Source organism: Nicotiana tabacum, chromosome 3 (genome assembly GCF_000715075.1).
Source record: "Nicotiana tabacum cultivar K326 chromosome 3, ASM71507v2, whole genome shotgun sequence".
NCBI classification, from domain to species: Eukaryota; Viridiplantae; Streptophyta; class Magnoliopsida; order Solanales; family Solanaceae; genus Nicotiana; species Nicotiana tabacum.
The window spans coordinates 127,254,905-127,399,083 of record NC_134082.1 but is presented as its reverse complement, the minus strand read 5'-3'; the positions used below and the strand labels follow the sequence as shown (position 1 = coordinate 127,399,083).

Genomic DNA, 144,179 nt, shown 5'->3' with positions numbered 1-144,179 from the left:
GGAGCAAGGTAAGTCTCCTTTCTAACCTTGTGAGAGGGAATTAACCCCATAGGTGAACTAAATTATTATGTGATTTTATTTGTAAGGGCTACGTACACACGAGGTGACGAGAGTCCGTACGTAGCTACTAGTTATGCCTATGTCTGGGTAGTTTTAGGCTTACATCATGCCTTGTTGATATTGTTATTGATTTATGCTCATTGTTTGCCTTGAGAGGGAGCGAGATTGATTTTGCTTATTAAATATCTTAAAAGGAGTTGAAATTGAAGAATTTAATATTTTTCGAAAGAATTGAGGAATATTATAATAGCTTAAGAAATCTATGTGTATCTGCGTCACATGTATGTTTCGTGAGCGGGGTAATTTCCTTAAAAAGCTGCAAACTGAATTTTTCTCATTTTTTAAAAGAATTAAAAAAAAGATATGATTTTAAATGTTAAATTTATATTCGACCGCGTCGCAGGTATGATTCACGAGCGGGGTAATTTCTTAAATTTGTATTTGATCGTGTCACATGTATGATTCGCGAGCGGGGACCGCGTCGCATGTATGATTCGCAAGCGGGGAAATAGATGCATCTATGATTCGCGTTGTTCGACCCTCGACAGTGCACAGTTTATATTTATATTGAATCGGGCCGAAAGTCCTCGGTGGAAATTATGTATGATAATATTACTGGAAACCCTTTTTATAATTTGTATAAATTCATCGTTGAGAGATCATTTGTTATAAATGTAGGAAGTGTTTTGGGATTCCTTAATAAAAATGAAAGAATTGTTCAGCTCTCTTCTTGTTCTGTGTTTTGTTGTTATCTCTACATATCATGTTAAATTAGAACTTCATATTATGATATTATTGAACCACTAGTAAGTGTCAAAGTCGATCTCTCGTCACTACTTTTTCAAGGTTAGGCTGGGTACGTGTTGTTTTCGTACTCATACTACACTTGCTGTGCATTTTTGTTGCACAGGCACATGCATGTCTAGTGGCCTAGTGGGCGCAACGACATGGTTTATATGGAGATTTAGGTGAGCTCCATCTCTCGAGACGACCCGCAGCTAGTAGAGTTTCCTTCGAAGTATTGGTATTTCCCTTTCTGTCCAAATTGTATTCCGGACAGCTATTGTATTTTATTTTATTTCTTAGTAAACGCTTATGCACTTGTGACACCGGGTTTTGGGATGATTACGGGTTATTCAGTATTGAAATTGTTAAAACATTATTATTTATTCTATAAAGTCCATCTTTTACTAGTTAAATTGAAGAAAAATCATGATTTCAAAAATACTAAAATGAGAACTAAATTGATTATTTAGTGTTGGCTTTCCTGACAGTGGTGTCCGGCGCCATAACGACCTTTAATGAAATTTGGGTCGTGACAAAGTATATGGTGCATTCTTTGTGGCGCGTGAATTTGATTTCTAAGAGTAAGTTAACCCTTTTTATCTTGAGTTCCTATTTGTTCTTGAAATTTAGTGTGTGTGGAACTACTCTCTATCGTTGGTATGAGGGAACATGATTTGCGAAGGAAAGGTAATGTCTTTGGCCTCTATGTTAAAATAAGTGAGCGGGTTTTTGAAAAATACGTGGTGTTTTTGAGTCAAGTCTTGAGGCTAGAATGTCATGATAGGGTATTTAGTCTGCTTTAAATATTCTTGGCATGATGTGTTAGGGAGTTGTCTGAGAAGAAGGTCGTCTCTATGTGAAGTATAGTTTGATTGCTCGAGAGCGAGCAATGGTTTACGTGTGGGGTGTTAATGGTAGGCTAGAACCATGTGTTTTAGTCCTAGTTTGCACTCCAATTATTGTATTTTACTTGTGTTTGAGCTTAAATGTTAGTTTATTGCACTTATTATATGTTTTATGTCTTGCATGAAGTGATTTCGAGTAAAAACGATAATTTGGAACTAATTCGAACAATATGGAGCTTTGATGTCTAAGTAAAAGCCCAAAAAATTAAACCGGGATCGTATTCGGGAGTTGGGAGCCAAGTTTGGATATAGCACATCCGCACCGCATGGGGCGGCGCATGGGGTGACTCATGGGGAGGCACGACAGTGCTTTTGTACCGATGTCCATCAGAAGTTGCTCTCTGAACTTTCCCACTAGCACCCCGCATGGGGTGGCACGCGTGTACAAATTTCTTAGAGTATTTTTCCTATTTCGGCTTGGAAAGGATAGATTCGTCCGGGCCCACTCCAACATGGTATAAATATACCAAAAAGATATTTTTGAAGGGACTTTGGACCTTGGAAGCTTTGGGAGACATTGGAGGCTACAAGACACATGATATCATCATATTTCTATCAATTCAATATGGGAGTTTGGATTGTAACGTTAGATTTATGCTTCCTTACTCTTTAATTATAATTGTGATGACTTCCTCCATGATTATGAAGTATTTTACCTTTGGGTTTCACGGATATGGTAGTTTGATAAATATTTGTAGATTTTAAATCTAGTTCTTGCTTGAATTCGTTTATGGAGTTTTGAATTGTATCAACTTTATTCACCGGTCTATTTAATCGAAAGAGAATTTTTTGGTGATTATCTTTGCATTTTTTTGTTTGATTTAATTCATTGATTCTCTTAAGTAATCGAAAGAGCTTTGTTGAATTGTTGATTAAATCAAGTTAGGAGAATAGTCGAGATACATTTTCCTAAAGACTAATCCATTAACGAATGCTTGCATACTTTCACAGTGCTTATATTAGTTCACCTCATAGAGTTAAGATTTAATCGAGAGAGGAGTCTTGACTACACATTTGAACTAATCATCGAGTGAATTCATGAGAATCATTAGAACATTAGAGTGAATTAAACTAAAGTTAAATCCCAAATATCTATATTGCACCTATCTTGTCAAACTCTTATTCCTCACATTGATAAGAAACCAACTCTGTTAATCTCTAGTTATTTGCAGTCAATTGTCAATTGCTTTATTTTAGTAGTTAAACATAGTTCATAATCATTTAACTCAAGTGTTGATCCTTCTAGCAATTAAACCGAAAAATACTTGAATATTGTTTTAATCCAATCCATGTGGAGACAATATTTTACTATACTCTCTTTGACTAGCAAGCAATATTTTTTGTGTTGTGTTTTATGCTCGTCAGTGGACGATGGAAGTAGAGCATGCATTATCCATCCCCGAGTCCTCACCCAATAAAACGCGAGGATAATATAGTGACACACTGCATCACACTAACCAATTTTAATAGTGCAGTCGAGCAGACATTAGGAGAAATTACACTCCATGTCTTGGTCAGCGGTGTGACGCTGGAGAGGACATTCCACATCATAGACCAAGCCACCGCGTACAATGCTATAGTGGGACGACGGTGGGTACATCCCATGAGAGCCATCCCCTCAAACCTATACCAAGTATTTAAATTCCTAACACAATGGGGAATATTCAGCATACGCGGAGAACAACATGTGTCTCGGGAGTGCTATCGCATTGCGTTAGACAGCATAACAACCCAACAGAAAAAAGACAAGGAAAAAGAGGCATAGAAATCACCAAGACCAAGGTCGGCGCAAGAAGAGACCAGGGACATCATCGTGGATCCCAAAATGGTTGAGGCTGCGGATTTGACCATAGAAGACCTCGACCCCGTTCAATTGGACCTCAGTGATTATAGCAAAAAGGCCTACATCGGCTGCAAACTCCGAGAACTAGGTAATTTAGTCAATTCTTAATAACTAATGCAGATTTATTTGCCTTCAGCCATGCAAATATGTCGGGCATCCAGGGGGAGATTGCCACACATAAATTAAACGTCGACCTATTCTACCCCTTCCCCCTCCCCAGTAAGGGAGGTCAGGCATAAATTCAACCTTGTCAACAATGATGCCATCTGCGAGGAGGTGGAGAAATTATTGAAAATGGCTCCATCAGGGAGTCAAAGTACCCCAAGTGCATCACCAACATAGTGATGGTCAAAAAGAAAAAAATGGGAAATGGAGGATGTGCGTGGATTTCACTGACTTGAACAAAGCATCTCTGAATGATTCAATCCTGTTACCATACATCAACCAACTCACTGATGCAACGACTAGGCACGAGTTATTAAGTTTCTTGGACGCATACTCAAGCTATAACAAAATACTTATGGATGAAAATTGTTCATCACTCACCAAGGAACGTATTGTTATAGGGTCATGTCGTTTGGGCTAAAGAATGCAGGGCTATATATCAAAGATTGGTCATGAAGATGTTCAAATACCAGTTCGGCAAGGGTTGTGATATATATATAAATGACATGTTGGTCAGGTCCATAAAGGCAGAGGATTACATCGATCATTTGAAGGAAGCTTTCGACATACTAAGACGATACGGAATGAAACTAAACCCGGAGAAATGCGCGTTTGGGGTATCCTCGGGAAAGTTCTTGGGTTTTTTGGTGTCACAACGGAGGATCGAGGTCAACCTAGAACAAATCAAAGCTATCGAGGGGATACCGGAACTCTTGACTACCAAGAAGCAAGTCCAAAGGTTGACTGGTCGAATCGCCGCCCTATCGAGATTCATCTCGCAGTTGTATGATAGATGTCATAAATTTTTTAGCATACTCAAAAAGGATGACGGTCTCAAATGGACTCCCGAGTGCACCCAAGCTCTACAAGAACTGAAGGCATACCTATCATCACCACCTCTGCTTTCAAAGCCCGAACTTGGGGAACACTTCCTCGTCTATCTAGTCATCTCAGAAGTAGTAGTAAGTGCAGTTATTACATTAGCAAAACACTCGTCGACACCGAGATGAGGTACCCGCACCTCTAAAAACTGGCTCTGTCATTGGTCGTAGCTTTACGAAAGGTTAGACCTTATTTCAAATGCCACCCTATCTAGGTCGTTACAACCTTTTCCCTGAGGAACATTTTGCATAAACCCGAGCTACCGGGGAGACTGGTCAAGTGGGTCATCGAGCTAAGCGAGCACGATATCATAGCCACGAATGGTGATAAAGTCACAGGTTCTCATTGACTTCATCGCAGACTTCAGTGCAAAGATAATGCCTAAAATAAAAAAGGAAGTCGTCCAAGCTTCCCTCCAAACACAAGACCTCCGGGTCCTATACACCGATAGCGCATCCAATGCATTAGGATCTGGACTGGGACTCATACTCGAGGTCCGTACAGGCGAAGTAATTCGCCAGTCCATAAGGTGCCCAGATATGACTAACAACGAGGCCGAGTATGAGGCCATAATTGCAAGGTTGAGGCTAGAACTTAAGTATAGGGAGAAGCGGTTGAAACTCCACTGTGATTCCCAGCTCGTAGTCAACCAAGTCACAAAGACTTTCAAAATCAAGAAACAAAGGTTGCAAAAATAGCAGACCTAGATCTGAAAGCTATTGTCTGAGTTTGACGAATGTCAGCTCGACCAGATCCCACGTGTGTAGAATGTCGAAGCGGACGACCTCGCCAAACTAGCCGTAGCTACCAAAAGCATCACGATCGGGGATAAAAGTGTAGTCCACCTCCTCAACTCATCACTAGACCAAATCGAGGTAAGAACCGTAAGCTTAAATTGGGATTGGCGCAATTGTATTATTGCCTATTTACAGGACATCACACTCTCAAACAACAAAAAAGAAGCCAAGAAACTAAGAATGTAAGCAGCCAAATCCAGTCTCCTCCATAGCGACCTGTATAAGAGAACTTACGGTGGCCCTCTGGCAAAATGCTTGGGCCCAAACCAGACCCAACATGTTCTTGAAGAAGTCCATGAGACCATTGCAGTGCTCACTCCAGCAATTGAGCATTCGTGAGATGCCTCATACGGGTGGGATACTATTGGTCTACCATGAAAAAGGATGCCTCTGACTTCATGGGGAAATGCGAACAATGCCAAAAGTATGCCCCAATGATTCACCAAGCAGGAGAAAACCTCCACTCGGTCACCTCCCTATGGCCATTCACCAAATGGGAAACGGACATCGTGGCCCCCCTCCTAGCAGGACGAGGTAACATACAATTCCTTTTGGTTTTAACTGACTATTTATCTAAATGGGTGGAAGCAGGAGCATTCGCCCAAATACAGGAACAAGAGGTAATCACCTTTATATGGCAGAACATCATCTGTCGATTCCGCCTACCCAAGGAGATCAGCTGTGACAACGGACCCAGTTCATGGGAAAGAAAACTGTTGAATTCTTCGAGAAATGGCATATCAAGAGGATACTTTCAACCCCATATCACCTAGTGGGTAACGGACAAGCAGAGTCCTCCAACAAGTCTATACTAAACATCATGAAGAAAAAGCTCGAAGACGCCAAGGTATTGTGGCCAGAAATACTAATTAGAAGTATTATGGGCGTACCGAACAACTCTGAAGATGAGCATAGGAGAGACGCCCTATTATTTGGTCTATGGGGCCTAGGTAATAATACTGGTCGAAGTCAGAGAACCCAGCCTAAGTTACTTCTCGCGAAATCGATGAACGAAGAGAAATGGTGTACATATGAATGGTCGCCAAAAAACAGCAAGCGGAACGCTATTACAACAAGAAAGCAAAGGTCCGGCCGCTTAAAGCTGGGGACTACATGCTCAAAGCCAAAACTCAAGCGAGCAAAGACCAACGGGAAGGCAAGCTGGTAACAAACTGGGACGGTCCATACAAAATCACAGCCAAAGCAAACAAGGGTTCATTCCAATTAAAGGCAATGGAAGGAAAGCAATTACCAAACAATTGGAACAACAACCATATCAAATACTTCAACTTCTAAGAGAAAAAGTGTCCCCCAAGTCGTACTTTTTTCCCTCACTTGAGTTTTGCCCTATTTGGGTTTCCTCAAAGAGTTTTTTATTGAGGCGGTGAAAGGAACACTTCGAGTCAAAGTACGCAAGGGAGGACTGGTTTTACTCTTTCATTGGCCGACTCCTCGATAATCTCCAAGTCAAACAATGAAGGGACTAGGTAGACTGGGACGCTAGCCAATACCCAAAATCTGTAACTCTCTCTAAGTATGTAACTAAAGCAACAACATCGAAGTAATAAGAAACTTACGTTTATCATGACACATTTTTTGTGTTAAGATTATGTTTGACCACACCCGAACAATACCTATCGGCTCTCCGCCATAGGTTAACAAAAGGTTATGTTCGACCATGCTTGAATGACACCTATCGACCCTTGGCCACAATTTAACAAAAGGTTATGTTCGACCACGCTCGAACGATACCTATCGGCCCTCGGGCATAGTTTAATAAAAGGTTATGTTCGACTATGCTCGAACAACACCTATCGGCCCTCGGCCACGATTTAACAAAAGGTTGTGATCGACCACACTCGAACAACACCTATCGGCGCTCGACTACAATTTAATAAAAGGTTATGTTTGACCACGCTCGAGCAACACCTATCGGCCCTCGTACACGACTACGAAAAGGTTATGTTCGACTCTACTCAAATAATACATATCGGCCCTCGACCATGACTATGAAAAGGTTATGTTTGACTCCTCTCGAACAACACCTATCGGCCACCGGCCACGACTAAGATAAGGTCACGTTCGGCTAAGTTCGAACAACACCCACCGGCCCTCGGTTGAGATTAATAAAAGATAAGTTCGACCAAGCATGAATAACACCTACCGGCCCCCGGCCACGATTTAAAGAATTAAAGATTCTACCAAGCTCGAAAAATTCCTATTTATCCTTTGTAACGGCTCGACCAGTTGTTTTGAGCTTTTGCACTTTGCTCACCAGTTCTCGGGCATGATTTGCCCTGTGTGATGTGTTATGACTTATGTAAATCATTGGTTTTGGTTTTCAGAGTAATCAGAACGAATTTGGAAGAAAACAGTTCTCAGTTGAAGCTTGAAATTTGAAAGGTTTGACCAAGATTTGACTTGTTTGTATATGATCTTGGGTCGGAACTTTTATGATTTGTTTAGCTCCGTTAGGTTATTTTTGACTTATGAGCGTGATCGAAATAGGTTTTGGAGTTGTAGAGAAGATTTAGGCTTGAATTGGCGAAATTAAGATTTCGTCGTTTTCCAGTTGATAGGCGAGATTTTTGATATAGGGGTCGGAATGGAATTCTAAGAGTTTCATTAGCTTCGTTGTGTCATTTGGGATGTGTGTGCAAAATTTCAGGTCATTCGGACGAGATTTGATAGATTTTTTTATCGAAAGCATAATTTAAGAGTTCTTGGAGTTCTTAGGCTTCAATCTTATGTTAAATTGGTGATTTGATAATGTTGTGAGCGTTCTGAAGTTTTGAACAAGTTTGAACGATGTCATGGGATGTGTTGGTACAATTGGTATGGAGTTTCGGGTAGGTTCCGGGATGTTTTAGGCCGAAAATCATAGCTGTAGCAGGTCCAGAAGGGTTGCAGGCCTCAAAACTCACCCGCACGGTCCGCACAAAATGAAGTGCGTCTGCGGTGAGTGTTGTGCGGACCGCACAAAATGGTGTGCGTCTACGGTAAGTGCTATGCGGACCGCACAAAATGGTGTGCGGCCGCGGTAGGTATTGTGCAGACCGCATAAAATGGTGTTCGGCCACGGTGAAGAACATTCCGCTGGTACTATTTCGAAAGCTCATGTATTTTGATATACAAGGAATTTTGAGATGATTTAAAATAAAAGTTGTAGCCCTTCGTGTCTAGTTTCAGGAAAGGTAAAGATATCGTAATTTGGACATCTGTAGAAAAAGTTATGGCCAAAATACTAAAGCTTGTCACTGCAGAGGAAAGCCTGTGCGGCCGCGGTCGTTTTTGTGAGGACCGCACTGGTTTTGTGCGGACCGCGGAGGTGAAAATCTGTGGGGTACCCTATAAATACGAGGTTTTGGGTTTTGTTTGATATTTTAACCTAGACAGCTCGGATTTTGGCGATTTTTCGAAGGTTTTTCAAGAAATTCATCGGGGTAAGTGATTCTAACTTAGATTTGGCTAGAGTATATGAATCTATCATTGAATTCATCATTTAATTCGTGATTTGGGATGGAATTTGGGAAGAAAATTGTGAAATCTTTCAAAAATATAAAATGATGATTTGAAAGACCAAATGGTATCGGAATTGGATAATTTTCGTATGGTTAGACTCGGGAGAGTATAAGGATTCTAGTTTTGTGAATTTTGTCAAATTCCGAGATGTGGGCTCGAGGGTCGGGTTTGACCAATTTCTGGAATTTTGTGGTAATTCGATTGTCTTCACTTGGGTTTTGTTCCCTTAGCATATTGTGATGTATTCGTTCTGATTTTGGATAGATTCAACGCGCGTGGAGGCCAATTCGAGGGGCAAAAGCGTCGCGGACTAGAGAATTAGTCGGTTCGAGGTGAGTAATGATTGTAAATGATGTCCTGAGGGTTTGAAACCCCGGATTGCATATCGTAGCGCTATATTGAGGTGAGACACATGCTTGATGATGAGCGTGGGGTCCTTTACTATTGGGGATTGTGACTTGGTCCATCCCGATTGATGATTTTATAGCGCATTTGACTGAAACTTGTTTGGTATCATCACAGTTTGGGTTGATTGTCATATTTGGACTTCGTGCCAACTATTTGAACCCTCCAGGGATTTTTATCACTATTTCCTCACTGTATTGATTTATTACTTGAACTCAGTCCTGTTGTTTTCCACTATTTTACAGCTCAGCCACTTTTACTCAGTTTTGAGACTTAAATGATATTTCTAAACGATGTTTTGGGTTGAGCACTACTGTTTTACAAATGCCCGAGGGGCTTGTGATGATTTTCTAACTAAGTGTGGCCGAGGGACAGATGTGAGGATACACTGAGTGATATGAGGCCGAGGGCCTGAGATACATTTATACATCATGAGGTGGCTTGAGTGATGTCAGACCGAGAGCCGAGAGATGCCATGAGATGGCTTGATATTGCACTTGGGCCGTAAGGGTTCCTCCGGAGTCTGCACACCCCTAGTGAGCGCGGGTACCCATTGTGATCTGAGAGAGAGCCCAAGGGGCTAATATTGTTCTGAGAGTAAGCCCGAGGGGCTGATATTGTTCTGAGAGTGAGCCCAAGGGGCTGATATTATTCTGAGAGTGAGCCCGAGGGGCTGATATTGTTCTGAGAGTGAGCCCGAGGGGCTGGTACTGTTCCGATTGATTAATACTTTGCCCGAGGGGAGGATTTCTACTTGTTATTTACCTGCCAATTACCTGTTTTACTTGTTAAAAAGGGATTTTACTTGACTTCTTCACTGATTTACTGTTTTAAGTGATTTTTCTGCTTTGGTATAGAATGCTTTGTGCTTTTACATGTTTTCTTGCTTTCAGCCATTATTTATATTTATTATTCACTCAGTTGGAGTACTCACTTTACTCCCTGCAACTTGTGTGCAGATTCAGGTATTTGTACACCCGGTAGCGGGTTTTGGCTGATCAGAGGCAGAGTCATCGGAGTTTAGCAAGGTAGCTGCCGGCGTTCGCAGCACTGCTTATCTCTCTCTTCAGTCATTAGTCTATATTTGTACACTTTAGACTTTCCGTTGTATTTATACCTTAGTAGATGCTCGTGACTTGTGACACCCCGGTTAGGGCTGTGTCAGGTTGGATTTTCTTTTCGCATTGTTATCGATATTTCCGTTATTCAGTATTATTAAATCATGTTTAGACTATTTTTATGTTGATTAACTGCTTTAAAAGTTGAATTGGGTTTAATTGGCTGGCCTTGTCTTCACGAGAGGCGCCATCACGACCGGATTCGGGGTTAGGGTCATGACAAGTTAGTATCAGAGCCTAGGTTACATAGGTCTCACGAGTCATGAGCAGGTTTAGTAGAGTCTCGCGGATCAGTACGGAGACATCTGTATTTATTCTCGAGAGGCTGCAGAACCTTTAGGAAAACTTCACATTCTTGAATTCTTATCGTGCGTCCTTTATTCACCTTGAAATGTAACTCTTTGAATTCCTTCCACGTGTTCGTATGTGCGCATGAGCACTCAGTATCAAATGTGCCTTGATGGCTTGTGATTCCCTGATCGAGGGGCGAGATACGATCTATGTGTGTTGATGTTGGGCCAGTCTGGAGGACTTGAGGCCGGATTTTTGCCTATAGCTTGAGCATTGAGGTGCTGATTGTGTGAGCAAGTGCTTTTGAATTTATATGTTCGGTATTTTTTCCTATTAGTGGAAGTGACAGCTGGATGGCTATGTAATGAGAATGTTAGTGTTGCGAGATGTATTTGTATGATTTGGAAGTGACGAGAAAGGTCTGCTGGAGGATAGAAGAACTATTAGGTGCTTGATTTCCGTCTTGATTCGAGTTATAGCCCGAGTTATGGGCATGTGAAGAATCTTTTCATGTCTCCTTGTTGGGAGTGGAATAGATTTCATGTTGAGGTATGAGTTCAGACTAAGGAAGACTAAGTGACTGCGTAATGGTTATGACGGTGGAAGGTATACATAAAAGTTAGTTTAAAGCGAAGCAGGTGGGTTATCTCCTGCGAAGTGTTCTAGAGTTGTGTGATCTTTATGTTGTCTGTTAGAAGATCCCATTTACAAGTGAAACATATGTGTGAATTTAATTTGGGTCGCTTAAGAGAGTGGGTTTAATTGTTACAAGGGTAAATGCGGGATTTGTAAAAGATATGAAGTACCAGATGGTTTGTGTGCCACGAGCTTATGAAGGATTGAGTTAATCTCACTATGGTGTTATGGTAGCAATAAAGTGTATGTGTTATGAGTTATGGTGCATGTTTTGATCTATGGCTTCGAGCCAAGTGGGGGAGTCTGCTATTGAATAGTTGATTGTACGGTTATATGCTCTAATGGTTCCAGCTCGAGGCGTATTTGTGAATCAGTTATGGCTCAAGTAAAGGAAATTTCAATAAAGCCTATGTTATGTTTTATGGGTGTACGAGAATTGGGGAATGACTTGAGTTGTGGTAGTAAGGAATGCTCGGTGCATAGGGCAGGAAGTTTCTTGGTTATATTGGAATGAGGTCACACTCTGCAGTGTCGGAGTGCTAGTGAAGCACAGGTTGTTTGGTTCGTTTAATCAATCTAACTGCGGTTTGAGTAGAGTGGATGACTCTAGAGTATGGTCCTATTGTGTTCAAAACTCTACATGCAATAATTGGAAGCTTTCAAGTTGTACTTATGGCTAGAAACTGAGTTTTCATTTGGAAGATGTCAAGACTTGTGGTACTTTCTACATTAACTATGGGATTCTATATGTCAGTATTAGGAAGGTAGTGGTTCCAGATTCGCAGTAAGTCCCTTCGGGGTAGGTATTTTGAACCTGGTGCTTTTGGAAACATTTAAGAGAGTACTCAACGGCTTATGAGCCTTAGACAGTATAGTTTTATGCTTGGGTCTCGTGTGGTAAGTCTGGGTTGAGGAATTGTGGTGCTACAGCAAGAGGGGATATCAAGTTGAAGATAAATCAAAAGGAAACTCGGATAGATGGGATAGCTGGGTAGTAGGCCGGATCGGTATGGTAAGGATATGATTAGTTCCTTGGGTGTGTACGGGGTAATGAGTTACTACAGGTATTTGGTGGCAATGCTCTTAGGTTTTGATGGCTTGCGTAGCTTGGTCGAGTTAGAAGGATTCAGTTCTGGCAGGTCTGGCTTGTGCAAGGGGGACTCAGAGAGTTCTTGATGGTTTCTACTTCGATTGGAGATGTATATTTTCTATGGGCATGAGGAACATGGGATGCATAGTGATTTTCTTCTAAATGGGATCAATGAAAAGTTCTTGACTAGTTGAGTTCGTAGATGTTTGTGGCTCGGAATGGAGATGAAGTTCTCATATTATCCTAGGATGGTATGGTATATGCAGTATGTTGTGGAGGATTGAGATTTGCGTGTGTAAGGTTATGATTCAATTTTCAACGGAAAGTCATAAAATTCTTAGGCAGCACGGGCAGTTTCAAATGATTAGAGAAATGAACTTCAGATGATTAGGGGGATGATCTCCAGGTGATTAAGGAAATGGTATTGCTAAATGGGAGTGATTTGACGAGGGTATATGTTTCTGAAAAGGCAATGTGATTAAGTTGATGTTACTCGGTGGAATTGCGGCGCTTTCTTGTTAGATCGACTGTTGATATTCGAGTTTGCTTGGTGACACAGAGGAATTTTAGAGTATCTTTCGTGGAATGATTGGGTATTTGAGGTGCGGTATGCATTCAGACGGCGGAATTGGGATCAGGTGTGTTGAGTCATGTGCCATATGGACTTAGAGTCAGGGAAGTTCTCATATTTAGGCTATATTGTAATTGTGACTCGTGTGTATCGACATTGTTTAGTGATTATTGGGGGTTTGCTGACCCGAGCGGATCTTTCGTTACTTGGTATGTTAGATTTTGGATGTGATATTGGGTTCATACTGGTTGTCTCCATGTTGTGTCATTTTGGACTATTGCACTAAGGCAGCGCTGTTGGCTATGCCGGAAATGCCACGGATTGAGTGGCGAGGTTCGACGGATTATGTCCTATTGAAGTGGTTTTATATTTTGAAGACCCAACAGACGGCTGGGAAGGATTGTTTTTTTTAGTTGGGTTTTCGTGATAGATGTCAGTGTAGAGGCTCCTACCATTGATTTAGTTCCGGTGGTGAGGGACTTTTCAGATATGTTTCTTGTGGCCGGGCATGTCGTCGGGTAATTTTATTAATTTCGGTATTGATTTGATGTCGGGCACTGTATCGTATGGCACCGGCAGAGTTAAAGGAGTTGAAGAGCAACTCCAAGATTTTTGTGATAAGGAGCTCGTTGGCAGGTCAATATGGATGCATGTTCTAATTTGAGCCGGTTTGGTTGGCTCTGAATTGTACTATTGAGGGGTGTGTTGATTCGATTGTTATTGAGCTTATTAGTAATCTAGGGATATCCATGAGCTACCTTTCTGTGTTGCGAGATGTTATGATTTGTTGGTTATAGGCACATGTGCTGTGGTTCCATTGGGGTTTCATAGTGGAGTTCGAGCGGGAAATGTACTGGGTATCGCTCGCTGGATGGCGTGTTGCTTATGTCCTTTCGGGTATGTGTAATGTATGTCAATTGTTTCACAGTGGGTATGATGATTTGCTTTGGTTCCAGACATCGAATTGTGCGTGGTTGTCGATTTCGAGCAATGTGACTAAGGTGGCTCATGTGGAGCAGTGTTGGATAGGATCGCACCTCGCAGCGAAGTTATGTGGAGGTATGACCTTACAAGTTAGATTCGTGTGTTCTATTCCTATGATGTGAGACGGGTTCTCAGTCTTGTGTTGTGGTGGTACTAGTGAACTTGAGGTTCAACTCTTTCACTTGAGTCATTTTCATGATTTGAGTATGTTCGGACTGTTACGTATTGATGTGTGTATTGTGCAAGTTGTGGCTTAGGTCTGCATGGATGTGTCATGTCACCAGAGTAATGTGTTGGATTAGAGGAGATCGTTGGGGATCATTAATAAATACAAACGGATGCGATTTCAGCATGTTGGAAGGATAGTATCGAGCTTCGGTTCGGAAATTTGCTGTGGTATTTGCCAAGGAAGGAGTGGTTTCATGAATGGTTGATCTGGGAAATGGTTATGGCTTACCGCATGTCTTAGTGATCATTGGCAGTATATGAAATTGTTGGGATGAGACTTTAGTTGATAAGAGTTTTTCTATCGGTATGCGGATGTTGTGTGCAGCTGTTGTGGTTAGAAGTTATCACTACAAGTGTTGAGTTATGTGGTACATCATGTGATTGCACCGGAGATAGCATATATGGTTTGTTACAGCTTGTTCGAACTTATTCACAACATAAATGTGAGATTTTGATCGTGTTGATGATTTTAGAAGAGGAAATGTGGTTCTATGGTTTATAGACTAGGATGTATTGTGAAATTTCAGTTATATTGTGTTATCGAACCTATGTGAGATAGGGTAACTTGGGATCTCCCCTGAGTATGTGCATGGTGAGGTTATTCAGCAATTGGTTGGCTTTTGGAACAACTCTAGGCACGCTCGAGGACGAACGTATGTTTAAGTGGGGGAGGATGTAACGGCCCGACCGGTCGTTTTAAGCTTTTGCACTTTGCTCGCCAGTTCTTGGGCATGATTTGCCTTGTGTGATGTGTTATGACTTATGTAAATCGTTGGTTTTGGTTTTCAGAGTAATCGGAACGAATTTGGAAGAAAACAGTTCTCAGTTGAAGCTTGAAATTTGAAAGGTTTGACCAAGATTTGACTTGTTTGTATATGATCTCGGATCGGAACTTTTATGATTTGGTTAGCTCCATTAGGTGATTTGTGACTTAGGAGCGCGATCGGAATGGGTTTTGGAGTTTTAGAGAAGATTTAGGCTTGAATTGGCGAAATTGAGATTTCGTCGTTTTCTAGTTGATAGGCGAGATTTTTGATATAGGGGTCGAAATGGAATTCCGAGAGTTTCATTAGCTTCGTTGCGTCATTTGGGATGTGTGTGCAAAATTTCAGGTCATTCGGACGAGATTTGATAGACTTTTTGATCGAAAGCATAATTTAAGAGCTCTTGGAGTCCTTAGGCTTGAATCCTATCTGTGGTACTCTATAAATACGAGGTTTTTGGTTTTATTTGATATTTTGACCTAGAGAGCTCGGATTTTGGCGATTTTTCAAAGGGTTTTCAAGAAATTCATCGAGATAAGTGATTCTAACTCACATTTGGCTAGAGTATATGAATATATCATTGAATTCATCATTTAATTCGTGATTTGGGATGGAATTTGGGAAGAAATTGTGAAATATTTCAAAAATGTAAAATGATGATTTGAAAGACCAAATGGTATCGAAATTGGATAATTTTCATGGTTAGACTCGGGAGAGTATAAGGATTCTAGTTTTGTAAATTTTGTCAAATTCCGAGATGTGGGCCCGAGGGTCGGGTTTGACCAATTTCTGGAATTTTATGGTAATTCAATTGTTTTCGCTTGGGCTTTATTCCCTTAGCATATTGTGACGTATTTGTTCTGATTTTGGATAGATTCGACGCGCATGGAGGCCAATTTGAGGGGCAAAGGCATCGCAAGCTAGAGAATTAGCCGGTTCGAGGTGAGTAATGATTATAAATTATGTCCTGAGGGTTTGAAACCCCGGATTGCACATCGTAATGCTATATTGAGGTGAGACACACACTTGATGATGAGCGTGGGGTCGTTTACTATTGGGGATTGTGACTTGGTCTGTCCCAATTGATAATTTTACCGCGCATTTGACTGAAACTTGTTTCTTATCATCATGGTTTGGGCTGATTGCCATATTTGGGCTTCGTGCCAACTATTTGAACCCTCTAGGGATTTTTATCACTATTTCCTTACTGTATTGATTTATTACTTGAACTAAGTCCTGTTGTTTTCCACTGTTTTACAACTCACCCACTTTTACTCAGTTTTGAGAATTAAATGATATTTCTAAACGATGTTTTGGGCTGAGCACTATTGTTTTACAAATGCCCGAGGGGCTTGTGATGATTTTCTGACTGAGTGCGGCCGAGGGCCAGATGTGAGGATACACTGAGTGATATGAGGCCGAGGGCCTGAGATACATTTATACACCACGAGGTGGCTTGAGTGATGTGAGGCCGAGAGCCGAGAGATGATGTCACGAGATGACTTGATATTGCGCTTGGGCCGTAAGGGGTCCCTCCGAAGTCTGCACACCCCAGTGAGCGCGGGTACCCATTGTGATCTGAGAGTGAGCCCGAGGGGCTGACATTGTTCTGAGATTGAGCCCGAGGGGCTGATATTGTTCTGAAAGTGAGCCCGAGGGGCTGGTACTGTTCCAAGTGATTAATACTTTGCACGAGGGGCAGATTTCTACTCGTTATTTACCTGCCAATTACCTGTTTTACTTGTTAAAAAGGGATTTTACTTGACTTCTTCACTGATTTACTGTTTTAAGTGATTTTTCTGCTTTGGTATAGAATGTTTTGTGCTTTTACATGTTTTCTTGCTTTCAGTCATTATTTATATTTATTATTCACTCAGTTGGAGTACTCACTTTACTCCCTGCAACTTGTGTGCAGATTCAGGTATTTGTACACTCGGTAGCGGGTTTTGGCTGATCGGAGGCAGAGTCATCAGAGTTTAGCAAGGTAACTGCCGGCGTTCGCAGCACTGCTTCTCTCTCTCTCTCTTCAGTCATTAGTCTATATTTGTACACTTCAGACTTTCCATTGTATTTATACCTTAGTAGATGCTCGTGACTTGTGATACCCCAGTTAGGGCTGTGTCGTGTTGGATATTCTTTTCACATTGTTATCGCTATTTCCGCTATTCAGTATTGTTAAATCAAGTTTAGACTATTTTTATGTTGATTAACTGCTTTAAAAGTTGAATTCGGTTTAATTGGCTGGCCTTGTCTTCACGAGAGGCGATATCACAACCGGGTTCGGGGTTAGGGTTGTGACATCCTCAGCCTCATTTGAACAAGCTTTGATATATACAAGAATAACAACAAAAATCAAAGGAGCAAACCATGAAAAATGCAGAAACAAACCACATCAAATAAAAAAGGTGCAGATGAAAGCAAAACCAACTCCGATATTTATAAACAAAAGTTTCTTCCAAAAGGCCCATGAAGACGCCAACAAAAATATACAAAAAGATAGAAAATACAAAAAATTACAACTGGCCACCGCCATCACGATCTGCGACACCTTCGTCGGCCTGACCTCCAACGTCTTCCCGTCCAAGACCGGAGTATATGTGGAATCATATCATGCCTCGTCCTCAAGGCGATCTATAGCATCCTCGTCATCCCCAACTTCTTCACTAGGACGAGGTGTAGCCGAGTCATAGCCACAAGTGACCAGAGCCTCACGGGCCTTGACCCAAGCGTCCTCAAAGTCTTCGGCAGGAATAGAACCCGCCATGTGCAACTCACGCAGCACGTCTAGTCGGGCCTCATCATGAATCCACTCTTCATATTACTTGCGAGGAACTTTGGGGAAGCCAGAAGCCGAAAATGAAGAAGGTCGCGCAAATAATTTGGCCTTCTCAGCCTCCAAAGCGGCAACCCGATCATATAGCTCAGAGGTCTCTTTCTCTAACTCCCCAATCCTTTCGTCAAGCCACTCTTCTTTAAGCTTCGATGTCAACAAATCATTTTCTCATTCAGAGCAAAGAGTTCGGTTCGCCTCTTTAAGAGATTTCGCCCTCCTCTAAGCCTTCGACCGAGCAGACTCCGGCTTCTCTAGCTCCTCCATCTTCTCGATGACCTCACCACTAAGAGCCTCCACTCTGAATTGACACTCCTCAAGTTGGCCTCGCATCAGGACCACTTGGGCTTGGAGATCACTCCATTGGGATTCTACCCCCTGCTATCTCAAGGTCTTCCTCTTTGCTCATCAACGTCCCTTCCAGGACGCTACACTTCCCCATGACCCGCACCAGCTCTTCGTCCCTTTCCTTTAAGTCCTTCCTTAGCTGGCGCACATCACCATTTTCACGGAGCCAACTTCCGATACATTTCAAGACATTTGAAATACTTATCCTTCAACTTCACATAAATGTCTTTACGTTTCTGCTCCCGATGAGCACTCTCGATCTCCAGAACGACTATCTGCAAAATAAATGAAAGGAATTAGAGCCTACAAAAGAGAGCAAAACGTAAGGAAAAGAACAAATAACAAATATAGTTACCCGAAGGGCAAGACCAATAATGTTGTTTGATAGGGTGCTGTCATTTATAGTCTCGAGTGTCGTACTCTCAATTTTAGAACAAAGAGGACCAAGGGAGGGAACTATCTATTTGGTGTTCACAAGAAGCTTACGATCCATTAGGATCACAATAGTCTTGTAGCCTCCTTCCAACCTCACCTCGAGTTGATTGAGCCCCTCATCGATCATTCTTAACTCGTCTGCATCTATGTCAGAGTCAGATCCAACATCCTCCTCTGTGACGGCCTTCCCTCTGCCTTCAGTTGCAGAAGAAACTTCTGCTGCGACCCCAGAAGATGAGGCCCATTTTATCTCAGAAGAACATGGTTGTCATTGTGCACCTCGTCCTCGGTCGTGTCCTCTACAGGATCCATGCTCGTCTCCTCAAGCACGGAGCCTCATGACCCTCATCGGGGCTCTCTTCAATATGCATTGTGGTTGTCTCTTGAAGAACAAAGCCACAATTTCCCAAATATACGGCTACCGGCCTCTCTCCCCCATGGATCTCTCCTCGCACTGAACTACCGTCATCAAAAGAGATGTCGTCCTCATCGACTAGTGAAAAATGTTTAGGGGTCGAAGCAACAGGTAGAACGAAAATAGGCTATCGAACTGCGATAGCCGAAGAAGATACATGTACGGAAGACCTGGGAGTCGCGCCCGGGATAGGAACTGAAGGTACAATAGCCTTCCTTCGAAAAGAGGGTGTCGGTGCCTGGCTAATCTGAGAAGATCCCTTGCCTGAGAAAAAGACCAAATTAGCAAAACGAATCTACACTCAATGGGAAGAGGCCACAGTCAAAGAAAAGAAACCACCTGTCGAAGGAAGAACAAGTTTGAATCTCTTGAAAAAACTCGGCCAATCGTGGATTCCCACGATATGGGGGAGGAGTTGCTCAACCCAGTTAGAGATGTGAGCGACCAAATGAGGAGGCGAGCTCTTGGCTGCAGAAGAAGAAGGCAAGAAGTTAGGATTCATAATCGAACAAATATAAAGGAAAAACCAGGTACTTACGAGTATAATTCCAAGCTTAAGGAAAGTTGTTGACGTTGGCCACAACGTCCTCGGTTCTAACAAAAAATAAGTTAAACCAAAATTGATGGCTGGCCTTGTCGTCCATTTTCACCACCAAGCTTTTGCCCCTCGGTGGCAAAGGTTCATTATTCTTCCCCTATAAAAGCTAGGGGCGAATAGATGAATTAAGTATTGCAACGTCAGTTCGACCTCGGCCAACTCGACAAACTTAGCAAGCATCTTTATAATTTTATAAACGAATAGTGCGAGTTGAGCAGGACAAATGCCATAGTGGCAACAAAAGTCCTCCACTAGCAAAAAGATGGGGAAATAATAGCCTATTTGGAAGGGGTAGGCGTATAGGGCGCAATACCCAGGACAGTGAACCTGTACTGTGTCCCCCTCGACCGAGATCAACTCGATGTAATTGGGAAGGCCGAGTTTGGCCTTGATCTTCGCTAACTACTTTATCTTCATCGTTGATTGAAAAGCTCCAGGCGCAGCCTCTAGTGCTTTGGTGAAATCACATCTGAAGTCAGGGTTGCGTGGGATTATCTCCTCCACCAACGGGAAAGCTTCATCCTCAACAATGGAGGAAACACCCTCCCCATGGGAGGAATCACTATTGCCAGGGGACTAACACGACTCCCTTCACCAACATTAGAAGACACTTTTGACATAATTCAACGTAGTGGAGGAGAGTAACGAGCAAAGAGGAATGAAGAAGTATATAAGTCAATGAAACACAGAAAAGAAATTCGGAGAAGAAGAGAGCAAGAGAAAGGTATGGTGTTTCAAAACGTTGGAGAGTGTAAACTCCAAAATCAGGTTCAAGGATCTCTACTTATAAAAATCATGGCACTAAAACCGAAAATGGTTCATCATGATTGGCTCCAGAACCAAAGCGGCAGGTCTAATCAAAGGTCACGCACAAAATGAAGCGACACATCGGGAATATGCGTCATAAACATCATGATATCATCCTAACCCGTGAACAACTTAACTCCAGCAAATCACCCTAGAAATTCGAAGCATTTGAAATGTGCAGTTCACAAAAGACCACGTCGTCTGCTCGCCACAACAACCACGGCCCGTGTAGTTCGCTTGATTAGCTCGACCACTAACAACATGATCCGCTCATCGAACCCACCCATGAAGTCGGCCTCAATAAGCAGAGGGACTAAATGTATGGCTCAAAATCTATCTCTAAAATACTTAAGTCAGGATGGCATTAGTGAAACATTCCCAGGCCGCCACGTGTCGAAGTGGTTTAAGGAACAATGAAGATCGCGTTCGAAGAGTCAGCTAAGACTGAGGTGGAGGAGTCATCAAGGATCGAGGCCGAGGTCGAATACCCTTGACAGAGTTATAACGGATAGTTTCAAGATAGAACATTAACGAGAATATTCTAGTGGATATTCTTTGCACTTGTACTACGAGGGTTTCTAAGAGCATGTTCTCTATAAATATAAAGAGACACAATGATAGAAGGGGACATTCATTTTTATAAAGAACACTTTGACTTTATAAAGAGAATCTGGTCTTATTACAAACATACAAAAATAACCTTTTCACTAAGATTTTTGTCCACACTTTTCTACCAAATCCGAGAATAACTCGGATATTCAACGACTTATCCATCATTTATCATTGTCAGAAAGAACATCCATTGATTTCGTCCTTTGTCAGGTAACTCATTCGCATTTATTTACATAAATGTCATTTATTGCTATTCATCACTATTTAATGTTACATTACTTCTGTTTGAGTTCTTGAATATTTTCATTATTGTGCATCATCATAACCTTCGGAATAGATCTACGTGCTACTTGTCATAATACCGAGAATTTCGTCTTTAGGACATTATTATTAACCAAGATTAAACCTTATTTGCATAAATTTAATTAGTTGAACCAAGATTTATATTTTTGGTCAAACAACTACAAATCGCATTTAATAATGCGAGTTATCTATTGTAATAACCATATGCGACGCATATATCACACTAAGAGGTCGTTTGGTAGAGTGCATAACACAAAATAGTGCTTGCATTAGTTTTGTGTATTAGTAATACCTTGTTTGGTACACTTTTTTGACCTATGTATAACTAATACAAGCATTAGTTATACATCCTATTTGGTATTATCCTGTGTATACACAAAATACCTTGTTTGCTAGCTAATGCATAGCAAAACCATGGTATTAGTAATACCAAGGCTATCAATGCATGCATTAGTATGTCTAAAGACCAAATTGTCCTTAAAATCCCTTAAAACTAAAGAATATAGAGGGCATTTTTGTAAACAACTAATTTTTTTAAAAATTATGCAATGCATTTTAGTTTTTAATACACCACACCAAACAATGTATAAAAAAAAATTCTCTGCATAACTAATGCTTGCATTACTAACACATGCATTACTAATCCCCGCATTACTAATACAGCATATTCAGCATTATTCTTATACACTCTACCAAACGACCCCTAAGTTAATACGACTTGTAAATCGGGTTGGATGTATGTAAATTACAAAGGAATTTTTACCTCCTATAGCAAAGGTTAACACCTTATTTATTTTAAATAAATACCATTTAAAAAAATTATATTCTATAGATACTTTTTAATGTTTATAGCAAAATATTTAATTTTGATTAACTCCTACTCCTAAGCCACTAAATACGCTATTCAATTACAATATTTTCTTTCTCTCTCTACTTTGATACAACTTTTACCTCAAATTTTTCATAAAGAGCTCTACAATTGCAGAAGATCCTTACGTCTCCAATAAGAGCAGCAGTAGCGCCAAGCAAGAGAAAAAGCTCTCCATATGAAATTCCCAGCATCTCTTTTTTCACTTTGTTTCTGTCGAATGTTTGAAGAGCAACGCGATAAGAGATCGTAAATAAATGACCCACCTTATCAGAAATTTGGTCGGAGAATTTGTCAGGGAGTACCCCGCCGGTCCATGTTAGAAGGGAAACGAGCCATGGCTTCCTGTTGTTGTTGCTGCTTCTGACGTTATTGTTGCATCTGCTACAATAGGAGTAGCTGAAAATTAGGGTTTGTTCTTGAACAAAGACGACGGATTTTGGGGCTGAACAACTTGATTTTCTATTAATATATTTCAATATTTTTTCAATGTATCACGCTGTATTTTCATGTATTTCATTGTATTCATTGTCTTTTTTCATTGTAATTCAATGTATCTTGTTGTATTCTATGTATTTCATTGTATTCACTATTTTTTTCTCATTGTATTTTAATGTATCCCGTTGTATTCTATGTATTTTATTATATTCACTGCCTCGCTATATGTCATGAATATATTCATATATTTTTTTAATTAATATAATTTATGTATTTAGATGTATTATATAATTTCTCTGAAGATTGCTATTTTTTTGGGGTATTTTTCGGTTGAGAATCTTTTTTATAACTGAAAATACAAAATTTGTGTGTTATTATTGAGTTTGTTGAGTTATATTAGGAGTCTATTATGTTAATTGATTCACTTTCCGTTTTAAAAACAGTGTAATCCCCTATTTCACGCCGTGAATACAGTCGAATACAATAATCTGTCCAGCTGTAATCCCATGTTTCACTCCATGAATACAGTCGAATACACTCGAATACAACAACTGATTAGCTGGACTTCCCTGATTCACGCCTATTTTTGCTACTGTATTCATGAATACAATAACTTAAATACATCAAATACATCTTATAACCACAGAAAAAGTATCTATAATCCATAATATAGCAAAAGGTATATATAAATGGCTAATAATTACTACTAAAAGATAGTATTTTATGAAAATCTCTTTAAAGTATAAGTGGGTGTGGGTGTGAAGTGATGCAATCCATTTAAATCTTGAATTTGTATCTCGTCCAGAGTTAAATTCAGGTTCAATTTCAAAGAACAAAACCCTTCCAGAGAGCGAGCCCTCAAAACCCAGTCCCCTCTCCTCCAGAACCAACTCTTCCATACACCTTTTTCTCTCTCTCATTCTTCTGCGATCTGCTTTAGCACTAATTATTACAGTAAGTGAAGAAGATGTCTGTTAAGGTATTGAATCCAAATGCTGAGGTACTCAACAAGTCGGCGGCGCTTCATATGAACATCAATGCTGCCAAGGGTTTGCAGGATGTTCTCAAGACCAATCTCGGCCCTAAGGGCACCATTAAAATGTGAGTCACACCTTTTTTTTGAGCTCTTCGATTTTGCTTTCAGTTCTACGTTTTTTCTGGCTCATTTTTATAGATAATTTATTTTACTTACAATTGCTAGGCTTGTTGGTGGTGCGGGTGATATTAAACTTACTAAGGATGGCAATACGTTATTGAAAGAAATGGTGAGTTCTGCTTGTTAATACTTTGTTAGTTTCAGCTGCTTTGAGATTTTTGTTTTTGATTTATGCATTTCAAAGTAACGAAACGGGCTGCTCCTGCTTGCTGTGTCACATTTTCACTCAATGTTGCACTTTTTAAGTGTCTTGAAAATTATTTGATAATAGTGTCGATGGAAGTCGAGATGTAGAATTGAGTCTGTCAACGGAAGTCGACCCAGTAACAAGACGAATACTACTCCCTCTGTCACCAAGGCACTATTATTCTTTATGGAGTCAACTTCAATAATTTTCCTAAAAATTTTCGAATATCAAGAATATTTGAGAATATTGTGACACCAATAACACGAATATACAGTTATAAAGATTGTGATTGATAGTTCTTTATAAGTACCAACTAAAAATGTCAAATTTAATTCAAAAAAGTTAAGAAATGATGTCTGAATTCACACCAAAGATTAGAGATGCTAATGCTTGTGGTTAAACACCGTCTTTTTGGTATCTTCCTTTGTGATTCATCTGACATACCAATTAAGGAAGTTTGAACTGGGTCTTGTAATAGATTAGTGTTGAACTGGTCTTGGTAATGTGGGGCTTCCTTTGTTGTTCATTTATGCAGCTAAACTAAGAATATCTATTTGAGGATGTGAATTGTGAACAGCTAAAAGATAAGTGTTTTTTGTTGGTATTGATACCCTTATGCTTAATAAAATTGCAGCAAATACAGAACCCAACTGCAATAATGATTGCTAGGACTGCTGTTGCTCAAGATGATACAAGTGGTGATGGTACTACATCTACAGTACTTTTCATTGGGGAGCTCATGAAACAATCTGAGCGCTGCATAGATGAAGGTTTGCCATATAGTTTCTATTCCCAGCAACTTCGTTGCCTTTTCTTCTGATGTAATATGAAACCCAGCCTGAAATGGAAAATCTGGAAAGATTCAGAAAATTAATTATGGAGATACGTTTACTGAAAAGTTTGTGTAGTTTTGGAGGATCTGACACACACCTACCGGCATTTTTAAATAGTCCGAGCAACATAGGTTGCAGCTACTTATTTCATGATTACGCTTTGCTTGTCTGATCATAGCACTGGTTCTGAGCAAATTTAATATTTGGGTGATCTGTTGAATTGTCGTATTCAGTTCATTTTTTGGTTGCACTCCCTGCCAAAGATGACTGATGAAGTCTCCTCGACAAATATATCCTTTAGTTTAACAATAAAAATAAATAAAACATATCCTTTAGTTACTTTAGGTTTTAAGTGCTTGAAACATTCTTTCAGGAATGCATCCTCGTGTGCTAGTTGATGGCTTTGAAATTGCAAAAAGAGCAACACTACAATTTCTTGAAAAATTTAAGACTCCTGTAGTGATGGGTGACGAGCCAGATAAAGAGATATTGAAGATGGTAGCAAGAACAACATTGAGAACAAAGGTTTCTTCTGCACCTTAAATGTGATGTAAATTATGATCGTTCTGCTTAAATGCCCTTCCTTTATTGTCAGTGCTTATACCAATATATGGTTTTGCACAGTTGTATGAAGCGTTGGCTGATCAACTGACAGACATTGTTGCGAATGCTGTAAGTGCTCGTCCTTGCTTCTAGCATTTAGATAGCAGCGTTACTGAAATATGCTTTTGCTTAATGATGCGTGATACACTACATTAGTTGTTATCTGTCTCTCTTTTCCAAGCTAGCTTTCTTTTGTTATATTTGCGGGGTTTTTTCTTCTCTCCTGTCATTTTATTACAATTCCTGCAAATTGTGCAACAGGTGCTCTGCATACGCAAGCCTGAAGAAGCTATTGATCTTTTCATGGTTGAGATAATGCACATGCGCCATAAGTTTGATGTAGACACCCGTTTGGTATGTGAAATGCTACTTATAACTTCTGCATGTTGGTTGTCATTTCCGCAAAGTTACCCATGTGTTACATTGTTTGCATTAGATTTTGGATAATCTATGATACTGATAAAAAGAGTTTAAAGCATATCAATTCCTCAAACATGTAACTTCAAGAAATGACTACACTGTAAATCCCCCCCCCCCCCCGGTCTCTCTCTCTCTCTGTAACTGCAGAGTGTTACTTCATCCACTAGAGGCTTTGACCCCCTCTTCTTTGATGGTTGTTCCCCTCATTTGCTCATAAATGGTGGGTTACATTACAGCCAGCCTGCCATGAATTTCTTCTTATACTTTGACCCATAATTTAAAGGCATGTTTAATTGTCATCGTTATTCATATCTTAATAATGATAATTTCCAATTTTGAAATGGCCAAGTGCACTTGCAACATGTTTTGTAGTTCTTGTCTAATGTATCTAAACTTCTACTCTGGTTATATGAGTTCCTCTTATGTGCAGAATGCACCATATAACAATATGCATTCTGATAATTGACAGCATTGTCAAGTATTGATACCATAACCAAGTAGTATAACAGAATCTGATTCTGATTCATCTTCAGCTTGTAGGATGGAGACGGAGTTTATGTATTTCAAGTTAAATTGTAAAAGAGCAAAGCTAAACTGCTCTCAATATCACATGAACTAACTTGAGATTTTGCTGAATTTTATCTTTCAAGTTTCTAAAGTAATTACAAGTAATACTGTTTAGTGTCTACAGGAAACTTTTCAATTAAACATTGATTCCTTTAGAGTTAATAAGACTATGATATTATGATTATTTTTAGGATATGATAAAAGGTAATGGTGCACGTGCTAAACAATTTTTCGTCTCATTACTGAGGATAGTCTGAGAAGTGAAAGATACGCATATTTTTAGAGAGTGTTCTCTGCTTAATTATTTACTAAAACTCATATTAAATATTATAACAATCTTGGGTGCTCGTGGGTCGTGAAATTCTTTAGTATGTTTTTGGAAATTCTTTACTATGTGGGTAAGATGAGAGGAAGAATTGTTACATGCGTATGTATGGCACGTAAACCAACAAGTATAGGGTATTCATGTCCCGTATTGGCTAGATGTGGATGTACTTGTCCCTGTCGCTGCATGGGTTGTCTCTTAGTTTGTCTATCTAGGATGCAGTTGCAGAACACGAAATTAAGGTTGTTTTGGTTGGTGAATATTTTTTCTTCTCTCAAAATATTTTTCATTGTCATTTCATGTACCTTTCTCTACTGCCCTAACTTCCAGAAAACTTGTCTTGTTCATGAATATGTCCTTCCTCAAAAAACAAATCCCACCAGTTTGTGTCATTCATGTTCAAAAAAACAGAAGTTATCGGGGATTACGATGATTCATGAAAAGCCAAAAGATGCGGAGTCCAATTCACTCTTTGCTTCATTAACCATTTTCTAATTTAAATCTTGTACGCTTTAAAAACAATATCATCATTCTCGACGTCTTCAACGCAAATAAAGGGGAATTGAAGGAAACTAACAGAGAAACAAGCAAACTATGAGGAAACTTGGAAAACATAAAATTGGTGTTGTACCAAGTGGTCAACCTTTAAAAAACCACAAAACTAGACATGTTTCTTTAGAAAAGCGTCAACCGGACACCCTTTCATTTTCTCCGAAAATTTGAACCGGAAATTGAAGAATTTTGTGAGCACAGATTTAACATGTTGCAGTACTCATTTTTTCTTGCTGCTATCAGGTTGAGGGTCTTGTGCTCGACCATGGTTCACGACATCCAGACATGAAAAGACGAGCTGAGAACTGTTACATTCTGACTTGTAATGTATCCTTGGAATATGAGAAGAGGTGATTATTCACTGCGGCTTCATATTACATATATTTACTTGGATTTATTGAGTTCATATAGTTGATGCACTTCTCTTTCTCAGTGAAGTAAATGCAGGGTTTTTCTACTCGAATGCAGAGCAGAGAGAGGCAATGGTTGCTGCTGAAAGGCGCTCAGTTGATGAGAGAGTGCAAAAGATAATTGATCTTAAAAACAAGGTCTGCAGTTTAGCTAGGAGTATTTGGCATTTGTGTGTCAATGTAATGAAACATTTATTTCGGACTTTATTCCTGGTTGCATGCAGGTTTGTTCAGGAAATGAAAACAACTTTGTTGTTATCAATCAGAAGGGAATTGATCCTCCATCTCTTGACATTCTTGCTCGGGCAGGAGTAAGTTGTCCTCACTCTAGTTTATTCAGTTTTTAGTAAATTCTCAAGCTGAATCATTTAGTTGTCGAATGCATGTGTCTTCTTCAAATTAGTTTTGCATATCTGCTCTTCCTAGGAACATGTTGCTTCCTTCTGTTGCCATGCTAGTACTTTTGGGTAACTGATCTCTATCAACTAACTCCTACCAGTGTTGTGAAGAGCGTGAAGCGAGGAAAAGCGACAACCCCCATTTCACGAGAAGCGAGAAGCGAAGCGCTCGCTTTTTTTTAAGTGAAGCGGAATTTAAAAAAAAATAATAATAAATACTGCATAGACAACACATGTAATTGTAAGCAAATGTTCAATACTTCAATTGGGCAGAAATTTTGGGCAGAAACTGGAAAAATTGGGCAGAAATTTTCTGAAAAAAATTCGCCAGCATTTCACCGCTTTTTGGACGTTTAGAAATAATCTGATTATCTCATAAATCAGAAGTTGATGAAGAAGAGAAGAAGAAATTGCTGCTGTTGTTGAAGAAAAACCCTAGTCTCGATGTTGTTGAAGAAGTCGAGACAGTGTTTACGGTTTGGAAACCTCGTTTTTTAATAAAATAGGGCTTGGGTTAATTTTAAACATAGAAGTGGACGCTTCTAATGCTTTTTCTTGCTTCACCGCTTCTCGCTTTTTACCGAGAAGCGGTCGCTTTTTCGTACCAGAGTCGCTTCTATTACCTGAAGCGCTGCCCTTCACGCCTCGCTTCGCTTCTCGCTTAAAGCGAGGAAGCGAGCGTTTTTTTAATCACTGTCTCCTACCCTACTTGGCTTTTTCCTGAAAAGATAATAAACTACTCCCAGATCCTATGTGTGGAACTTAGTTCTTTGATACTCCTTCATGGGAAAAAAAGAAATAGAAAAATCAGAGAGCGAAAGAAAGGTTATCATATATACAACAAATGAGCTCAACTTCCAAAATACGTTAAATGTTCATTGAAGAAATTTATGAAACTTATGGACCTATCATGAATTTCTAAATTAACAAGGGAGCAGTTATGATGGGGACTTGTACCCTTTGTCTTTTAATCCTTTTTTTAATTAAGAGAATAAGAAATTTTTGTGGAACTGCATATAAAAATTAGATGGTCTTCCCTTTTTATTAGACTAAACTGGATTCCACGAGAACATGCACCGATGCCTTCTCCATCCCACTTATATGCAAGGGTTGTAGTAGATAGAAATATTAGGTTATTGTATTCTCATAGTTGACAGTTAATCAGAAGGTTCTATGTCATAAATAGACCAAGTTTCGCCATTGTATGCTTGAATGCAATTGCGTCCCTTTTAGCCTTTCTTCCCCATTTTCGTGTATGCAATTCTTTTTTTATCCTTAATGATAAAGGATAGTTTGAAACGCTAATGCATTGCCACATCTCTCAACAAGAAACATCCATTCTCTATTGTGTTTGTTTTTTCTAAAGCTCCTTATAGCAATTTAAGATGCCAAACTAGATATTTTATGACATAAATGTTTCATTTAAATGATGGTGACATTTAAGAATCTTATTTTTACTTTCCAACATATGGACTATCATCCCAATTTTGATGTTTTAGATAATTGCTCTTCGAAGAGCAAAGAGGAGAAATATGGAGCGCTTGGTTTTGGCATGTGGTGGTGATGCAGTTAACTCTGTTGATGACCTTACTCCTGAGTGCCTTGGCTGGGCTGGGCTGGTCTATGAGCATGTTCTTGGCGAAGAGAAGTACACATTTGTTGAAAATGTCAAAAATCCTCATTCCTGCACTATTCTTATAAAAGGTATTCTGAATTGTGTAGTTGTCATTAAATGTTTTTTTCTTGTGGACGCTATTATTTTGCAGTGGTGGTGCTTGTAATTTCACTGTTTGAGAACTTGGTCTTGTTAAATGCTGCTGTTTCCTATACAGGGCCAAATGACCATACAATAGCACAAATTAAGGATGCTGTTCGTGATGGACTGAGAGCAGTCAAAAATACCATTGAAGATGAAGCAGTTGTACTGGTATGGTATTCCATTGATACCTGGAACTCCAGAAATGGATATTTGTGTGAATTCCATGTAGAAGTGCCTTCACTTGATGGCTTTTTCCTTGTTTGTGCATTATTTTGCACTGCCTATCCATCTTTGGACCCAATTTTATGTGCATGGAAGTATGATGCTTTACATTTGTTTATAAACATGTTGCTCTGGGGTATTCGTGCTAATCTTACTTCTCGACTAAGGCTTTAATGGAATTGTCATTTTTTATCTTGGTTTTTTATTTTTACAGCAGTATGAAAAGGAAGCATTATTAGACTTCATAACCAGAGCGTTAATCTGTCTCTAGTTAGATGTTACAACTTGCTGTATGAATTCTCGTCCGTGTACCTGTATTTGACTATTTGCTTATGAAATTCGAGGATTCACTTGTTTGAACTTTGAAGCAGTGAACGCGTTGTTCTCTGCATATTATGAGAATGAAGTAATGCATCTTCTGCTCCTGAGTTATGTTCTTGTATGATTACTTTAAGGGTGCTGGTGCCTTTGAAGTTGCAGCTCGACAATACCTGATCAATGAAGTGAAGAAAACTGTTAAAGGGGTATGTGAATAGATTTATTATTGTCTTAATATATACCTCCCTATGCAAGATGTATTCGAGTGTTGTATATATTTTCTGATTTTCTTTGGTCTATGGCAAAATATCTGCTAAGCGTGCCCAACTTGGAGTGGAAGCATTTGCGAATGCCCTCCTTGTGATACCAAAAACGCTTGCTGAGAACTCTGGCCTTGATACTCAAGATGTGATTATAGCACTAACGGTAATCGAATACTTCTCTTGCTCGTGTTCATGAATGCAACTATTGTATCAATTATCACCCTGACTTCTCATCTTTTTGCAGGGAGAGCATGACAAAGGAAATATTGTGGGAATAAATCAGCACACTGGAGAACCTATAGATCCCCAAATGGAGGGGATATTTGACAATTATTCTGTTAAGCGTCAGATTGTGAATTCTGGGTATGTGGAAATTATTCATTACATATATTTTCTTCTGTATGGGCATGTATTAATTCATGTATCAATACCAGTCAGCTCTGCGCGAAATCATCTTTTCAGTAAGCATTGGAGCTATATTTGTTGTTCCTTGCTCTCCGTTTCTTTTATTTTTCCCTTAAATTCCCAACCCGACTAAAGGTGAATTTTTGCTGAATAGCATCTGACCCATAATCCATTTTTGTTTTGCAGCCCTGTTATAGCATCTCAGCTGCTACTTGTTGATGAAGTAATCCGTGCAGGACGTAACATGCGGAAACCAACTTAGTTGTTCTTTTTCATGTAAATTTATTTCCATAGGACAATAGTGTTCCGTTTCTTTCATCGTGTTCATTTGTTTTCTCTTGGGGGAAAAAAGAAAAAGATAGAAGACAGCAAACCGAATGGATGGAGTTGGTGGCGTGAGACGGCAAATCATGTTTTGAATGTGATAGGTGGTTGATAAGGGGCAGATTGTGCCTGGATAATTTTGTTCATCAGTTGAATCTTTTAGCATGTTTTCTGTTCCAACCATTACCATTATTGTATCCAACCACATCTTTCGTACTTGTATTTCTGCACTATGTCGTTATCAAAAGATGTTTTTGTCAAACAGTCAAACTATTTTATAATCTCTAATTAGTGAATCATCTGTATTCAACTATTCATTGCGTTCTGTTGAGGTTAATTCCTTTCCTGTAAAAGGATGTTAAAGAGTGATTTTTATGGGTTAGGAATTTGATTGGTGGGCGTTCGGATGTTGAAGGGAAGCCTGTCGAAAGTTCAAATGGCTACGGATTGCAAATTGCAATTTCAAATGTGAATTACTTCCATGGTTGGGTGATAAAATTAGGTAAAATTTTGATTTACCATGATTAGGTGATGTCATGGTTTAGTGAGATACTCAGTTTGAAAATGTTTTTGAATGTAGAAGATGCCAATAGGATCTCTTCGGGCTGTGCCACAGAAGGTTGTTTTTCTGGTTCGGACGCAAGTTTGGCAGATGGCACAGAGTGCTTCTATGGAATCTCATTTGAACGTAAATTGTCAGTGGGGAATGATTTTATTTTTACATTTGATCCTTGTCTTTTAGTGACATTTTGTTTTTTCTGTGGTGCTTTCTTTTTCATCAATTCTTGAGCTAGACTATGTTGAGTGCGAATCATGTTCCATATCTAAAACAAATCAGAAATTATTTTCAAATTTAGTGAATTTAGATTAGACTCTTAAAACTACGAGTTTTTTCCCCTATCCCCTCCCACCACAAGAAAGGGTATAAGAGCTCGTCGAGTAAATAGATAGGAACTATGGGCAACTGTTTTGTCGTTTGCAAAAACAATCTTATTTGAAAGGTACAGGAGATTTGAAAAGGATGGAGATTCAACATTGACATTGTAGGAATAGCCCATTCAATCCTTGTGTATATTTTTTATGGGATAAGTTTCATTCAAGGAATAATTTGTGAACCGCCCAATTGACATTTCACAGCTACTAAATCAATAGTGACCCTTATCTACAATGTCTAACCCAAAGAACTCAAGGCTCGGGATAATGCACGAGCCTGATATCTAAGGGGCTTGACTTTTCTGGTTTGGCATCTTGGTGAAGGAAATACGGAATTTGGAACCAAATCTTTAGTTTGACAATTTAAATCCCGTTCATATTTTGGACTATTCTAATGGGACATTTCAAGTTTTGCCAAAAGTTAGCTGTATATATTAACTTTCACGAACCACGTATAGCTCAAACTCAAGTTTGAGTTGCTTAGGGGTAATTTGGTTGGTGATGTGAGATATACAAGGATATCAGGGATTGAGATATTCCATGAGATTAGTTATTTCACTTTTTATATGGGATAACTAATTCCATCATTTTCATATAAAATGATTTTGGAGACCGAATAATACCCATAATTAAGCGCGGGATAAAATTGTTATCTCTTATCCCAACATCCAAACTACCCCTTAGAGGTGTGGTATTATATTGCATATCAGTAACTTACAAGCATGTGAGGATCTTGGTTGCATAGCATTAGCACTTATGTTTTACTTCTATTATTGTACTATTATTGGTATTTTGTTTGTTATAACGTCTCATGTACTTATAACTTGGTGTCTGCTCCAATTTTACTTGTGTGAGCTTCCTTATATTGTCCAAACTTAAATAAAGGAGGAGGATCACGGTAGTCTGATAGCTATTGCAAAACTAACCAATTCATAATGGATCCTCATAATATGGATAAATAGTTAGTGAAGATTCATATATATAGCACACCCAACTTGTTTGAAAGCATAGTTATTGTTAATTTGTTGCTGGTGTTCGGGCTAGTTTGTACCTTAACTAATTCAACTAGACACTAATTACTACCTGGTAGCAACCCCTAAGTATCGAGTAATTACATCCATCAAAACTTAGATATATACAAAGAAATCACCGAGTGTATCGAGTAATTATTTCCAGGTTACTACGTTTTTGAATCGCTTATAGTAACAAGAAAATTTAGTAGGTCCCAAGCAGAAGATTTTATTCTAAAGATGTAGTGCTGTCACAACGACTTATAGGATGTGCGGTTATGCCATGCATCGGAAGATTGAAGTATTCAACTATCAAAAGAGATGTTTACCCTTCTCAAACAGTAGTGGTGTACATGGATCGAGTTGGTTCGATTTTTATTAAAATCAAATCAAATCAATTATATCGATTTGGATTGGTTCAGTTTTGTCGGATTTTTTAGGTTTTTCGCGTTTTTTTTGTTACATAAATAATATGTCAATCTTACTTTGATAATTTTTTATAAGTAAATATATGTTTAATAAAAATTAAAAAATTGACAAACATATTATATATTAAAATATTCTTATGGGAGAATTTTCTTAGTAACATATGATAGTATTTCTTTTAGTTGTGTGACAATAAATTTTCGTTGATGTAGATCTTCAAAGTTAACCGAATTTAATAATTAAACATAAAAAACAATGCGATACCTAAATAATGATGTATGTTCTATTTAATTTTTAATTATCAAAATACCACTTCAAATTCGAAAAGATATAAGAATCTAGTAGATCTTGACATATGAAAATGAAAAAACAAAGAGATTGGCGAATTTTAATAACACTTGATAAGAAAGTGATCATACAACACATTATTAAAAGTTAATAAAAATGGAGCACTTTATATTCTATTAAATATTACTTCCCATAAGAGAATCCTAAATATTTCTAGATATTTTTAAAAAGAAATTCTATATAAAGTGTTAAAAATATATATAAAAATTTTATATTTATATGTTGGGTTGGTATGATTTTTTTATTTAATACCAAATCAAAGTGACTTTTCTTTGTTTTTCCCAATGAGAGACTCTTTGCAAGCATAAAGGTCACATAGGAGTAATTAAGATTCCAGCTGAAATACAACATTAATTTTCAGTCAGACTCAGACCTCAAGTAGGTACGTGCAACTGGACTGGTTTGCCAACTTTATCATCTTCAAATATTCGATCGCAACTTCCTTTTTGACCAACTCACCTCTCCCCATTGCATCTAAGGATATAAAGAAGGTTTCTTTGTCATCCTTAGCTTTTCACCCTTTTGTCGTTCTTTTGTTCTTTTCTTTTTGTTAATAATAGTAAGTTGTTATTTTATTTTTCGATTATATATCATATCGAACTTCAACTTAACCTAATCATCAAAAATATCACTATCGATGTTTTTCTCTCATGTTTACCAATTTGCATTTTAAGTTTAACCTTAGTACCTTACCTTATGGTGGTCAGGTCAAGTCCAATGCGCACAAGTGGGGAATTCAAAAAAGATACTCCAAGGAAATAGATAGCTACGCTTAGCTTCCCTTTAATTTGTTGCTTTCTTGTTTTCTTTTTTCCTTCTTTTCTCTCTCGGTGTTTTATGGAAGGTTCTCCACTTCTTGGCTTTTCCCAGAGGCTTTTAACTTGAGTTTGGATTAGAAAATAATTTTGTTTGAGTTGCTTTTGTTTTTTCTTTTAATTCTGGTGTTTTTTTTTTGCGAGTGTTTGAACGTGAAGTTTATTTTCACCACTTGAGTGTTCGATCGACATGTGATCCTTTGTTCTTGAATGAAAAACAAGAATGCGATGTTTTTCGTTATATATACTACGTATTTAATATGAAAAACGAGCTTCTTCTCTAAAAAATAATAAAATGAAAAGTAAACAATATTTTAAATGAGCTTGGGTCAGAAGAAGCAATACATGTACTCGAAATCAACATGCATCCATGGAAAGGTGAAAGGCCGCATTACGTTATATGAAATGACTAAGTAATCTTTTAGGATAATATGAACTAGTCCGTCCATCCTAAAAAGAATAATGAGATATGGTATATCATGTTCAAGCTAAGTATTTTTTTTCCTGAATAAAATTTTATACATTCCTATATATTTTCGAAAATGTATTAATTGCATATGTTCTAACTTGTTTAATTTGGCTAATTTTTGGCTGGACAAGAAGTTCAAAATAAAAATAAAAAGAAGAAGAATTATTTTCGTGAGGAAGTATATATACATAAAATTTCTTCCCCATCCCTCCTTTCCAAAAGATAATTCCTTAGTCTGCTACTTCAAGAAAAGGTCATCAAATGCTCGTAGTATGAGAATCTTAATTAATTAAGGTTTGATTAACATTACGCAAATATTAGGGAAAAAAAAGGAGCCTGAAAACAGACATAAAGGGAATTTCTTAGACTTTCCAAAACTGGTTAATTAATTAATGGAGTTCCAGTTATCCATGTACGACATATATATGCTTGTGTAATTTGGTCTCCCAATGTATACGAATAACTTTTACAAAGCCGAAGAATTACATGCCGACATTCGCAAACTACTCATATGCAGCAGCAGCAGCAGCAGATTTACGAATAAAACTGCTCTAACTTTGGGCTTAATTCACCGACCATAGTATTTCTCCGACCATTATATTGCTGTTCACAATCTGATCACTAGGAAAAAGATTAAAATATTTACCCTAACAATGTAAAGAATTTTTACATAATTTAAATTGTCATAGTGACAGATTATCTCTGCTTATTTTTCTGATCAATTATTCTGTGTTATCACATGTATAATTTATTAATTTACCCGATGGTGTAAAAATAATGTACATTGTCAATATTACACAAAACTTAGATGTTCTCTACACAAAAATAGTGTCTGCCTCTTAACAATGACTATTTTAAATATGCAATCTGAAAAATCCATTTTGATAATCAATGTCAAGTAATTTTGATATGCAGATAATGCAATGCAAGCAAATTTTAATAATCACCTTATAAATTCTAATAATATATCTTTCTTTTTTGTGAACACATATATTAACTATACATTGACCAAAAAATACTCCACGTTGCCAAAGAATCCTCAATATTCTTGCTTCACCTAATTTACAGAGTGCCATACGCTTCTGAACCTCTATAAAAGGAGCTCCAAAGTCCCAAATTAGGAATCACCACAACTAGAAACAGAGAACCAAATTACAATACATAATATATACTCCCTAGCTAGCATCCTCTGAAAAAAATGGTGGCTGCTATTTCTTATGATCCAAGGCAAAATCTCAACGTAAGAAAAGACCATCTTCAACAACATGGAGTAGTTGTACTCGAAGAAATTGATGGTCTTATAAAAGTTTACAACAATGGCCACATCGAAAGACCACAAATTGTCCCAAATGTCCCACATTATTCTCTGCCTCAAGAACTCAGCGTCACAGCCAAAGATGTCATTTTACACAATCCAACCAATTTATGGTCGCGAATTTACCTTCCCAATACCTTAATCCCTGCTACAAAACTGCCTTTACTTGTTTATTTTCATGGAGGTGGTTTCTGTGTAGGCTCTGTTGCATGGAAATGTTACCATGATTTCTTAGCAAATCTTGCTTCAAAAATTGGCTGTGTAATTATGTCAGTTAATTATCGTTTAGCACCAGAAAATCGTCTTCCTGCTGCTTATGACGATGGAGTCCACGCTATAACGTGGCTAAAAAATCAAGCACTAGCCAATTCTAAAGAACAAAATTGGTGGTCAAGCAAATGCAATTTTTCCAACTTGTTCCTTAGCGGTGACAGTGCTGGTGCTAATATTGCTTATCACGTTGCCACTAGGCTCAATTCATATAATCTCAAGCCATTATCTCTCAAAGGACTTATCTTAATCCAACCATTTTTTGGAGGCGAATCGCGTACTCACTCTGAGAAATATTCAATTCAGCCTCCATACTCAGCACTGAATTTATCCGCATCGGATACTTACTGGCGACTCGCTTTGCCAATAGGTTCTAATCGTGACCATCCGTGGTGTAAGCCAAGATTGAGCAATAATCTGAGACTGCCGTCTACATTGGTTTGTATTTCGGAGACGGATTTACTCAAAGATAGGAATTTGGAGTTGTGTAGTGCCTTGGCAGATGCTGGAATTAAAGTGGAAAAGCAGGTTTACAAAGGTGTAGGCCATGCATTTCAGATTCTGCATAATTCTCCACTTTCTCAGCCAAGAACTCATGATATGATGTCTCATCTCAAGAATTTTATCCATGATCTTTAACTTAATAGTGTATTAAGTAGAAGCAATATAATAGTTGACAAATGACTTTTAATCAACTTTAGTCGTGTGGAAATGTTGTGGATGCTAATCATGCTGTAGCTTATGTAATAGAGTAGAAGGGCATGTATTGTAATATCTTATTGGTCAAGGCTTCAACCATTTCTGGTGCTTGATGTTTCTGCGAATTCGTATTAGATTTAATATCTTATGGCATGATTTTTTTTTGTGTGTGTTGTTACTGTTGGTCGCTTTTTGTTTATTGTTTCTTTAGTCAAGGGTCTATCGGAAACAGTGTCTATATCTTCACAAAGGTAAGGGTAAGGTCTGCGTACACACTACTCTCCCCAGAAACTATTACACTAGCTTTGTTGTTGTTGCTGTATGTCATGAATTAAGAAAGCCAAAAAAATATGTCATGAATTAAGAAAGTCCAAACTAATATTGCCAGAAACATATATAGTTCCATCATTATCCAAAAAGTAATAGTTTTAAATAGCAGAAATTACATTGAAGAACTACATCTAACACCAGAGACGGACCAAAACTAGTACTACAAATTACAAATGACGCACCTCCAAATATGAATTTCTGTCAAATCTTTTTTTCCTCACTATTGTCTTAAATCTGCAATTAGAGTTTATTAAATATTTGAAGAGGATCAAAAGTGCTTCCTTTGACAACCTCAAAGGACCAAAACTATTCGAGACTATATTTAAGAGAATATTTGAACTTACCCCATTTCATTTCCCTTTAATAAGAACAATCTAAATGTGACACTTTCACAACAAAATATCGGGAATTTTTTATACTAGAGGGCTTAGTTGACTGGTACTAACTAAGAATACTATTGGATGAGGAAATTTAGACTCTAGAAGACCTGGAAAGACGTAACTACTTGGAAAGGAAACGAGTAAATTTTGTCTTCCGAACTATTCAAAATGAGATAACTTTGCCTTCCATTTTATTTTATTTTTTGCAAAATGCACTCACCATTAATCAAGTAGCTCAAAAATGTCGTCATCGTTAGACAGGCAACACAAAAATGCCCTCCGCCATCAAAGGCCGACCCACAATTTGAGCGCAGTGAAGGCACCGGTATCTCTGACAAAGATATGTCAGCTAATAACAACAAAATTTGGCACGCTAACTCCTTAAAAACTTAATAAATATGAGTTAGTGACCAAAAGGATGCTCAAAAGTATTTAAAAAAAAACTTAGTCAAATAAGATCAAAATTAAAGGTCTATTAAGTAATCCAAGCAGAGTCTCAATCACTATCGTTGAATCGATGAATGTTTGCTACTTTGCCGAAATGATCCTCGAAGGCAGAAGCGTTTTTGAAGTTTTTTATTATTGTTTTTGGGGAAATTTTTGGTGAATTACTTATTTTTATACATGTAAAAAAAATAATGCTTATAAACTTTGATATAATCTATATATATATAAAACTGAATTTGAATTAAAGGATAATTTTGAATTTTTAGATAAAGTTTTTAAATTTGAATTAATAAAAAATATCTTTTGTTATCATGCTATCATACTTAATTCAGTTAATGATCATATGCAATCATGTTAAGAACTTTTGTTATCTTTTCTAATTATTTAAATACTACTTCGCCTCTGGCAAAAAAAAAGAAAAAAACTACTCCATATAATTATAAAACTCTTTCACATTTAAAACCCTATAATTATAGTTCTTTAAAAGACTATAGATAGATTTGAATAAAGCGATTTTTTTTAAAAATAAATATAATATATAGGGTACACGTCTATGTTTATCCAGATAACAAAAAAGAGTTTAAAAATTAAATAAAAGTTTACTTACATATATAATATATATGAAGTAGACTTACATACTAAAAAAAGAAATATCACAAAAATCAGTCAATACCCAAAAAAAAAGTTTTTTTTTCTTTTTGAAGAATGATTGTTTGAAGAGTAAATTTGTAAAAATGGTCATCAAACAAATAACAAAACTTTGGTTATACAATTGCTATCATTAATTTTAATTTAGCACCTTCTAAGAATTGAAGGGTATAAGCTGAAACCTCTTCATTCAGCTGCAGTCAAGCCAACATTGTAAGATAATAGTTTTTCGTTGAAGAATATTAGTTTAGAATCATTAAATTATGTGAAAGGTTTTTTTCTCGAATTTACTAAGAGGAATATTGGCTTCTAATTGATTGTTTCTATAGCGATTTTCAAGTATAACTAAAAGTATATTTAAAAGAAAAAAAGAAATTGGTATGATGTGATTTTTTTTAAATGTAAACAAATTATTTCGAAATGGAATTATTTTTTAAAATATATAGTTATTTTAAAAATTAAAAAGATAAAATATTTTTGAATTTTAGTAGACAGTTATAAAATTATTATAATAGAAGTCATATCATGGATAAAATCAAGAAACCGAAATCTTATGGAATATATACATAAATATCCGACCAGCTTTATTATTTACTTTTTATAGCTAATATACATAGATGATATACTGACAACACACGATTATACACATATTATATATAGATTTTATATAAATTATACATTCTTCAATTTTTTAATTTAAGTGGTTGGGTGAGCACCTATTTAGGTTGATTAGATAAGCCAAAAGAAAAATATGAAAGAATTTAAACCAAAGACTATAAATATAAATAAAGTTCTTATATAGACAATTTCTATTAAAACTCATCATTTTATAATAAAATAAATTAACTTTACGTAACAAAAGAAAGAAAGACATAAAAAATAAGATACAAGAAAATAAATATAGAAAAAATGTATGAAAATCTAAAAACCAGAAATAAGAAATGACAACGAATCTCTACTTCTGTTTCATCTTTATTGAATATAAAAAAAATTGAAGCTGGTCTCATCAATTTCAAATATTTTTTTTAACTTAAATACATAAATTATAAGATAAGGATATCTTATAATATATATTTTTCAAATTTACATTGTGTGTCATTTTTAAAAAATCACTATTACTAACAAACTAATATGTAACGATCTGACTGGCCATTTTGCTTTCTAGAATCATGTCCCCCTAAATAAGACTTTAGTACTTACTTTTACTGATTTATAACTTGCGGGGATGGTTGGTTCGGGATTTGGAAGAGTTTTGGTTGAAATCGGAACACTTGGTTCCTTAATGTTGGCTTAAAATGCCAAGTTTAACTTCGGTCAACGTATTGAGTACACAACCTCGGAATCAGGATTTGAAGGTTCCAACAGGTTCATATGATGATTTCAGACTTGGGCGTATGTCCGGATCGGGTTTTGGATGGTCCAGGTGTGTTTTGGCGCCAAATAGTGAAAGTTGATTCCTTAAGGATTTTAAAGTTCTTTAAATTCGGTCTGGAGCGGTTTTTTGTGATATCGAGGTACGAACAAAATTTTGAGACCGAGAATTGTTCCGTATTGTCATTTAAGACTTGTACGCAAAATTTGGTGTTAATCCGAGTAGTATAAGTGTGTTTCATTACATTAGATGTGAATTGAAGAACTTGAAGTTCATAAGTTTGATTTAATTGGTTTTAAGGGGTGATTCCTAGATTTACCGTTGTTTCGGGCGTTCTGAGATTTCGAACGAGTCCATTTTATGATTTCAAACTTGTTGGTATATTCGGACGGGGCCTCGGGGGCCCGAGCATCAATCAGACGAGGCACGAGTTAAGTTATAAAAATTTAGAAGGAGCTGAAGCTCCAGGCATCTGGCATAACCATACCTGCGGTTGGCCAGCCGCAAGTGCGAGACCACAGAAGCGGCCTATCCATCGCAGGCGCGGCCCAAGGGGAGGAGCCCAGGAATGGCAGATGCGGCCCCTCTTCCGCAAAAGCGGAACCGCAGAAGCGGTCCCTAGACCGCAGATGCGATCCTTTCCTCGCAGAAGCGAGACCTCAGATGCAGTCCCCTAACCGCAGGTGTGGTAATCGTTGAAGTTAGTGCCTTCATTTAATACAAAATGTGTCATTTTTGACACATTTCATTCTTTCCTTGGGCGATTTGGGAGCTTCCAAAGAGGAGATTTTAGCCTAGCATTGTGAGATAAGTTATGTCTACTTATTGTGGGTTTAATACATAGTTTAGGGGTAGATTACACCATATAAATTAATAAAACATTATGGGTTTAGAGTAAAACCTAGGGTTTTGATAAAAATAAGATTTAACCACGAAATTCATTAGGGAATGAAATAAAAATCATATATTCTTGTTCCTTAGGTTATCGGTAACAACTTACCTCGAAAATTTTCGGAATCCGGGCACGTGGGCTCGGGGATGAATTTTAGGAACCTTGCATTTAGGGTTAGAAAATTACTTTAATAATTAGAATATGAACTCTGGAGCATGTATTGACTAATTCTTACCCCGTTTGATTAGTTTTGGATCGTTCGGCTCCGAATTGAGGGTTTTGAGCATATTCTTGAATTTGGGAGTAAGCTTTGGAGCAAGTTGAGTCTCCTTTCTAACCTCGTAAGAGGGAAATAACCCCTAGGCAAATTAAATAAATGTATGTGACTATCTGTGAGGGCTACGTACGTACGTAGTGACCAGAGTCCGTACATAGTTACTATTATGCTAATTGTCTGGGTAGTTTAGGACCCGTATCATGCCATATTTGCAAATGCTTACGTCCTTACTTGCTACTAAGACCACTTAGGCCATGCTAGAAATTTATAAATAAATATAGACGGATATGCTCACTTGCTTAAGAATCTGTATGAATTTATTTGACTATAAATGAGCAATGTATGCTTGCTTGATAATAAATTGCTATTTGTGGATTGGATCGATCGCCTCGGTAGAAATAGATGCATCTATGGTTCGCACCATTTGACCCTCTGGCAGTGCACAATTTATTATTATGTTGGACCGGATTGTACGACCTCGGCATGATGTGCGCAACTCTTCCGTGATATACTCTGCTTAAATGCTTTGAAAGGTACTTATTAGATGACATGACTGAAATTGATATATTGTTAAGGAGTAATATCTTATTTCTCCTTGTTTGGGACTATCATCTATTCATGTTATTCATGCTTAGCGCAACACTTAAATATTATTGATATTGAACTTAGTAAGTGTCAAGTCAACCCCTCGTCACTACTTCTTCGAGTTAGACTGGATACTTGCTGGGTACATATTGTTTATGTACTCATACTATGTTTCTGTACTTAACTGTATAGGATCTGAGGCAGGTGCATCTAGCTACCTGTCCGGCGCATGTTTTTGATTCTTGATCTAGATCTCACGGTGAGCTGCTCCTTCCGAGCCGTTCAGCAGCATGCCGGAGTCTCTTCTTTTGTTTATTGTTATTTACTGTCTATTCTATTTCAGGCAGTAGGATAGTAGTATTTTTGTACATTCTACTAGTTGCCCTATTACTTGTGACACTAGTTCCTGGCACACACATTATAGACTATTGTTTTGGGATGTATTTCTATTATCATGAACTTGTAAATTATCGACTGTTTAAAAGTTTAACAACTAAGAAAATGTTGGGATTATTTTGGTAAAATAAATGAGAACTCACTAGTTGAATTAGGGTTGGCTTGCCTGGCAACGGTGTTGGGCGCCATCACGACCTATAATAGAATTTAGGTCATGACATGATATGATATTCAAACATGAATTTAAATGATTTGAGTAGTTTGTATTGAGGTTAAGCCAAGTAAGTGTTGAAAAAAATCACTTGGCAATTTTTAGACAACATATGTAATGTTATATAATAATAATCAACTAATTTAACATCTAATGATTCAAAGAACAAAAAATATGTATATATAAGGTATTCAAAATTCAAAATATGCGGCTAGAGATATCGATAAACTCAAAATGGAGTCATATTGAAATAAAGTTTCACCGGGTAAAGAATCATTTAAATTTTTAGATAGTTGATTATAGTAAATTTTAAATTAAGGATAATGTCTTCACTTGCATCATTATAAAGATAATCATTATTGAAATATACATAAAGTTTTAGAAATTGAAATTTCAAAATAGAAATATTTTTTGAAAGATAACAACATACCAAATATGAGTTCAAGTCGTAGTAAAAGAGTCACGTCGTAACCAAAGAATCGTTCATATTGTATCAACCTTTGTGCTTTGCCATAAATACAGGTTTATTTCGCTTTGTAGCTATTTTTAGGTTCCCATGACACCAATGAGAATGGTGCAAAAATAAAATTATCACTACGAGATTTGAGAAAATGTTAGTCTTTTTTCATGTAGTGTTTCTTAATTAATATCTAACGATTATCTATATCTAATTCAAATAACTCAGATATTTGACATGGTAACATTAAATATCAAAATGGAGTCATACTAGGGGAAAAAATTCACTTGCTAAAGAATTTTTTAAATTTTTAGGTAGCCACTAAAATGAGTTTTTAATTAAGGATAATATTTTCACTTACATTACTATAAAAGTAATTATTATTGAAAAATAAAGTTTTAGAAACTGAAATTTTAAAATAGAAATATTTTTTTGAAAGATATCAACACACCAAATAAGAGTTCAAGTAGAAGTAAAAGAGTCATTCATAGTTTCAATCTTTTATTGTTTTGCCGTAAATATGAGTTATTATTTTGCTTTCTAACTATTTTTGGATCCAATGACACCGGCGAGAAGGGTACCAAAAAAGAAAAATAGAATTATAACTAGGATATTTGAGAAATGGTTAATCTTTTTCATGTAGTGTTTCTTAATTAATATCCAATGATTATCTATATTTATCTGTAAGGCACCGTAAAATTTTACCTGAAAATTTGAGTTTCGTGATGTCGAGGTAGGCGTATGTGTTAATGAGAGTAGAGATTCTTTAAACTCGCCGCGGTACGAACTTTTTCAGTTGAACTGTACGCTGGGGAGTTGAAGGAAAATGCTTGCCAGAAAAGGACATTTCTACGGGCCGCAGAATGGCCGCAGAGTGAGGCAGTCAACCAGACAACTTTTGGATGTCATTTCGTGGCCAATTATGTGACCGCAAAACGATTTTGCGGGCCACACACTGATCGCAGATCCAACATTAAAAAATTCGGAGGGAAGTTCTACGGCGCATTATGCGACCGCAGAATAGGTCTGCGGACCGTATAATGGCCGCAGAGTGGGGCAGACCTGCCCAGTTTTGGAGGGCCTTTTCACGACCCATTTCGCGAACCGCATAGATATTATGCGACCATAGACCTGTGTCGGGGCTCTTATTTTTTTAATTTTTGAACCCGACCCCATTCTAATAAAACACCCTTGGGGATCATTTTAAAGGGGAAAAACATATACTTCTAGAGAGAGGGAGTGGCATAGAGTAAGAAAGGGAGTTCCTAAGCTTCATCCACCAATTCTTACTCAAATATTGGAAGATTAACAAGGAAAGTACACTAGGTATTCATCCTAGAGGTAAGATTCTACACCTTAACTCTTAATTTCGAAATTTAATAGGCAATTAGTAAGATAATTCATAGGTACGCGAGTTGTTCATCTTGGATGCATGTGTTATCAAAGGGTGTAAGAAGATTGTTGAGATAAAAATGGTAGATAATGGGTTTGGGATGATGGAACCCACCATAGGAGGACCTTGAAACATTAATGCACACCTAGTGTTTGATAAAATTCTCAAATCGGCTAGAACAATGATCATCTTCCTAATTGTGATTCAATTTGTTACATTTCTAAAATTGATTGAAGTTGCTAATATTTCCGAAATATTTTAGAGATTAAGAAAGCTCAATTAAGTTATGTTAGCTAAACTCTTCTTAAAGAATTGAACCCCACATTACTCTTGTAAGTTCCAAGATGTTCACTATGAACTAATTATTCCGAATAAGCCTTATGATAATGATGTATGTTCAATTCGTGTTTCAAATGCTCTTGTTATGTTGTACTATTATTGAGGATGTGTTCCAAATTATGGATTGCGTATCTATATATTGTAACTCCAAGTCGTGTTTTGTATGAAAGTTAATATGCTAAATTGTGTAGAGATTGTGGTTACACCTCCACCTGCATACATATTGGGGTGAGGCGGCAGGGCCGCATTGTGTGGAATTTTGGGTATTGTTGTTACACCTCCACCCGCATACACATTGGGTGAGTCGGCAGGGCCGCTTTGCGTGGAATTTTGGGTATTATTGTTATACCACCACCCGCATACATAATGGGGTAAGGCGGCAGGACCGCTTTGTGTAGGTTTTGGTACTGTGGTCACACCTCCACCCGCATACATTGGGGTGAGGTGGCTGTCGCACCCCATTTTCTCGCGAAGTCCAGGTTTCGACATCCATTGGGAACAACTCATTTTCTTTTGGAAATTGGGTATTTGAATTTGAAGAGTCGCCACCTAACGGATTTAAGGTGTGTTAGGGCACCTAGAGCAAATAACTCATGAAACCGGTTTGCATTACCAGAGACTTAGGTAAGGGATCGAAATAACCTTGAGGGGAAGGTACACAACGGTGGGTCCCGGCAAAACTCATTTTTTTGTGACTTAGTCATTTAACAGATAGGCGGTCTAAGCACACATATAAAAGAAGATTTAACAGATAAGTAGTCTAAGCACACATGTGTAAATAAGATGAGGGAAGTCCTAGGTTTGTTAGCCTATAGGATCACATATGTACAATACCCGATAAACCTTCCTCAACTAGAGGGGTTACATATGGCATTAACGCACAGGTCATCATATCCTTTACTATCAAATTACCCTCCTCTTGGTCATAGCCTAAAACGTTCTAGCAACCTTAAGATGTATCATATGCGTGCACTACCCGACCCTTTACTTATATAGCCCCGGAGGTATTTAGAACTTCTAGTTAAGGTGGATATAAACTCTCCTACAGTAATTAAAAGGAGAAAACTCTAGGCGACAAACAAAACACGTAGGGCTGGACCAAGGATATAATAGTTAAAATGCTCACATTTTACCCCCACAAATAGAGCAAGCAAGTGCACATCTCAAACAGCAATGTTCAGACACTTTTTTTAAAAGAATCCTAATAACAGGATATATATGTGAGCACAAATCAGAACATATGCAAAGTTTTAGTAAAGCGGGGAACCAATACCTAATCAGTTGCCTACTCATTTTAGAGGGATCTTGCTGAATCTGGACAGTTAACAAAAGCACGGTTTTACAGTTTACATGATTTTAATCACCTTACAGGCCTGCCTAGACGTGTATCAGTGATGTCCTATGAAAATGGTATCTAATTAATCGGATTTACAATAAACCAGTAGACAATTTTGAATAGGTAGTTTGGTTCGTTAGACCCTATAGGCATGTTGTCTAGATGTGAGGACTGATTTTAGACAATGGAAACTAAATGCAGCAATTAGTTTTAAAACCTCGTTAGCATGCAAAGACTGATTTTAAATTACAAGCAAAATGTCCAGAATGCAAGATTGATTTTACCCTATAAGCATGGTTTCTAAATGTTGAATACGGTGAACCTATTTAACATAGCTCCTAAATGCAAAAATTAATTGTTTAACCTATAGACATGATATCTAAAAGTGCGAGAATGATTTTTAACATATAGGCGTGATATCTAAATGTGCAAGATTGATTTAACCTATAGGCATGGTATCTAGAATGCATGCAAACAGATAAATAACACAATGATAGTGATGAACATTGTAATGTCCTACATGCATGGTTTCTAGAATGTAAACACTGATTTAAAAACCTATAGGCATGATATCTACCCATTTCCAACAAAAATACATATAATAATCCCTCCCAGTTTACTAATTTCCCCAGTATCTGTTTACAAAGTAATTAATATTACAAGTCAAATGTAAATAAATTACAAAAATGATAATAGTATACTATAGGGAGCCCGGATAGGCCCAAAGCAAAACCTGGGGAACCAGGCCTTCAAACAGTCTCAAATGCCATATCTCATAGTGCTAGGGAGGGTATCTTAGTGTGTCAAAGTACCCAAGGGCCTCAAGGACCCAGGGAAGTGCTCACACCAAAACCCCCTTTAAAGACCAACAGCTTGTGCAGTGTGGAATAGCCAGCCCAGTGTGTCAAAGTTCAGAGGGGTCTCATGGACTCCAAAGCAATTCTCATACTGGAGGGGCAAGACCCTAGATGTTCTAAGAATTTGAAGTGGATAGTGATTTTCAAAAGTAGTTTTAAGAAAAAGCAATTTTAGACATTCAGGAAACCACAAGCAAACAAAGTCATTCAATTCCTGGAACTTAGGCAAAGGTTCCAGCAAACAAACAACATTCAGAAATGGGATTACTTAAATTAGCCATTACTAAGTGACCAAACACAAGGCAAGGCATGTTGAGGACAAACAACCACATACATAAGGGAAGCAGGGATTGGGGAGTAGTGTTGGTCAGGAGTCTGTGAACATTTAGAACAGAAAAGGCTGGTGGGAAGTAACATGCATAGATCCAATTTAGACATGAATAAACATGCAAATTTGCTGAAAGCAGAAACCCATAATTCTAATTAAAAAAACAAAAGTAAACATGGTGTTTTAGTAAACACATGTATTGGGCAGCAGTAGGCATGCTAGTGCAATAAACACATAGATTGAACATTAATTGACATGCTAGGAAACACATAGTTAGACATACTGTTGAACATACAGATTGAACAGAAGTAGCCACATATACTAGACAAAAGCAATCATGTTAGTAAACACATGGATTAAACAGAAGTACACATGCTAGTAAACACATAGATTGAACAGAAGTAGACATGCTAGTAAACACGTAGTTTAATTGAATAGCAGTAGTGGAGGCATACCTGTTGGAAATTTGCAGTAGGAGAGTAAAGTAAATAGGATCCAAGATCTAGTCTTGGCTTCTAGCCGACTAGATAGTGCAACAGACAAGTAGTAGTAGATTGCAATAGAGAGAGAGCAAGAATTTTAAGTATTTTTCCTTAGGTCTATAAGTGTGAACTATTGTCCGTGTATGAGAGGTAGATTGAGAGTGTATATATAGGAGTAGAACAGTGTAAGTAAATAAGGCAAGGCAGGTAAATATTGTAAATAAGGTAAGGGAAGTAATCAAATAATCAATCAAGCTTGATAGAGACAGAAAATTAGGGGATTATACCCATAAATAACTCTGATTGAGTTTTAAATAAGGCAAGAAGTGGGTTTAACAGCCAATTAGGGTTAGAACCCATAAATCAAGCAATCAATCACACGAATAAGGCAATCATAGGTAATTAGAGACCAATCAAGGGTCGATCAACCCGTAAATAGGCATGAGACGCCAATTAGGAACCTCTGGATTAAGGAAAGCAAGCAAAAATCAGTAAATTATTTCAGCAAACAATGAAACCCTAGATAATTTAGTTAATCAATCAATTATTCAAACAATAACAGACAAAAACGTTGAAGTCAAACAATGAACATTCAAGAAATTGAACCAGGGTCATAGCCATTCGAGAAAGATTAAACAAAACATAAGAATTTCAGAAAATATTTTGCAAAAACAGAAGTAGAACCCTAAATTTTAAAAAAAATACTTAGGGTTGATTAATAGTAGGAAGATTAGGAGAATCTTAAAAAAACGGTCATGGAAACTCGAAACTACTTCAAACACAAAGATCCGACCAACAAATAACGAGAAAACCAAACCCTAATATAACAAAGTGCTTAAAAATCGATTAACAGTAAAGAAATAAGAGAACTTTTAAAGAAAAGTTGTTGAAGAACTCAGAATCGCTTCAGATCTACAAAGATCTGGATGGTTTCATGTCCAAAATTAGGGTTTTGAAGAAAAAGGAAAGGGGTAAAGAGAATCTGGCCTTGAACCAGAGATTTGAACCATAAGCATCGAGATATTAACACTCACAGACCATAGGCGAACCCTCGAAGAGTCTCGAACAAGATCTGGCTAGATCTCTTCGAGATCTTTCCATAAAATAACAAAATCGGGCAACTAAGAGAAGTAGGAGACCAGTAGAAGTCTCAAATAGCCATGGAAATCCACGGAATGGGTAGGAATCGAAGATATTAGGGCTGGTTTTGGGTGGCGGCAGCTAGGGTTAGGGTTGGGTCTCAGAGAGAGATGGAGATGTTAGGAAATTTTGGGCGGTTGTTTTGTGTAAAATGAACTAGGGTTAAGGGTATTTGGAAATTAAAAAAGGAAAGGAATGATACGGACTGTTGATCTTAAAGATCAACGGTCATGATTGATCTTGGGGTTGGGGCGGGTTGAAGTTAATTGGTTTGGGCTGGGGTGGATTTGGGTCGGTTTTTTGTAATTGGGACCGAATTTGGGCTGTTTAATTAGGCTAGGTCCGAAAATAAAAAGGGTTATTTGTTAAATACCCATTTAATTAATAAAAAAAATTAAAAAAAATTAACAGATTATAAAAATAATTTTCATGCGTAGAAATGTTATAAAATAATTACTTAGTATTTAAAAAATATAAAAGGCTATTTTCTGGTAAAGTAATGTAATAATGCATGCATGGGCTGTAATTGCAAAGTAATTGCAATTGTAAACCCAAAAATGTAAATATGGCTATTTGTGAATAATTAAAACTTAGTACAAATGAAAATGATAAAAATTAAGCCATAAAATTATTATAAACTATTTGTGATGCAATTAGTAATTGTTTATATAAATAAAAATACTGGGATAAATTGATTAAAACCCTTAAAAATACAGAAATTATGGAAAAATATTAATTGATGCTACTGCATAGTTTTGGAGGTATATATGCATTTTGAAAAATATTATAGAGAAAAATTGGGTATCAACAACTGCCCCTCTTTACCCCGGAAGGATGAAAGAGTTTTCGGGTAAAAAAATGATGACCAATTTTGACCAAATAAGATGTTTTGAAAAATAGAGGCTGAACTCTGGTCTTTGAGATGCCTATATATCTCCGGTTTTAAAAAAATCAGGCCATGTTTAGTTCTGAGTTCATCGGCAGAATATACCGATGAAGTCATCACAAGCACGGACATGAGACATTGTAATGGGTGGAAAGATGGTTATGGTGAGCGATCAAATTTGAGATAATTTGAAAGAACTGGAGCGGGATTGCTCCTGTTGGGGTAGCGGTTGCTTGTTCGGTCACCTGCAAGTAAAGAGATACTACAAGTATATATTTGTGCGGAAATTTAAACATGATGCAGATTCCATTCAGACCATGAGAATTGTCTTTTGACAGTTGAGGATGACGTCCTTAAACCATGATGTCCTGAGCCATGAATTGTTCGGTGAGAGATTTGCAGGCCATGAAATGATGTTCTCGGGCCATGAAAATGGTGTCTCCGAACCATGATGCCTTTGAATAATGATATTCAAATTTGAGAGATCCTCGGGCCATGGCATGATGTCTTCTGGCTATGAGGATGATGCCTTTAGACAATGATGCCTTTGGACAAGTTGGCGATATTTAAGCCTATAAGATGCAATAATATGATGCTAAAATCAATAAGACAAGGCTTAGTGTTGTGAGGTTGAGGGCAGAGCTTAGCCTGAAAGAGGAGCAAATAGATAGTGCTGGAGAGACAGTGCTTAGTCTCGGCAAATAAAGGCGATGATTGGCCTTATGCAAATAGGAGGAAGACCTTAGCCTCATGCAAGATTCGGGACATGGCTTAGTCCCATACAAATGGAAGGCATAGCTTAGCCTTATGCAGATATGGAGGCAGGGCTTAGCCTCATGCATATGGAGACAGAGCTTAGTCTCATGCAAGATTCAGGACAGGGCTTAGTCCCATGCAAATGGAAGGCAGTGCTTAGCCTTATGCAAAATGGAGGCAGGGCTTAGCCTCATGCAGGATTCGGGACAGGGCTTAGTCCCATGCAAATGGAAGGCAAAGCTTAGCCTTATGCATATATGGAGGTATGGCTTATCCTCATGCAGATGGAGACAGAGTTTAGTCTCATGCAAGATTCAGGACAAGGCTTAGTCCCATGTAAATGAAAGGCAATGCTTAGCCTTATGCAAATATGGAGGTAGGGCTTAGCCTCATGCAAAGATTTGAGACAGGGCTTAGTCTCATGCAGAGAGAAGGCAATGCTTAGCCTTATGCAAATATAAAGGCAGGGCTTAGCCTCATGCAAAGATTTGAGACAGGGCTTAGTCTTATGCAGAGAGAAGGCAATGCTTAGCCTTATGCAAATATGGAGGCAGTGCTTAGACTCACGCAAAGATTTGAGACAGGGCTTAGTCTCATGCAGGGAGAAGGCAATGCTTAGCCTTATGCAAATATGGAGGCAGGGCTTAGCCTCATGCAAAGATTTGAGACAGGGCTTAGTCTCATACAGAGAGAAGGCAATGCTTAGCCTTATGCAAATATGGAGGCAGGGCTTAGCCTCATGCAAGAGCAAATAAGAATGGAATAGTTCTTAACTGGAGATATATTTGCGTCTGGTAGCCTGATCGTTAGGACTTTGGTATGTGTATATTTGCGAATGCTTCTGTTATGTTCACCATGCCTGCATCCAAAGAAAATTGTAAGTTTTGTAAAGGGGAGGTTGGTTCGTGCCTTCGTCTACTGGCTTTACTTCGCTCCATTTTGAAGGCCTTGTTTGAGTTGCCCTGGGTAGCACCTGACTGTCACGGAAATAGAGTTTTTGAAAATATGCATTTATTGATAAAAAATGATGTTATTTTTCATAGTGAGATATCAACTAATTTTGGATGAACTAGTGACTGTAACACATTTTAGAGACATTGCAACTCTTCTTATTTTAGAATTTTGAGGGTCCTCCTCCAAATTATTCCCCCGTTTGGTAAATGATCCTTCGGGTATTTGCGAGTGATGAAACTTGTTGAACCTTCTTCGGAATTTTGAGAATCCTTCTCAAAATTCTGCCCCAGCTTCTTAACCAATTTCTGACTGTCTGGCATATGTTGGCATTGGCTGGACTTGCTCCGGAATTTTGAGGGTCCTCCTCAAAATTCTACCCTAGTTTCTGGTGCTGGGAAAAATGAAAATTTTATTGAGATATGACCAAACCCACAGGGCTACCTATGTATCCCATCTTAAACGGGAATAAGGTCAAGCGTAGTTCAATTACATCAGATGAAGAAATGTAAACAGTCTAAACATAGTACTTGACTACATCTGAATTAATTGGTTTTGGCCAGACTTCTCCATCCATTTCTGCGAGTATGAGTGCTCCTCCTGTTATCACCTTATGAACCATGTAGGGACCTTGCCAGTTGGGAGAGAATTTCCCTTTGGCTTCATCATGATGCGGGAAGATCTTCTTCAGTACCAACTGTCTTGGTGCGAATTATCTTGGTTTGACCCTTTTGTTGAAAGCTCTAGAAATTCTGTTCTGATAAAGCTGACCGTGACATACTGCGTTCATTCTTTTTTTGTCTATAAGGGCCAATTGCTCATAGCGGCTCCTTATCCATTATGTGTCGCTGAGCTCGGCTTCATGTATGATTTTTAAAGAAGGGATTTCTACCTTGGCTGGAATGACAGCTTCGGTACCATAAACCAGTAAATAGGGAGTTGCCCTAGCTGATGTGCGGACTGTAGTGAGGTACCCCAATAGAGCAAACTCGTGCCATTATTTGTGGTTTTCTACCATCTTCCTTAATATCTTCTTGATATTCTTGTTAGCAGCTTCCACAGCTCCATTCATTTGAGGCATGCATGTTATAGAGTTTTTGTGCTTGATTTTGAAGGTTTCACACATGGCTTTCATCAGGTCACTGTTGAGATTGGCTGCATTATCAGTGATAATGGACTCGGGAACTCCGAATCAGCAAACAATATGATCCTTGACAAAGTCTGCGACGACTTTCTTGGTTACACCTTTGTAGGATGCAGCCTCTACCCATTTTGTGAAGTAGTCAATAGCCACTAAAATGAACCTGTGCCCGTTTGAAGCAGTGGGCTCAATCGGACCGATGATATCCATTCCCCAGCCAGCAAAAGGCCAAGTTGCACTTGTTGCGTTGAGTTCATTAGGTGCTACCCTTATCATGTCTGCATGTACCTAACATTGATGGCATTTCTATACGTACCTCATTCAATCCGTCTCCATGGTCATCCAAAAATATCCAGCTCTGAGTATTTTCTTGGCTAGAAGAAAACTATCCATATGTGGTCCACAAGTTCTGGCGTGTATTTCTTCGAGCAATCTGGAAGCTTCCTTTGCGTCAACACACCTTAACAACCCTAGATCAAGGGTTCTTCTATACAGGGTCCCTCCACTTTGGAAGAAGTGATTGGATAGCCTCTGCAGCGTGCATTTTTGAGTGTGGTTTGCCTGCTCTAGATATTCTCTTCTTGTCAAATATTCTTTGATGTCGTGGAACTAAGGCTTTCCATCCGTCTCCTCTTCAACATGAGCACAGTAAGTCGGTTGATTGTGGATCCTTACCGGGATGAGATCAATAAAATTCTTGTCTGGATGTTATATCATTGATGACAAAGTGGCCAGTGTGTCTGCAAACTCATTTTGAATTCTGGGTACATGTATGAATTCTATCTTTGTGAATCTTTTCATCAATTCCTGCACATGATACAAGTATGGCAATATCCTGGTGTTCTTCGTAGCCCACTCTCCTTGAACCTGATGTACCAGAAGATCTGAATCTCCAATCACCAGTAACTCTCGTATATTCATATCGATGGCCATATTGAGCACCATGATGCAAGCATCATATTCCGCCATGTTGTTGGTGCATGGAAACCTAAGCTTCGTAGATATAAGGTAGTGTTGACCTGTTTTTTATACCAAAATCGCTCCAATGCCCACTCCTTTGAAGTTTGCAACTCCATCGAAGAACATCCTCTAACCGTCATAAGCTTCAGTAATGTCTTCTCCTACGAATGATACTTCTTCATCAGGAAAATATATTTTCAAGGGTTCGTATTCTCCTCCCACCAGATTTTCAGCGAGGTGTTCTTCTAATGCTTGTCCTTTGACCGCCTTCTGAGTTACATAGACGATATCAAACTCGCTTAACAGTATCTACCATTTGGCTAATTTTTTGGTCGGCATGGGCTTCTAAAAGATGTACTTTAGAGGGTTCATCCTAGACATGAGGTACGTGGTGCAGGCACAGAAGTAATGCCTCAGCTTCTGAGTTGTCCAGGACAAAACACAGCAAATGCACTCCAACAGAGAGTATCGTGCTTCATAGGGTGTGAATTTCTCACTCAAGTAGTATATGGCTTGCTCCTTTCTCCCTATCTCATCATGTTGTCCCAAAACAAATCTGAAAGCTCCATCTAATACAGATAGATGGAGTAGCAAAGGTCTCCCAGGCGGGACCAGGACTGGTGGTGTGGACAGGTACTCCTTGATTTTATCAAAAACCTACTGACAATCTTCGGTCCAACTTGTTTCAGCATCTTTCCTCAACATCTTAAAGATGGGTTCACATATGACTATGGATTGTGCTATGAAGCGACTGATATAGTTGAGACGTCCTAGGAAGCTCATCACGTCCTTCTTGCTCTTTGGTGGCAGTAATTCTTGAATACCTTAACTTTGGACGAGTCCAACTCAATTCCCCGACGGTTGATAATGAATCCCAATAAATTTCCTGCAGGAACCCCGAATGCACATTTTGCGGGGTTCAATTTTAAGTTGTACCTCCTTAAGTTGTACCTCCTTAACCTATCAAAGAACTTTCTCAAGTCTGCTTTGTGATATGCGGCTCTCTTGGATTTGATGATGACATCATCAATATACACCTCTATTTCCTTGTGTATCATATCATGGAAGATGGTTGTCATGACTCTCATGTAAGTAGCCCCAGCATTCTTTAGACCGAATGGCATCATCTTAAAGAAGTATACCCCTCACGATGTGATGAAAGCTGTTTTCTCTGCGTCTTCTTCATCCATCCAGATCTAGTGATAACCCGCGAAGCAATTACAAAAGATTGGAGTTCATGCTTGGCGCAATTGTCGATCATGATATGTATGTTTGGCAGTATAAAGTCGTCCTTGGAACTTGATCTGTTTAAGTCTCGATAGTCAGTACATACTCTGACTTTCCCATCTTTCTTCGGAACTGGTATAATGTTGGCTAACCAGGTTAGGTACGCAACTACCCTAAGGACTTTGGCTTTGATATGCTTAGTAACTTCCTCCTTGATTTTTAGGATCATGTCTGGTTTGAACTTTATGAGTTTCTGCTTCACTGGCGGACACATTGGATTGGTAGGTAATTTGTGAGCCACTATGGATGTGCTCAAACCGGTCATGTCATCATATGACCATGCAAAGATATCCTTATACTCCTTCAAGAAATGAATGTACTCCTCCTTATCTGTCGATGATAAGTGAATGCTTACGTGAGTTTCCTTGACGGTCTCGGCGTCTCCCAAATTTACTGTTTCGGTTTCGTCCAGGTTGGACTTAGGTTTATTCTCGAAGTTCTCGACCTCTCGGACAATTTCCTCAGGTATTTCATCTTCTTCCTCCGAGTCACTATCCTTATGTTGCATTGTCTCATTACATGTCATAATCATCGGTTCATCAGGAAAAGTAATAATAACGATGTAGCAAGAAAAATGTGAAAGATAATAATGAATAATAAATAGCAATGCATTGATTAAATTTGAAAATATCCAAAACAAATATGGCTCGATGAATTGAGCAATTCTTTTGAAACAAAATGCGTCTTTAAAAAAAATTACTGAAAACATCTGAAATGTCTAGCATGGCTATAGAAATAAATTAGGCTAAATGCCAAGCTACATAGGGACTCGGCGGTCCAGGAATGGTATGGCGGTCCTGTTCTTGAGAACAACTCCCTTTTCCACAGTCTGATTGGTGAGGCCTTCTTCTTCCTCCTCCTCAATTATCACACTGCAATCCATATCCTCGTCCTCTAGGAATAAATTCCCCAGCCCAGCTAAAGCTTCTTCTTCTGTAGTTCCTCATATTATATCAGCCTAATGAAAAGTCTGATCCAGATGTGGCACTGGTTGCTCGAGAGGGTAATAAGGTCCTCGCCATAGAGGTGACCAATCATCATACTCTTGCCATGTATACTAGTATCTGAGCTCGAAGGTTGTACCATGACATTTCAGTTGTATTGGTTTAGTAATGCCCTGGAGATTCTTCCCAAGTCCCTTGTCGGATTCATATCCAGACCATGCCAGTATGCTTTCTATTTTGTTACTCCACCATTTGTCTTTCTCAACTGCATTGACATGTTCGATGTGGTGATAAGTTTCCCCTCCTAGCCTTTTTCTGTTCTCGATAACCGGGATGGTTTGACTGGTATAAATAGGATTACTTCCATCTCCGTGAATGATCATCTCTTGATAGTTCCATTCGAATTTCACGGCCTGGTGTAGTGTGGAAGCCACAACCCCAGCGGCATATATCCAAGGTTGATCCAACAGAAGATTGTATGTAGCTGATATATCAAGCACTTGGAATTCAACATCGAACCAAGTTGGACCCATCTGCAGACAAAGATTAATCTTCCCAATCGTGGCAGTTTGAGACCCATCAAAGGCTTTCACGTTCATACTTCCTACTCGTATCTCATGAAAACCTTTGCCCAATCTTTTTAGAGTAGACAATGGGCAAATGTTGAGACTTGAACCTCCATCTATCAGGACCCTGGCAACGAATTTATCTTTAAACTGCACTGTGATGTGCAATGCCCGGTTGTGACTTAAACCTTTGGGTGGTAATTCATCCTCGTGGAAGGTAATCTTATGACTTTCCAGCACCTGCTCTACAATATTTGCCATTTCTCTGTAGGTGATGTTGTTAGTCACATAAGCTTCATTTAACACTTTCATTAAAACATTCTTGTGCGCCTTCGAATTTTGCAATAATGATAAGATGGATATCTAGGCGGGGGGTTTTGTTCAAATGATCAACAATAGAGTATTCCCTCGCTTGTACTTTCCTCCAAAGATCATCTGATCTAGTTTCAATGATAGGTTGCTTAGTAGCATCCTCCTTACTCGATCCTCCCAAGTGTTCGGGTGTATAGATCCTTTCTATTCTGGTCATTCCTTGTGTGGCACCAGATTCTTCCTTCTTTGCCTTTCCATTTCGCCTAGCTTCAACAACGTAATCCCAAGGTATGGCTTTGGAATTGAAAGGAGGTGTAGTTGATACTGTCACTGTGAAAGGGGTGGCCACTTCTACCTCAAATGGAACAGGTGTGGCTACAGGTAGAGCTACCTCTACCTCAAATGGAACTAATGTGGTTACCTCAGTCTCGATTGATGATTGCATCTGCACCATAATAGGAGTGAGTGTGACTGCAGGTTTAAAATCGTCGCCTTCCCGAATAAGCCTAATTGACCCCACATGATCCCATTCTTCATCCGTCTCTATCACATGTACCCCATCACTCCTATGATCTGGGAGAGGATTGTTGCGGACGTTGGGTGCAGCTTCATTTTCCTGCATGACCTTGTTGTCAATCAATGTCTATATTTTATCTTTCAATGTTCGGCACTCGTCAATGGTGTGTCCCTTCATACCGGAATGATATGCGCAGGTTTTGTTTGGGTTGACCCATTGAGATGAGTTCTCCACTACCATAGCAGGAATAAAAGTGACATAACCAGCGACCTTCAACCTTTCATACAGCTGGTCGATGGGTTTAGCAATAGCGGTGTATTGTCTGGGTAGTTTGCGATCAAAGTTAGGTCAGGGTTTTTGGTAATTTGGACGAGTTGGAGATGAATAATAGTAGGCCGGCTAGGTGTTATAAGTGTAATAGGCGGTAGCGGGTTGAGAATATCTGGGAGATAAGGGTTGGTATGTGGGTGGAGGTATTTGGTATATGGGTGGAGGTGTTTGGTATGTGAGCGGAGATTTTGGTCCTTGGGCCACCATTACTGCCCCCACTTCTTTCTTCTTTGATATGCCACCTGATTGCAATGCTTTGTTCGTAGCCTATAATGCCTCGAAATTTGTTACCATCCCGTTTTTGATACCCTCTTCAATCCTTTCTCCGAGTTTGATGATATCGGAGAACTTGTGATTCTCAATGACCATTAGCATTTCATAATATTGTGGGCCATGTGCCCTCACAAAGAACTTGTTCATTTGTTCTTCTTCTAATGTTGATCTGACCTTGGCTGCTTCCGACCTCCACCGTGTAGCATACTCACGGAAAGTCTTAGTTGGCTTCTTCTTTAGGTTCTGGATGTAGAAGACATCCGGTGCATTCTCCGTTGAACCTGAACCGGTCCATAAATTCTAATTCCATACTCACCCAATTGGCCCACTTTTTAGGGTTCTGACTTATGTACCAGGACAAGGCATCTCCACTAAGACTTCTCATGAAGAGCTTCATTCGGATCCTTTCATCTTTTCCGACCCCCACGAGCTTGTCACAGTAAGTTCTCAAATGAACCTTGGGATCACTTGTTCCACCAAACATTTCAAACTTGGGAGGTTTGTAACCCTCCAGCAGTTCCACGTCCGGTTGTATACATAGATCCTCATAATTCAGACCTTCTATCCTTTTGCCTCCTTCGACACCCTGAACTCGACTTGTCAATTTTTTTGAGTTCCTCGGTCATATTCTTGATGAGTAGGTCCTTCTCAGCGGATTCTGGTGTATAGGATATTGGTTGAGTAGAGTGAGGTACGGTTTCCACATATATTGGGTTGTTTTGGTGAGTGTCAAGGACTTGGGTGTAGTGGTGGTCATTGGTTGAGTTTTGAGGATCGAGAATAGGTTGTGATATGTTGTGAGGAGTGTGATAGGTAGTGGCTTGTGGGTACTGGATTGGTTGATGATGGTGTTGTGGTGGAGTTGGTATTGGCAAAGGATTGGAATTTTGAGGTGGAGTTGCATATTGATGTGGTGCAGAAGGGTTTTGTGGATGCTGGTTTGGTGTATTTTGGGGAGGCGCTAGGTTTTTGGTATTTTGTTGGTTGATATCAGGGACGTTGAGGGTGAGGGAGAGGTTTGCTAAGTTGCGGACCTGCTCGAGTTCTTCATGTAACTCCAGTATCTTCTGTTCCAACCGCAAAACCAAGTCATTTGGTGCCGGAGTACTTCGACCGTCTGAAGTTTCCGCATTTTCAGCATTTTCCTTTCGAATACCACTTAAGTCATCCATCTTAGCTTTCCCTCTACTTCTCATGTTACTTGGAGAAGGAGGAGATAGGGGGCCTCTAGATCTGGTGTGATATGCTAATGATGCCAGTATGTGCGAACCAACCTTAGGGGATGGGAATAATAAAGAATAAAGAAAAATAAAAAGGTAAACAAGTCAGTAAGGATTCTAAAAAGTGTGCAGTATTTAAACACATATTGCGAGAATGTAAATTCGTGTCTTAATTGGGAGCCCTGTTGTGCCCAAGGTAGGCCTAGCGACAAATAGATTTGGATAAATTTAGTGCCAATAATTGCCTCATTTCATTAATGTAGAAATAAACGACCTTAAACGATGCTAAATAAGATAATGTTGCTAATGACACTTGGTCTTATTACATTTTAAAAAAAACAAGTAAACCTAATCTACTTGGTCCCAGAAGGACCCTCTCCAGACTGGATGCTCTTGTCGATTAGTTCTCCCAGTTCGCGCAGGTTCAGTAGTAAGAATGCCCTTGCCAAATGTCCTCCTTCGTTTCCCTCAGCGTTCTGGCAATCAGTGACCCTCATTCTCATTTTCCCTTCCAATTCCATTAGACTATACTCCAGATATTCCAACCTTTTGCTGGATTTAACAGCCCTCTCTTTTCACTCATTGATCATTTCCATGTCGGCCTTATGCTGCTCCATATGCTCAGCTCCAGACTCACGAATTCTTTTGTGCAGCTTGTTATACTTCACCTGTGCTTCGGCAACTTCTCTATGACCCTATTTCCTGGACCAACCCTTGGCTCGAAGATTCCTGCTATGTTATCATCCAACCATGAGGGGTAGAAGTATGTATGACCCGCATAATATTGATCCGGCTCGATGGTATCCTTTTCCACGATAATCTTCAAGTGCCACATGTGTTGTGCTTCATTCTTATATGGGATGGCGTCACCCTGAGAATCGGTTATGAAGTGACTCATTTTAGTGACTCGCAGTATGACCTGTCTCCTGCCTGTCTGTCTCATAACCCTAATGGGAGCATAAGGGTATATGCCCCTTAACCCAATTAGTACCAAGTAAGGGACATCCCTGGATCTGATGATGAACTAGTCGATAGGGAACCACTCGAACATCCATTGAATCTGGTCCCCAGTTAACTTGTTGAAAAATTGCACTCATCCTACATCATCCTTAGGTTGGGCAAACATGTTTGGAATATAGGTCATTCTCTTGGGATGATAAAATGCTATGTGATCATTCCACGGCCTTCGCGGAAATTCCTGACGGTATTGACCCTTTTGAAGATGTTCTAGCAGCCAAACTTGCAGCAGCAAATTACAACCCTTGAAGAATCTGAACCCCTTCAGACAGTGTTCCAAGTCCCGATACATATCTGCAATGATCATAGGGACAATGGTATACGTCTGCCCCTTGATCCCGTCCATCAAAGTTTTGGCCACCATGGCCAGCCTGGTGTGGATTCTGTCCCCTTGGATCGGGAACACTAGCATGCCAAGAAACACATAATGAACACAAAGACCCTGCGATGAATCCAACCTAAGGAGATGATGGATAATTCACCATCAAATATATGGTAAGAGATGTTGTGACCGTATCGTTCATAGAGGAAGTCGAAAGATATGTAGGAGTTTTTCAGACACTTCAAGTCATCATTCTTCTTTAACCCCATCATCTTCAGAAACCCCCTAGTGGTGTTAATTTATGCAACAATAAATAGCATGTTGTCAAGTATTTGCACGTTTAAAAATGATAAATGCGGTATTTAAATAATTGAAAGATAGTTACAAGAAGAAAACAAGGAAACAAGTCAGTTTTGGGAAATAAAGGAAATCATAAATTCTTGAAAATAAGCAATTAAATCCAAGTAGGGGGGAAGGGAAAGGGTACACGGGATAAAGCATGCTTAAGACTAATTCACAAAAAACAAGTTCGTTATGGTAAGAGCCTAAAATATCCCCAGCAGAGTCACCATGTTGTCGCACCCCATTTTCTCTCAAAGTCCGGGTTTCGACATTCATTGTGAACAACTCATTTCCTTTCGGGAATTAGGTATTTGAATTTGAAGAGTCGCCATCTAACAGATTTAAGGTGCGTTAGGGCACCTAGAGCAAATAACTCATGAAACTGGTTTGCATTACCAGAGACTTGGGTAAGGGCTCGAAATAACCTTGAGGAGAAGGTGTTAGGCACCCTCAAAGTCCACAATGGTGGGTCCCAGCCAAACTCATTTTTTGTGAATTAGTCATTTAACAGATAGGCTGTCTAAGCACACATATAAAAGGAGATTTAACAGATAAGCAGTCTAAGAACACATGTGTAAATAAGATGAGGGAAGTCCTAGGTTTGTTAGCCTATAGGATCACATCTGTATAATACCCGGTAAACCTTCCTCAACTAGATGGGTTACATGTGGCATTAACGCACAAGTTATCATATCCTTTACTACCTAATTACCCTCCCCTTGGTCATAGCCTAAAGCGTTCTAGCAACCTTAAGATGTATCCTATATGTGTACTACCCGTCCCTTTACTTATATAGCCTGGAGGTATTTAAGACTTCTAGTTAAGGTGGATCTAGACTCTCCTACAGTAATTAAAAGGAGAAAACTCTAGGCGACAAACAAAACACGTAGGACTGGACCAAGGATATAACAATTAAAAGGCTCACATTTTACCCCCACAAATAGAGCAAGCAAGTGCACGTCTCAAACAACAATATTTCAGACACTTTTTTTTAAAGAATACTAATAACAAGATATCTAGGTGAACATAAATCAGAACGTATGCAAGGTTTTATTAAAGCGAGGAACCAATACCTAATCAGTTGCCTACTGATTTTAGAGGGGGCTTGCTGAATCTGGACAGTTAGCAAAATCATAGTTTTACAGTTTACAAGATTTTAATTGCCCTACAGGCTTGCCTAGGCATGTATCACTGATGTCCTATGAATATGGTATCTAATTAATCGGAAGTATAATAAACTAGTAAATAATTTTGAACAAGCAGTTTGGTTCGTTAGACCCTATAGGCATGTGTCTAGATGTGAGGACTGATTTTAGACAAAAGAAACCAAATGCAGCAATTAGTTTTAGAACCTCGTTGGCATACAAAGACTGATTTTAAATTATAGTCAAAGTGTCCAGAATGCAAGATTGATTTTACCCTATAAGCATGGTTTTTAAATGTTGAATACACTGAACCTATTTAACATGGCTCCTAAATGTAGAAATTAATTTTTTAAACTATAGGCATGATATCTAAAAGTGAAAGATTGATTTTTAAACTATAGGCGTGATATATAAAAGTGCAAGATTGATTTTTAACCTATAGGCATGATATCTAGAATGCATGCAAACAGACAAACAACACAATGATAGTGATGAACATTGTAATGTCCTACATGCATGGTTTCTAGAATGTAAACACTGATTTTAAAACCTATAGGCATGATATCTACCCGTTCCCAACAAAAATACACATAATAATCCCTCTCAGTTTACTAATTTCCCCAGTATCTGTTTACAAAGTAATTAATATTACAAGTCAAATGTAAATAAATTACAGGAATGATAATAGTATACTATAGGGAGCCTGGATAGGCCCAAAGCAAAACCTGGGGAACCAGGCCTTCGAACAGTCTCAAATGCCACATCTCATAGTGCCAGGGAGGGTATCTTAGTGTGTCAAAGTTCCCAAGGGCCTCAAGGACCCAGGGCAGTGCTCACACCAAAGCCCCCTTTAAAGACCAACAGCTTGTGCAGTATGGAATAGCCAACCCCAGTGTGTCAAAGTTCTTAGGGGTCTTATGGACTCCAAAGCAATGCTCACACTGGAGGGGCAGGACCCTATATGTTCTAAGAATTTGAAGTGGATAGTGATTTTCAAGAGTAGTTTTGAGAAAAAGCAGTTTTAGACTTTCAGGAAACTAGAAGCAAACAAAGTCATTCAATTCCTGGAACTTAGGCAAAGATTCCAGCAAACAAACAACATTTAAAAATGGGATTACTTAAGTTAGCCATTACTAAGTGACCAAACACAAGGCAAGGCATGTTGAGGACAAACAGCCACATACATAAGGGAAGCAGGGATTGGGGAGTAGTGTTGGTCAGGAGTCTGTGAACATTTAGAACAGAAAAGGTTGGTGGGAAGTAACATGCATAGATCCAATTTAGACATGAATAAACATGCAAATTTGCTGAAAGCAGAAACCCATAATTCTAATTAAAAAACAAAAGTAAACATGGTGTTTTAGTAAACACATGTATTGGGCAGCAGTAGGCATGCTAGTGCAATAAACACATAGATTGAACATTAATTGACATGCTAGGAAACACATAGTTAGACATACTGTTGAACATACAGATTGAACAGAAGTAGCCACATAGACTAGACAAAAACAATCATGTTAGTAAACACATGGATTAGACAGAAGTACACATGCTAGTAAACACATAGATTGAACAGAAGTAGACATGCTAGTAAACACATAATTTAATTAAATAGTAGTAGTGGAGGCATACCTGTTGGAAATTTGCAGTAAGAGAGTAAAGTAAATAAGATCCAAGATCTAGTCTTGGCTTCTAGCCGCCTAGATAGTGCAACAGACAAGTAGTAGTAGATTGCAATAGAGAGAGAGCAAGAATTTTAAGTATTTTTCCTTAGGTCTATGAGTGTGAACTATTGTCCGTGTATGAGAGGTAGATTGAGAGTGTATATATAGGAGTAGAACAGTGTAAGTAAATAAGGCAAGGCAGGTAAATTGTAAATAAGGTAAGGGAAGTAATCAAATAATCAATCAAGCTTGATAGAGACAGAAAATTAGGGGATTATACCCATAAATAACTCTGATTGAGATTCAAATAAGGCAAGAAGTGGGTTTAACAGCCAATTAGGGTTAGAACCCATAAATCAAGCAATCAATCACATGAATAAGGCAATCATAGGTAATTAGAGGCCAAGCAAGGGTCGATCAACCCATAAATAGGCAAGAGACGCCAATTGGGAACCTCTGGATTAAGGAAATCAAGCAGAAATAAGTAATTTATTTCTGCAAACAATGAAACCCTAGATAATATAGTTAATTAGTCAATTATTCAAATAATAACGGACAAAAACGTTGAAGTCAAACAATGAACAGTCAAGCAATTTGTAACGACCCGAACGGTCTTTTTGAGCTTTTGCGCCTTGCTCGTCAGTTCTCAGGCATGACATGTCCTGTGTGATGGATTATGACTTATGTAAATTGTTGGTTTTGATTTTCAGGGTAGGAATGAATTTGGAAGAACAATTCTCAGTTTGAAGCTTGAAATTTAAAAGGTTTGACCAAGATTTGACTTGTTTGTATATGATCTTATATCGAAATTTTTATGATTTGGTTAGCTCCGTTAGGTGATTTGGGACTTAGGAGCATGATCAAAATGCATTTTGGAAGTCTGTGGAAGGTTTAGGCTTGAATTGACGAAATTGAGATTTTGGCATTTTCCGGTTAATAGGTGAGATTTTGATATAGGAGTCGGAATGAAATTCTGGAAGTTGCAGCAGCTCCGTTGTGTCATTTGTGATGTGTATGCAAAATTTCAGGTCATTCGGACGTGGTTTGGTTGGGTTTTTGATCGAAAGTGCAATTTGGAAGTTCTTGAAATGTTTAAGCTTGAATCTGATGCGATTTTGGTGTTTTGATGTTGCTTTGAGCATTCCGAAGGTTGGAACAAGTTTGAATGAGGTTATGGGATTTGTTGGCATGTTTGGTTGAGGTCCCGAGGGCCTCGGGAGAGTTTCGGGTGGTCAATCGGACCATTTCATGTTGTTTGGAATTGCAGAAATTCAGCTGAAGTGTTGCAGAGAATTAGACCTTCGCGTTCGCGAGTAGGTCCTCGCGTTCGCGAAGGGTTAGTTGGTGAAGGCTGGAATTTTAGCCTTCGCATTCGCGAGGAAGACTCCGCATTCACGAAGGGCTGAATATTTGGGCATCGCGTTTGCGGGGGAAGCTCTGCGTTCGCGTAGAGGAAATTGGCCAGCTGGGCATGAGGTGTTTTATTCATCGCGTTTGCGAGAGAGGTAACGTGATCGCGAAGGGTCGAGCTGAGGAGCCATCGCGTTCACGAGTGGCTGGTCATGATTGCGAAGAGTAATTTTGGGTCAAAGTTATTTTGTTCTTCGCAAATGCGAGGCGTTGACCGCGTTTGCAAAGAAGGTTTTTGATGCCTGGGCAGAATGTTTAAATAGCCATTGTCCACGATTTTGGAGCTATCTTTCACCATTTTTGGGCAATTTTGGAGCTTTTTGAAAGGATTTGAATAGGGATTCAAGTTATAACACCTGGAGATAAGATTTGTGACTCAATACTCGATCCAATGTTGATTCTTACTTGTTTAATCATGAAATATGTGGAAACTAAAGCCTAAAATTGGGGAATTAGGGCTTGAATTTGGAGAGTGTAAATTGAGAATTTGAGAGGGCAATTGAGGTCCGATTTTGATGTTCTTAGTATGTACAGACTTGTAAGAGATGAGGATTCTATTGATGTAACTTTTATCGGATTCCGAGACGTGGGATATGGGCCCGGGGGTCCAGGTTTGAGCAATTTTGGGATTTTTGATGTAAATTGGATAGTTTCGAGTGGGCTTTGTTCCCTTAGCATATTTTAATGATTATGTACTGATTGTGGCTAGATTTGGAGCATCCGAAGGTTGATTCGTAAGGGCAAAGGCATCGCGGGCTAGAGTTTGGACCGGATCGAGGTAACTAATGATTGTAAATGTTGTCCTGAGTGTTTGAAACACCGGATTTCACATCGTTGTGCTACTTTGAGGTGACACACATGCTAGATGACGAGCGTAGAGTCGTTCATCGTTGGGTATTGTGACTTGGTCCGTCCCGTACGACTGTTAAGTCGCGTATTTGATTTGAAATCTTATGATATTCCATATTTTAGAGATTGATATTATATTTTGGGCTGTATGCCATGTTTGGGGCCTTGTGCCGACCTATTGAGACCCTTAGGGGCATTTTTACTATTTTTCCTCACTCTATTTGTTTTGAAAGCATATCCTCAGTCATGATTTACCTGTTTATTGTTTAAACCTGATTTTATCACTTTACTTTTTAAAATGTGAAAACTGTTTGGGTTGAGTTCTCTATTTTACTGATGGTCCGAGTGATCGTGAGGTTGATGACTGAGATAGACCGAGGGTCTGATTGTGAGGTTGACGACTAAGGTAGACCGAGGGTCTGATTGTGAGGTTGATGACTGAGGGAGACCGAGAGTCTGATTGTGAGGTTAATGACTGAGAGAGGCCGAGGGCCTGGTTGTGAGGATTATATATTTTTGGATTGGGCTACACGCCGCAACAATATATATATATATGGATCGGGTTGCACGCCGTAGCGATATATGGATCGGGCTACACGCCACATCGATATGTTGGATCGGGATGCACGCCGCAGCGATATAGCGCTTGGGCTGTAAGAGCCCCTCCGGAGTCTGCACACCCCTAGTGAGCGCAGTCGACTATATATATGGATCGGGCTGCATGCCGCATCGATATATAGATCGGGCTACATGCCGCAGCGGTTACTATATGGTATCTATTGAGTGTGAGTGCTGATTGGTAAGAGTTGAGTCACGAGTGACTGAGAGGCTTGCCCGAGGGGCTATATCCCAAGGGGCTATATATATACATGTACATGAGTGATGCTTTGCCTGAGGGGCTAGTTTATGAACTTACTATTTTCACTCCTCTTTAAAGTGAGTTTCTATTGAATATGTTGATTTAATTACTGCTTTCACTCATCTTTAGACCGAGCCTCTATTGAAAATGTTGAACAACTGTTTTAAATAATCTTTCATTTAAACTGAAGTTTTTAAGTTATGAAAAAGATTGTAAATTTCTATTATGTCGAGGGGATGTGGATTCATCGTTTCCTACTGCTCAGTCTTTATTTACTCTTATTACTTACTGGGTTGGAGTACTCACATTACTCTCTGTACCTCGTGTGCAGATTCAGGTATTTCGGAACCCGGTAGCGGGTGTTGGTTGCTCAGAGGCGGAGTCATCGGAGTTAGCAAGGTGGTTGCACGATGTTCGCAGCACTGCTTTCCTTCCTCTCATTTTCATTACTGTATTTAGTACATTTTTAGACTCTTGTTGTATTCAAACCTTGGTAGATGCTCATGACTTGTGATACCACGATGTCGGGCTTGTGTAATTATTCCGCACTTTTCTTTTAAATTTTCATTATGAGATTATTGGTTTATAAATGGTATATAAACAACTTTTATTGGAAAATGGTTTATTCGGGAGTTGTGTCGGCTAGCCTAGTTTCACGATAGGCGCCATCATGACCGGTCGGTTTTTGGGTTGTGACACAATTAAACTAGGGTCATAGCCATGCGAGAAAGATTAAACAAAACATAAGAATCTCATAAAATCATTTGCAAAAACAGAAGTAGAACCCTAAATTTTAAAAAAAATACTTAGGGTTGATTAATATTAGGAAGATCAGGAGAATCTTAAAGAAACGGTCATGGAAACTCGAAACTACTTCAAGCACAGAGGTTCGATCAACAAATAGCGAGAAAACCAAACCCTAATATAACAAAGTGTTTAAAAATTGATTAACAGTAAAGAAATAAGAGAATTTTTAAAGAAAAGTTGTTGACGGACTCAGAATTGCTTCAGATCTACAAAGATCTAGATGGATTCATGTCCAAAATTAGGGTTTTGAGGAAAAAGGAAAGGGGTAAAGAGAATCTGGCCTTTAACCAGAGATTTGAACCACAAACACGGAGATAGTAACACTCACAGACCATAGGCGGACCCTCGAAGAGTCTCGAACAAGATCTGGCTAGATCTCTTCGAGATCTTTCCATGAAATAAAAAATCGGGCAACCAGGAGAAATAGGAGACTGGTAGAAGTTTCAAAAAGCCATGGAAATCCATGGAACGGGTAGGAATCGAAGATATTAGGGCTGGTTTTACGTGGCGGCGGCTAGGGTTAGGGTTGGGTCTCAGAGAGAGACGAAGAGGTTAGGGAATTTAGGGCGGCTATTTTGTGTAAAATGAACTAGGGTTAGGGATTTGAGTCAGTTTTAATTGAATTGGAACCGAATTTGGGCTGTGTAATTAGGCTAGGTTCGAAAATAAAAAGGGTCATTTGTTAAATAATCATTTAATTGATAAAAATAATTTTAAAAAATAATTAATAGATTATAAAAATGATTTTATACCTAGAAATGTTTTAAAATAATTACCTTGTATTTAAAAAGTATAAAAGGCTATTTTCTGGTAAAGTAATGTAATAATATATGCATGGGTTGTAATTGCAAAGCAATTGCAATTGTAATCCCAAAAATACAAATATGGCTATTTGTGAAATAATTAAAACTTAGTACAAATGCAAATGATAAAAATTAAGCCACAAAATTATTATAAAACTATTTGTAATGCAATTAGTAATTATTTATATAAATAAAAATACTGGGATAAATTAATTAAAACCCTTAAAAATGCAGAAATTATGAAAAAATATTAATTGATGCTAATGTATAGTTGTAGAGGTATATATGCATTTTGAAAAATATTATAGGGAAAAATTGGGTATCAACGATGGTAGGGCCGCTTGAGTAGAGTTGTAGTATTGTGTTTGCACCTCCACCCACATACATTGGGGTGAGGCGGCATGGCCGCTATAAGTAAATATGGATACAAAGGATCTCGTCTTATAATTTATATATTTTATTGATAGCTCTTGATAAACTTGCTTTGGCTTCAATGGTCGTCTATATTATTCTAATGTCACCCTGATTCATTATATTCATGTTGTATTTTCAAGTTGTTGATTAGGTGTTTGGTTTTCATACTAGTGTTATTCGATATGTACTAACGTCCCTTTTGCCGGGGCGCTGCATCTTTAATGGATGCAGGTGGTTCCACATCGGAAGATATTGACCAGTGATAGCGGTGATCATTCTTCTCAGCTGACTTGGTGAGCCCCATCTCACTCCGGGGTTGTGCATCTTTTGTTTCGTATGTATTATCATGTTTTGAGGTATAGCCGGATCTTTGTTGCCGACACTATCATTGTACTCTTTGGTATTTTTAAAGGCTCCGTAGACATAGTATGGGTCGTATATTGGTGTGGGAAAAGTTGAACTAAAAATATCCTAATTGTATCACATGCTCCTATTTGCAAACTATGGTTGTGAAACCCACTATTTTGGAGACTTATTACATGAAACAACTAATGGTTAGTTATTTGGTATTGTCTACGTGACCTCCTTGTTGGTCAATTTTCAAGTTATGCATTCTTTTTAAATCATGGATGAGTTGGGTAGAAAGTGTTCAACAGGCTTGCTTGACCGGGTTCACTCGGTTGAGCGTCGGTCGCGCTCCCCGAGTTTGGGGCGTGACATTATCAAAAAGGTTTAAATTTTAAGATTATTTACATAAAATTCAAATAACCCAAATATTTGATATGGTTAGTGTTTGCATATCATCATGGGTGTTAATACTAGTTAAAGATAAAGAAGGTGATTGGTTTCTTGCTAATAGAATATCTTATCCCCTTCCATGTACTAGTACTAAATTATTGTTCATTTAGTACTAGAATCAGTGTTGGGTCTCGATCCCAGGTCATCCAGTGAGGGAGAATATAAATGAAACATGTTAAACCAACAGAGTAATTCAGCTTTTCTTTTTAAGGGGCACATCAAAATTATTTGATGGGTCTTTGATGTGTGTGTATATATATATATATATATGTGTGTGTGTGTGTGTGTATGTATGTATGATTTTTACCCAGGCTAGCGGGTTTTGGTGACCCATCTCATCTTCATGTAGGTCCGCCTCTGTCCGCAACAACAGGTGTCCTAGGTCAAACGAAAAGTGGCCAATATTGCCCCTAAACTTTAAAGGGTTGTTTGGTTGGAAAATAAGTTATCTCAGGATTCATTATCTCAGGTATTCATTATTCCGAGTTGTTATCCCACTCTCCCATAGGGATAAAAAAAATATTACAATCCTGGAATAATAAATCACGAGATTAGTTATACCATAATTTTATCCCAACTAAACGTGGATATACTCATTTCAAATTGAATCTCAAGATTAATTATCCCTTATCCCTCGTATTAAACGAGCCCAAAATAGGATATTTTTGTCCTCGTTCCCTACAGCTTAATCAATATCATCCACAAGAATTTGGAACCAATGAAATTGGGGCACTAGTCAATTGAAGGTATAATAATTTTTGTTTATTTATTTTCTTATTAGGTAATAAATATTTAACTGGTGTGAAATTCTTATTTTTAATTGTAAAACTTCACAAATTAAATCGCTTTTATTGAAAAAAATATTTTTTTTCTATGGTCATCTGGTAAAAAGATACATACAATGTTCATATGTCATAATTTAAGTTAAATGAAATATGTTAAAAGTATAATTGAATAAAAACTAGCATTTTGATGAACTTAACTATCTCAACACTTTTACTTTAACCTATTAATTGATCACTAGACCAAGACTCATAGAAATTATAGACTAAGAGAGAGTATGAAGATTGCGCTTTCATATTTGTTCTTTCTTTCTTTAGGGTTTGAGCTAAGTTATAATGCTCAGATATTAAGAGCTTGTTTGGAAATCAATCTAGGAATTGGATTTGGATGTAATTATATAGTTTGAGACCAAACAATTACTTGGTTAACATGGAATTGGGTGTAATTGAAGCGGTGTAATTACACTATCCAATTATCAAGGGAGAAATGAGAATTGGTGGTAATTACATTATGTAATTACAAGGTTGCCTTTTAGTTTCTTTATTTTTTATTTTTATTTTAATTTATTTTCTTTATAATTTTTATTTATATTATTTTACTCTTTTAATTTTATTTGCTTTTTAATTTCTTTTGAAATTTTAAAATATATTAACTTTTAAGTTTTGATAATTATTTTATTTAAAATTTAATCTAATTGTGTAATTACACTTGTGCAACAAAGCAGTAAACTTGTAATTACATTGTAATTATACTATGACAAACAAACATGTCATCGTAATTATACAACTGTGTAATTATTAAATTATGCAATTAATACTCTAGTAATTACACCAGTTCCAATTATATGGTGGCTTTCCAAAACAAACCCTAAATTTAGGAAAACTAAGCTAAAGGTTCTTAACTTTTCTTTCACTAATAAAATAACTTATATTTAGCAATAATGGAGTTTCAACCATATTTTACAAAATTCTCTCGCTAACAGTTAATTATTCAATAAATAATGTAGCTTGTTCAATTAACTTTGCATAAAAAATATAATTTGTGCAACTCATGTAACATGTTCAATTTTACATGAATAAATTGGTTATGTTAGAACAATTTCCCCTCATTTGCATTCACTATTCACTTTCCATATGCGTGTCGGACTCGGTGTAGCACTTGTACTCCCTTCTCACCCACTTTGAAAACCCGATCGCGGCTCGCAACAGCCTGTGGAAGTCATTGGATTTCTTGTAATATCACTCATTCCCTTCGCCATCTCAGTACTTCACCCCAACTAATGAGGAAACCGCGAAATCTGTATACTTTCTAAAACCCCAAAAGGTTTGCTCTTTCAGTTTAACTACAATGGCGAAGAAATTCGTCAGAGACGACGTGCCACTTTCAAGATTTGGAGTATTGGTGGCGCAGTTGGAATCTATAGTGGCCTCAGCTGCACACAAGTCTCCTGACCCTCTCCTCTGTTTTGATCTTCTCTCTGATCTCATCTCCGCCATTGATGAAGAATCCAAGGTCACTATATTTTTCATTCCGTTTTTATTTTTGTCAACTTCGCTAGATCTTGATCGACTTTCATTGTGAATTGTATCCAGTTATTTCAACATTGTCGCATTCATAGTAAAAATCACTCTAATTCCATTAACGTATCCAAAAAAAGGAATTTCTATTGACTTCTCTTCACTTTTCTAGTCTCAGCTAACTAATCTTGACTTAAACTATGAGCCCGTTTGGATTAGCTGATTGTAAATAGCTGATAAGCTTGAACTGCCGAAAATCATTTTTAAGTGCTGAAATTGATTTATTAAATAAGCATTTATGTGTTTGGATAGACGTACTAAAACTGATAAAATGACTAAAATACTCTTACAAACTTTACAAAAGATTGTAAATTAAAAAGTTTCTTTATAAATAAAAAGAGAGCAATGAATATGGAATGAAAAGAAAGTTAGAAAATTTATTTTGGGAAAAATATTTTGTGAATTAAAAAATATATTTAAGGATAAACTAGTAAAAACCTTGGTCAAACCAAAAGTGCTTATAAGCTGAAAAGCCATAAGTTGGGAGTGACCAACTTATGACTTATAGCTGATTTTAGCTTATAAGCACTTTGAATATTTACCAAATGCGTAGATAAGTCAAAATGTGCTTATAGGCTTAGCCAAACACCCTCTGTATACATTAAGGATTTTTTTTTAAATATATGTATTTTTTCTAAGTTCACATCCACTTTTTTTGTTTGTTTGTTGGTGTTGGCTATTATTGATTGTATTGCATATCGAGGTTGACAATTCTTGGAAGATGCGAAGCACGTGGGGCCTGTTTGGTTGGATTGCTACATTATGTTAGTTACTTGAAGAAGCATACTTTAATGTTTCCCTACCAATCAGTGTTGGTATCGAAGAAGCATACTTCAATGTCCCCGGCTACTCCCTCAAGACTATTTGCTTAGTTAATCTATTTAGCTGGATTCATCTTTCCCCTGTAACTAGTGCAGGTCACCTTGTGGATTTCATTAGCTCCTTGTTCTTAGCATAGATTTTTGTACTGGAGCTAGTTATCTACCTTTTTGTACCTTTTGCATCTCCTTGATGCCTATTAATGAATCACCCTTACTTCATCAAAAAAAAAATGTCCCCGGATTTTCAAAGATGAAGTAAAACTAAATTTGAAAGGGCAGTGGTAGATGTTTTTCTGGATTATCATGTTTATCTGCTGCTCATTTTTCAAATAGCGATATGTTAAAGCATCAATCTACCAAGTAGGTACTGATCCATTGTTTATTCGTGATATTTCTTGATATAACTATTTATATATCTTCTTTCTTATCAAAAATTTCTAACCCTCTTGGTTGTTGATCAGAGAAAGTATTAAAATATGCCAAGATGGTGACGCCCTGTAAAATATATTGCAAAGAAAGGATTGCATTCAAAGGTTGCAATATATATTAATGCATTGTTGACCAATTTGGGGGGAATGCGTTTCTTCTTGTTTGTTGGCAACTTTTGGGTAGTGTTTTTTTCCCCCAAATGTCCTTCACCAGATCTATTGGATGTATACACTGGTCTTGTTTAAATACATTGTTTGATTAATCTCAAATTTTATTTGACTCGTTTGTTGTTCCAGTTTAACATGATTATTGATTCGGTTTTTTCAGGGAGATTAACATACATATTGCCTATCTTGGTTATGTTTTGATAAAAGTAAATTCAAACTATTAAGTAAAAATTCAGAAGTTCCCTGTTATACTTTGCGCTGGATTCAATTTAACCAAAGCATCTTGCTAATGACCGAATATTTAGCACCTCAGTATAGGTACAAGAAGCTATTGGCTAAGTTGATTTTTTCAGAGCAGAGACTGCTTAAAAGGCTGGTGTGGTAATTCTGAGATATTTCTATTGTTCCTCCATGCATCACACGTCATTACATGAATTACTGTGTCCTCTACATAATATACAGAAGAGATTTTGAGTTGCTTGCCCTCTGGAGAATCTATCTAGAATCCCTTGATATATCCTTTTCCGACAGTAGTTTTTAACATATTGCTCAAACCCTCCATGGCAAGGATGAAGAGGAAAGGAGATAATGGGTGTCATCGTCTCTTCCCCTTTTGGGAAGGAAAGAGAACTTTATGAGATCGTTAAACTAGGATAGAGAACCTGATGGTGGTGATGCAAAGCTTAATCCATTTAATTTACTTTTGTTCATTTGGGCGTATTATCCGTGACCATACTAATTAATTCACTTTTTTGTATAAGATAAGTAATCTTATTAATGTTGGGGAGATCCCCGTATACAAGAAGCATAACCAAAAAGTAAAATTTAATAAATTCATTTTCCTACATTAGACATATCCTTAGGATGTTCAAGATGCATTTATAGGTAAATTTTTTGCTGAAATTTGACGACCAAAATTTTTCTGATGAGATTTGGTGTATCAAAACTTGTCGATGACTTTCCAGTGTGATCTGTAAATGTTCCTGATACACTTCTCAAATGTTTCGGATGCACTCTCGGGGTATATTTGCTATGACCATTCAATGTTTTGTGTTCCAATGTAATGAAAGGCCATGTTTTTTTTTGATGAAGTAAGGAGAATTCATTAAAAGCATCCAGCGGATGCAAGCAAAAGATTACAATTAAGAGTGATGGTGTCTGCTCATGAAAGGCCGTGTTAGAATGACACATCAACAAAAAAAGAGAGTTTGTGTCAGAATGTTGGAGTAACATGGTCTGTGAGGATTCCTATAGCCGACCCCAACTTATTAGGGATTGAGACATAGCTATTGTTGTTGTTATTGCATGTTCCATATTAATCAAGTACGCAGTATCCAATTTCTTCTCTTATTTGTCTCAGTTGTCTTTCTTCAGAACTTTTCTCCTCACATTCTTTCTAATGTAACTTGTTTTGAATTTGTGTTAACATAAAGGTGTAGAGTTTAATTTTCTCCAATTTTAACAAAGTGATACAATCAATTTTAATATGTTTGGGTATTTAGTGAACTTTAATAATCTTCCAACTTGTTAGAGTTTTGAACTATGTTGCTCAGACTCTTCGAAAATGTTGCTGGGTGTGTGTCGGATTCTCCAAAAGCAGTATATTTTTGCAGAATCCGACATGGGTGCTGCAGTATTTTGGAGAGTCTCCACAATATAGGTTTTGAATACCACGTTGTCTATTTATGACAGAAGGATCTAGTTGGATTGCGATCAAACTTCAAAGAGTCTATTAATTTTTGTTTGTTTGACTAGCATAAATTTTTGTTGTAGCTATTTACTCTGATCCACTTGTTTTTTTTCTTTATTATGTTAATGGATATCTAAAATTGTAAAATTTCAGGAATGTATACTGCTGTGGCAAAGGAAATGTGAGGATGCACTTTATTCTCTACTTGTGCTTGGCGCAAGGAAGCCGGTGCGTCATTTGGCCTCAGTGGCAATGGCAAGGATTATACAAAAGGGTGACAGTATTTCAATATACTCTAGGGCTAGCAGTTTGCAGGGATTTCTCTCCGATGGAAAGAAAAGTGAGCCTCAGCGAATTGCAGGTGTGTCAAGAATGACTAAAACTTTGAGTTCTGTTGTATATTCTTTATTTCATTGATAATTGCACATAGAACTTGGGGGATCATTTATTACATGGTAAATTTTCTTTTCAGTTGTTATTATCTAGTGGCTGTAGCTTCATAGCATGGAATTGTGTTATCTAGAATTCTTTACCAATTTTGTTGAAGTTACTCACCCAAATATGCCCAGTTATCTTGTGCTCGATGACTCAAGCTTTATAAACTATTCAACAATCCAAGAACTACCTAATAAGGGATTAAGTATCAATTTTTTTGTGGCTTTATTTTCAGGTTGCATCTTGTTTTCCTTGTTAATTGTTATAATTGATTTGTCCTAACCTATGCCTTGTGATGTTTTTTCTTGGTATGCATTATGAGTTTCTCTTCAGTATATGGGAGTTGCTATATTAAGTCGCTGTATTTTAGGTGCTGCTGAGTGTTTGGGAGAATTGTATCGCTATTTTGGTAGACGAATCACTTCAGGCTTACTTGAAACAACCACAATTGTCACAAAACTACTGAAGTTCAATGAGGTACTGAGATTCTATTATCATTCAATGTCTTCCCATATTATGTGTTCATGCATGACTCTCTTTGTTTAGGAATAAAAACTTGCTAGCTTATATTTGCAGTACAATTTAGTCAACTTCCTCACAGAGTTGTGTGAGTCAGAATGATGTTCTAATTAATGTTATTTTGTTGGTTGTGTTGTGTGATTTAGGTCCTTTGAGAGGGCTATTGGTACCATTGGGTTTTGAAATTGTTCTCTCCCTTAAAACAATTGGATGTTGGAGAAAAGTGGACTGCCGAGAGTTGTTTTTTGATTAAGTGGAGTCTTTTGATAAATGCAGTCTCAACCAAATCATAACTTCCAATACAGAGTGTTAAGTACCAGAAAGTTAGTACACACTACGTACTGTAATGGGCTTGAGACATGAGTAGATCAGAAATAATACAGAGGAAATGAGCTTCCTATGGTTTTCTGGAGGTGAAAGTTTGCATTTTGTGTAAAGAATGCACTACCTTGGCGCTATCCTTAATAAAATATTAATTTTTTGTTACTGATCCAAAATAAATATTCCTACCTGTTATTCAAAAAAAGAAAAAAGAAAAAGAGAGGGGGTGGGCACAGTGGGCCATTTTGGAGCTTATGCCCAATGTTACTGTACAGGCCATTGTTTTTTTCCTTGAGCTTCACACCTGTTACTTGTGTATTGTTCCCGGTTTCATTTTTCTGCTGCCGGTGCTCTCCTACCCATTTGAATGCATTTCCAAGATGGTGGAGGTGTGAGGAAGGAACAGTGGACCCTTATGGACCTTATGCCCTGGGTTAATTAAAAGAAGATGTTACTTTATAGGTGCCTGTATTGTTTCCGGTTTCATTTTTCTGCTGCCGGTGCTGTCTCCTACCCATTTGAATGCCTGTCCAAGATGGTATTTTGTTCTTTGCTTCAGTTAAAGTTGGCAATCAAAAATCGACTATATTCAGGAAGGGGCGGATTTAGGGGGCGGAAGGGTGTTCACCCTAACCCCCTTCGCCGAAAAATTACACGGTATATGTAAGGCAAAATTTATTTTTTACCTCTATATATTATGTTTTAAATCCCCTTAATACAGCCCAAAAAGCATAGCTTAGTGATCAAGGGGGTTCAAAACCTTTGTAAGGTCATTGGTTCTATTCCCACTAGCTACAACCTTTACAACTTTTTCCTTTTTATGAACCCCCTTGGCGGTAATCCTGCCTCCGCCACTGTATTCAGGGGATAATAAAGTCAAAATAGTGTTGCAGATATTGCTATTTAAAGTATTATTGTATTTTCCCCAACTGTTCTACTTTGGAATTGCATTCAAATTTAGAGTCTGTGGCTATAGTTCCTTTGAAGCCTTAATAAATCCTTAGGTTATGGCTACGATGCAAATAGTATATTTTGTTTATAGTGTCCAACTTAAGATTAGTTTTAGGACTCTAGTGAGTGGTGTGAACTTGTGGGAGATTGAGATGTAGGTATAACCTGTTATTTACAACAACAACAACGGACCCAGTTTGATCCCAACAGGTGAGGTCTGGGGAGGGTAGTCTGTACGCAGACCATACCCCTACCTAATGCAGGTAGAGAGGCTGTTTCCAATAGGCCCTCGGCTTAGGAAGGGCAAGAAAAGGCTGTCGTTATACTTGTCAAAAAAAGGCTGTCCTTATGGGCATAGGGAGCTGAATGGAGTTTGACTGATTTTATGGAGAACTCTCGGGTATTTAGACTATGTTAATGTACAAGCCGCTGTTTTGGTTCTTGAAGTTCACACCTACTACTTGCGTATAGTTCCCGGTTTCATTTTTCTGCCGCGGGTGCTCTCCCACCCATTTGAATGCATGTCCAAGATGGTGGAGGTGTAGGGAAGGAACGGTGGGCCATTATGGACCTTATGCCCTGAATTAATAAAAGATGTTGCTGTATAGGCTGTTGTTTTTGCCCCTTAACTTCACACCTGTTACTTGCATGTTGTTCCCGGTTTCATTTTTCTGCTTCTGGTTCTGTCTCCTACCTATTTGAATGCTTGTCCAAGATGGCATTTTGTTCTTTGATTCAGTTAAAGTTTTATTATATTTGTCCCAGGTTCTACTTTGGCCTTGTTATCAAGTTTAGAGTCTGGCTATAATTCCCAATTTTTTCTCCTTCAAACTCACGTTTAGCTTTCAAATGTTTATTTGGCTTATGAAAAAAGGCGGTTAGCATTTCAAACTTGGTATTATCTTATTTAACCACTTGTACATTCAGGGCTTTGTTAGAGAAGAAGCTTTACAGATGCTTCAAAATGCTTTAGAAGGCTGTGGGGGCGCTGCTGCTGCCTCAGCGTATACTGATGCATTTCGTATCATTATGCGTATCGGTATCGTGGACAAATCATCTATTGTTAGAGTAGCTGCAGCTAGATGTCTAAAAGCGTTTGCGAACATCGGAGGGCCGGGATTAGGGGTTGGAGAACTTGATAATGCTTCTTCTTCTTGTGTCAAGGTTGATGAATTGCTCTCTTCCTTTGATTTTCCCATTTTAACGTGGATGCTTATTCTCATCCTATTGGAAATAAACACTGAATCTCTAACTCTGTGTTTTGCAGGCCCTTGAAGACCCTATATCGTCAGTAAGGGATGCATTTGCAGAAGCTCTGGGAGCATTGCTTGGTCTTGGGATGAATCCTGATGCACAGGTTTTAAGTCCTTTTTTAATAAAGTACGAAAATTTTATTAAAAGAAGGAAAATGACATATAATTAGAAGAGAAATGTACCAAGAGAGGGAACTCAAAAAAAGAAAGGAAACAAAATCTGGAAAAAGAAACCTCCGAATTGGAAAAGGAGATAAATATATTGTAAGTGCTTTTAAAAGATTTTATATTTCTTGATCTGACTTTGCTTATGCTCATTAGGTACAACCAAGGGGTAAAAGTCATTTTACTCCCAAGAAACTTGATGGGGGTTTGGAGAGACACTTAACTTTGCCATTTGTAAAAGGTACATTTAGCACCTCACTCATAACCTTTCAGTTAAACTGTAATATATATGTTTCGTTTGTCAGAAAAATCATTGCAGTGAATATAGGTCTTAAACACATCATTGCAATCAGAATGTGGAAAGATGGCATGTGCTACTGATTTAGAGTGTTAAACGTAATATACAAGGGTGCGTCCTTTCTTTCTGTAGCTCTCCCTGAGGGAATTGACTGTCTTATAGAGAAACAACCTTTCTTAATCGGAAGTTCTAAAATGTTCAAATTTTTAGTAAAAAGTCTCCATTAAAATCCAATTTCAAACAAGCTTCCTTCTCATTGTGGTTCCGGTTTTGCTCATCTTTCAAAAATCATAACAATTGAGCATTAACAAAGTTGATTCTCCTGCTCCATTATCATGGTGAGTGGATCTATCTAGGTAAAATGACAGTACCCTTATTAGCTACAAATCCACAAGCAAAGGAGCTAGATAGTGTATTTCTCGGTGGAGTGACAAGATTCTTTCTCTAACGTACACTGAAGGAACAGAAGGGACTGGAAATTTGTGTCCCTCCCTTCTTTTGTCCCTTCCGTTCCAAGTTTAAGTAATTGCTACGCTCAAGTGAAGTTTCATAGCTAATCTTTGTAATTTTCTACCAGAAAAATGAGTTCTCATGGAAAAGACTCCTACTTGGACCAATCCATTATTTTTGAAACAGCCTTTTCAGCTATCTGCTAAATGAAGTATTCACATTGAAAAGTCAGATTTAACATCTCCATGCTTGATTTCTTAGTCTTTTGTTTGCAAAGTGTAGCTTGACATGTTTGTCTCTCCTCCTTTCCACATAACTAGCATTGCTTCGTGATTCTTTGTTTCAGTGTGTGTGTTGTTTCTTGAAAATCCTGGGAAGATTTACAATGATTTCTGAGTCTCTGATAAGTTGAAAAATTGCAGCTAGTGGGCCTCGGGTGAAAGTTCTGCGCGTTGGCCTAACCTTGTCATGGGTTTCTTTTCTCCAGGTAGCCGATGAATCAATAAATCCTCTCTTACATCCAAACATCTTTTTTCCTGTTTTGGATAAAAGATTTATACTGTTCTGGAATATCACAGTTACAAATGCATGTGGGTGTCTGTCCAATATATTATACGTGAACATTTTTAAGTCATCAAGGAAGATTATACATGCATTTTCCTCTTTTGATAAAGTAAATTTTAACGTCCCACCTCCACTATAACTTTTTTTATTGGATGTCCCCGAGGGGACCACCTCTGCTATAACTGAAGTTGGTGAAAGGAGGACAAATTTTATCTATGAAAAGTTGGTATTTTCAATGCACGTGGTGCCCTGTCATTGTAATTACACAGTGGTTTGCAAACATACCCCAAGTAAAATATACACTTGAACTATGCCTATTTATCGTGAATTTGTACCTCCTTGATGCAATCTATATAATACAATCTTTTATCAACCCCCACCCACCCATAAAAAAAAGAGAGAGGAAGATTTAGTGCAAAGAATGTTAGAAGAACATACCATTGATGAGTTTCTCTTTTCAGGCCATTCGCTTGAAGTATCTTCAGCCTGATACTGAGCTTGAAAAGTACATCTTTCAAGTGATGGACATGCTTCGTGCTGATAGTCTGTTTGATGCTCAAGCACTGGTATATAGTTCTTTTTACTCTGCCAAAATTTCATCTAATTGTGCATTTTATTTTGGCTAGTTGGTGACTGGTCTCTTCAAAATATTTGCTTTTTGTCCTTTGCTGAGGTGAATATGAGTTGGCTTTCATGGACATTTTCTTAATTTTTTCGGCTGTTTATTCCACTCCAGGAAGCGAATAAATAAGTGTTCATCTGTCTAATTGTTGATGCATGACAAATTGTTGGTTATAGCTCTCTCCTCACCCTGTTCTATTCAGTTACACGAGATTACTGTTCAATATAGCACGTTCGTGCTGTTTCTGGATGAGAATTCTCATCATTACTTTAAGTGCGTTTAAGAATGTTTAGAATTTGTATTCTTCAGAGCTTCTGGAGATGACTTATGGATGTTAGTAAATGCAATAAGACTTACATCTGTAATATACTCAGCCGAAGTCTGGATTTAAATTTAAAATTCAGGAATTCTGATCATTGCTTGCTCTTTATGTGGCTTGAAGTTGATGGATATAAACTTCATTCAAAAGCTTGTGGATGTCAATGGACATTCTAATTTGATTTGAAGCACAAAATAGAATCTAGGTTACAATGCTAAATATTATCTCTCGAAAGACTTGTCTCCAAGTACAAGGTTGCTTAGATACCAACTTTTGCTCTTGTGTGAACTCACCAACTCCTGATTAGCTAATGAACCTTCTGGGGGAAATCTAATTGAAGCATGCTGTTTTATTTGTAAAAGAAGCTGAAATAAAGTGATACAACCACCGAAAAGGAAGTTCACGAAATCCAATCATAATGCCAAAAAGTTAGAGTGGTGTCTATGGAAGTTGTATCCACTTGGTCTTTACCTTAATTTATTGCAACGTTTTATCTTCTTCATTGCGTTGTACTATATGCTTTTTTTGATTTCAAGATTGTAGACTCAATATCCTCACCAGTTTTATTGATGATTAATTGAAGGCATGCATTTTATACATCCTTCGAGTGGGTATAACTGACCAAATGAGCGAACCTACTCAGAGAGGCCTTTTAGTTCCTTTGGGCAAACAGGTTTGTTCTAGTGAATTGTATTCTGGAAATTTCTTCTTGAAGTTATTGGTGGTGTTTGGCTATTTTGCAATGTGTTGTCACATGAGCTGCTCTAACAGTTGCTTTCTGCAGCTTCAATCTCCTGATGCTACTCCATCCATGCGGGTTGCTGCTTTGCGTACCATGTCGTATGCTTTGAAAACACTAGGGGAGGTGAAGGACAATATTCTCTGCTTTGCATATGTTTACCTGTTATTTGTCCACTTTATTAATTCTGTGGATAATTTGCTTGGTCTAGTTAATAGTTGGGATTGGGATTCAATGCAGCTTGATTTTCTCTCTGATTGGTTTATTGAAGACTGGAAACTTGTACCTTTATGCCCTTACCACAATTTTGCACTCAGGGGACCAATCTTTTTTTTTTTTTTTTTCCAAAAAAGGGATGCAACACGAGGACTTCCCAGGGACAATCTTTTCTGATAAGTAATTAGACATTTTATTGCCAGAAAATGGGAAATCATGTTTACAAGTGGTACACTATCTCTACAGAGAAGTTTTTTTCTACAAACTCCATCCAATCATCTACAAGTGCAGTGTCATGTGAACTTAATTTTGCTATGTGAGGGTGAGAATCTAATCTTTTTTACTGATTAACCTGTGCTTGATAATCAAAATATTTTGAGCACGAGTCTTCTAGCTATGCTATATTACCTGGTTTGGCTTCGCTGATATTCAGCAAATATACTCCTTCTACAGGGTGGAGGCCGGGAGCTGATAGGTCTTCGGGTTTCTTGTTATCTGTTTCTAGGATGAATTGATTTGAGCTGATTGCTTGACTAATTAATTGAAATTCATATTTTCCCCTACATACGGTAGTTTGGTTTGTGATAAGTCGTTTAGATTGCTTTGTAGAGCCAGTGTTTGGTTAGTAATTGGTATGCCATTATGCAGGTTCCGGCTGAATTTAAGGAAGTTCTTGATAACACAGTTGTTGCTGCAGTTTCGCATCATGCACCATTGGTAAGCTTCTACTTATGTTCGTATGTGGCTTCCTTGAATGCGGGAGTAGATATTCACATGTTCCTAGACTTGAGTTATCGAAGACGAATACTTAAAGAATCTATAAATCAGGTTCCATCAGCCTGTCGTATCTAGCAAAGTTTGTAATTTATTTTAGTTTCTGCAGAAGTCACTCTTGTTTCTGTCTTGGTATTAAATAAGAGTAAGTTCTTTTTATGATGAATAAGAAAATTCTTATTGATCAGGAAAAACCAGCACTATGATAGTGTTGGTAAAAACAAAAAGATGGCTATCCTAAAGAATTTATTGCTTTCAGAACTTTAATTCAGTGATAAGAGCGCAACATGTGATGGGTGGTTAGACGCACATCACGAGTTCGAACTCTGCCTCGGACAGATTAACTTTATATTTAAGTGGAAAGGCTAGAGGAATGGGCCCATTATCCACTTATTTGAACCTTGTGGCAGCTGGTCCCCCGAGAATTTCTCGATTATCAAAATAAGAAAAAGAGAGAGAGAGAGATGTGCTATCCCTATTTTTCTGTGGAGTTTCTATAAAGTCGTGGAAAATGTCTACTTCTATATACATCCCTGAGGTTGGGGTCATGTCTAATTTACAAACATTTGCTCTTTAACCTATATACAGTTGTTAGCCTTTCCTTGAGAACATCTCTCCCTCCAAAGGACCCATAAAACACCAGGGGGTTGGTGCTGCGAATCGCCTTGTTCTCTCTGGTTGTGCTCCCGATATCCAATCCTAGGCGTACGGGGGAGGAGAGGTTAAGTGTCTCACATTGGTTGGGAAAATGGGTTGTCTCCTCATATGGTCTTGAGCAACCCTCATCTTGTAAAGAAAATGGACCTTGTGCCTAACTCAACCTCAAATGCTAACTCATGAGGTAAGGATTTTCCAAAACCATATGAGGAGACAATTTATTTCATCAATCAACGTACGACACTTAATGCCCAAGCACGCCTACGACTGGACATCGGATGCTTGGACATTATAACATGGGGCAACAGTCAACACTGAGTAAACCAAGAATAGGATGAGTCTGCCTCTGTACCATGTGAAGAATGAAGCAAAGAGGAGAAAATACAGCTTGATTATTCCCTCAAGCTAGTGAGTTTAAATACAGAAGTGTACAAGATCTAAAATAGTAAGGAAGACCACAAACTAACTAATTATCGGGAAAGTATCAATCTAATTAGTTCTGACTGATCATAATTGATACACAGTATTATTTGCAATATTCTTGACACATCTCATAAGCTAGCTTTTGGGGTTGAGTTAGGACCGCAAACATTTTCTTAACAGTAGTGAAGGAAGGAAAGAAATCCTGTTTATGCTTTTGGACTTGTAATAATATGTTTATATACTTTTAAATTGGAACACCCAAGTCCTTTTACTGAATCCATCATTTGCTTGATTTCATGGGTAGCTAATCATTGGCTTCTGACTCCTTGACTGTTGCTTTGTTAGGTGCGCATTGAGGCCGCTTTGACCTTGCGTGCGTTAGCTGAGGTTGATCCTACATGTATTGGTGGTTTGATTTCTTATGCAATAACGATGCTTGGAGCAGTTAGAGAAAATATTTCATTTGAAAAGGTAAAGCCAAGATAGATACTTGGCTCATTTTTCTAGTTTGTCCTGGCTCTATTAGCTGGGTTCATCATGATGTATCCTGTTCAACATTTTTATCTAATCGTTCTAAACTACATCTCTTGGTGGAAATAGGTCATGTTTGTCTTGTCAAACTGTTATTATGGACCATAAACAAGTCAACTAACCACATAACTACATTTAAGGACAATGGTCTCCAATTTTCTGGAAATGTAACTTAGGTTGGATTGTCTCTTTTGCTTAACAATGAACTCTTGATTCACCTATTAATTATTGTGCTTTCGCTTATACATCCTGTGCTTCTTTTTTTATGACATTGTTTTTATTTGGGATGCTCCTACATGTTTGACACTATTCCATTGGTAGTATTATTTTACGTAAAATTTTACAACTTTCATGTTCAGATTCATTTAACTATTTGAATTTTGTACTTTGACGGTGATATTTTCTCAATCAAGCAATCTTTTCCATTTAAATACCTTCATATATATAATGAAAAGGAGGGAATCTTTATACCCTTATTACCAAGGGAGAGATCATAAAAGTTAACTTTTTACTGAAGAGTAAAAAAGTGCTCTCAGGCACAGATTCCAAAGATGCTCTCTTTCCTACTTACTAGGATTGCAGAGATCCTCTTCCGGCGTACTTTCTTGCCGGAATTTTTCTTTCTTTTTATTTTCCTAAAATTCAGTGATCACCTACTGTGGTCACTGGGTAAAAAACTTTGTTTTTTATATAGATAATATTAGTCCTTGACTACCCGATCTAGCGAGAAATGCCTACAATGAAGGAGAACATCATATACTTTGCAGTGAGATTCAAGTCTTACGAAATAGAGAGGCACTCAACCAATGCTGAAGAATGGTTTGAGTGGACAGAACGAGGAAAGAACTTAATCAGAAGGACTACTTTCAACAGAAAGACGATGGTGTGGCTATGCGAAAATCTAAGGAAGCCTCAAGGGTGAAAGGGAACTATGTGAAAAGATAGAAGAGCAGAGACCAATTCTCAGAGACATTCTGTGCGAGAAACTTAACAGATACGGTCGTTATATTACCATAATCAGGGTCCAAGGCAGGGGGAGATCAGTTATTATTGTTCCAGAGGCGCTTTCAACTCAGGTTGGTTGGATATTGCAACAAAAATAGAAAGGTTTATAAATAGTGGGGTAAGGATGAATGCCTTTAATGCTCATAATGTGGTTGAAGAAGGACTGCTGTATTCAAACACTGTCAGAAATTATATATGGGCAAATAGAGAAATGAATGAAGTGGAAATCCAACAAGATGGAGACATTATTCGCATAACTGGAAACCAAACACACAATGAAGTGCTAGGCAGATGTTTGGTGGGACTCATCTCAGAAGGAAGCTCAGAAATTGTGACGCTATCGGAAGTGCGCAAATGGGCAGCAAATTCATGGAAGCAAGCAAATGGAATCAACATTTATGAGATGACCAAAACATGTTTCTTTTCGAATTCCCTTCAAAAGCAACCACTGACCATGTCCTAAAAATTGACTGAAACTGGAAGAAGTAAAAAGTCAAGCTTCAATGGTGGAACCCAATAGTGGGACGGTTCCAAGAAATAAAAGGATAAATCATGCATGGATTAGGATAGTAGGGCTCCCTCTACATTTATGGTCTCAAAAAGTTTTCAAAGAAGTTGGTGAAGTCTATGGTGGATGGATGGAAACGGAAGAGGAAACGGAACTAAAGAATCACTTAAAATGGGCAAGAATAAAAGTGAGAGGAGACGGATCTATGATTCCTAAAGCAGTGAAGATAGAAGTTGAAGGAGTAGTCTTCGAGATTCAAATTTGGTGCGAATCGCCGATGAGATGGAGTGAGTTGACTACAAGTGAGGAGGCAGGGGGACTGGGAATCAAAAACTTGAGAGTGCAGAACCAGAGCTTGATGATGAAGTGGCTATGGAAATTGGCGGCAGATGAACAAACGTTGTGGACAGAGGTAGTTAGGGAGAAATATGGAAAGGGAGGAAATTGGACAACCAAGTCAGTGAGAAGTCCATACGATGTTAGTTTGTGGAGATCAATCAGGAACCTGTGACCAAAAGTGATCAACAAATCAAAGTTCAAAGTAGGAAATGGCAGGAAAATTTCACTGTGGAATGACAATTGGCAAGGACAAGAAACTTTGAAGGGACTCTTCCCTGACATATATGCCTTGAATCAGCAACAACAAGCAATATTAGAAGAGGTGTGGACAGATCAGGTTGGAACCTCACTTTCAGAAGAATGCTAAATGACTGGGAGATTGACAGAGTGATTGAGTTTTATAGGACCTTGGAACAGTTCAGTGGGATCAACTTTAATCAAGATCTTATCATATGGCAAGGGAATAGACAGTGGAAGTTCTTTGTTAAGACTGCTTATAAGGAATGCAATCTATCCAACAATCAGATTGGTTGCTGGCCATGGAAGATGATATGGAAAGTAAAAAATTTCATACAAGGTTGCTTGCTTTACTTGGTTATTGGCAAAAGAAGCAGTATTAACACAAGACAACTTAACAAAAAGAGGATTCCAATTGTGCTCTAGGTGCTACTTATGTGGAGAGAAGGCACAGACAATTAGCTATCTTTTTTTGCATTGCAAATTCACTATACAGATATGGAGAATTTTCATCAGCTTAAGGGGAATTCCATGGGCAATGCCGGGAAGAATCCTTGATATTCTAGCTAGCTGGAATAAAGAGGGCACACTTTCTAGAGACAAAAAGAGATGGAGAATTGTCCCGACTTGCATATGGTGGACAATCTGGGAAAAGAGGAATCAAAGATGTTTTGAAGATAAGTCGAGTAACATCCAGAAGATAAAGATGAAATGTTTACCTCTTTTTTATTTTTGGTGTAAAGGAAAGCTCTTGGAGGATCATGAATCCATTTTAAATGTCCTAGATACCTTGTGAGATGATCAAGGGTTATAAGTGTATTTTCTGTTTTGTTTTGTATGGGCACTTCCATTGTAATTATGGGTGACTTCACAATTTTAGTGAAGTCTTTATATTAATATACAAATATGTTACCTGAGAAACCAAGACCACAGTTACCCCCTTCCTATTTGTGTGACACATTTCCCTTTCAGGACATCCCGTTTTTTTTTTGATAAGGTAAATTGTATTAATCAAAAGGGAGAGAACTCCCGTATACAGGAAGTATACCAAAAAGTAGAGAATTTACATCAGAACATGATTCTCTACAAAAGACGCCCAATCTTCTATACAAGTAGGGGCTATATGAGTGCACCAAAAAGCGATCAAAGATAAAAGACTATTCTTAAGATGTGAAAAAGGAGACTCAATCCCCTCAAAAGCTCTCCTATTTCTCTCCCCCCAAACTATCCGCATGAGAGCTAACGGGGCGATCTTCCACGCCTTTTGCTTTCTTCTTCTACGGAAACCGGCCCAGCTATGTAACATCTCCTTTACAGTGCTTGGCTTCACCCATTGAACACCAAAAAGATTCAGGATTGCCCTCCACAAAGCCGAGGACACAGGGCAATGCAACAAAAGATTATCAACTTCTTCCTCTGAGCTTTTACACATGTAGCACCAACTAACAAGTGTAATTTCTCTCTTTCGAAGATTTTCAACAGTCAAGATCACTCCCTCGCCGCTAGCCATGCAAAAAAGCACACCTTCGTGAGCGCCTTAGGAATCCAGATCGCGGAGTATGGAAAAGTGACCTCCTCTCTCACCAACATAATCTGGTAAAAGGACTTTACAGTAAACAAACCATCGCCAAGCAAACCCCATCTCCAAGAATCACAAGATGGCCGGGGCCTGTCTTGCCCATATAGCAGTGTCAACAAATCTTGGAGCTCCGCAATCTTCCAATCTTGCATGTTCCTTCTAAATGAGAGGTCCCATACTACCCCCTCCATGCTCCTTACGAATCTGTTGGACCATCAATTCCTACTGGTTTGAAACTCTGAAGACATGAGGGAAGGAGACCCTCAGAGTATGCTCTCCACACTACCTATGATTCCAAAAGCTGATTCTCCTCTCATCTCCTACCCTATAAGTGATGTTGCCACTGGATGCTTCCCAATTCTTCATGATGTTCCTCCACATGCCACACCCGAAAGATGTGTTTCTATTGAGTTGGTTTTTCTTCTCTGGCAAACTCACTATGTCCTTTCAGCTTTTTGGCAGGATACTGTTATCTTTTCCTTGTCTTCAAGGATTGACAACACTTTCTTTTGCTGTTGTATATCTTTTTGCAGTATTTTAGCCTTCAGATCTGTAGGCATACCTGTACTTTAGACGTGGGCTATGTATTACTGGGTTACTACTTTGAGAAATAACGTCATCCTTCTTCTAATTAATTGATTTAAAGAAAGGTTTCCCCCTGTACGAGAGGTGTAAAAAAACCAAAAAAATCTTACTGGCTTGAGTAGCCTACCCAATCAGCTATACAAGTCAATTTCTTGTGTGCTACAAAAAAGAAACAGAACACAAATTATATTTGATCCTGAAATCATGTTCTCTTTGCCCTTGGAAGCTCTTGAATTGCGCTCTGTCAATGCAGTCCAATTACAGCTTGGGGATCTCAATATTTTAAAATAAGGGAATGGTGGAAACAAAAACCACCACCAGTAAGGTATTTATCCAATATATCAATTGACTATGTCTCAATCTGAACTAGTTGTTGTTGGCTATATGAATCCTCTATATTCATTCCTATCTATTTGGAACCATTTCATTCCAACATATTCCATTGAAGTAGATTCTTCAGAGTTGGTTTTTCAAGACTTGCTACGACTTAAAATGGAGTGAGAGTGGCAATTAAACAACAAAAAAATAAAAATCGAAGACATGCTCCAAGTCTTAAAGGTTTTCAGTTATTTTCTCCTGGTATTATGGTATTATCTGCTTATTCATTGGACTTTTGGAAAAGAAAAATGAAATAAACAGAGAAGTCAAATTTCCAACTACGAAGCAATGATATAATCCTTCCACGTCATAGAAATGTTAAAGTTACAAGTGGCTTACTGGCTTAGGTGTCTGCTGGGTGCTGACTGACCATTACTAAAGAAGTGTCCTTTTTCTTTAAGAATTATTTCCCATTCCCTCTATGTTGTTTTGTTCCCATTATCATAGAGTTGTATTAGTCATGACGTTTATTAGAAGTGTTACCGAGCCTTTATGAGTTTTGGTTGTTTGTGGTGCCTACTTATTGGTTTTCGTGTTATCATTTCTACAGCGTATTGCTTTGTTCTTACATATTCAATTTCCTATGCAGGAATTGATTCTTTTCATTGCTTGTGGTATCTTCTTACTTAATTATAAGGACTAGGTGATAGTTCTCTGTCTGGATCATTGGGTTGGAGGTTTGAGGAGGAAATGGGAGAAATTAATAAGAAAGTTAAGACATCTCTCTGTCTGATATACTGGCTTATTCTTTCGAATCATTTCCTTCTCTTTCCATCATAAGCTATGGACCCTTAAGATTCCATCCAGACATGGTTCTCGTCTTTGCTGTTGTAGGCTAGTAACAAAATATTTTGATAATAAACTTCCATGTATTTGGGGATTGACTAGACTTTTCGGCATGCAGTTCAACCATTTGCTGTTTGGAGTTGCAACATAATGCCATGGAGATATCTGATGTCAACATTAGAGCTCTGAAATACTGATAAAAAGAAATAAAATATATATTTGAACTCTGAAATCGGTTGAGCTACTGAATTGAATTTTGAAACGGTTGTCAGTTATTGCCACTTTTTCCATTGTTTTTTTGGGTGTGAAGTGTGATTTTAGTTATATTAAAGAGGTAAAAGTTTTGGATCTGCTCGCCTCACTTGGGAGATTGTTTGAGAAGTAGTTGACTGAGTCAGTCCAGTGGTCCAAGGTATTCAAATTGAGGCACTGTTCACGAGTTCAAATCCCAGTCTACCGTATGTGGTCTAACCTTATCAGAAAAGATTGTTTGAGATGACTGTAGTAAGATTCAGGCTACCCTCTTTTGGGGTGTTTTTGGGTGTACTATCTTTTTGCCTAAAGGCTCTTCCCCTGCTCACTGATAAACATGCTAAAGCATACCATGAGATCAGGAAGTAAGATCTTACTTTTTGTTTGATTGTGTCATTGAGGAGTCTTTGTCTCTGATCTTACAATCTTTCTCATCTTCTGGTTAATTAGATTTTCTCCTATGGCTAGGCGAAGTTGATGGAATTCTTCACTTGCCTAAAATAAAAAAGATTAGACTGCTCAGAATCCAGATGATTTATCCAATTAAAGAAGGGGTTTGGCTGCTTCTCTGGAAGAATGGTAGAAAATTTCTTTTTTCTAGGGATTCATTTATCATCATCATCTCTCCTTTGGTTTTGCATTTTTGGGGATAAAGTTATAGTTTTATTGCTATACGAGGCAGTCCAGTATACAAGAAGTAGAGGAACTAAGAAAATATGCTTAGGAAAAAATGATATCCAATCATCTACACTAATGAGAACCTTGTGGGTGCATAAAAGTTCACCAAAAAACAAAACAGGTCATCAGCTGTATTAATTCATTTTCCGCCACTTCAAAAGCTCTCCCATTCCTCTCTCTCCATAGTATCCACATAATGGTCAAAGGAGATATGTCCCATGCCCGGCAGTTTCTCCTCCTCCTTCTGAAAGCCCAGATGTGTATCATGTCCTATTTACAGGGAGGAATCAGTTTAATGATTTCATTTTCTGTTTGATTTACAGGGAACTAATTTAAAGTATGAACTGGAATGTCTAGATGGTCAGGCTGCGGTTTTGGCAGCTTTGGTGTCTATTTCACCCAGCTTACCTCTTGGTTATCCATCTCGGTAATGGCTTTCTCCATTTATGTGTAACCTTTTCTTTCTCCCCAAAAGAATGCATAACCATCTAAAGTTCATTGCTTGTGATGACTATTAATTAGTTTTAGTTATTCATATTTCTTCAGTTTGCAAAATCTCTGCACGTTTTGCCTTTTATTTCTTACTTATTATCATATCTACCTTAGTCTTGTCCTTGTAGTACGAGCATCCGATTTATAAGCGCCTCGGAAAATTTTGTTTTTCTCTAACTCCTAGAAAGCTTTAAATCACTTAAAAACAGAGAAGATTAAATATTTGTCCACCTTCTATGCTGATTCTTTTTTATTTTTTATTTTTTATAATGGTAACAATTATATAAACGAGTAAAAATATTTACAAGAGATTGTGTAGACCACAATCCGACCCCAAAGGATCAGAGAACTGCCAAGCTTATTCTATTCGATTACATTTCTTCTAGCAAATCTAGTAAAGAATGTACATCCTCCCTATAGCTCTCTTTGCACCAAATATGAAATAACAAAAAACAATTAAGCTTAATTTTCTGGTAAGAGCTAGGTCTATCTTCAAAAACTATGGCATTCCTTTCCTTCCATATGATCCAACAGATACAAGCAGGAACAATTTTCCACCATTTCTTCTGTTTAATATTTACCCCTCCATTGTTCCAGCTACTGAGAAGAGCTGCAGTGTTATTGGGCATTATCCAGGATATACCAGCCAAATTAAGATAGAAGTGCCAAAGTTGAGTAGTGACCGGACAGTGAATAAAGAGGTGGGAAACTGATTCCCCATCTTTGCCACAAAGACTGCATCTAGCATGTAGCTGGATTCCTCTCTTAAGAAGGTTATCCTGAGTTAGAACAGCTTCACTTGCTACTAACCATGTGAAGCATTGGACTTTTGTAGGCGCCCAGACCCTCCAAATTTGTTTCCATGGCCATCCTTGCGCAGGATTAGGAGTATTGTTAATGAAATGATAAGCAGATTTCACTGAAAAGGAACCTGATTTGTGACCCTTCCAAATTAAAGCACCTTCCTCTTCTGTGAGACCTTGGAAAGCTTCTAAGGTCTCCCAGAAATCTGCCACACTTTGCAACTCCCAGTCATTTAAGTTCCTTCTGAAAACAATGTTCCACCCATGTGTGAATTTTGCATCTGCTACTGAAATTCTTGGATTCGCAGCATTGCTATACAATTCTGGAAATTGGTCTTTCATAGGAGTGTGCCCAAACCATGTGTCACACCAGAAGAGTACTCTTCTTCCATTTCCAACCTTGAAACTAGAGTGGTCAGCAATGAAGTCCCAGTGCCCCCTGATTGTTTTCCATACCCCCACTCCATGAGGGGATGATACTGGTTTGGTGCAGTTATATCATTTTCATGGTTGTCTCGCGTCACAATGTTAATATGCTATATATTTCCTCTTTGATTATTTTCTTTGCTGCATTTTTCTTTCTGAAATCTGTTTCTCTACGGGTAACCTGTTTCTGTCCTTCTGGTGTTAGGCATCAGAAGTAACATGACTCAAAGATAATATCTGAAAACAGATTTACCCATAAAAAAAAAAGAAGTCTGAAAACAGTTTGACAGGATTCTATAGTTCTTTTCCTTGATTTTATTATCATCTCTGTTGCTAGAGCTATTATCTCAGCCTCCTTTTCTTTCCAGTCGAAGGCATTTTTTATGGTTGTTAGCAGTATCATGTATTCTTTTATTCATGTCCTCATGCTTTTCTTTATCTTTTTCTTATTTTTATCTTGGGGACCTTATGCAGTTTACCCAGATCAGTAGTTGAACTGTCTAAGAAAATGATAATGGAATCAAGTCGGAATCCTATGGCAGCCTCCGTTGAAAAGGAGGCTGGATGGATGCTCTTATCCTCACTGCTTGCATGCATGCCAAAAGAGGTACAGTAAGTGGTTTTGTAGATATAATTTCTTCACTTTTGTTTTTCATGGTGCTATTTCATTGGAGATGCAGGAACTTGAGGATCAAGTTTTTGATATTCTTTCTTTATGGGCTTCCGCATTCCATGGAAATCCAGAACGACATATCAGTGAAACAGAAGATCTCCAATCTAACATAAGGTTAGATATGTTAAATTTATAGAAAATTATTTATTATGATTTGAGGAAAAATTAAATATGCCTGGTTAGATATGTTAAATTCTACACAGCTATTAATGTTTTTATTTGTCGTTTGGTAGGATTTTAGGAAAATTAGATATTGGTAATGACATGGTGACCTTGTCTGCGTACCTGCTGTTCAATATCATTTTAGTCAGCGTAGATCACCTACCTACATTTTGGATAAGCCAGTATCACAACTGTAAACCACATAAGATGGATACGATCATTATGAGAAATTTATTGTCATGCTCTGTTGGGACATACCAAAAAGCTAAAAGTGCTGCCCCTCTATGTTACTTCTTCTTACTCTCTCCTCTATCCCTATCGCTTGCTGCCGACCAAAAAATTACACCTTTTCTGGCGGCGTATGGATCCATACCTGTAAGTACAGAAAACCATCTACTCCGTCAGCAACAATTTCTAGTATGATTTAACTGTGAACAACCCATCTCTCCTCTTTCCCCACCTCCACGAATCTTGTGCAGAAGTAGTATTCTCTGCTTTTAGAGTAACTCCACCAAGTCTTGGAAAGCGACCATGTCTTAGTCCTCAGATTCCTTCTAAACTTCAGATCCCAAAGTATCTCCCCTCTCTTGCACCCTATGTATCTATTGGACTGTTATCACTCTCTGGGTTTATACTCTGCATATTTTAGGGAAAACAAGTTTCGACATGTTTTCACCTCACCATTTGTGGTTGCAAAAGTTAATCCTTCTGCCATCCCCCCTGAATGCATTATGGAAGTCTTCACAGTCCTTCATAATGCTCCTCTATAGCCCGCACTCAAACGATAGTAAGAAATTCTAATCCTCTAACAGCCATCGATTGTGCCATACTTTTCTGTTACCACTCCATAGAGCCTGCTCCTCAACTCTTAACTTCCATAGCTATTTCTATAGCAAAACTTTGTTGAACACTCTAAGGTCTTTCCCTCCTGAAACACCACCTTCTTTTTGGAGACGGGATGACCCCTCTTACTCACTGTGTAAACTTTCTGATACAATCTGCAGCATCCTTAGGAAATTCATCTGGGTTCTTTCTACTTTTTCTGTTGCACTAGCCAGTGCCTGCAATCTGTAACTCCATACAGCCTTCTATGTAGGGCTCGGTTCTCCGCCCCTGAATAAGTATCTTTTACAGGACTTGATTGAGAATTATTTTGTGAAGAACCTTTCCAAATGATATTATCTATTCCGCGAAAGTATGTAAAGTTGTATAGACTCAATAGGAATGATTCTACCTCATAAAACTCCCAGTTCTACCGATATCTTCTAAAGGAGATGTCTCACGAAGTTTGTTTCCTTCCGGGCTTCGAGCCTTGCCCTTCTCTTGTTTGTCACCAATTAGAACAAGCAGGGAAAGTCATCTTTCAACGCGTAATATGGTAATATGGTAATTCTACATCCTAGTGAACCAAATTGATCATCACCATATTTTCTTGTAATCACATTCCTCCTAACAGCTTCTCCTCCATTGCATATATTCGAAGCCATTCCCCTCAAACCCGGTGAAAGATCTCAGGTCTCTGTATATATCTAGGCCCCCAAGCTCAATAGGTGTTGTCCTATTCCAGTTCCCGTGGAAAATTTTCTTTTCTTGCATTTGCATTATCCCATAGGTTACTTCTCATTAGTTTCTTCAGTATGAGAATGCTTGAAAGCGTTGCCTTTATAAAAGTGACTTCCTTTCCCTTTTTGAGAGAGACCGTCTCTTCCACCCCTCTAATCTACTCTTCAAATATTTGCATCCCCGGTTCCTAGAGTTCCACTTCCTTGTATTTCCTCCTAGTGCGAAGACTCAGGTATCTTGTAGGTAATTTAAAAAACTTCCAACCCACTCACTTGCCAATGCATTGGTGTTCATGTCTCCAACCGGTAAGAGCTCTGAGTTCCTCATCTTCATCTGGAGGCCAGACATTTCTCAAGCCAGATCAAAGTCCTGAAAATCAGTTATTATGTAGGTAATTTACAAATCTTACAACCCTCTCACTGCTGATGCATTGATGTTCACCTCTCCAACCGGTAAGAGCTCTGACTTCCTCATCTTCATCTGGAGCCAGCTGGAGGCCAGACATTTTTCAAGCCAGATCAAAGTCCTGAAAATGCGTGAATCTGTTTCACTTGGGTCACATATGGTCAACATGTAAGTCTCCAAACAAGAGATGTGATACACCTTCTTACTTGACGAACCCCCTATCTTAAACCTGCAAACTATCCTCCCCGGATGGTTTGCTCGAATAGCTTGCTTAATGCTTTCATCACCATTAAGAACATTATCGAAGATAACAGGCTCTTTTTCTTAGGCCCCTGCCACTGGCAAAGAACCCAAGTGGAGTGCTATTCACTATATGGAGAACTTAATTTAGAGATATATTAGTGAATTCATCTCCTCGACTTGTCCAGCATTTCATTCTATAAAAGCCAAAAGGTATAGCCGGAAATTCCACTTGACATACATATTCCTTTTCGGTGTCCAGCTTGCACCTAACTTCCTGAAGTTTGCTCCTTGATCTGGAATCTACTGGCTCATTTGCAATCAGAGTAGCTTATCAAATCTGTCTCCTTCCCACAAATGTATTTTCTGGTGTCAAGATGAGTTTGTCCATGACGCCTTTAATCTGTTTACAAGTACTTTTGGTGGTAATTTTTCCTAGTAGGCTAGTCCCCCTTCTTCAGGATTAAACAATTAATGAGTGAAAGCTCTTCTCAAAAGAGCAAGTATCGTAAAAATACTCCAAACGTTCCCTAACATCTTTCATCACCACCACCCAGCAATGATGGAAAAAGGCAGAACTGAAGCTGTTAACAGGCCGGTGACTTGTCCCTGTATGGTTTTCTCTGCTTGCTCACTTCATCCTCCTCGAAAGACTAGTCAAGCGCATTCCTCTCTTTCTGGCTGATTTTCTGAAATGTGCTGCCCTTAAAGTTGGGTTTCCATTCCTCATTTTTCTCGTAGAGGGATGGTAATGCTGAATAATTCCTTCTTATGAAGTTGTTCCTCCTATTTGCATTGGCGATACAGTGGAAGAATCTACCAAATACTTATTCCGATGCAAGGACCACACTGATTGAAAAGAATGTAACTTGAATAGCATCAAAGTAATCTGAATTTTGTAAGCAAGTCAGATGAAAGTATGCATGTTTAGGTTTTGTCCAATTTGATGGGTTTTTAGATTATTACTTATTTTAGGATGAAAAGTTCTCACTTTGACAAATCATTCCACATCTATTAATTTTTCCTGTTCTTTCGAGTTACAAAATGTTATTTGCAAAAGGAAATTCTCGAAAATTATACAACTATTCTATTTTACTGAGGGACAAAGGGGAGCCTTGGACCAATGGTAAAGTTGTCTCTGTGTGACCTATAGGGCATGGGTTCGAGCTGTGGAATTAGCCACTGATGCTTGCATCAGTGTAGGTGCCTACATCAGATTCCCTTGGGGTGCGGCCATTCCCTAGACCCTGCGTGAATGCCGGGCTTCCCTTTTCTCATTCTATTTTATTGAGGGACAACATAGGCAAAAAGAGCAAATTTCATCAGATAAGAATCCTCTTGCTTTTAAGAAAAACAACAAATATAATATCTGCTTTCGCAAACCTAAATAAATAATAATTAAGTATTCCCTAGTTAACCAGTTATACTTTTGGATGATGTGTTTTACATAATTGAACATGGTATATCCGAGTTGATAAAGGTCTTGAATCGGACTTTCACATTCACCGATCAATAAAATAGCCCACGTGCTGGCATGATCAGTATAATTTCTATACTCAGCAGCTTTTTTTGTTTCATTGCAGCATTCTGTACTTTATAAGGGCCTTCAAGCAAATGTCTCTAAATATTATCTTGTGCTCTTTGTGTTGCTGTACAATTTTGTTTCCTAAAACTTTTAATGTGGTTTCTGAAGTTTGCGACTATATATAACTTTGTGAAGCTCTTTTCATTTTATTTGTAGCGTATGGTGTGCTGCAGTGGATGCATTGACAGCATTTATAAAGAGTTTTATCTCTTCTGGTGCTGTGAACAAGGGGATCTTGCTTGAACCAGTTCTGTTATACCTTAGTAGGTATATACATGTGAAAGAAGTATCTTCTTATGTACGTTTTCTGTGAAAGTCTGATGGAGCTCTCTTATGTTGCTTATGTTTGTGAAAATTGTTAATACAGGGCTCTGTCATATATATTGCTGTTGGCAGCCAAAGACCAAATGAGTGTCAAACAGGCAGCGGAGATATTTATCATCAAGACACTAATAGCCTATCAGTCAATTTCAGATCCAACTGCATATCGGAGAGACCATGCCCGTCTTATTCAGATATGTGCAACTCCTTATAGGTGAATGTTTGATCCAGCTCATCAGCTATGACGTAGATATGTGTTTCCCTGGCAAGAGTCGTTCCTTTTCTTTTTCTACAAGGGCACCTCTTTTTCTTTTCGTTTTTGGAAGAGCGATGTCATTCTTATTTTTTCTTTTTCGGGACAGGGAAGCTTCAAAATGTGAGGAAAGTTCATGCTTGAGGATGCTGTTAGACAAAAGAGATGCTTGGCTTGGCCCTTGGAACCCTGGCAGGTACTTAGCACCAAAATCATGGAGCTTGTTCCTTTCTTTCTGTGGATTATTTGCAATTTCCTGGGGAGTAACTTTGTTTTTTCAATCATGGACTTGGCTATGGTTAATGATGTGCACATCATTACCAACTGTTGTCTCCTTTTAACTTGGTACTTATAACCCAATATAGAAATTAGTCATTTATCTTGTTGATTGTTCATCCAGGGATTTGTTTGAGGATGAACTTCGCTCATTTCAAGGTGGAAAAGATGGTCTAGTACCATCTGTATGGGATAACCAGCTTCCGAGCTTTCCTCAGGTAAACTTTCGCTGAAGAGGTTGACTTTCTATGAAAGAAATATAATTTGCTTGACGTCATATAACTTCAGAAGCCATGAAGAGGATTCAAATTTTTCCCCTTGTTTGATATCCGTTAATAATACATGTTTCTGATCATGAAGCCGGAGACTATAAGCAAAATGTTAGTGAATCAGAAGCTCCTCTGCTTTGGCGACATATTTGCTTCCGAGGTAAGTGAATATGGTTGATGGCTTGGCTTTGTGTTAGAATTATGTGCATATATGGAGGCATTGATAGCTTGCAACTTAGTTTGTCATTGTTCCCCTCAGGATATTGGTGGAATGCTCTCACTCCTCGAAATGGTTGAGCAGTGTCTGAGAGCTGGAAAGAAACAAGCATGGCATGCAACCAGTGTTACAAACATATGTGTGGGCCTGCTATCTGGCTTGAAGGTGATCTAATAATTTAGACTTTTCATGCACTTGTCGGGAATTTTACATGTCTTACATCTGCTTCTCTTGTGCTTGCCTTCATCACAGGCTTTGCTTGCTCTACGTCCTGAACCCTTACCATTGGAAGTACTTAGTCTGGCACAATCCATCTTTCAGGTTTTCACTATCTTTTTGTTGATATTTTAGTGCCCTTGCCTTTCTTGTCCTTTGCAGTCTTTCTTAGCTTTTGGTGTTTACCTTGACAGAGCATTCTGGCTGAGGGTGACATCTGTGCTTCTCAACGCAGAGCATCATCTGAAGGTCTTGGCCTATTAGCTCGGCTAGGAAATGATGTGTTCACTGCCAGATTGGTTAGTTCCATTTGAATCTTTTCACAACCTTCTGGTTCTAGGACAATTAGTGTCTTTGAATCCGTAAGAATCTCAATTACCCATGTTCCGTTGTCATTTTAACTGGTACGTGTCATTGCAGACAAGAGTGCTCCTTGGTGATATAAATTCAGCGGTAGATTCAAACTATGCTGGTTCAGTTGCTATATCACTTGGTTGTATTCATCGCTGGTAAGCTTGAATGGTGCAAACTTAGTGTGTACCTTTATCATTTCACTAAATACATACATGAATTCCTTTTATATGACAGTGCTTGTCGCTCTCGACTCTTTCTTACATGAAAATTTCTTCCGCAACCTTTGACCAATCTGGTGGTGCTATTAGTTACTTTCTTTCTCCCCTTCCCTCCAATGAAGAGATCTTTGGTATTGGTAATTATGTCGATGTGTTTCAACTTTAAATGCACCAATTCTGCTTGTCCATGAGCAGCTTGTCAAATTGAAGTGCAAAGCAGTATTTAAGGTAAATAAAGGTTTAATGAAAATAGCTGATTGTCTAATTATAATGCATTTTGGAGCTAAAATTTGTAAGCACCGATCAATTAGTGAGGTTTTGAGCTGACACAATAAAAAAAAGTTTACTTATGTCATGATGGAAGAAATACTTATCTCATGATTTGAGCAAATACTTAGGAAGTAGCTTATGTAATTGAATCGATCCACTAAAGTCTTGAGTAAATGTGTAGGATCAGATCCCAAAGATAGTAAGTACTTTCTTTCTTATGAAAGAAAGTCTTCTCCAAAGATTCTATATAAATTTATTTATGAAACCGAGATAGTTATCTTTCTGCACTAAGAGGTTTGTCTGAGTATGCTGTTTGAATTGTAGTTTGTTTGTTATCTGCAGTCCTCATTCTGTTAATCCTTCTTGCAGCGCAGGAGGGATTGCATTGTCAAGTTTGGTTCCTGCTACTGTTAATTCTCTTTCTTCTTTGGCTAAAAGTTCAAACACTGCCTTACAAATTTGGTCTTTGCATGGTCTATTGTTGACTGTGGAGGCTGCTGGATTGTCCTATGTTTCTCATGTTCAGGTATCCATATATTCTGAGTATGATACTTCAGTGTCTCTGAGAGCATCAGTTATCCACATTCTTTGATTATCATGGCTAACATTTGATTTAGTGTCTGTTTTTCTTATCACATTCTTCGGTTGTCATGGCTAACATTTGATTTAGTTGTCTGTTTCTCTTATCACATCTTGTAGAATCTACTCATGCTGACCAAATTTAAGATACACTTTTCAAATAGGAAGTGTTTGATAAGAAGAGGATGGGTTTAACCATCTTCTGGTTTATCGGAGGTCAAAAGTATCTCTTGAATTAGATGATAAATGATAGAAACTCTCAAACTTCAGCCAGCTGTTTATGGCTCATTCTTGAGCATATTACTTATCAAGAAACTAATTATCATGTTCAGATAACATATTTGGTTGGATCTAGTGGAAAAAGTCAAGATATTCAGTTTTGAAGAAGAGACCATTGGCTAACAACAAAATGTGCTTTGCTAATAAATCGTTAAGATTTACTTGGCTACCTTCGTTCAGAAACGCATCTAAGTTCACTCTACTATTTTATGGATATGTTCTCCAGAGCATTTGGTGTTTGTGTCATCTTGTGTTTTGTAAGTGGGTAATTGTCCTTCCTTATTGCTCTTCATTTTGAAGCCTGATCGCGATAAATTATTGATTAAGGAATTTTCTTGAATCGTTAGGCCTTAAAAGCTTCCCCACCTGATATGTTGTAAGCTTTTTTTTTTGTTGCCATTTTATGTTCACATTGCTTCAAGAGGTTACCCTTCTGATATGTTGAACAAGAAAGGCGATTTATCATTTTTTTTTTATTTGGCGCCTCTAGGTTCTAATTCAACTCTTCGTTTAAGTCTAAAGTTTCCTATCTTCTTTTACTTTCAGGCGACACTTAGCCTTGCCATGGATATTCTGTTGTCAAATGAGATTGGTTCGACTAACCTGCAGCAGGCAGTGGGACGCCTTATAAATGCTATTGTTGCTGTCCTTGGTCCTGAACTTTCTCCTGGCAGTATATTTTTCTCGCGTTGCAAGGTTTGTCAATTCAATCTTTAAGAAGCTTAAATCTGTATTTTTGATCCGTATTAAAAGAAGCCATCATAACATAAAGACAACAAAAGTGCAAGAACTCCCCCAAGCTCACATGGATATGTTAGAAAGCTAGTTTTAGTAAAGTGACCTTGCTGAGAGTATTTAGTTTTAAAAATTGAGAAACGTGTATGCCATTTGCTTACCACCTTTTTATGGCAAGTGTTATATGTGCAACCAAGTAACGTTGTATTGATGAATGAAAGATCGCGTATGGGTTACAAGTGTATGTCAAGTGTCTCTTAAACATTCATTAAACTCATCGTGTTTATTGACGTTTCTCTATATGTAGTCAAGTTTAACTGAGGCAAATATCGGATATGTAATGTACTATTCTCTCTCTCTCACAATTTATATGTCATACTTTCGTTTTTAGTATGTCCCAAAAAGAATGTCATACTTCCTGATTTAGAAACATTTTAACTTTAAATTTTCATTTTACCCTTAATGAGATGATTTATAGCCATCAAAATGTCGACTTTGAGATTGTCTGTGTCATCTCAAAACATTTATCTTTTAGCAATTTTCTGGTTAGATAAATTTATAAGTATTGTTAGATATGTACATAATGTAGTCTTGCCCCACATTGGAATAGGAGTAGTATGTCTTTGTATAGTATAGCTATAAATAAGGACCTCTTGTATTGTATTGAACACACAATATCAATATATCATATTTTCTCCGCCTTCTCACATGACATCAGAGCTATCGTGAGAGATTTATCGCTGTGCATAAATTCCAGCGATTCCGGGAAGTGAAATCAGTCACCGGAACCTTTTTTTTCCGGCGACTTTTCAAAGTTGTTTTGCGTCTGCTTTGTCTCGGTTAGTGTTGTGCAAAATCCAACACTACCACAAGAGTAGTCACTGTCCGGCGACCAAACCCCAGTGAAAATCTCCGGCGGTAGTGTAGCGGTCGGAAGAACATTTTCCGGCGAAGTTCTGACGTTGCGTGGGCCACCTTGCGGCCATTTTTTGGCGACGATTCTTCAAGACAGATTGTTCCCCTTGCAATTCCGAGCCTACCCATCCAGGTTACACCAAATTCCGACCACTTTTATATTTTTTCGGCGTGAACAGTGATTTCATAAGTGGACTTCCGGCCATTTTTTGAAAAAGTTTCTTCAAAACAGTTGGGTCGTCTGGTAATTCCGATCCTACCCCTACTGTTTTTATTTCATTCTGACCATTTTGAATTTTTCCGGCTGCTACAGTAATATTCCGAGAGCTACAGTATTTCTGGCGTGAACAGTGTTTTCCGGCGCAGAACAGTGTTCTGTTTTCCTGTTGTAAACAGTGTTTTCTCAGCGATTTCTTCAGTTTTCCCAAAGGAGTTACTAATTTTCACTATTTCAAGTTAACCCTACTACTATTTATTGTAGCGACATGGGAACCGATACTTCGAATAGTCGGATGGTTTCTTTAGTGGATTATTTTGAATTTCTTCAGTACAAAGCAGGTAAGCAGGCATCTTCTAAGATCGCTTCCGTTGTTCAAACAGGTAATAGCATGACTTGTGTCTCTCAATCTTCATCCTCTGAGTCTTGGGTCATTGATTCAGGTGCATCAGATCATATTTCTGGTAACAAATCTCTTTTTACTACTATTTCGTATTCTCAATCTCTTCCAAGAGTCACAATGGCCAATGGGTCTCAAACCATGGCAACTGCAATAGGTCAAGCAAGCCCAATTCCTTCCTTACCTTTAGATTCAGTTCTTTATGTGCCTAATAGTCCTTTTAATCTCATAGTTGTTAGTCGCCTAGCCAAATCACTTAAATGTGCCGTTTTATTTCTTGATGACCATGTTTTTATACAGGAACGCAGTACAGGGCGGATCATTGGTACCGGACGTGAATCAAATGGACTTTATTACCTTATCCTTGCTAAATCACATGAACTCACATCTTGTCTTCCTTCAACAACTTGTCCTGTTACTGATTCACCAGATTTATTACATAAACGGTTGGGACATCCTAGTTTGTCAAAACTTCAGAAAATGGTATCTGGTTTATCTCACTTGTCAGCTCTAGAGTGTGAGTTTTGTCAGCTCGGTAAGCATACTCGCTCTCATTTTCCTCGACGTATTGATAATCGAGCAGAGTCACCTTTTACTTTAGTCCATTCAGATGTTTGGGGTCCTAGTTGGGTTAGTTCTACCTTAGGATTCTGCTACTTTGTTAGTTTCATTGATGACTATTCTAGGTGCACCTGGATATTTTTGATAAAAAATCGATCTGAGTTGTTTTCTATTTTCTAGACCTTTCATGCTGAAATTCAAAATCAATTTGGGGTTTCTATTCGCACATTTCGTAGTGATAATGCCCGAGAGTATTTGTCTTTCCCATTTTAGCAGTTTATGAAATCTCATGGGATTATTCATCAAACATCTTGTCCGTACACATCTCAACAAAATGGGGTAGCTGAAAGAAAGAATAAACATCTTATTGAAACTGCTCGTACCCTACTCATACAATCTCATGCTCCGTTGCGTTTTTTGGGGATGCAGTTCTTACATCTTGCTATCTTATTAATCGTATGCCATCTTCAGCTATCCAGAACCAAGTTCCATTCTCTGTTATGTTTCCCCACTTACCTTTGTTCTTTCTTCCACCCCGTGTCTTTGGAAGCACTTGTTTTGTCCATAACCTTACTCCAGGAACAGATAAGTTAGCTCCCCATGCTCTTAAGTGCGTATTTCTTGGTTTCTCGAGAACGCAAAAGGGGTGTCGATGCTATTCTCCTGACCTCCAGCGGTACCTTATGTCCGCTGATGTTACCTTCTTTGAAACCCAATCATACTTCACAGGTCCAGGTAATCACTTAGATATTTCTGAGGTACTACCAGTCTCTTCTTTTGGAGATTCAGTCACTCTCCCATCCATCTTCCTCTACATCTCCAGCTCCACCACCTATAGCTCCCGTTCCACCATCTATAGCTCTAGTTCCACCACATATAGGTTCAATTCCTCCACATAATCCAGTTCAACCTTCTGCAGCTCCGCCACTCTTGACTTATCATCGCCGTCCACATCCAGCATCAGGCCCAGGTGATTCACGTCCTGCATCAGATTCTGCACCTACTGCGGACTTGTCTCCTCTTAGTCAACCAATTGCACTCCGCAAAGGTGTACGGTCCACACTTAATCCTAATCCCCGCTATGTTGGTCTAAGTTATCATTGTCTGTCGTCACCTCATTATGCTTTTATATCTTCTTTGTCCACTGTGTCTATTCCTAAGTCTACAGGTGAGGCACTATCTCATCCTGGATGGCAACAGGCTATGATTGACGAGATGTCTGCTTTACATGCGAGTTGCACTTGGGAGCTTGTTCCCCGTCCTGCAGGGAAGTCTACTGTTGGTTGTCGTTGGGTTTATGCAGTCAAAGTCGGCCCAGATGGCCAGGTTGATCGGCTTAAGGCTCATCTTGTTGCAAAAGGATCTACTCAGATTTTTGGGCTTGATTATAGTGATACTTTCTCTCCTGTGGCTAAAGTAGCATTTGTTCGTCTTTTTTTTGTCCATGGCTGTTGTACGTCATTGGCCTCTTTATTAGTTAGACATTAAGAATACTTTTCTCCACGGTGATCTTGACGAGGAAGTTTATATGGAGCAACCACCTGGTTTTGTTGCTCAGGGGGAGTTTAGTGGTTGTGTATGCAGATTGCGCAAGTCACTATATGGTTTGAAACAGTCCCCTCGAGCCTGGTTTGGTAAGTTCAACACAATTATTCAGGAGTTCGGCATGACTCGTAGTGAGGCTGATCACTCTATGTTTTATCATCATTCTACTCCGAATCTGTGTATTTATCTGGTGGTTTATGTTGATGATATTGTTATTACTGGCAACGATCGGGATGGTATTACTAATCTGAAGCAACATCTCTTTCAGCACTTCCAAACTAAGGATCTGGGCAGACTGAAGTATTTTTTAGGTATTGAGGTCGCTCAGTCTAGCTCAGGTATTGTTATTTCACAGCGGAAGTGTGCCTTAGACATTCTTGAGGAGAGTGGAATGATGGGTTGCAGACCTATTGACTCTCATAGGGATCCGAATGCTAAGCTTCTGCCCGGATAGGGGAGCCTCTTGGAGACCCTACGAGATATAGGAGGTTGGTTGGAAAATTGAATTACCTCACAGTGACTAGACCTGACATTTCTTTTCCGGTGAGTGTTGTAAATCAGTTTATGGATTCCCCCTGTGATAGTCACTGGGATGCAGTTGTTCGTATTCTTCGGTATATAAAGTCAGCTCCAGGCAAAGGATTACTATTCGAGGATCGAGGCGACGAGCAGGTTGTTGGGTACACAGATGTTGATTGGGCAGGATCACCTTCTGATAGACGATCTACATCTGGATATTGTGTTTTAGTAGGAGGTAATTTGGTCTCGTGGAAGAGCAAGAAACAAAATGTAGTTGCTCGATCTAGCGCCGAAGCGGAATATCGGGCCATGGTTATGGCAACGTGTGAGTTAGTTTGGGTCAAGCAGTTGCTCAAGAAGTTAAAGTTCGGAGAGATCGACTGTCACTTTGTCAGAGAAAAAATACTTTTAGGAGATATTGTTACAAAGTTTGTAAAGTCGAATGATCAACTAGCAGATATTTTCACTTAGTCTCTTACTGGTTCTCGTATTAGTTACATGTGTAACAAGCTCGGTACATATGATGTGTATGCACCGGCTTGAGGGGGAGTGTTAGATATGTACATAATGTAGTCTTGTCCCACATTGGAATAGGAGTAGTATGTCCTTGTATAGTATAGCTATAAATAAGGACCTCTTGTATTGTATTAAACACACAATATCAATATATCATATTTTCTCCCGTGCCTTCTCACATGGTATCAGAGCTATCGTGAGAGATTTATAACTGTGCATAAATTCCAGCGATTCCGGGAAGTGAAATCAGTCACCGGAACCCTCAGGAACCTATATGTGATTACAGCATTTTTATGTTACTTTGTTTCATGAGCTCAAGTAGGAGTGTCAAATTTGGTGAGGGATATAACGGGTATGTGTAGTCTGTAGGTTTTATTGTATTTTAAAGATATCCATGTCATCCCTGATCAAAGTGGGCAGGTAAAGTGCTGGCAATAGAGCTATGGCATCATTAGATAAATAACAAAGTATGCACTAAAAGTTGATATCCTCTGGTCCGAGGAATTTCTCTGGTAAAAAGTAGTGCGATGCTCTTATCAAGAGATAAATACATTAAAAAAAATGGAACAACTTCCTTGATAGCCTTATTTGTCCTAGAACTATTTATTGTAAAGTTTAGCGTATAAAATGTTATGGGGTTTCTGCCAAATAATCCTAGTATAGGAATTGAGATAATGAGACGCAAAAATCTACTAAAAGTTGGAGGACTAAACAAAACGACCTATTAGCATGAATTTTTTTACCATATTTGAAGATCTTTAATTTATTTTTGACCACAAGGAATTATAAACCGTGTCGTCTTGTCACTGTTCACTATCAATGTATGATATTCAATTATCCGTACAAAGTTATCTAAAAGATATAAAATATTTGCATGGGGTAATGCATGCAGTGAATAATCTTCTTCACTGGTATGTGTTTAGTATATACGTCTTCCAATATATTGAGGTGGCTTTTGACTTCAGTAGCACCATTTCTTTTATTGCTTACTAGATTTGTCTAACCTTAATTTATCCAGTTTCAATTTAATCTTGTGTTTTTCTTCAGTCTGTCATTGCAGAGGTCAGCTCCCGGCAAGAGACTGCAACACTTTATGAGTATGGCCACTTGTTATTCATATATTTTTCCCCCTTTTCTATTAACCAAATAAGAAGCAATAGTTTTGAGACCAGTGTGGTTTAGGTCTGGCGAGGACATCAAAGCACTTCATTTGACTCATGCCTGCTTCATCTAGCTTTGTAATATTCACGTTGAATTTTTTTAGTGTTCAGATTTTAATCTTATTTTTCTTGTTAATTCGAAGGAATGTCCGATTCACTCAGCAGCTAGTTCTTTTTGCGCCACAAGCTGTTACTGTGCATTACAATGTGCAAACACTGCTCCCAACTCTATCCGCAAGACAGGTAGTGCTTTCTCTCCCTTGGAAAAAGAGGGTGGGGGATCAGGGGACTGGGAGTGACTCCCTTTTTGTTTAATCTTGTGAGTACTAAAACTTCTGAATTTCATTTACAACAGCCAACGCTGCGACGTTTAGCTCTATCCACTCTGAGACATCTCATTGAAAAGGATCCAGTAAGTAATTTGACTGTGACCTATGTTCCATCCTGTGCGTTAGATATTTTGATTCCTTAAGGCTAGGTTTTGCCAGTTGTCAGGGATATAGACGGAACAATAGCTCTTTCTATGCATTAAACCTCTGTGGTATAATATAGAGCTTGCTCGAATACTAATTAGGACGAGCTAATATTCAAGAATCAAGTTAATTGCTTAAACTCTAATGATACGAGTTCTGTTCAAATATATGTTAAACTAGAATATGGCATTATAGGCAATAAAATACTCTTCATATAGTCTAAAACTTGAAAATCCTTAAAGAGCAAAACATCACATCAAATGGGGGTCAGATCCTTTTAATCCTAACTAAAGTATATATCCCATGTGAGAAACAAAAAACACCACGAGAGCACAAGTATTCATCGACGGAATCCAGAAGTGGAACTTCACGGCACAGCTCCACTGACACAGAAGTTTGTTTTATTTGCCCTTCTTCCTGTTCCTTCCACCAATCCACGTCCCCCCATCCGAACTCCTAACCCTTCAACTTTTTCCCTTGGCTTAGAAATGAGGCAACCTCCCCCTTCCCCACCCCTCTCCCACCCATCGGGCTTCTGCCTGGCCATCCCCCCTCCCTCCCTTAATGCAGGCACCATTCCTGTATTCAGAAGAATACATTGAAATCATCAGCCAGGTTATATACTGACAACCTTTTGGATCTTGGTTGAAATCCTGTCGTGCCTGTTTGGGTGGCTTTTCTGAATACTCTGAAGTGACTGCAAACTACAGGGCTGTTTTGTGCAATCAACTCCAGACTTCATCCTTTTGATGACTTCTTTCATTGTTCTCGACATTCAACTGGCAGGAAAACTGCTCCCATATGTCTTTCCACTTGGAAAACATAACATGTGAAAATCATACAGCTAAGAACAGCCTCTTTAAATGAGAAATGTAATATATACTCGAGAAGAGTTTATGAAGAATAATAAAATGGCAATTTCAGGAGATCTATTTTCAATTCACTCATAGTTTCCGAGTTCCGATTTGTCTGCTTTGCACTATATTTTAACGGATGCTTGATGTTGTGCAGGGGTCCATCATGAATGAAAATATTGAAGATACATTATTCCATATGCTGGATGAGGAAACTGATGCTGAGTAAGTTATTATGCCCACACAAACTGGTCCTAACCCTTATCCCTTAATTGTTCTCTAATTTGGTCTCTCTGTTTGTTTGGGCTGGCTTTATTAGTTTTAGGTCTAGCGTCTGGCGTTCCTTTTCTTTTTTGGAAATGAGTTAACTATTTAGATTGAGGGAGGCCCAAGGTCCATTTTCTTAACGGTGTGAGATTAATGAAATGCTTTTTACTAGTAAAAGCAAAGTTAAGCACTAGAATCATTTGACTAGGGAGGGAAGTAATTTAGGAGAAAACTGCTATAGGAAAGAAATATGTGGGTATATCATACTTCCTAGTTTATGACACAAGATGAAATAGTTAACATCGTTTTGTATCATTCCCAAGCATGAAGAACGACATTTTTATTGATTTAGTTCCTTGTATAAAGGTAAATGTTCCCCCTCTGGCCCATAAGAAATGTCAAGTTCGGAATACGAGAGGCAACCATGTAATTTTTGGTGTGATTGAACATTGAGTTCCTTCACTTTTTGGAAAGAAAATTTACAAGTTTAGAAACTACACACAAAGTAATGTGTAAACCACAATTTTAAAAATTTAAAATATTTATGTAATTTTTGAGAAAGTTGTAGTCAAACACAAATAATTGACTTCCCAAATATTGATAGTATCATATACTCGGACTAAGGGAGTAGCTGGTTGAATTATACTACTCAATTTTTAATGCCATGCATCTTCTTTCTTTACCCCCATGGAAAGTGTTTGCTGCATTTCCTTTTTGTTGCTAGCTTTGCCTGTTTGAGTGCTCTGTATTAATCTACCTGAATAGCTTTATATTTGCTTTACTTTTGCTATCTCTTTTTGCTTTAATTATCTTAATGTTTTACCCTCTACCTGTAATTGGATGCTTTCAAATTTGTGTACTAACTTTTGTGCCTTACTTAGAGTTCTTCCAATTCTGCAGGATTGGCAGCTTAGCACGGACCACAGTTATGCGGTTGCTTTATGCATCATGTCCATCACAGCCATCACGATGGCTATCAATTTGCCGCAACATGGTAATTTTATCATCCACATTGCCCGCTTATTTTTGTAATCTGGTCAACATCTTCGGGATAAGCTATTCTGAAAATTGAAGGAGTGTAGTCATGAAATGAAAATATCTTACTTTATTTTTAATTAAACTATACTGAACAGGATTAAAAGATTCTTCAAAACTCCTCCGTGAAATATTTATGATCTTATTCAAGGATTATGCAGCAAGTTAAACCAGTTATCATATGACTGCATGTAATTCACAGCCCAGAGTCTAGCATTTATGCTCTCGGCAATCTTTACCTTGCCTGTTTAGTATTTTTGCCTTGTGTCACATGGCGCGTGCAGTTTCCCTTCTTGGTTTTTATAGTGTTTTATGCCGGTGATGAAAAATGCTTCACTGAAATTGTTTATTGTGTTTAGATTCTTTCGTCATCCTCAAGAGTGATCAGCAGAAGTGACAGTTCACAGAATGATTCTTCAAGTGGTCTGGATGGTGAAACTGGACTTAATTATGGAGATGACGATGAGAACATGGTGTCTAGCTCCCAAAACCCAACCTTCCAAGGTTATAGAAGCAATCATCCCATTGCTTATCTTCCTAGGAACAAGCACCTCAGATATCGAACAAGAGTTTTTGCTGCAGAGTAAGTAGCCAATTGTTTCCCTGGTGTATCATGACGTTTGCTTATTCCTCCCTCTAACAGACTTTGGTTTTATGCTCCTCTCTTTATTTCCTCTCACTGCACCTCTGTTGTATGCCATTTGTAAGCATTTTCTCTGACATCATCTTGATCTTCCTTCTTAGCCACAACCCACCCTTCAAACTCGTATAATCAGCCAACGGAGTTTTTAGGGACAATTATAAAACAATTATGTAAGGATAATGAAATGTCAAAAACAGCGACAGCAAATCATTAATGCCAAAGAAGCAGAGATAATGAAACAAAAGGAATATGGCAGGCATCTATCTTCTACAATTGTGGTGTCCAACATTACTTCACACTATTAAATGCTATTTAGATAGTATTAAGTCTTTACACTGTACCCACCTGTATGTGTTCTCTTTAATGAAATTTGTTGTACCTTTGTGAAGATTGCACAAATTTAAATGTTATTTGGCTGTACCTTGTTATTATCTTAGGCCTATATTTCTCGTCTAGATGGATGTATAACTATACTATTCTTCCAAAAAAGACGCACACAGAAGAATGCATTATGCTGCAACTGAATTGAGGCTAAAGGCCAACAACCCTAATGCAGTTAACTAATCCAGTAAACTTAGCTTGGAAAGCTTTTCTTGATAAGGTCACTTGGAAAGCTTGTAGCAAAGTAATATGGGTGCAATCTTGTGTTCAGTCCAAATAAGTATTCATCAAAATAGCATTTCGGAACTGTTTCTGCTCATTCACTCATGAGGGTATCAAGATCTTGGATTGGTGTGCTAATGCGATTGCATACCATGTGCTCCTGACCCATAAGCTTATCTGTTCTCCAAATTACGATGAAAACAGAATCCCCTCATAATTCCATTTTATGAGCTGTCCCAACTCATTCTTCTCTTTCTCGTTGCTTCTCATTTTATTATTTGTCACTGTGAGAATCTTTTCCCATCTATTAGTGTATATCTTTTCTCCAAATTGCTTTGTCTTATCAAGAAATGGTTCTGCTTGTTATATAAAAAAATTCCACGTGTTAGTCTCTGATATAACGTATCCATCTGAATAATTTTCTCTGGCTTTTAGGTGTTTGAGTCATCTTCCTGCAGCAGTTGGAAAGAATCCAGCCCATTTTGATGTAGCGTTGGCAAGAAAGCAGCCTGCCAGTGGACCAACTTCTGGAGACTGGCTGGTTCTTCAATTGCAAGAACTCGTTTCACTTGCTTATCAGGTGCTAAAATTCGAAATCAACACCTTGTTGCACTAATGCTATTAAAATCAGCTTTAGTGTGCGGAATAAATTAATTCTCTCTCATCACTTCTTACAGATCAGCACAATTCAGTTTGAAAACATGCGGCCAGTTGGTGTGACCCTACTGAGTACTATTATTGACAAGGTACTGTTTCAATGTTTATTCAACTATTCGGTTGGACTTAATCACTTATGGTCATTCAAATGGTATCTTTTAGACATCAGCCTATACTTTGACGTCTAATTTGATGATTTGTAAGTCCATATTAGATATTAGACTGCAATCAAGGTGCAGTTCATCTGCCTTTGCATTTGATTTGGCTACTACACCTTGATTTTTACTATTTCAAGATATTAGCTTTCCTCTTATTAGACATAATACATTGAAGTGGGCCATAATTGTCTAAAGGGGATCTCGCTCAGTCTGCATGTCCTCTATCCTCGTACGATAGACCTTATCCTAGTGAACCTTTCATAAAACTTAGTATGTAAACTACTGCATTCCAATGACAGTCGCACGGAGCTTGGAGATACTAACCACACTGACATCAAATGAAATGTTTGGTCGTGTGATCATAAGGTCATTGAGCTTGCCAACCAGTCTCCAATAATGACCTTGCACATTTTTACATCTTTGGAGGAGACAGTCTTAAACATTCGGGTCAATTGGAACGGATTTTCAATTCAATATGCCGGGTTCTTCCCGTATGTCTTTGTGAAATGAAAAGTCCACTGCTACATTGTGTCACCACAGTGCAGGAGGCTAGGAAGTATTTTATCTTTTGTTTAAGGAAATGCTGCTTTAGAGGATTAATCAGGTCACGTGTAGTTTGCTTTCATTATTTTTGTTAGAGATAGTTATGTAATTCTCCCACATTGGAATAGGAGTAGTATCCCCTTTGTATAGAGTAGCTATAAATAGCACCTCTTGTATTGCATCACACACAATATATATCAATATATATCATATTTTCTCCCGTGCCTTCTCACATGGTATCAGAGCTATCGTGAGAGATTTATCGCTGTGCATAAATTCCAGCGATTCCGGGAAGTAAAATCAGTCACCGGAACCCTTTTTTCCGGCGACTTTCAAAGTTGTTTTGCGTCTGCTTTGTCTCGGTCAGTGTTGTGCACAAAATCCAACACTACCACAAGAGTAGTCACTGTCCGGCGACCAAATCCCAGTGAAAATCTCCGGCGGTACTATAGCTGTCCAAAGAAAATTTTCCGGCGAAGTTCCAACATTGCGTGGGTCACCTTCCGGCCATTTTTTGGCGACGACTCTTCAGGTCAAATTGTTTCCCTTGCAGTTCCGAGCCTACCCATCCAGGTTACACCAAATTCCGACCACTTTTTTATTTTTCCGGCGTGAATAGTGATTTCAAAAAAAAAAGTGGACTTCCGACCATTTTTTGAAAAAGTTCCTTCAGAACAGTTGGGTCTTCTGGTAATTCCGATCCTACCCCTACTGTTTTTATTTCATTCCGACCACTTTGAATATTTTCCGGCTGCAACAGTAACTTTCCAACTGCTACAGTAGTTTCCTATTCTGGTTCAGTGTTCCTTACTCTATTTTCAGTGGATTACAGTTGATTATTTCTCTTATTTGGTAATAATTTACAAGATGTCTTTGGGAATTGATGTTTTTGGGTCTAAAAACATGAGTTCTGGAAACTCTAATGTTATGATTACCTAGGAGCCTTTAATGGGAGGTTCAAACTACTTAGCTTGGGCTTCATCTGTCGAGTTGTGGTGTAAAGGTCAAGGTGTGCAAGATCATCTGATTAAACAGTCTAGCGAAGGAGATGAAAAGGCGATAGCGCTTTGGGCAAAAATTGATGCTCAATTATGTAGCATCTTGTGGCGTTCTATTGATTCTAAGTTGATGCCTTTGTTTCGGCCATTCCAGACATGTTATTTGGTTTGGGCAAAGGCTCGTACGTTATACACTAATGATATATCTCGCTTCTATGATGTGATATCACGGATGACAAACTTAAAGAAGCAAGAATTAGATATGTCTACTTACTTGGGTCAGGTACAGGCAGTCATGGAGGAATTTGAGACATTGATGCCAGTTTCTGCTAGTGTGTCAAAACAACAAGAGCAGCGACAGAAAATGTTTCTAGTTCTTACACTCGCTGGACTTCCTCATGATCTTGATTCAGTACGAGACCAGATTTTGGCGAGTCCGACTGTCCCTACAGTTGATGAATTATTCTCTCGATTACTTCGCCTTGCTGCAGCACCAAGTCACCCAGTGATTTCATCACAGATACTTGATTCCTCTGTTCTTGCATCCCAGACAGTGGATGTTCGGGCATCTCAAGCTATGGAGAATAGACGAGGAGGCGGTCGTTTTGGGAGATCTAGACCCAAGTGTTCTTATTGTCACAAACTTGGACACACTCGCGAAATGTGTTATTCCTTAAATGGCCGTCCACCCAAAAATGCCTACGTTGCTCAGAGCGAGACTACAGGTAACCAGGGCTTTTCTGTATCTAAAGAAGAATATAATGAGCTCCTTCAGTATCGAGCAGGTAAGCAAACATCTCCACAAGTAGCCTCAGTTGCCCAGACTGATACTCCTATTGCTGGTAATTCTTTTGCTTGTGTTTCCCAGTCTAGTACTCTTGGACCATGGGTCATGGACTCGGGCGCTTCTGATCATATCTCTGGTAATAAATCACTTTTGTCGAATATTGTATATTCACAGTCTCTTCCTACTGTTACTTTAGCTAATGGATGTCAAACTAAGGCACAAGGAGTTGGACAAGCCAACCCATTGTCTTTTATCACCCTAGATTCCGTTCTTTATGTTCCTGGTTGTCCTTTTAGTCTTGCATCTGTTAGTCGTTTGACTCGTGCCCTCAATTGTGGTATATATTTTATTGATGATTCTTTTATTATGCAGGACCGCAGTACGGGACGGACAATTGGTACAGGTCGTGAATCAGAAGGTCTTTACTACCTTAACTCGCTCAGTCCTTCCACAACATGTCTAGTTACAGATCCTCCAGATCTAATCCACAGACGTTTAGGACATCCGAGTTTATCCAAACTTCAAAAGATGGTGCCTAGTTTATCCAGTTTGTCTAGATTAGATTGTGAGTCGTGTCAGCTTGGGAAACATACCCGAGCTTCCTTTACGCGTAGTGTTGAGAGTCATGCAGAGTCTGTTTTCTCCTTGGTTCATTCTGATATATGGGGTCCTAGTAGAGTCAGTTCAACCTTGGGATTTCGTTATTTTGTTAGCTTTATTGATGATTACTCAAGATGTACTTGGCTTTTCTTAATGAAAGATCGTTCTGAGTTATTCTCTATATTCCAGAGTTTTTGTGCTGAAATCAAAAACCAATTTGGTGTCTCTATCCGCATTTTTCGCAGTGATAATGCCTTAGAATATATATCTTCTCAGTTTCAGCAGTTTATGTCTTCTCATGGAATTATTCATCAGACATCTTGTCCTTATACCCCTCGGCAAAATGGGGTTGCAGAAAGAAAGAATAGGCACCTTATTGAGACTGCTCGCACACTTCTAATTGAGTCTCGTGTTCCGCTGCGTTTTTGGGGCGATGCAGTTCTCATAGCTTGTTATTTGATTAATAGGATGCCTTCATCTCCCATCAAGGGTCAGATTCCACATTCAATATTGTTTCCCCAGTCAGCCTTATACCCTCTTCCACCTCGGGTTTTTGGGAGCACATGTTTTGTTCATAACTTAGCCCCGGGGAAAGATAAGTTAGCACCTCGTGCTCTCAAGTGTGTCTTCCTTGGTTATTCTCGTGTTCAGAAGGGATATCGTTGTTATTCACCCGATCTTCATAGGTACCTTATGTCAGCTGACGTCACATTTTTCGAGTCTAAACCTTTCTTCACAACTGATGTCACTTCTGCTGACCACCATGACATATCTGAGGTCTTACCTATACCAACTTTTGAGGAGTTTAGTAATCCTCCTCCACCTTCAACCACAGAGGTTTCACCCATACCAACTTTTGAGGAGTCCGGTGTTATCCCTCCTAGTTCCCCAGCCACAGGAACACCACTCTTGACTTATCATCGTCGTTCGCGCCCTACATCAGGCCTATCTGGTTCTCGTCCTGCACCTGACACGGCTCCTACTGCGGATCCTGCTCCTAGTACACCGATTGCACTTCGAAAAGGTATACGGACCACACTAAACCCTAATCCTCATTATGTTGGTTTGAGTTATCATCGTCTGTCATCTCCCCATTATGCTTTTAAATCTTCATTGTCCTCGGTTTCCATCCCTAAGTCTACAGGTGAAGCATTGTCTCATCCAGGATGGCGACAGGCTATGAGTGACGAGATGTCTACTTTACATACAAGTGGTACATGATAGCTTGTTCCTCTTCCTTCAGGTAAATCTACCGTTGGTTGTCGTTGGGTTTATGCAGTCAAAGTTGGTCCCGATGGCCAGATTGATCGACTTAAGGCACGTCTTGTTGCCAAAGGATACACTCAAATATTTGGGCTAGATTACAGTGATACCTTCTCTCCAGTGGCTAAAGTGGCATCAGTTCGCCTTTTTCTATCCATGGCTGCAGTTCGTCATTGGCCCCTCTATCAGTTGGACATTAAGAATGCCTTTCTTTATGGTGATCTTGAGGATGAGGTTTATATAGAGCAACCACCTGGTTTTATTGCTCAGGGGGAGTCTCGTGGCCTTGTATGTCGCTTGCGTCGGTCACTTTATGGTCTAAAGCAGTCTCCTCGAGCCTGGTTTGGTAAGTTCAGCACGGTTATCCAGGAGTTTGGCATGACTCGTAGTGAAGCTGATCACTCTGTGTTTTATTGCCACTCTGCTTCAAGTCTATGTATTTATCTGGTAGTCTATGTTGATGATATTGTTATTACGGGCAATGATCAGGATGGTATTACTAATCTGAAGCAGCATCTCTTCCAGCACTTTCAAACTAAGGATCTAGGCAGATTGAAGTACTTTCTAGGTATTGAGGTTGCTCAATCTAGCTCAAGTATTGTTATTTCTCAAAGGAAATATGTGTTAGACATTCTTGAGGAAACAGGGATGACAGGTTGCAGACCTGTTGACACGCCGATGGATCCGAATTCTAAACTTCTGCCTGGACAGGGGGAGCCGCTTAGCGATCCTGCAAGCTATAGGCGGCTGGTTGGTAAATTAAATTTTCTCACAGTGACTAGGCCCGACATTTCTTATCCTATGAGTGTTGTAAGTCAGTTTATGAATTCTCCCTGTGATAGTCATTGGGGTGCAGTTGTCCGCATTATCCGGTATATAAAATCGGCTCCAGGTAAAGGATTACTGTTTGAGGATCGAGGTCATGAGTAGATCGTTGGGTACTCGGATGCTGATTGGGCAGGATCACCTTCTGATAGACGTTCTACGTCTGGATATTGTGTTTTAGTAGGAGGAAATTTGGTGTCCTGGAAAAGTAAGAAACAGAATGTAGTTGCTCGGTCTAGTGCAGAAGCAGAATACCGAGCAATGGCTATGTCAACATGTGAACTAGTCTGGACCAAACAATTGCTCAAGGAGTTGAAATTTGGTGAAATCAGTCGGATGAAACTTGTGTGCGATAATCAAGCTGCACTTCATATTGCATCAAATCCGGTGTTTCATGAGAGAACTAAACACATTGAGATTGATTGTCACTTCGTCAGAGAAAAGATACTCTCAGGAGATATTACTACGAAGTTTGTGAGATCGAATGATCAACTTGCAGATATTTTCACCAAGTCCCTCACTAGTCCTCACATTGATTATATATGTAACAAGCTCGGTACATATGATTTATATGCTCCGGCTTGAGGGGGAGTGTTAGAGATAGCAATGTAATTGTCCCACATTGGAATAGGAGTAGTATCCCCTTTGTATAGAGTAGCTATAAATAGCACCTCTTGTATTGCATCACACACAATATATATCAATATATATCATATTTTCTCCCGTGCCTTCTCACAAATGTCATCAACCTAAATAACTAAGGGGTCGTTTGGTTGGAATACGGCTTATGCCGGTATAAGTTATGTTGGGATAAGTTATGCTGGGATTGTTGTTTATTCACTGTTTGGTATGTTGTATTAAGAATGACAATTGCATAATTTCTAAGAAGAAAGTATAAGTTATACCGGTGCTAATTACCCCACCCTCTATAAAGCATAAATTGTTCCGGTGTTAAAAATAACACCGGGATAACTTATACCTGGTTTGCTAACCAAACAGAGTATTAAGGTGGTATTAAATTTTTATACCACCCCTATACCTTCTTATACCTCATACCAAACGACCCCTAAGAGTATGCATTTGCCATTGTGAGAATGTTTAAAACCACAGAGTGAACTATTCCTCTGTACATGCCGTTATGCCAAGGGACTAATGCTTATTGTTCTTTGCACATTGATTCTTTGCAAATTTTTACATCTTTGGTTATTGCTGCTCATTTTAGTCCCACGTATAATTGGCGTCAAGATTATTATGTCCTTTCTTACATTGTCTTTGTTGAGTTTCATTTGTAGTTTCTCATGCTTATCATGTGTTATTGTCAATGCTATTACTATAAATTTCAGTTTGGAACATTGGACCCTGAGCTTCCTGGACACCTTCTACTGGAACAGTATCAGGTAAGTCCTTGGATCATTCTTTCAGTTTATTCTATTAAGCAGCTTGTATACTTCCTAAATGTCCTAAATAATCCCAGCTTAAAGGCATAATCCAAATTTGATGCAAAATCCTTACTGATATTAGCTCAACTAAGCTAGTTATGTTACTTCTATTCAGGCCCAATTGGTATCTGCAGTTCGAACTGCACTGGACTCATCCTCTGGCCCTGTCCTATTGGAAGCAGGCTTGCAGCTGGCCACAAAGGTTATAGAATGCTGCCATGCATCTAGTAGTGTAAATTGATTGCTGTAAGCTTTAAACGGAATCACATGTGGAAATTGCAGATATTGACATGTAAAATCGTTAGTCGGGATCAACTTGCCGTAAAACGGATATTTTCATTAATTTCACGGCCTCTAAATGAATTCAATGACCTTTACTATCCGTCCTTTGCAGAATGGGTCTCATGCAAGGTTGGTTGCTTCCTGTCCAGATTATTTAAAGAAAAATTAGGATAGGCATATTTCCTTACACTTTTTTCTCCTATCTAAGCCATTTCTCAATGTTGTCTTTCCAGATCAAAGTGAGACTCCTTACAGCACATGCATCTCTGAAATGTTACACCTTTGCGTTCTTGAAAAATCAACAGAAGGAGATTTCCGATGAATATTTAGCTTTATTGCCTCTTTTCTCTGAGAGTTCAAAAATTCTTGGAATTTACTGGCTCTGTCTTCTGAAGGACTACAGCTATATCAGGACTCAGTCATTTCCTAAAGAAAATGTGAGCTCATAGTTTGATACATGTTTCTCTCTTTAATAGCTATAGCTTCTTTCACTTCTAAGGGAATGGAACACTAAGTAGTTGTTGCACTCTCTCTGCTAATTCTGGCAATTTTTTCCATGTTCCAATATGTACTACATGCAGTGGAAACCATTTCTTGATGGAATTCAGTCAACACTAGTTTCAACTAAATTGCTAGCATGTCTGGAAGAAGCTTGGCCCCTGATCCTGCAAGCCGTGGCATTGGATGCGGTTCCTTTGAACACATATATAGAACGATCCTCAGAAACTGAAAATCAATCTGTTACGGACTTAATTTCTGGGTACAGCATGGTTGAGTTAGGTTCAGAAGAGTTTCGATTTTTGTGGGGCTTTGCTCTTCTTCTTCTATTTCAGGGGCAAGATTCGGTTCTTGGTCAATCTAGGCTACCTATTGGTTCTGTCAATGCCATATTATGTGGTGGCGGTGTTGGTGAAGAAGTAAAGTCGACTTCTTTGAAGTTGTGTGAAGTTGTGTTGCCTGTGTTTCAAGTCCTGTCAGCGGAGAGATTTTTTAGCGTTGGATTTCTCACTATGGTTTCCTGTCAAGAACTGCTGCAGGTACTTTCAATGTCTTGTTGTTCCTGCTAAGTCACTCCAAAGTAATTTGGTTGTCTGATCTGTATTTGCATTATGGGTATCGTAACCCTTTCTTTTTTTCTTGGGTGTGCATTTTAAGGTTCTCCAGACATATCATATAGGCAATCAACTATGCAGGACCTCACATAGATTGTAATTATTGTCACTGAAAAATTGGTTTCTTCTTTGGAGAATATCCATGCTGTGGTTCTTCATTTTTTATATTCCAATTTTGAACCTTTATTATCATCAAACAAATGGCTTTTGGCATGCTTGTCATATATGTTTTTTCTTTCTTCTTCTGCTCGTAGGCCTCTAACAAAATTTTCCATATAAAGATCTCTAATGAAATTAATGTGAACTTCTGCAATTGAATTTTGATATTTTCTTACATGTGGCTTTCTGCAAATTGCTTTTATTGATACTTTGGAATCTGACATGATGAAAAGACCACTTTAAGATGCCGAATGCTGGCTTTATCAAAAAACCATACTCAACGCAGGTTAAAGCCCATCGCAGAGTCATACTTTGTTATGGAACCTGATAGAAGGACCTTGGGCCTAATTCAACCCCAAAAGCTAGCTTATGAGGTGAGGATTGCCCAAGACTATATAAGGAGACCAAGGACCTCAAATCTCACCGATGTGGGACAACTCAACACCCTCCCCCACCCCCATGCCAGGCCTGCAAACTGGAGCGGGGACAACATAAATGGTGGTCCAACATCGGCAACAATAATTGGGATGAGCCTGGCTCTGATACCATGAGGACCTTGGGCCTAACTCAACCCCAAAAGCTAGTGTATGAGGTGAGGATTGCCCAGGACCATATAAGGAGACCAATGACCTCAAATCCCACCAATGTGGGACAACTCAACAGAACCACCAGAGTTTTACCTGTTCAAAACAAAAAAAAGAAAAGAAAATAGAGCCACCAGAACTCTCATTTGGAGTTCCTATTACTCATTATGAAGCTAGAAAGTATGCATTACTGTTGATTATTGTATTTGAGCATGTCATAACTTTGTCCAGAGAGCCTAAAGGTTCTCTTGGTAATGTCCCAAATATGACGTTAGAGGTTGAGGACACTGTATCTTTGCTGAGATCGAGTCCCTTCTTTCCAAGTTCATAGGACTCAGCTTTCAAGAGGCTATTTACTGCGTTGACACTGATAGTCCAGTTAAACTAGCTTGGTTTTTGAGTTGACATATCAGGAAGGAAAATAAGCGTATGTACTTTTAAACTTCTAGTTGGTTAGTTTTCCTGCTTTTGGTGAATCTTCTCTGTTAAAACTATTAGGAAGGAAGGAGTAGGTATTTAACATATAAACTTTTTCTGATTTCTACCCTAGTTGCTTGTCAAGCTTTATGGTATGCAAATATCCTCCTTCATTTCCTTCTTCTAGTCCTTTTTGATGTAGTTTTTGAGAGGCGGGGGTGCAGGAAGGTGCTAACTGAAATTTTTAGTGAAAAAGGAGCGAGGAAATTAAGGGATTAACTTTTTGGTTTCTACACTAGTTGCCCATGAGATGACATAGTGCGAGGGAGGGGGGGGGGGGGTAACACTAGCCTGGAGGTTTGGAGACAGACTTTGGAGTTCGAAGGTTTCAAGTTGAGTAGGACGAAAACAGAATACTTGGAGCGCAAGTTCAGTGATGGGACACATGAAGCCAAAGTGGAAGTGAAACTTGATATACAATCATCTCCAAGAGAGATAGTTTCAAATATCTTAGGTCTGGAATCCAAGGCAACGAGGAGATTAACGAGGATGTTACACATCATATTGGAGTGAGGTGGATGAAATGGAGGCTCTCTTCTGGTGTTTTTTGTGATAAGAATGTGCCACCAAGACTTGAGGGTAAGTTCTATAGAGTGGTGGTTAGACTGACCATGTTGTATGGGTATAAGTGTTGATCAATCAAGAAATCTTATGTCCAGAAGATGAAAGTAGTAGAAATGAGGATACTGAGATGGATGTGTGGGCATATCAGGAAAGATAAGATTATGAATGAAGTTCTTAGGGACAAGGTAGGAGTGTCACATGTGGAGGACAAGTTGTGGGAATCGAGGTTGAGATGGTACGAGCATGTAAAGAGGAGAGAGATAGATGTCCCGGTTAGGAGGTGTGAGAGTTTGACCATGAGGTCTGACGAAGGGTAGAGGTAGGCTGAACAAGTACTGGGGAGAGGTAATTAGGTAGGACATAGGACATGAACCTTGATAGGAAGGTGTAAAGGCCGAGTATTAGGGTTGCAAGTTGACAGGTAGTCGCGAGTTTCTCCTAGTCTTACCCGTAAGTAGTATTAGTACTATTCTTGTATTTTCTTATTCTTAGATCTTTATTATTACTCGTTTTGTCGTTCGCTTCCGTTATCTTTTTGCTATGGTGTGTTGCTTCCTTTTCATTGTTTCTTGAGCCGAGGGTTTATCGGAAATAGCCTCTCTACCTCACAAGGTAGGGGTAAAGTCTGCGTACACATTACCTTCCCCAGACTCCACTTGTAGGATTACACTGGATTTGTTATTGTTGTTGTTGTACACTAGTTGCCCAGGAGGTTTCTTCTAGGATGTCAATGTCCTTCATTTCATTTTTCTTGTCTTATTTCAATGCATTTTTTTACGAGAAGGTGCAGTAAGTTTTCAGTTAGATATTCTCATTTGACGTGCCTCTAGTGAAGTCTAATCAAAGTCATAATTGAAATGGATGCAGGTTTGCTTTTTCTCCATTTTTGTTGAAGATACATGGGACAGTCTTGCAATCTCTATTTTATCACAGGTGACATCCCATTTCATGTCATGATCGTGCTATTACTTTCAGGATGTAGCTAATGAAGGGTCCTTATTACACGTCAATGTCCTTCTTTACATTGAAATGCAGGATGGCTTACCAATCTTAAGTGAAATTGATATGAACCCTGGTTCTATATATGTTGTTGTAAACTTTGCATTATTTATGATTTTCCTTTTATGCACGACCTTTTATTGTCAAATAATATCTTTGGATGACCTAAAGGACTTGATACTGGTAAGTTCTTTATGGCTTAATTTGAATGTATTTTCTTATAGTTATGCAGGCACATATTTGAATTGCTTATCTATATGTGCATAACAGCCCCATAAAGATCTGTCTTTGAACTTCTTGTTTCTTTTTCGTTGGTTTGGTAGATTGTGCAGAACTGCCCCACAGATTTCCTGAAGACGGAAAGTTTTGTGTATTTAGTATCAGAACTTTATTTGGCACTTCTTTTTAAATCCTTCACAAGGTACCACTTCTTTTCAGTGAAGTCAAATTACCATATCCATGAAACAGTAACAAAAAGTAATTTTGAACTAACTTGCTTTGCCTTTGTCAGTGCAACTTCTCAGTACCATTCAAGTCAGGACGATATTGTTTCTGTCTTACTTACCACAGCACCGACACTTTTAAAACGTTATGAGCCAAAGGTGGGTGTCATGTCTTAACAGACAGTTCCTTTTAGTCTCTAGTTAATATTTTAATGATTCTGCTGCTTCCATTGCATCCAAATTTTTCATCAGTCGAGAATTGATCAATTCTTTTTTTACGGTTTTCATGCAGATGGGTTTGAAATCAATTTTGGCTTTTCTTTTGGTTGGTTATAAGTGCATTCAAAGGGCTTCAACTGAATTTTCTCTCTCAAGAATTCATGATTTTGTCCAGTGTTTAACTTCTTTGATGAAATCATATGTTACTGGTAAGCAATTCTCATAATGAGCATTCAAGTCCTTGATCTTTTGATTATTAGGCTGTAAAGGAAAGCTTTTGAGCTTGGATTTCTTTAGAATCTTGTTCAGTCTAGTAATCATATTTAACTCATTCCCCAATGTATGGAGTCGGTTTATTTCATGTCTATATTTCATTTGCGCATGTAAAAATCAGTTAAGTATTTCATGATCCCAAATTAGCTGGCGTCGGCTACATGAATCCTCTATATCCATTTCACTCTATTCGGGTTCATTTCAATCCAGTTTGTCTGTTAATGCAAATTAGGGGTTCTCGAAACTAGAGGTTTTTCAAATCTCGCACTTACCCTTACAGAAAGATATATGGATGAAAAAACTTCAATGCTCTGATACCATGTTAGAAACCAAAGAAGTTCTATATTTCATATCTAGAAGAGAAGATTACAAGGCCTATTTATAATACTAATTCACCTAATCTATTAGTTGACATACACCTAATTACACCTACTATACAACTCATATACATGTGCTAGCTATGATGTAGTACATGTGTATACATGTGCTACACAACTTGTATTACACCTACTATACAACTCATATACATGTGCTAGCTATGATGTAGTACATGTGTATACATGTGCTACACAACTTGTATGTCAACACTCCCCCTCAAGTTGGAGCATATATATTGATCATGCCCAACTTGTTACAGATATATTCAACTCGAGCTCCATTCAAAGCTTTTGTGAAAATGTCTCCCAATTGATCTCTAGTTCTAACATGACCTGTAGAGATGAGCTTTTGTTGAATCTTTTCACGAACAAAGTGACAATCTATTTCAATGTGCTTAGTCCTTTCGTGAAATACAGGATTAGAGGAGATATGAAGAGCAGCTTGATTATCACACCACAACTTTGCTGGCAATGTAGTTTGGAAGCCAACTTCACTTAATAGTTGATGTACCCATACAACCTCACACACAGATTGTGCCATAGCTCTGTATTGTACTTCCGCACTAGATCGAGATACGACATTTTGTTTCTTACTCTTCCCCGAAATCAAGTTTCCACCAACAAAAATGCAATATCCTGTCGTGGATCTCCTATCGGCTTTGACCCTGCCCAATCTGCATCTGTGAAACACTCAATGTTAGTGTGTTCATTATTCTTATATACTAGACCCCGTCCTGGAGATCCCTTTAGATAACAAAGAATCTGCTCCAGAGCCGCCCAATGCCTGACTGTTGGGGAAGACATAAACTGACTCACAATGCTGACAGAGTATGCGATATCGGGACGAGTTACTGTAAGATAGTTCAGTTTCCCAACCAATCTCCTATATTTCTCTGGATCTTCGAATAACTCACCGTCTTCTTTCACGAGTTGTGTGTTAGGAACCATTGGCATGCTGCATGGTTTAGATCCCAACTTTCCAGTTTCAGCTAACAAGTCAAGAGTATATTTCCTTTGGGACAAGAAGATGCCTTTCTTGCTCCGTGTAACTTCAACTCCCAAAAAATACTTTAGTTGCCCTAAATCTTTCGTCTAAAATTGAGTGTGAAGGAAAGACTTTAGAGTTGAAATTCCTGTAATATCACTTCTAGTAATAACGATGTCATCAACATATACTACCAATAAAAGAATACCATCATCAGACTTTTTATAAAACACCGTATGATCGCAATTGCTTTTCTTCATCCCATATTCTAGAACAGCCTCACTAAATCTGCCAAACCAAGCACGGGGACTCTGTTTCAGCCCATAAAGAGATTTTCGAAGACGACATACCTTTCCACACTCCCCCTGAGCAACAAACCCAGGTGGTTGCTCCATATATACTTCTTCCTGAAGATCTCCATGTGGAAAAGCATTCTTTATATCAAGCTGATGCAGAGGCCAATCATAAGTAGCTGCCATGGAAATGAATAATCGAACAGAAGCTAACTTGGCGACCGGGGAAAAAGTATCCAAATAGTCGACTCCATAGGTCTGTGCATACCCTTTTGCAACAAGGCGTGCCTTAAGGCGAGCTACTGTCCCATCGGAGTTAAACTTAACAGCAAATACCCACTTGCACCCAATAGCCTTTTTGTTAGTGGGCAGATCGGCCAACTCCCAAGTACCATTCTCATCTAAAGCCATCATCTCTTCTATCATTGCATCATGCCAACCTGGGTGGGACAATGCTTCACGAACAGTTTTAGGTATCCTAGCAGAATCTAATGATGCAATAAACGAGCTAGAAGAAGTAGACAAATGATCATAAAATACAAAAGAAGAAATAGGATAAGTACATTGTCGTGTACCTTTGCAAATGGCAATAGGAAGATCCAAACTAGGATCTGAAACACAGGAGGTTGGATCTACCGACGAAGCAGAAGTAGGTAAAGGTTCGGGTTCTGAGGTTTGTTGTCGCCTGGTATACACACGAAGAACAGGTGGCTGCTCGGATGGTCGATCGAGGGAAACGGGTGACTGAGGAAGAGGTGTTGGAGAACTAACTGGATGTGTGACAGTGTAGACCAAAGTATCATCTTCTTCCTCAGGACTGTTATAAACATATGAAGAAAAGAACGGATAATTTTCATGGAATGTGACATCGGCAGACACTAAGTACCTTTTGAGATCTGGAGAATAACACCGATAACCTTTCTGAAGACGTGAGTACCCTAAGAACACACACTTAAGGGCCTTTGGATCTAATTTAGTTACCTGTGGACGAACATCACGAACAAAACAAGTACAACCAAATATTTTGGGTTCAATAGGAAATAATGGCTTAGAGGAAAAAAGAATGTTGTAAGGAATATTACCATGAAGTACAGAAGATGGCATACGATTTATTAAAAAACAAGTTGTAGAGACGGCATCAGCCCAAAAACATTTTGGCACTTTCATTTGAAAGAGGAGTGCTCGGCCTACTTCAAGAAGATGTCTATTTTTTCGTTCCGCAACCCCATTTTGAGAAGGGGTGTCAACACAAGAAGATTGATGTAGAATACCATTTGTAGCCATATAATCTTTAAACAAATCCGAAAAATATTCTTTTGCATTGTCACTCCTTAAATTACGAACGGAAACATTAAAATGAGTTTTTATTTCAGCACAAAAAGCACAAAAAATTGAAAACAACTCCGAACGATTTTTCATTAAATATAACCAAGTAACACGAGAATGATCATCCACAAAGGTAACAAAATATCTAAAACCAGTTTTAGAGATAATAGGACATGGACCCCAAACATCGGTGTGAACTAACTCAAAAGGTAAGTCGACCCGTTTATTGACTCTAGAAACTTTAGGAAGGCGATGGTGTTTAGCAAACTGACATGACTCACAATCTAAAGAGGAAATACTCTGAAACTGAGGATATAACTTCTTCAAACTAGACAAGGATGGATGACCCAATCGACAATGTACATCAAAGGGAGACAACACAGTTGAACAAGAAATGGATTTCGGCACCTGTGATTCAAGAACATAGAGACCCCCAGACTCAGAACCTTTACCAATAATCTGCTTCGTCGTAAGATCCTGAAAAAGACAATAATTGGGAAAAAATGAGACACAACAATTTAGAGTACGAGTAAGTTTACTGACAGATATTAGATTGAAAGAAAAATCAGGCAAATTTAAGACGGAACTAAGGGAAAGAGAAGATGTTGGGTTAACAGTGTCAGACCCTAAAACATATGAGGTAGACCCATCGGCTAAAGTAACTGTGGAACATTGGGTATGTGACTGAAAAGTGGAAAAGAGTTTAGAGTTACCTGTCATATGATCTGTGGCACCAGAATCAATGACCCATTTGAATGACGAAGAGAGGAGACACTTAGTGGTTTTACCTGACTCGGGGATAGTATTGATAGGAGGAGATGATGACTGAGATGGTGAAATAGTCTCAGAAGTGGCGATGTTGGCATACTAAGATCTTTTGTTCTTATTCTGAAGCTTCACACAATAACATATGGTATGACCGAGCTTATGACAATAAAAACATTCAACTTTCCCTTGCTTTAGGTCTCGACTATCGCTACTTCGATTGCGATTACTATGACTCCTATTCTTTTGGACGCGGCTAAGCAGAGCACCACTATCGATCGTGGTTGTCGGACCTGGATGAGACTTTTCAGTACGCAACACTCTTGTAAAGGCCTCTTTCAAGGAAGAGATAGCAGTCCCAGATAAAATCTGCGATTTGGCCCCTTCAAATTCGGGAGAAAGACCAGAAAGGAAACTCATGACCGCCAGTTGTTCACGCTGAGCCTGTTGTATCTTCACATCTGGACTAAACGACAATATAACATTAAGCTCATCATACACCTTCTTAAACTCTGAGAAGTAAGTGGTGAGAGAGCGATCTTGCATGGATGGATGGTAAAATGCCTGGCACACATCATACATGCGAGACAAGTTTCCTTTGCCAGAGTACAAAAAATCTAAATAATCCATTAGATCCTTCACATAATCACAATGAGAAACTAGATCATTTACCTCACTGTGCATCGAATTCTTGATTTGGAGAAACAATTTTGCATCCTCCTTTAACCAGACTGATTTAGTCTCATCCTTGGGTGGATCATCAACCAAGTGGTTCTCTTTGTCGATGCTCCGCAAATAGAGACGGATCGTCTTACTCCAATCCATGTAATTGGATCCCATGAACTTATTCTCCGTAATTTTGGACATAACCGGAATGACATCAACGGTAGGTTTCGTTTCAGTCATCTTGCACCCGAATAATAGCAGAATCAAATAGTCAAGAACAGTGCAGTGAACAGTGAACAGTGATATTTGAACAGTACAGTGAACAGTGAATAGTAATATTGAACAGTGCAGTGAACAGTGAACAGTACAGTGAACAGTGTCGGAACAGTGATCTTAGAAAATGAAAGTTGTCAGGAAAAAAAATTCTGACAGTACCACTTTGGTCGGAATAGTGAGTAGAAAAATCTGTAAAGAAGCGGCCGGGGCAAAAAATGGCCGGAAATAGTGAAATAGAATCAAAGCAGCGAAAGACTGTTCTGAACAAAAATAATTCGAACGGGGAAAAAAAAATTCCCAACAACAAACTGATGAAAAAACTTCAATGCTCTGATACCATGTTAGAAACCAAAGAAGTTCTATATTTCATATCTAGAAGAGAAGATTACAAGGCATATTTATAATACTAATTCACCTAATCTATTAGTTGCCACACCTAATTACACCTACTATACAACTCATATACATGTGCTAGCTATGATGTAGTACATGTGTATACATGTGCTACACAACTTGTATTACACATACTATACAACTCATATACATGTGCTAGCTATGATGTAGTACATGTGTATACATGTGCTAGACAACTTGTATGTCAACAAAAAATAACGGACTTAATGTAAGTGTAACACAACTTACCTTTTAATCTCAATTAGTTGGTGCTATCCATATATGTCCTTTGCTTTTACGTCTCTAAGAGAATAAAGATTCTTGACAACTACCGGACTTAATGTAAGTGTAACAACTAATTTTGAATCTCAATTGTTAGGTGTTGTCTATATAGATCCTTTGCTTCCATTGTGTTTTCTGTTCCTGCTTGTCTTTCGGAATCTGACTACAAATTATTCTAAAGTGAAACATTTCTATGGATGCGGCAAGTAATATGAAGAACTTTGCGTTCAGAGAGTACACTTAGTTTGATCATAGATGTGAGCTTGTATTTCCTTTTGTGTATTTATGGTTTTTCTGAAAGAATCTGACAAACCTTGACCTGAAGTATTACGAGGCATGGTTCCAATGCGTTTAAAACTTGACGTTCTAACGATCTAGGGGAATTGTATGGTTTTCCATTGATTCCTGAAGAACCCTTTAATCACAAGAGTTGGAGGATAAAGTTTTGCAACTGTTTTCCGTGCATTGCCCTGCATGTATTTGTAGAATGTGTCAACACCATGCATAAAAGAGAGGATGTCTGAGAATATGTTGTGTTTATTCTTAGAGAAGAGATACTTTTATCAAAGTTCCACTGAGACCTGCAAGCTATGTTGCTCGGTGTCGGGTGTGGGTATCCGATAAAGTTATTGAACTAACAACAACATCCTAGTAAAATCCCACAAGTGGGGTCTAGGGGGTAGAGTGTACGCAGACCTTACCCCTACCCCGAGGAGTAGAGAGGCTATTTCCGAAAGACCCTCGGCTCAAGAAGACGAAAAGACACAATAGATCCGTACCAGCAACATAAACCATAAAGATAATATCAGCATCGTAAAAGACAGAAAATAGATGGAAAAGCAATAACAATAACCAGTAATAGTGACACAGTACTATAAAGAACGGAAAAATAGTGTGAACACAACATAAGCCACTAGAAGTCCAAAACAAAATATTATCAGACTAGCTCCACCCCCGGGACAAAGTAAGAAGATGCTCGACTACCCCCTAACCTTCAACTCTAATGCTCGACTTCCACACCTTGCTATCAAGAGTTACGTCCTCGGAAATTCGAAGTCGCGCCATGTCCTACCTGACTACCTCGCCCCTAGGGATGGCAAGCGGGGCGGGGCGGGTTCTGTTTTAACCCGCGAAATTTCAACCCGCCCCGCCCTGCCCTGCTTAAGTTTTTTTTCTTCTTCTTATCATTTTATTAGTTTTATCTCTTTTTAATCCTTTGGCTTGAATTTTTATTTTGGTAAGGATTTAAGCAAGTGTCGATGTGATTTTTCTCATTTCACCATGGTATATGCTATAAATAAAATCTTTTAAACTAACACACTCTGAGTTTGTAATAGAAATCAAAAACCATAAGAAACTGACTGGAAATATTGTTTCTAGTTTGGTTCCATTTAGTTAAGAACTTGCAAGATGTCACGTTTGCAGAAGAACCTGGAGTGCTACAAGATGTTCCAATTAAACTAGGTCAGTTCTTCATCACGATAAGAATTCAGAAATCTAAAATAATTAAGGACATAAAAGTAATATCTCTTGAATTTAAATAATAATAGATTATATCACTTTGATTTAATATCGGCAGTGCAATCTAGTCAAAAACTTTATATTAAACTGTAAGGGTAGCTTCAGTCTTCATAAGATAGATAACCGAGAGAGGAAGGTGAAAGCCGAAGAAATTAGCATAGGTAGAAAAGTCGAAATTCTGTAAAAAAATTAATCTGAACCCGCACCCGCATAGAATTAAAAAAAATTATACCTGCCCCGCCCCGCACCCGCATATGCCTAAACCCACCCCGCCCCGCATATGTCTAAACCCGCCCCGCACCGCCCCATTGCCATCCCTACTCGCCCCAATTCTTCCTAGGCCACCCTCTACCTCTTCTTATACCTGCCAAAGCCAACCGCTCACATCTCCTAACCAGGGCATCTAAGCTTCTCCTCCGCACATGCCCGAACCATCTAAGCATTGCTTCCTGCATCTTGTCGTCCATGTGGGGCACGCCCACCTTCCTCGAATATCTTCATTCCTAGTCTTATCCAGCCTAGTGTGCCCGCACATCCATCTCAACATCCTCATTTTTACTACTTGAATTTTTTACTGGCTAACACTCAGCCCCATACAACATGGCCGGTCTAACCATCGCTATATAGAACTTACCTTTAAGTTATTGAACTAAAACTAATAAAATTTAATTCTTTATAAACGCCCAAAATTTTATTTATAAGATATTCTCACGTAATAGTAAAGCATTCTCATATATATATATATCCAAAACTCAAACTAAATACCCAATCAATCTATACTTCTCGGTCATAGATGTAGTCAAAGCACACAAGTTGACTAAATCTGGTGTGGATCCCACACCCGCACCCACACCTGCGGCAGGGATTTTGAAGAGTCCGCACAACATAGCTTGCAAGCTCTCTTATTTGGACCTTGGTCATACTTCTCTTTTGGTTTCCACTTCCAGTGAACAAACTTTTGTACTATAATTATCAATCATCCTTCAAAAATCAAACTAAATACCCAATCAATCTATACTTATCGGTCATAGATGTAGTCAAAGCACACGAGTTGACCAAATCTAGTGTGGATCCCACACCCGCACCTGCGGCCAGGATTTTGAAGAGTCCGCACAACATAGCTTGCAAGCTCTCTTATTTGGGCCTTGGTCATACTTTTCTTTTGGTTTCCACTTCCAGTGAACAAACTTTTGTACTATAATTATCAATCATCCTTCACACTATTTGATTCTTTAAACAAAAGAAATGAAGTATTTTGTATTTTGGACCCGAATAGTGATTCTTGGAAACAACATCTACATTTCAGCCCCAACCTAGTTGGGGCAGGTGATCCTTGGAAATATGAAGAAAAAAGTATTCTTGATCCAGATGGTGAGCTCCAGGTTCAATTCCATAATCTAGAGAAAGTGCAGTTTGTCCATTTATTAATTTCCAATCTTAAAATTGTCCACAGTAACATATTTATTTTAATTGACTGATGGTTATTTGCTCTAACTACAGATATCTCTGAACTTGGAAATGATAGCATTGGGCATTTGGCAACAATAGCAAGAACTTGTCTGGCTGCGAGTGTTATTTTTGCTGAGAACTGCACTAAAGGAATTCATCAGCTTGAGAAGAATAAGAGCTCCAACTTACATAAACTGCTGCTGCTGAAGCTTGCTCTCTCTCTTGAACAGACTACTTCATTTACTAAACTAGCATTTGATATTCAACTTCTCGAAGTAAACGAAGGATGTAAACCAATATTATATGCCATGATATGTCATGCAACTCGATGCTTCAGGAGTGCTCTTACTGATTCTGACATTCAAGTAAGCAGTTTTTATTGCAAATGATGATTTTATTAACTGGTTAGCAAACATAATTTTTCACAACTGCAGGTCCAAGCAATTGGGTTGCAAATATTGAAAAGCATGCTAACAAGAAAAACCAATTCAGAGTTTAACTCTTTCCTTGTGTTCTTTGTTGGGGAACTTGTTGAAGACCTTGGATCTGTAATCCAGAAACTTCTTAAGGTAGCCAAAGTGTTCAGTTTTACTTATTTCCCACTTGTACGTGTTCCATTCTTGTTGTTGGTGCCAGGGGCTGGGGGGAGCCGGTGACTTGAATTTCACACTGTTACAGAACCTGATGCTTTTCTCTTGATGGCAGACACCTATGAACAGGGAAGTGATGGCTATTGCTGGGGAGTGTTTGAAAATTTTGATGTTTCTTCAGACACTCTCAAGAACTAATGAGTGTCAGAAATGCCTAATGAATCTGTTTTTGGAAGCTGTTCTCCTTTTTACAACATCAGAGAATTCTTCTCAGGTTCTATCATATATGAAGCTTATGTTTTGCTTCATCTGCCTTCACGGTCTGATTGATCTTGTTTACATTGTAGGAAGCACGTGATTTGAAGATCACAGCTATAAAATTAGTTGCACAACTGGCTCAACTCCCTAGCTCATCTGCTTATATCAAGGAGGTCTTACTGACAATGCCCATGACAAGAAGACAACAACTGCAGGTGATAACTTTGTTAAAAATAGGAGAAATACACACTATTTCTTGATGCGCTCTAATTCTTATGTTTTTGTGGTATTAACCTTTTTATTTGCTATTCTTTTGCAAGATCTCTTCTTTTTTGGTAGTGTTACTACATTATGGATACATCTCCTCAATTAAATGTTATCATATTTCAAATGTTTTTTGTGGACAAATCCTCCCATCATGGTTTAAATTGGTTGTGTCAAATACATTTGAAACTTGAAATTTTTGAAATTTAGAAAGACTTCAGTTATATCTGAAAGTGCGTCAAACAATTTATGATGTTTCAAAATGGAAGTGTGGCCCGTAGATTGTCACAAAAGAGGTGCTTATGTAGTAATGCGTCCTTTTCCCTTCTTTTGAGATTTTGACTACCTAGGAAATCAGGTATATTAATAGTTTGAGCTGAGAGCTTTTCTGCTCTCTAATTTTTGAAGTCTGGCATTTAACTATGGTTCCGAAGGGCGTGTGTTAAGTGGTTCAGCATCAGTAAGAGTTTGGTTAACAGAAACCAAAAAGAGATTCTCAGTCTATTGAATTTTATGCTTACAGGATGTAATACGTGCTTCTGTGATGCAAGACCAGAACCAAATACAAGTCAATTCCACAGGACCATCTTTAAGTATCAAGTTGCCTGCAAAAATAGAGGAAAGTAGAGAAGAGGAAAATACTGTTTCAGCTGCTTGTAGAGAAGAGGTTGAGGACAAGTCTGAGGAAGAGGAAGACGATGATTGGGATACTTTTCAGTCTTTTCCTTCCACTAATGAAGACGGCCCAACTAAAACTGACTTTCAGGATTCTCACTCAATTGAGAGCACAAATTCAGATGGTGGCCTCGGGGGAGACTCTATATGTGTACCTCAGAATGAGGTAGAAGAAACTACTGTTACAATTTCAGATGGTGGCCTTAAGGGAAACTTTATGTCTATACCTCAGAATGAGATAGAAGAAATGACTGCTGAAGAGCATATTGCTACTGTCAATAACATTCTGTCAGTCGATGCCGATAGCAACAACCAGACACAGGAGCTTACTGGTTCCCAAGATGGCTTCCATGACGGAGTGTTATCTGATACTCACCACATGGAGAAGGATATAACAGCATTAAGCCACAATGATGTGCTCTTACCTGAACGTCAGTCCGAGGTAGGAGACTGCCCTGAATCATGTGAAAACCTGAAGGGCCAAAAGAGAACAGTTAGCAATTTGTCGTCTGAGCTCGGGGAACATGCTAAAGTTGTAAAAGCTCATGATTCCTCTTTTGAGGATCATCAGAGAACTACAGCGGAATCTAGTGAAACAAATGAAGGTGCTTTGCCTGATCTTCATCCTACTGAAATGGAAAAGGAGTGTAGCATGCCACTTGATGATTGTCATGAGGAGGACATAAAAGAACAAACTACACGTGATGATCACCACGAGGAGAAGGATGTGAGGGACATACCCACAGTCAAGGATCACCATAAGGAGACGAAAGCAGAAAACAAAGACCAACCTTGTAAAATAGATTTGTCTGAGCAGTCTCCTAAAAATGTAGAAGGTAAAACACAAGTCAGCCTTGACGAAAAATGATTAGCACATCCTATTGCCTCCATGAGTCTGTATATTGAAGTTAAAATACAGGGACACCAAAATTTGGAAAGGTCACTGTAATAGGTTTATGTATGGTCAGTATTATTTTTTGACGTGTTTGGCAAGTTCTATTGAAGTTTGAAGTTCTGTTTTTGTACTGCGTGACGTTAAGGTTCTTTCATGAGGTAATGATTTTGCTAAATATAGATAGAGATGCAGCTTAAGCTTAGAGCGCAGGGCATACACTCGTTTGATATAGCCATGTTTTGTTATTGAATTGTGATAACACAAGTCAATTATCTCGAGCATATTTAAGGTAAATTTTTAACTTATCTTCATAATATCACCAAATCTCTTGTATAACTTTAGACTCAAATAAGCCCTTGAACCATAAATGAGTAAATAGCCATGACTTTTCCGTTTGACTTTGAAAAAATGGAAGAATACTACAATATGCTTGAAGTTTGGGGGTGATGAACGGGGCATTTGCATCTATACCCGCTTTTTGTGTCACGTTTTAACTTGTGCCGCTTTGCAAAAACAATTGTAAGCGTACCTGCTTTTTCGTATAACTTCAGCATGCGGGGCTGAAGTAGCAAAGACAATCACGCAAAACTTCAGCATTCTAGTAGACGGGCCTGAAGTAGCAAGTGTGCTGAACCAAGTGTGCTGAAGTTTTTGTTTATGTAACTGGCGAACTTCAGTTCCAAAGCTGAAGTTTTTGTTTTTGTAACTGGCGAACTTCAGCTCTAGAGCTGAAGTTTTTGTTTTGTAACTGTCAAACTTCAGCTCTAGAACTGGTGATGCTAAATCAACTAAGCCTATCAATCTAAAATCCAATGTGGTCAAAGCTACTGACGAGAAAATCATGCTTAATTAGCATTGCTTAACGATCTAAAATCCAATACAGTTCGAATCTGCTAATAAAAATTACTCTAGAATTTGCAGTAATATTTTGACTCAAATAGAAGAAAAAGAGAAGAAATCATGATATCACTGTCTAAAAGAAAATTAAAAGGCACTAGTAAGGAGATTAAGATTAAAAAGACTATGCGCACTATATGAGAATGTTAGTCCTTTGCCCAAAAAAGAAAAAAATATTACCATATTTATGGCAATTATCCCATGAACTGAAGTTCCTTAGCAGAAGAAGAAGAAGAAGAAGAAGAAGAAGGAGCAGGAGGAGGAGGAGGAGGAGGAGGAGGAGGAGGAGGAGGAGGAGGCGGAGAAAGGGGGCTGAAATTATTTAAAAAGCGGGTACAAGTTAAAAAATTTTAAAAAAATGAGTATAGGTTAAATGGGGGTGACCAAATAGGGCGCCCCGTGCAATTTTTACGTGATGAACTCCTTTACCCATTATTTGGTTAAGAAATTTGATAAAAACTCAAATTCTTCTTAGGTCCTAACTCTCTTTTGGAAGTAATGAGCTTTAAAAGCTTTAATTGGTACTTGTTTCATATTTAGGTGTGAGTTTTCTAAAATTATGCCATACAATAGAAGAAAAACTAAAAACTAACATTGTGTAATGTTGGCAAGAGAATACTGAAATGATGAGATCGTTGTACTATTAAGAGAAAATTACTAGAAGGTCAGAAAAATATTCAAAACACAGAACTTTATGAGTTGAAGTTAAGTTTTACATCCAAAATGGGTCGTATTTAAGTGGGTTCTTATTCATTCTTTGTAAAATACATTATTCCTCCATTATATATAGAATCTGAAGCTCCATTCCCCCATTGTCTAAAATTTAAAGCTCCATTTATATTTTTTTCTTTTTCCAGTCCGTGAAAATGATGGAACGTCCTATATTTTGTCATTGTGGAGTTGAAGCTAAGTTTTACATCATTTGGAAACCAACAAATCCAAGAAGAAGATTTTATATGTGCTCAAATTATGGTCGAAACAATTTTTGCAATTTTTTTAGGTGGTTTGACCCAACTCTTCTAGATCACTACAAACAAGTGATTTAAGGGCTGTTATCAAAAATTAGAGAGAGATCGACTGCAGCGTAGGAAGAGGGTATTAACACTAATCATTGTAATTTCCTTCTTAGTCTAGTTAGTTATTAATGTATATTGTATGTTTCTTCATAACCCTATGTACAATGAAAATGACAAAATAGACAAAATGTATGATGAAATTTTATGGAATGAAAAGCAATGTTTGACATAAACAAGCAGACATATATAAACAACCAAGTTCGATCAACCATCTTGGTTGACAAAATTAGCTACTGAAAGTTGTCTAGTAGCAAAAACAGTTTAACATTGTACCAAAATAAAAGTCATACTTAAACATCCATAAATAACCTACAAATTAAGTTATGCAACTAGCAGACTTAAGTTATCACAAAAACAAACATTCAGCAGATCATTACTGTTGAGAGTGATTGATGTTTTGTTGAGATTGGCTCAAGTTGGGACATGGAGACTGGCTTGGTTAGATGAGGAATGAACTTATGATTGGCTAAAGCTTGCTTGAGTTTGTCTTCTCCTCAACTGTTGTTGTAGTTGCATGTGTTATTGCATTTTTTCCTTGCCACCTTACTCCAAGTGCACTGTATCCAAGGTCAATATTGATCTGTCCAGCATCCACTATTTTTGTAGGCGCATTAAGTACCCTATCTCTTGATCTACATTGCAGAGAAAGTCAAATTAGCACCCAAACTACTAATTTCTAAATAACACTCCAAATCTGAATCACTTACTCCTTCTATCATTGTCCCTGAAACACTAACCAAAATATCAAATCCAGCAGTTCTTGGTCTTCCTCGAAGTGCAGTAGCTCTTGGCCTTCCTCTAACGCTAGATAGAATATCCTCATAAGTCCTTGATATCATACTCTCAGTTTCTTGATATAGGATAAAGTACTATCTAATAATGTAAAAAATGATGGTTGAGTTATAGCTTAACTAAAGTAAAAATGAATACTTACATATGCACTTGCAAAAGCTGATTGTTGAGTATTTCTGGTACCAGCAGTTCCAGATCCACTTGCAGCAGCTGATGGTTGAGTTGTTTCTTGAGCAGCTTGAGATGGTTGAGTATTTCTGGTACCAACAGGTTTAGATCCACTTGCAGCAGCTGATGGTTGAATTATTTCTTGAGCAGCCTGAGTAGCTTGAATATTTCTGGTACCAGCAGTTCCAGATCTACTTACAGTAGTTGATGGTTGAATTGTTCCTTGAGTAACATTAGCATTTCTAGCACCAGTAGTTCCAGATCCTTGTCCTTTCTGAAATTTCCAAAAAAAAAAGAGTTAAAGAAACAAAATACAAGTCACAAACACAAAACATATGAATGCATTATCTGATCATTTACAGGATAAGTTACCCCTTCTTATTATGGCCTACTGTCTTACAATGAAAGTATGTCATTGGTGTTCCTTGATATCTTATCAAACTTCTTTTTGGATTCATCTTGAGATTTTCTTCTATTTTTCTTAGGTCTACTAGGCATCTTAGCTATTACAGGAGGCTCAACAGTGGGATTCTAAGTTGATGGCCATATCTCCATGTTGGTTAATGGTTGTATGTAACAACTGAAAGCCTTAAGGTATGTTTCTTTCCTATACCAATGAACAACATAGTCAACATGCTCAAATATCCTAAAAAATATTGCATATATTGCATGGGAGCATGGTATTCCTTTAAGCTGACATGATCTGCATGTGCACTGTCTATTGACAAAGTCAATAATATGTTTGTATACCCCATGTTGTATCTCATATCTAGTGTACCCATTCCATTTAAATTCATGTCTAACTATACATTGAGATTGCTCCTCTATGTACCACATTGCCATAGGAGATACATCAGAAATCCACCTTGTCGTAAATTCTATCATGGTAGTCATCCTCTCCATAACTTCACTCTAATATCTTATAACATGGTTATTATAGACTTGTGCCTAGCAGACATGATCCAACTGTTGAAAGTCTCGCACATGTTGTTCTCCACGGAATCACATTTACTCCAATCTTTAAATAATGCTCTATAATAATATTGTTTTGGGTATCTCAATAAATCCTCAATTATCTTACTGTCACCCAATTCTACCAACTCATTTATCTTAGCCTTAAGATATGCTTCAAATGAAGCTCTTGCACAGGCCCAAAACTTCTTCCTTCTTTCCTCACCTTTCTACTTTTGTTTTTTAGTTGCTCCATATGTGTCTTTGATACATTTTGTGCTTAGCATTTGGCATCAACTCAGCCACAGATTGAACAATTCACTTAAGCAACAAGAAAAAGAGTTAGCATATCAGACATATGTAAAGTCATGTATTAAGAATAAAAAGAAATATATACCTTCTGCATATCAGAAATGATGGTCAGCCCTTCACCTTGGGAGTCTGTGAGCTGCAAATCATGTATAAGGCACCTAAAATATCATGACCATGTGTTCTTTGTCTCATTTTCAACCACTGCCCAAGTAACATGGTACATTTGGTTGTTACCGTCCTTGTCAATACATGATAATAGTTCACCTTTACACACCTCCTTTAGAAAAACTCCATCAAAACCAATAACATTTCTACATTCTTCCAACCAACCTACTTTGCAAGCATGTAGGCAAATATAGATCCCCACAAATACCTCTTTACCAGGTATTATTTCCTTTGAAGTCTTCAACACAACAGTGCTTCCAGGGTTTATAGACCTCAGCATGTGAGCTTAATCATATATTCTAGCAAACTCCAGCTTGTAATCACCCAAATACTTACCCATGACCTGATGTTTATCCTTGGCACAAATGGATTTTTCCATATACACACCATACTTTATCCTAATCAAATCCTGCAACTTCCTAAGCTTTATGTGAGGTTGGTTGATAATCTTGTCCTTGAAATGTTTACTTACACATGTTGTATTAGCCATCTTGTTTCTTATTGCTCTGAAACACTTATGAACAGGATAGTAGTTGCTGACAATAAAATTCCCTGTGTGTCCCTCCAAACTTCCCAAAATATGCCATCTGCTTCTTGTTGAGTTCACACATGTTGTCCTAACTCTATGCTGCTCATTATGCCTCAACTTAATTTGAACTTTCCTTTGTATAACATAATCTTGCAAAGCATTTTTTAAACTGTTTAACGCTTTCAAAAACTATTTCCAACTGGAAATAAATTTTCTTGCAAGCCGGATCAAAGTATATCCTGATGTTATATCTTCTTGGTTGAGGGTTATGTACCCCCATCTTCTTTAACTACTTCATCATATGTATCCTCACTACCTGGATCTGAATTGTCCAGGTATTGCTCATTCCCTCCCAACTTTCTAGCATATTTGGAACCTCTATCCTTAAACATGTCTTCAAAATCAGGGTCTATACCTACAGGTCTACTAGGTATCTCATCACTATTAACTTCACTAGATCTTAATTTACTACTCTTTTCATTCACTTTAGCTATTCTAGCAGCTACAACTTCAGGTTCTAGATTACTTGTCTCTCTGAAAATATCCTCATAAGAACCATATAATGACTCATCTGTATCATCATCATCATCAGAAATAGCCTCATAATCACCATCCTCATTCTCAGAACTTCCCTCATCATCCTCATTAACATCAACATCACCCTCAGAATGGTTTGCTAAATGAAAGTTGTAGAACTCACCTTCATCCTCACTAGATTCTTCTATATCAGCAGCCCTCTCTTTACCCTGCCCATGAGTTTTATCACCCCTATTTATATCATTTTTATGTGAGTTTGTTGCCTTAGCATTAACATTACTTGTTTGCCCATGTGACATTTTATTAAAACCACATGGTTGAACATCAGTGAGGTCCATATTTGTACCATCACTACTCAACATTTCATCTTGGTCCAAATCAATACATGGTATATCAATTGTGTGACATAGATATACAACAATAAAATCTCCATCCTTAAGGTCTTTACACAAAGCTAACACATCAGCATCATATTTCAGAAATCGAAATTTTCCTTTTTGTTAGTTTTACATGCATATTTATCTACGATTAAGTACCCTATATCCTTAAACCATTCATTAAAACGAATTATATGCAATTCATCAACGTCAGCCTGAAGAATAACTGACCAATTTTCCCATTTACGTATCTTATAAATGGGTCATCCACTAACCATCCTAGATGATGAAACTGTAATTTGACATATACAACCATTGAAACCTATAAAAAATAATAAAAAGCCAAGTCAGATACACTTCAACCCTATAAAGCCATAACTTTATCACAGTGGGAGACAAGAGTATTTTGATAAGCAAAAAAGCCCTAATTTTTAACCCTAAATGCCATATCCGTCATGAAAAAGACAAAATCCCAAAATTAAAGTTAAGATTCGACCGTTTTTCCCAAAAATCCTAATTTAAAATCCCGATTACAAAATAATTTATACATGCAGACAAAAAATAGCTTTGACTTTCGACCGTTTTCCCAAAAATCCTAATTTAAAATCCCGATTACAAAATAAGTTATACATGCAGACAAAAAATAGCTTTGACTTTCGATTTTCACACATTATTTCATAAGAAATTAGATGACAAAAAAGAAAATGACATCAAAAGAGACAAAATCCCTAAAGTAAAGTTAAGATTCGACTGTTTTCCCCAAAAATCCTAATTTAAAATCCCAAATAACAAATAATTTATGCATGCCGAGAAAATATAGCTTTGACTATCACACATTATTTCATAAGAAAATATATGATAAGAGAAAACGGCATCAGAAGAGACAAACTAACCTTCATAACCTATAACGTCACTGGAATCGAAAGCACGGACCAAACAAAGCTCGATCAGAACGAGATTAACAGATAATAAATGGAAAAAAAATGGGTGAGTGGTTATGATCGATTTTGGAAGGGGGTGATTGATTTTCCAGGCCATTAGTAACCTAGGTTTAAGAGGGGAGGGTTTGGTTAGAGAGAGGTAAAATGAGAGTGTTTGGTCGGTCTATAGAATAAAAGGGGTGGGTGGGTGAGGGGGACCCGGATCAGTTGGGTTAGGGTTTTCGCGCCCTTGATATGTAAGAAATTCATAGGTCATTTGCTGACTGGTTGGACACGTCTGTGTAGGTGTAAGACACACATGTATGATCAATGGTCAGATGTGTTTATTAGTTAAGGGAAAAATGAGTTCGAGTGTTCAAATGAGAAAGTTTAAATTCATGTAACGGTTTTTAAAAGCCCTACAAATTTAAGTGGCTGAGAAGCCATTACACCTAATATATATACTCATCTTCTTTTAAGCCTTGCGACTTATTCCAACTGAACATTTAAGTTATATAATTCAATGATAACCTAGTTAGTTGTTCACATTGTTATTAAAAGAGTTTAATGGTGTTGCAGGCTACAATACATTTTCTTTGGATTATTTGGTTTAAAACACAGTTAACATTGTAATGTATTTAAATTTTTAGACACTTTGTTGTTGTGCTACTACTGCTTCATCTTCTTCTTCTCTTTCTCCTTCTACTCCTCCTCTGCGTACATTATGGGTTGTGGAGGGTCTGAGCATGTTTAACCAATTTCTTTTATTTTCACTGCCAAAAACGACGAGATTATAGTAAGTTTATAAATAAAATTGTTGTGGTTTGAGTGATAATGGATACTGGTAAGCAGAGGCAGACTCAAGATTTGAAGGTGACTGGGGCACCATTATTTTTCAACATAGCTATACATATCTCTAGCTTTAAAGTTTAGCGTACAACTCTCTTGAAGGGTATATGAGGTCTTTTGATTTAGGAATTTAATTAGAAGTAGAATAGGGCGGGGAAGTTCGGGGGAAACCAAAGCAAAAAAAGTAATTAAAAAAAAAAAGCATGGGCAGCTGTGTAGTAGCAAGGAATTTGGCTATGGGACATTGAGCTGACCATATCAACTTCTCCAACTAAAAATATGGGCCATTGGCCTGACAATATCAAATTCTCTGAAAAACGTAAAAGATATACAAAGCAACAGTGAAGTACCGAGGAATCGATCCTTGCATTTAGTATGAATGCAATTCCTACCAGTGCCCCTGTCACACCTCCTTTTTACACACCCGAAGGTAGTACAAGGGAGTTTTTCCAATTAAAGTGACATTATTCGAAATGGGATTTTATTCAATTTTGTTCAGAGTCGCCACTTGGGATAATTTATTTGGTGTCCCAAGTCACCGATTTATTTTAAATCCCAAATCGAGGAAAATTTTGACTTTCCTTTTGAAGTCTGCGAACCAGAAATTCTGAATAAGGAACTTTGTTAATCCGGGGGAAGGTGTAGGTATCCCCGAATTCCGTGGTTCTAGCACGGTCGCTTAAACATATTATAATTGGCCTATTATCTGATTTATTACATGTGTTAAACCTATTGTGCATTTTTTCCATATAACTGCTTTTAATTATTTTAACCCCTTTTAGGTTTTATGGAATTATTTCTTGAACAAGTTACGATTGTCGTACACTTGCCGTTTTGGAACACATCGAAAACCACGCTACATGAAATGCACCCGCGATTCGCAATATTTTTTATTTTATTAATATTCGAAGTTGTTATGATCGGGTTACATGAAATGCACCCCCGAATTTGGGAATTAGGTATCATGACTATGCTACGGGAACCGTACTCATAGTCACGATAGTTAATTAATCGCGCCTAAAGCAAGTTACGATGTATTTATAAATTAATATTCTAGGCTAACTTTGAGATTATTTGTGAAGCAGAATTATGGAAATGGAATTGATGTAGAATTCAAGAAATATTTTAGCTAAACAATTCTAACATAAAACTTATGAATTACTACCAAATTCAAGGCATAATGAGTAAATAAAGCTAGGTTCTTTCAGTGGTGGAAGACAACGCTTCTTATTCCCTATTCACATGAATATTATGTTAGCTCATTCATTCTAAAAGAACACATGTCTCTGCTAGAATTCAACTGAAAAATAGTCCTTCAAATGCATATAACTTGGAAATGACAGAGAAATTAAAAAAAAACTAACAAAATCTTCTTTGATCAATCACAATGGAAAGAACATTCAATAACTAACGCGAAGTAAAACACATGTTGGGAATTAAACTCAAAGAATCAACATACTAAAGAGTGGAAGAAATACTACATGAATTTATCTCTAAAAATTAAATAGACCAAAGCAAAATTAATCATCTTAGAAAACAAACAAAGCAGGATTTGAAACTAGAGTAAGAATAAAAATAGACCTTTATTAATGAATTTGAGGTTGAGAGTTTGCAACTCAACAGAACAGAGACAACGACCAAATATGAGCAGCAAATGAACTCAAACAACAGGAATCATCGACCAGAGAACTTCCACGCCGACCTCGACGGACTCGACCCTTTCACGGACCCATAACATGAACATTGTGAGGACGATTTGCTGGTTTTTTATGGATTTTTGGACTGGTTTTCGAAGTTGTTGTGCTGAAGTTTTGGAGCTGGATTTTGATGTGAACTCCAGCTCGTTTCATGGTTGTTTGTGGCAGAATTTCAGCTGGGTTTGGGCTGGTTTTTCAGGTTGTTTTTGAAACTATTTTGAGGAGTATTTTTAGCTCATTTTGAAG

At 38.2% G+C, this 144,179-nt stretch overlaps 3 protein-coding genes across 3 annotated transcripts; all 3 read left to right on the top strand.

Annotated features, from left to right (window-relative positions):
• Positions 1-23,489: 23,489 nt before the first annotated feature.
• On the top strand, positions 23,490-31,724 carry LOC107765950 (T-complex protein 1 subunit zeta 1). The gene is made up of 15 exons (XM_016584645.2): positions 23,490-23,802; positions 23,903-23,966; positions 24,679-24,814; positions 25,251-25,402; positions 25,502-25,549; positions 25,742-25,834; positions 27,588-27,694; positions 27,778-27,892; positions 27,979-28,065; positions 29,652-29,856; positions 29,985-30,079; positions 30,589-30,657; positions 30,770-30,877; positions 30,959-31,077; positions 31,306-31,724. Exons 1-15 carry the CDS (start codon positions 23,669-23,671, stop codon positions 31,379-31,381), a joined length of 1,608 nt encoding a protein of 535 aa, XP_016440131.1. The 5' UTR covers positions 23,490-23,668; the 3' UTR covers positions 31,382-31,724.
• A 4,861-nt stretch (positions 31,725-36,585) lies between these two features.
• LOC107765951 (putative carboxylesterase 17) lies at positions 36,586-37,853 on the top strand. Its single transcript, XM_016584646.2, has one exon. The coding sequence runs from the start codon at positions 36,643-36,645 to the stop codon at positions 37,666-37,668; it is 1,026 nt and encodes a 341-aa protein (XP_016440132.2). The 5' UTR covers positions 36,586-36,642; the 3' UTR covers positions 37,669-37,853.
• Positions 37,854-72,061: 34,208 nt separating this feature from the next.
• On the top strand, positions 72,062-134,789 carry LOC107821966 (protein SWEETIE). Its single transcript, XM_075249893.1, has 48 exons — positions 72,062-72,466; positions 75,792-75,999; positions 76,444-76,550; positions 78,792-79,028; positions 79,132-79,221; positions 79,439-79,523; positions 80,453-80,517; positions 81,056-81,160; positions 82,119-82,208; positions 82,320-82,400; positions 83,139-83,207; positions 84,690-84,815; positions 91,546-91,649; positions 93,418-93,550; positions 93,624-93,730; positions 97,728-97,838; positions 97,939-98,106; positions 98,255-98,341; positions 98,546-98,639; positions 98,782-98,850; positions 98,950-99,072; positions 99,160-99,228; positions 99,318-99,422; positions 99,544-99,632; positions 100,335-100,491; positions 101,370-101,519; positions 107,279-107,328; positions 107,535-107,634; positions 107,747-107,803; positions 108,876-108,943; positions 109,886-109,979; positions 110,380-110,603; positions 111,702-111,846; positions 111,944-112,012; positions 118,441-118,494; positions 118,652-118,738; positions 118,819-118,947; positions 119,052-119,255; positions 119,400-119,855; positions 122,582-122,647; positions 123,037-123,134; positions 123,225-123,315; positions 123,449-123,584; positions 132,033-132,346; positions 132,416-132,550; positions 132,687-132,845; positions 132,919-133,044; positions 133,617-134,789. The coding sequence occupies exons 1-48, from the start codon at positions 72,302-72,304 to the stop codon at positions 134,634-134,636; spliced, it is 6,876 nt and encodes a 2,291-aa protein (XP_075105994.1). The 5' UTR covers positions 72,062-72,301; the 3' UTR covers positions 134,637-134,789.
• Positions 134,790-144,179: the final 9,390 nt, after the last annotated feature.

Excerpts from the sequence above, each read along its gene's own strand:
- LOC107765950 (XM_016584645.2), top strand. The coding sequence starts at position 23,669 with ATGTCTGTTAAGGTATTGAATCCAAATGCTGAGGTACTCAACAAGTCG. Across the intron at positions 24,815-25,250 it reads TGAGCGCTGCATAGATGAAG|GAATGCATCCTCGTGTGCTA; the intron begins GTTTGCCATATA and ends ACATTCTTTCAG. Across the intron at positions 31,078-31,305 it reads CGTCAGATTGTGAATTCTGG|CCCTGTTATAGCATCTCAGC; the intron begins GTATGTGGAAAT and ends TTTGTTTTGCAG.
- LOC107765951 (XM_016584646.2), top strand. The coding sequence starts at position 36,643 with ATGGTGGCTGCTATTTCTTATGATCCAAGGCAAAATCTCAACGTAAGA.
- LOC107821966 (XM_075249893.1), top strand. The coding sequence starts at position 72,302 with ATGGCGAAGAAATTCGTCAGAGACGACGTGCCACTTTCAAGATTTGGA. Across the intron at positions 72,467-75,791 it reads CCATTGATGAAGAATCCAAG|GAATGTATACTGCTGTGGCA; the intron begins GTCACTATATTT and ends GTAAAATTTCAG. Across the intron at positions 101,520-107,278 it reads TATTTTTCTCGCGTTGCAAG|TCTGTCATTGCAGAGGTCAG; the intron begins GTTTGTCAATTC and ends GTTTTTCTTCAG.